General features: G+C 38.6%; 2 protein-coding genes across 3 annotated transcripts; one reads left to right on the plus strand and one right to left on the minus strand.

Annotated features, from left to right (window-relative positions):
* Positions 1–2,479: 2,479 nt before the first annotated feature.
* LOC5574574 (sphingomyelin phosphodiesterase) lies at positions 2,480–28,462 on the plus strand. Its single transcript, XM_001655148.2, has 3 exons — positions 2,480–2,675; positions 2,733–4,174; positions 27,957–28,462. Exons 1-3 carry the CDS (start codon positions 2,555–2,557, stop codon positions 28,293–28,295), a joined length of 1,902 nt encoding a protein of 633 aa, XP_001655198.2. The 5' UTR covers positions 2,480–2,554; the 3' UTR covers positions 28,296–28,462.
* Positions 28,307–115,724, minus strand: LOC5574573 (corticotropin-releasing factor-binding protein). 2 transcript variants are annotated; one of them, XM_021843839.1, is made up of 6 exons: positions 115,155–115,724; positions 104,974–105,395; positions 59,046–59,112; positions 37,359–37,799; positions 36,212–36,363; positions 28,307–29,006 (listed from the first exon to the last, which is right to left on the minus strand). In XM_021843839.1, the coding sequence occupies exons 2-6, from the start codon at positions 105,028–105,030 to the stop codon at positions 28,743–28,745; spliced, it is 981 nt and encodes a 326-aa protein (XP_021699531.1). In that variant the 5' UTR covers positions 105,031–105,395; positions 115,155–115,724; the 3' UTR covers positions 28,307–28,742. The 2 variants fall into 2 exon arrangements, with proteins under 2 accessions (XP_021699531.1, XP_021699538.1); XM_021843846.1 differs by having other exon boundaries at positions 115,259–115,718.
* Between the last annotated feature and the right edge of the window lie 28,455 nt (positions 115,725–144,179).

A 144,179-nucleotide genomic window follows, 5' to 3' on the forward strand; every position in this document is an offset into this window, starting at 1 on the left:
CACCTGTTTTTTGTTTTTTTTTGTTAAACCTTAAATGGATCATTAAAATAACCAAAACGGCCGCTATGGAAAGCATAGATAGCGCCACCGTAGCCTTGTGTGTTTGACAGAACAGCAATGCTGTCACAATGTTAAATCCCATATACCGTGGCGCCTTTGTTTTGATGCGGTGAACACTGGCAAAAACTACCTTCAATGATCCATTGGATCAAAACCTTTCAGGCAATACTCTGAATCACTTCAATTGAACTGAAAAGAGCTTTGTTTGAAATTCTGGTATTACAGCCACTCATGATCAGTGTTCAGTAGGCCGTCCCTTATTTTTCGAAATTGCGAAATGTTATAAATTCGTCATTGTAAAGTGCTCGTTTTGGTAAGAAAAAAATCAGGTAAAAATTTGAAGACCGTACGTGGAGGCTAAGTGGTCCCCCAACGACCCTGAAGGTATTAGGAGTAGATGACACCGTGCGCAAAATCTAGCTCGCTGCTCTAGTGCACGCAGCATGAGTACGATGCCACCAGTAACAAATTGTTCTGCGCGCGTTGATAATCAGCATAGAAGTTTGTTTTCATTGGGATGGTTCAAATATTACGTAACGCAAAATTTGCCAATTTTAGACCCCCTCCCTCTCCCACATAACAAACTTTGTATGAAAAAAATATTTTTTTTTGTAAGGACCGTAACACTACGGAAGACCCCCTCCATCCCCTGATGCATTACGTAATATTTGAACGATCCTTTTGTAGTTATGAATTTTATGTCAGCGTGCAGTGTTATGAAGATATTCACAATAAAAAATATTATTTTACTTAAAATTCTATGCTGATTTTCAATTTGTTACTAATGGCTTTTCGTGCTCATATTGCGTACACTAGAGTAGCGAGCTCGATCTGGCCCACGAGGGTCATATACACCTAATACCTTTAAGGTCGTAAGGGGACCACTTAGCGTCCGCGTACGGACTTCAAATTTTTACCTGATTTTTTTCTTACCAAAACGAGCACTTTACAATGACGAACTTTTAACATTTCGCATTTTCGAAAAATAAGGGACGGCCTAGTGTTCAGCTGCTCGAGAACGCATAGTATAAAAAAGAGATCGAAACAAATCACAGTATTGATTGAATTAGACTCGATACAAATAGAACACATGTTTTTTGAAGATTTATCACCTAATTATCATTAAACTGACTCGTGCTAGAGAAGCACCCAACTAACATTTAGTGCAAATGTAAACATTCTCTAGGCCCCCTTTATACGGCTTTATGCTGAGTAAAGGCGCTGTACATACGAACGAAAGCTTCTTCTTCTTATTTCTGGCGTTACGTCCCAACTGGGACAAAGCCTGCTTCTCAGATTAGTGTTCTTATGAGCACTTCCACAGTTATTAATTGAGAGCTTTCTTTGCCGATTGACCATTTTTGCATGTGTATATCGTGTGGCAGGTACGATGATACTCTATGCTCTGGGAATCGAGTAAATTTCCTTTACGAAAAGATCCTCGACCAGTGGGATTCGAACCCACGACCCTCAGCATGGTCATGCTGAATAGCTGCGCGTTTACCGCTACGGCTATCTGGGCACCTCTAAAGCCTAAAGCTTCTATGTGATCCTTTTACCAACAAATCTGGCGAATCTACTCAGCTACTTTTAAGCTGTGTTGGCAGCTCTTATTCCTACCGATCATTGCACTATCTCGACAGTTATACGACAAGTAGCTGTGTAACATCTTCGGAAGGCGCTTTCTCAACCATTTCGCAATTGTTGAATAATTATTGTACAGCTTCGCCGCGCTTACACCACTTCATCAGGCTGTAAAAGGGTGCGAAACGTCAAACGCAATGTTTACATCCAACAAGCTGAGTAGATGCGCCACAAGTTGTTGTTTTACAGCATACTGCTGTATGCTCGCTGTATAACTAACGACAAAGCGCTTCTTAAATATATATATTGAGCAGCATAACAAATCATATTGTATAGAAGCAGCCGGATTGATGATGGCGAGTTTTATTCCACATCATTAGGTTGCTATCTTTTACGGTGTTGAGTTACAGCTTAGTGAAAGCAGCAAAAGCGATAACTGACGAAATTTATTCAGCTAAGATTTGTAGCTGCAAGACGTTTGCGTTACAGCTGTATTAACGCTAATCGTTCTATTTTTGACAGCTTTCAATTTTTGCTGCGTTCGCTGCTTCAATTCAACTGTTATACAGCACAAAGCAAATAATCTCAGCTTATAGCGCTAAAATTGTAGTTGGGCACCTCTAAATTATGGGCAACCCATGAATTACGTGATTGGTGGAAAATTGTATATTTCAATATTCAAACAAATTTGTAGGTGACATACTTGAATCAAGTCGTAATTTCGCCATTCAAGGATGCTCCACAACTTACGATTACCGCATATCAATGTGGACATTACAATGTTTCAACAACATTGTTATCAGCGGCAGCATCCAGCTGATTCAGGGAGATCATTCGACTCACGACTTCAGCTGATCAGTCATCGCCGAGCAGTGGCGGAAGCAACATCTCAATCAGAGTACTCGACAAAATGAACATCCGCATTTCTTGGCTATTTTGGTTTGCGTACGTATTGGTGGGTGTCCAGTGCGGTAAAATAATTGAAAGCGATAACACTATCGGTGAAAGCGTTGCCGTTGAGGTGGACATAGGTGAGTTGTTTTTGTTGTTATGATTCAAAGAATTTGACTAACAAGTGTTATTTGCAGCCAAATATGAGGCAGATTTTCTGCAGGAATTCGACCGTTATCAGACCACGGGTCGTAGATCAGTCAATTTCGATCGGCTACTGGACTTGATCAAATCCCCAAACATCAAGGTCACACTTGATCGGATGCCTCATGCTAGGGATCCCAAGGTGTGTCTGACGTGTCTATCGGCAAGCTATTCCTTCATGGAGATCTACAAGCGGACAGCAAACAAGGAGAAAAGCACGTTAGCCAAACTTGCTCAGGATATTTGCCATCTGTACAGCTTGAAAACGTACGTATGTGATGGCTTAGTGGAGCTGAATGCCGATATGATGATGTTTATTCTGGAACATCTGGACGAGTTACCTACGGCTGAAAGAGTATGTGCAGTGGCTTTTCAGGGTGAAGATTGCGTGCTAGATAGACCTTACATACTTTCCGATCGTTATCCTAAAGTGAATATTACCGCGTCTAGAAACGTCCTTAGAACATCTAAGGGAGCATCGATCCCTTCAAATGAGGAACCTCTAACGATCATCCACCTCACAGACATTCACTACGATCCAGAATACGTAGTGGGCATCAACGCGGATTGTGCTGCGGGTGCTTGTTGTCGCCACGTTCCAGACCTGGAACCGTCCGATTCAGCCAACGCAGCAGGTTTTTGGGGTGACTACAGGGATTGCGATAGTCCTTGGCACGCTGTTGTTGATGTGATGGAACAGATACGAACCCAGCACCCCAAAATCGATGCAGTCTACTTCACAGGAGATATCATCCACCATTTTACGTGGAACACTACAGTTGCATCGAACGAAGAAGCTATGCGACAAGTTTTTCAACTTTTAAAGGAACGCTTCGTAGACATTCCACTGTATCCCATCTTGGGCAACCATGAAGCGGATCCAGCCAATCTCTACGCACCTCATCATGTCCCAGCAAAGCTTACATCCAAATATCTGTATGACTTCATTGCTGAACAGTGGGACGAATGGCTTCCAAATGTTAACCGATCGACTATAGACGATGGTGGCTACTATACGGCGTTGAGTCCTCTAGGTCATCGAATCATCGCTCTCAATAACAACTTTTGCTTCGTCCACAACTGGTGGCTGCTCTACAGTGACGTCTACTTCATTCGTCAGCTTCAGTGGCTACATAATACCCTTCAAGACGCGGAAAACGCTGGTGAAAAGGTTCACATTCTAGCACACGTGCCGTCGTACGACAACTACTGCTACATCGGATGGACGCGGGAGTATCGGAAGATCGTGGAACGCTTTGCGCACATCATCGAGGGACAGTTCAACGGGCATTCGCACGTGGACGAGTTTAACGTGTACTACCGAAAGGATGATCCGACGGTGGCGATCAATGTAGCGTGGAATGGAGGCTCGACGACCACCTTCACCAAGCTGAACCCCAACTACAAGGTGTTCTACGTCGATCGGGAAAGTTTCGTGAGTACACCTTCCTTTGACCTTTGCCTCGTAATTTGATTCAGACACGTTTGACTTAAACAATAGTGCTACGGGTTCAGAAGTTTTCTCAACGAAGTCCTCCTACAGAAATCTCCAGGAGCTAACAGGATTTTTACCAGGAATTCTTCCATGGATTACCACCAGGAATTTCTCCTTAAACTAACTCCCGATATTTTTCTTCGAGGATTACCTCCAGGAATTCCTTAAGGATTTTCTCCAAAGACTCCTCAGGGGATCTGCAATAGCAATTTCTCCGGGGATTTCGTCCAGGAATTCCTTTGGAGATTGCCTTCAGGAATTCCTCAGGTGATTTTCTCTAGAAATTAATCCGGGAATGCATTCAGGCATCGCTCCGGGGATTTCTCCCAGTAACTCCTCAAGAGGTTTTTGTTTTCCTCCAGCGTTTTGCTGCAAGAAATAATGAGGAAATTTCTCCAGGGAACTCCTTCAGAGATTTTCCCCAATAATTTCTAACCTAAGAACTCTTCCAGAAATTTTCTCCAAGAATTCCGCAGGGGACTTCATTATGAAATTCCTCCGGGAATTTTCTCCAGAAATCCATTCAAGAACTTTTATCAGACAATTTATCCGAAGATTTCCTCAAGGAATTCCTATGAGGATTTTTACCAGGAATTTCTCAGGAAATATTCTTCAGAAATTCAACCGGAGATTTTCTCCAGGAATTGCATGAGAATTTCCACCAAAAATTGCTCCGGGGAATTCCTCCAAGGGATTCTCCGGTGATTTCAAGGATTCGTCCGGTAATTGCCCAAGAACTCCTCCAGAGATTTCATTTAGGAATTCCTGTAGGGATTTCATAAAGAAATTCCTCAGTGGATTTTCTCCAGAAATTCTTTCGAATTTTGTTTTTAAAGAATTTATCCGGAGATTTCCTCCAAGAATTTTTCTAAGGATTTGTACCAGGAATATCTCCAGAGATTTCTTCCAAGAATTCCTCCTCGTGAGTTCCTCCTAGAATTCCTTCAGAGTTTTTCCAGGAATTCCTTCAGAGTAGCTCAGATAATTTATCCGAGATTTTTTTGAGTTCCTCCAAGAATTTCTCAAGAAAACCTTTCAAAATTTGTTCCCAGGGTTTGCTTTGGAGCTCCACCGGAAAATCCATCGGATTTTCTCCATGCAATTCATTCGTAGTTCCTTCAGTTATACCCGGAAAACCTTTAGAAATTTCTCCAGAATTTCTCCGGGACTTCCTTCATAGTACCTTCAAAAAATTCTCCTCTTTTCTAAAAACTATTCCGCAGTTTCTGCAGGAATTCCTTTAGAGATCCTCCAAGAATTTTTTTTTTCAGAGTTCCGCATGGAATTTCTTCGGAATTTCTCCGACAAATCTTACAGACTTCCTGCGGAATTTTCTTCGAGACTCTACCGGGGATTCCTTTGGGGCTTCGTCATAGTCCCTCCAGGAATTTTATCGGAGTTTCTCCTGGAATTATTCAGAGTACCTCCAGAAATTTGGAGTTCAACTAGGAATTCTTCTAGAGTTACTCTGAGAATTCCCTTAGATTTCTTCTGGAAAATCTACCTTCTGGAAAAAGTTCCTCAGAGAAATTACTCCAGGAATTTCTCATGAAATTCGCTTCGAATTCCTCCGGAGTTTCTTCAAAGTTCTTTCTGAAATCCCTCCCGAGAATCCCCCAAGAACTCTTTCAAGGATTTTGTTTAGTTTTGTTTCATAAATAAATTCCTCAGTAGACTTTCTCACGAAAATCTTTCGATTTTTTTTTCAGAAATTTTCCTCCAAAAAAATCTTTGGTGACATCCTCCAGGAATTCCACCTCAAGAGTTCCTCCGGGAATTCCTTTAGAGTAGCTCAGATGATTCCTCCGAGATTTTTTTCTGAGTTTCTTCAGCAATTCCTCCGGAGCTCCACCAGGTATTCCTCCAGAAATTCTTTCAAAAATTTTGCCGAGGATTCCTTTGGAGCTTCACCGGAAATTCCATCGGATTTTCTCCTTGGAATCTTTCGGAGTTCTTTCAGGAATACCCAGAATTCCTCCAGAAATACCCGGAGTTCCTCCAGGAATTCCTTTGAAGATCCTTCAGAAATTTCTCCAGAGTTCCTCTTTTTCCAGAGTTCCAGGGGTTTCCTCCAAAATATTTACTTGATACTTGATGGGCAACAATTCCTTGCTATTGCGTTGAATCTACGCCGAATGAAGAAGCCTTCTCAATTGGACCCGGTCCTGGGCCAATCGCTTCCAGCCGCCCTGAAGTTAAGCGACCTTAAATCCTCCTCAACTGCAAAAAGCCATCTGGTGCGCGGCCTTCCACGGAGGCGACGGCCTCTCCCTGGTTTTCTGCTGAATATTAGTTTAGCTTGACGTTCCTCCGACATGCGAGCTGCATGCCCAGCCAACCGCAGCCTGCCGTGTTTTATACGCTTAACAATATATGTTTCATTATAGACTTGGTATAACTCGTGATTCATGCGACGCCGCTAGATGCCATTGTCCAATTTACCGCCGAGTATTGTTCGCAGCACTTTACATTCAAAGACCCCAAAAGCTCTCCGGTCAACCTCTTTCAACGTCCAAGATTCGTGGCCGTACAGAGCTACCGGAAGAATTAGAGTCTTGTACAACGCGAGTTTGGTCTTCATCTGTAAGCTGCGGAACTTTAGCTGGTTACGAAGTCCGTATAAAACCCGACTCGCAGCTGCAATACGCCTTTTTACCTCGCGGGTAACATCATCATCGCAAGTCACTAGAGTTCCAAGGTACACAAATTCTTCAACTACTTCAAAAATATCACCACCTCACTACCAACATTACCTATGGGCCCACGATATCTACCAGTGACCATGTACTTTGCCTTTGTGGTATTAATAATGAGCCCAATTCGCGTTGTCTCCCTTTTAAAAGGCACGTATGCCTCTTCCACGGCTCGGCGATCAATCCCGATTATGTCGATATCGTCCGCAAAACCAAGGAGCATATACGATAATAGTGCCATTCCTATGCACGCAAGCTCTCCTTATTGCTCCTTCTAGCGCTATGTTGAACAATAGGTTTGAAAGTGCATCGCCCTGCTTCAATCCGTCTAAGGTTACGAAGGATGTTGAAATCTCATCCGCAACCCGTATACTTGGTTTCGATCCTTCCAACGTTGCACGAATCAGTCCAATCAGCTTCGTCGGAAAACCATGTTCCATCATTATTTCCCCCAACTCGTTTCTTTTAACTGAATCGTACGCCGCCTTGAAATCAATGAACAAATGATGAGTCTGCAAGTTGTACTCCCGGAATTTATCGAGGATCTGTCGCAGGGTAAACATTTGATCCTACGTCGATCGGCCCTCACGAAAACCAGCTTGGTATTCGCCAACGAAGGACTCTTCAAGCGGTCTCGATCTGTTGAAAAGAATACGTGACAGTATTTTGTACGCCGAATTGAGAAGCGTTTTTCCTCGGTGATTGGCGCACTCCAATCTATGCCCTTTTTTGAAGAGAGGGCAGATGAGGCCATCCATCTAGCTAGCAGGCAGTTCTTCTTCCTCCCATATCCTTAGTAGTATATGGTGAATGATTCTATGCAGCTGCTCACTACCGTGCTTAAGAAGTTCGGCCGGGAGCTCATCCTTCCCAGCAGCCTTGTTGTTCCTCAGCTCTTTAATCGTCTTCTTAACCTTATCTAGAGATGGAGGCTCCACAGCTTGACCGTCATTGTCGATGTTCATGCTGCTCTCCGATGCTCTATCGTTCCCTCTATTCAGTAACGTTTCGAAGTGCTCTTTCTACCTGGCAGCCACCATCGTTTTATCTGTCAGCAAATTACCTTCACGGTCGTTGCACATGACGGGATACGGCGCTGACTTTCTCCGCATGCCATTGACAGTTTCATAGAATCGTCGCATATCGCTCTGTTCCATACAGTTTTGCGTTCTCATCAAACTCTTTTTTCTTCCTGTGATGGATTCGCTTTTCGGCTGATCTTACTTCCCTGTACCGCTCTCTGTTCAACCTGGTACCAAACACTAACATCCGACGTCTGACCACGTTCTTCTCATCCGTCACCCTCTGGCACTCCTCGTCGAACCATCCGCTTCTGGGGCGTCTTCGAGCAGTACCTATCACTTCTCGCGCTGTTTAACTCACCACTCCATGGATGGCATCCCATTGACTGTTGAGGTTTTCGCTCACATTGGCCTCACTTATCCGTTCGTCCAGCTTTTGGTGGTATTCAGCTGTAACACCGTCTGCTAATAAGCGTTGGATATTGAATCGCATTGTTCGCTGTGGTCTTGAATTCGCTACAGTTGATAACCGCGCTCGAATTTTACTGACAACGAGGTAGTGATCCGAGTCAATGTTAGGACCCCTGAAACTCCTAACATCGATGACATCTGAAAATGTCGGTCATCCACCAGAATATGGTCTATCTGGTTGCAAGTATCACCATTTGGATGCCTCCAGGTGTGCTTCCGAATATCCTTGCGTGCAAAGTAGGTGCTGCTGATGGCCATCTCCCTGGCAGCAGCGAAAGTCACTAGTCGTAGGCCGTTATCTTTGGTAACGGAGTGAAGACTCTCCTTACCGATTATCGGACGGAAAAAGTCCTCTCTTCCGACCTGCGCGTTCGCATCTCCGATGACGATTTTCACGTCGTGTTTCGGGCACTATCCATAGGCCTTATCAAGACCTTCATATAACGCGTCCTTCACGTCATCAGGTTTGTCGTTCGTCGGTGCATAGATGTTGATCAGGCTGTAGTTGAAGAATTTGCCCCGTATCCTCAGTAAACAGATTCGTTCGCTAATCGGTTTCCACTTCATAACGCGTTTCATCTGCTTCCCGATCACTATGTAACCGACTCCATGTTCTGACTTATCGCCGCCGCTGTGGTAGATGTTATATTTGAACGTAGTGTTGGCGATGCGATCAATCGCCCGGAATTCACGTTCTGCAGATCTAGGCCTCCGCACTTCTTGAATGGCGGCCACGCCCACTCCAACCTTCTGCAGTTCACGAGCCAAAAGTCTCGCTCGTCCGGGTTCATTTAACGTCCTGACATTCCAGGTACTAAGTTTCCATTCATAGTCCTTATTTCGTTGCCAGGTCGGTTGCTGAAAATATCGTTCGTTATTTCTTCTTTCTCCATTTTTCGTGGTAGGTGAGAAATTCGGTATGCTACCATACCGGGGTTGCACTACCTACATCACGTTGATGAGGCTGCCACCTTAGGTTAGTTGACGTGATACAACATTTCATACTCAGCTGCTGGATACCAGAACAGACGCTGTTTGAGCCGCACCTCCTGGTGAACAGAACAGACGCTCGAGACGCACCCCCTCACTCTAGCTGATGTCAGAAGGACAACAGTGCCTAGGTTGCACTACCAGCTAAGTACGCAACCCTTAGCTGGCGGTCTTTGTCATCGTTAGACCCGTGGAAGCGTGAGGTAGGGACTTGCGTGTTCCAGAGCTATGTTGGACACTCCTTCCTAGTTGTCGACTCACCATTTTACAACCCTTCCTCCAAAATACCTGCAGGAAATTCTCTAAAACTATTCCGCAGTTCCTTATGGAATTTCTTCTGAATTCCTCCGGGAAATCCTTTAGATTTCCTTTGAAATTTCCTTATGAGCTCTACAGAAAATTCCTTCGGGTTTTCGCCATAGTTCCTCCAGGAATTTTATCAAAATTTCTCCAGGAATTATTCAAAGTACCTCCTGTAATTCTTTGGAAATCGTCCAGAGTTGTACTAGGAATTCTTCAGGAGTTACTCTCAGAATCACCCTAGATTTCCTCCGGGAAATCTACCAGAGTTCCTCAGAGAAAATCTTCAGAGTTACTCCGGGAATTTCCCATGTAATTCTCCTCGAATCCCTTCGGAGTACTTTCTGGAATCCTTCCCGAGTTCCCTTTTCTTTCAGGAATTCCCCGAAGTTCCTCCAGCAATTCCTCTGGACTTCATCAATCAATTCCTCGGGATTTCAACCACGAATTTCACTGGATTTTATTCAGCAATTCCTCTGGAATCCATCCAGCAATTCCACGGAAGGTCCTCCGGAGTTTCATCGGAAATAGCTATGAAGTTCTTTCATAAATTCCATAATTCCTCCAGGAATACCTTCGGAGTTTCTTCAGGAGTTCATCCGGGGTTCCTCAGGATTTTCTATGGGATTTATTTTTCAGACTTCCTCCGGGAAACACTTCACAGTTCCTCGAAGTATTCTCCAGAGTTCCTTCGGGAATTATTTCAGAGTTGATGTGGAAATTCTTGCAGTGTTCCTCCAGAAATTCCTCCGCACTTTCTCAGGAATTCCTTTAGATTTCCTCTAAACATGCCTTCGAAGTTCTTCCTGAAATACCTCTTAACCTTCGGGCTGTCGCGCTGTTGTACTTTGTTTAACAGTTGTGATTTATATGCTCTCATTTTGCAACAAAGATATCAAACCAAACCCAAATGTATTCCTCAAGTATCTTCTTAAGAACAATACTCGACAAGTAGATGAAAAAACCGAATTTAGTACTATACCATTTAATTCCACTAGAGTTTGTATCCTTTGACAGATACGCGTATTTCGACCTCAACTGTAAGGCCGTCTTCAGTGTCATGTACTAGACTTACAGTTGAGGTCGAAATACGCGTATCTGTCAAAGGATACAAACTCTAGTGGAATTAAATGGTATAGTACTAAATTCGGTTTTTTTCATCTACTTAAGGTATTCTACTAAACAGCTCGAAGATTTATTATCAATACTCGACAGTGCGACCCTTTATGATACGGTAAAATCAACATATGTACTTGGAAGGCGCATAATAATGAACGCACTATATACGGTTCGAATAAACCACAGTTTAAAATCGGTATATCTCAAAATCCAGATAATATAGAAACTTGGGGTCTTTAGTAAAGTTGTTCTGGAGGTGAAGCGCTATCTGATGGTACCTCATTTAATTTGGAACTTGACCGCTAGGTGGAACTAGTGCGCATGGAAGTTTTACTTTTGTTTTGCATATATTTCAGGATCCTGATCATTTAGAAGGATTGCGTCTTCGGCAAAGATGTTTAGTAAGTTAAGGACTATCATTGTTCGAGCTAGTTGATACAAAATATTACCACTAGGCGACGCTAGTGAGCATGAAACTTTTGTTTGCAGATATCTCAGGAGCCTGACCACTTAGAAAGATAGTGTCTTCAGCAAAGTTGTTCAGTATCTCAAGGGCTATCATTATTTGAGCCAATAAATAGGCAATTTTGCAACCAGGCGGCGCTAGTGAGCATAAAATTTTTGTTTTGCGGATACTGCAGGATCTTGACTTTTTAGAAAGGCACCTTCGGCAAAGTTGTTCACATGCTTAGGGACTACCATTATTTCATTTGATATCGGTTTAATTTGAAAGCGTAATCTTAAGCCTTTGATTTGGCTATAATAACATAAATTTTAAGTTTAGAAAAAATTAACACATTAAGTTGTTAGTTGTAGCAAAAAAGTGTTTTTTTCCAATCCATCTCTAAACATTTGATAAATTTTCAAAACTTCGTCTGTTTTATGTGAAGTCTTTCTAGAAAATGAGTTACTCACTATGAAGCAGCGAATCATCCATACATTCTGAAGTGCAATAGTTTTTCTTGCCCCTCTGGTGAAAATTCCATTTTCATTTTTTTCATTATAATTTATCTATTCAGGGTCTCTGAAAAAACCTGGAAAACCTAGAATTATCAGGGAATTTTATTCAACCTGGAAAAAAAACCTGGAATAATCAGGGAATTTGAATTAAAATCAGGGAAAATATTTTGAGGTAGTAATTCATGGTAGAATATGTTCACTACAAAGGATTTTTGCGTCAACATCCAGAGATTACCATTACTTTCCAGAATACTCACTTCAATAAAAAAAATTCGGCTGCGCCGCTATCATAACGTTACTTAAGCTATTCAGTGAGGATCTTTTCAGGTATGGAACTTAATCGCCTTATCTAAACATCAAATATCTTTAGGAGTGCGTCGTGGAAGTCCAAGCAGTCGTGTTTTTGTCGTGGCGTAGTGTGTGATTCATGTTGTGTGAGTGCGAGAAGATATACGTGTTCAGTCGAGGATAGATTACCAACTGGTGAGCTCGTTTCATGCTTATAAAAACGCATTTTTTTTATCGTTGCAACGTAACATTAGTGTAATTTTCGAACAAACTATGGACGGTTCGTCACTACAAGTGTCGGCATTAACCCTTATTTTTGTTTTATATAGCTTTATTATACATAGCTTCTTTTCTCTTTTATCACTTAAAATAACCTTTGAACAGTTCGATATTTTGAATGTCGACGTATTTCTTCAAACTTCTACTATTATATTTTCATCGCAAGACAAAAATGCAAAACTAGTTTTAAGTAAAAATCGTATTTTTCCTCCCTATCCAAGGACCGCATCACCGACCAAAGGTGACTCCCAGATCTTTTTCCTCTCTCACTAATAAGCACCCTTCCTGTAATTATTGTGGAGATGAAGAGCTGTTCTCGGTCTCTAGCAGCAACAATCATTACAACCTAACATCCTTACTTATTACTACTACTGTTTTCCAAGAAATCCTCCGATAATTCTTACACAATTTCGTAGCGATTTAGTTTTTCAAGGAGTTGCTTCACAGAGATTAAATATTGATCTTTTTTTTTTTTTGTTTCAATAATTTTAGCAATTACCGTCGGAAGGGGCTACTTTTGATTCCAGGGGCTACTTTGGGCACTCACCATTTGTATTTATTAGCAGCGTTAACATTGATCCGAGCAATTTTGTGTCTTCAGCACTCTTATTAACCAGTGTATGCTCTACCACTAGGCATGATTTTTTTTGGAACAACATCAACAATAAATAAGAAAACATTTCAAAAAAATCCGAATAAATATTCACAAGGTATAAAACATTGGCTATGCAAACATTGTTTGAATTTAACCCATATCGTGGAAACTTATTGGGAGCATCACATGTTTCATGAAAATCCTGTGATTTGTTTTGCCTGAAAGTGTTGTTTTATTAAAATAACTGATCAAAAGTCTTATTTTTACGACTTTTATTTTATTATATTGTTTTGGTTTGTATATTTTACAACATAAAAAAAATTAAAATAAATGTTTGTAAAAGTTAATAGACATAAAACACACATATTTCAATACGTACTAATGACAAGCTCACAACATAATCTCTAAAAATAGTTTCCGTCATATTTTACATGGATTTTCATTAAAAAACAATTATATCCTTCAAATGCTTAAAATAAACTACTCTTGAGCCAGCGCTAAACTGCTAAGAAGCTAAAAGCACATTAAAAAAGCAAACTTACTTCTTTACGATCTTGCAAAACTTTACTTCTTTACTTTAATGAAAAAATACTTACTGGTATTAATGTGATCCTTCTGCATATCGTTCAAATAACAGTAAGAATAAAAAAAACAGTTTTTGTACATAACTCATTAATCATCGCAGTGCCTAGTAGTTACATCGTTCGTGTATGCCAACTTAAAAATCAAGCATTCGTAACTGATAGTTCCATTTAAGAGGAAGTTGAATGTTTAGGTTTCATACTGCAAACTGCGAATAGTGAATGGCATGTTTCATTGAAATTTGTTATATATGTGTAACTGTTTCTAGCTTTGCAATTTTCTAAATTATGTTTATCAATGAAAAACGTTCAACAACATCACAGTAGACGATAATCTATAGAATCAGTTTGAAAGTTATAAGGAAAAATCATTTCATTATCAAATTGTGGAAATGTCCAAAGTAGCCCCTTTTTTGTCTTGAAGGACACACTTTTTTCGCTATTCAAGCATTTTTGTTATTTCTTGACAGATTTGCCTCATATTTTGCACATTTGTTACGTACATATACAACTTAAATATAGGCAAGAATTATCAATATCTATCCATAATTCTAGGAGTTAAAAATCCTCAAAGTTGAAGAATGCGGAAATAATGTCAAAAGTAGCCCCGTTTGACGGTACTCTTTAAGTTTTGTCAAGAGTTTTTCAAAAAATCCTTATTTATCAAGAATGACTTAAGAACTTACACAAGTTTTTTTAGAGGTTACTCTAATATTTGCTGGAAATTCTTCACGAAAAACTCTTGGAAGAATGCTTGTAAAATTTTGTGAAAACTAGATCGAAAAATCTCTAAAATTTACTGGAGGAGTTACTGTTAGTGGAATTTCCTGTTTCTGGAATTTCCAAAGAAATCTTAGAAATCTTTGGAGTAATTTCTCAAGATATCCTTAGAGAAATTCCAAGTCAAAATCTTGAAGAAATTCTGAAGGACAATTATGTAGGAAATCCTGAGAAATTCCTGGAGGCATTTCAGGTTGAATATTGCAACATGTTTAAAACGGGAGCCTTTGGACGACGTTCTAGGAAACCGATGAGAAAATCACCAATAAAACCTTGAGGACTAGAGATTTTGTTGAAAAATATCTGAAATTATATATGCAGTATTTCCTTATGAAATCTTCGAGGTGATTTCTGTGGTTATTTTTGGAAAAAAAATCAGGTTTTTTTAAGATATCCAAAATAAAATTCTTGCAGAAATTCCTTGGGAAAATTCTTGAAGTGGATGTATGGGAAATATTCACTAAATGAAATCCGGGAGAGAAATTAAAATATCTATCCATTTATCTAATATGAAGAAATCTTTGGGCAAATACCTAAGATTATTTCTGTTGAAATTCCTTGAGAAAATCATTGAAAATGCAGTAATACAAACACTATTATTTGTTGTAATGTCTCGAGGAAGTTACTCAGAGGAATATGCTCAGAGAAATGTCAGGTCTGATTCCATGAAAAATCAAACTTTTTTCTCCTGGTTCCTGTTTTGTTTTTTGATTACTGTTTATTCTCTTTCTGGATTTTCTTATTTCAAAACACTCAGCCATGCTTCATGAACAATTTCTAAAATTATTGGAAAATATTCAATTTCGGAAAAACCAATTCCAGATAAGTAATCTGGAATTCAAACATTTTTGAATTATTTTTTTTACAATCATGTTTTATTCAGAGCTATCGATAGGGGGGCCCAGACAGTCTTAGCGGTAAACGCGCAACTATTCAGCAAGACCAAGCTGAGGGTCGTGGGTTCGAATCCCACCGGTCGAGGATCTTTTCGGGTTGGAAATTGTCTCGACTTCCCAGGGCATAGAGTATCATCGTACCTGCCACACGATATACGCATGCAAAAATGGTCATTGGCATAGTAAGCTCTCAGTTAATAACTGTAGAAGTGCTCATAAGAACACTAAGCTGAGAAGCAGGCTCTGTCCCAGTAGGGACGTAACGCCAGAAAGAAGAAGATGATAGTTTTCGAATGGAATGCAAACAATTAATCATTCACCTAAATTACCGCATTTGTAAATGTTATGCAGGTCGGGTTCGATTAAACGGGAACTTTATTATCAGTGTTCTAAACACGATGATGGACAGAACTTTTTCAAGCAAAATAAAACAAAACACCATCATTATTAAATACAATTCATATGAATATTCGACTTAAGCTTTAATATTTTTAGCACATTGCTTTAAAATGTCTAGATGAGTGAATACACTTTAAAACACTTTTTAAAATTGTCATTAGTTTGTTTTGGTCTTATAAAATTAGAGTATTTCTTGAACCTGGAACTAATTAATAAAACCTGGAAATATCAGGGAAATTCATTTCGGTAAACGAGTAGATACCCTGCTATTTCTTCATTCAAATCTGTATAATGTGTAATAAAACGTTTAAAAATATACTGAAATTACTACAAGGAACTTGAATATTTATCTCTAGTTTAGGTTTAAACACAAATTTCAGCATTACAATTTTTTTTTTGTAATAATAGCCTTTTTATTCAAATGGATGACAAAACTTAATTTGGACAAATTTTACTAGAAAATCGAATTTTCAATTTGGTAGTTATTTCCAACGGGATGATATCAGGAGTCCAAGATAGTTAATAGATTACCATTAAGCGATTTGGGACGTATTTAAGGTTTTGTCCGACTTTTGTATGAAGGCCCGCCAATGTGCATCTGATGAAACACACTGGAAAGTCGCATGCATGCATACTTGCAGGCGTTTTTCGTGGATCTGATGATATGTTCTTGCATTAATTGAAATTATTGATTACCCTCGTGCGGGGTGACATTGAGCCATAAGGGTGACTTTGAGCCACAAATTTAATAGAAAACTATCACCGGAATCATAGGAATAACGTGGTAAGCTCCAAGAATACGTTATAAATAGGCACTGGATGGCCAGGAATTAGTTTTCTAATACCCATACTCGCAATAAGAGGCATCGAAAAAGGCGGTCAATGTCACCCCGCACGGCGGTATCACTAATATACAACGAAAAAAAGTCACATGTAAACTTTTAAAATTTTATGATATGATCGTCTTTTTAAGAAACCATTGTATGGATTTTGAAACAACGCCCTTGTCTAAATTATATTCACATGAGGGTGTCCAAAATGTATAAGAGACAGGTCGCCAAAAACGCTATTTTGGAAGCTAATAATACAGTTTGAAAGATTTTTCTCCTCAGAAACTCAAAGTACAACGGAACATTAAGCATATAAGTAACATTAATTTATGAAATATTAGTATCTAATGCAGTTTATCGATCGCCGTTTACAGACATATCCTTAGCCTGTCCAAAATACATGTTTTACCCTACTGCCCATAATTGCATAATTGTAACATTCGACAAAAGTAGGCATTGAGTAATTAATTTCTAAAAATCCCCAAGATTTCAAAAGTGCTTATTTGCGGCTAAAATTTTGTACAACTCATATCGTATACTGGGTGAATAGCTAGGAAATAATTCTGATTGAAATTTTATTACTACTTCCAATGTGACATAACAACTTGGTATTTTTTTCGAATTTTCCTGAACAATCTCACAGATTTTAGTAAGTTGATCGGAGGTATTCATTGGATATTTATGGTTTCCAAGAGTTTTTGACTTCAAACTGGTAGTTTACTGTCGATTTGATGGTTATACAAAAAATGGATCTGTCAAAACCATAAGAAATCGGTTGCTCGCGAGTGAACGTTCCCGAGCTTGTTGCTACTTCTATAAATGCGTTTTCCCGAGCAGACGGGTGCGAACTTACTCACAGCCAGTTCACGAGTCTGACACATTTGTTATGCGTTGGTATACGCTCGTGAGCTGCTTCGTGATGAAAACTTTTCCACCACTGACCTAGACAGCAATCTTGCTGATCGCTGTAAACTGGCAAACGAAGTTCATCATTGTAAAATATGCTTGTATCCACATGGACGCTGGCCTTACAAAGCCCCAGGCCAATGGCGGAGCGTCGTCTACAATGTCTGGAAACAAGGCTACAGAAATCACTAGAATTGTACTGTAACCTAAAGCAACAGATTGTATCGTATCAACTGCTCATATTGCAACGGATAAAGAGCTGGCAGACACGGATCTAAAGTGAGTTTGGTACCTGCCCCTGGGTATAGTTGTTAATCCGAAGAAACCAGAAAAGGTTCGCGCGTAGTTTGGGCTGCGGCATCGACGGTGCGAGGGGTATCACTTAATTCGGTGCCATTAAAAGGACCAGATCTTCTTGCTTCACTCCAGGCAGTGTTAGGTAGATACCGTCAGAGAGAAGTAGCCGTCAGTGGAGACCTACGGGAGATGTTCCATCAGGTATTGATTCGTCCCGAAGAAAGCCAAGCACAGCGCTTCTTGTGGCGTAACCATCCTTCGCTGCCTGCTCAAGTCTTTGTGATCGATGTACCTACATTTGGTTTATCCTGCTCGCCGTAGTTACTACCCGAGCAAAGTCGGATAACTGGTTGATATCAAAATTATAACAACTTTTATTATCGCTGTTATCATTTTGATATTATGTTATCAATAATAACCAAATGATAACTAAATTTGTTATCGTTGTATCCGTGACAGACATTATTGATAACAGGTTGATAACAAAATATGTTATCACACATCTTTCCCATAACATTTTAAAAACGCGTGTGTTATTAAACAAAGTTGATTTTTCGTCACACAAAATTTTGAAAAATTATTTGAAGCATAACTTTAATTCAAAATACTCATCTCTCAAAACTTTTCCTTGATTTATGATCATAAAACTACAAAATATATGATGATGCAAATTTAGTTATCAACTTGAACTCAGTGATAACATTATTTACTATTACTTTGTTATTCGACATTTTGAGTTCTCATTTTTGTTATGTTGGCTGTTAATTCAGCCAAGGTGATAACAAAATCAGTTATCAAATGATGATAACCAGGTAACAAGATTTGTTATCATTTTGCTATTCAACTTTGCACGGGTACAGTCTGTGAAAAGCTTGAATGCTGACAAACAGGCAGGCGACTTTCCGATGGGGACTGGTGCAGTGAAGGACAACCACTACGTTGACGACTATTTAGACAACGTAGATACAGTTTACGAAACGGTAAAGCTGGTGAACGAAGTTAGGTCTGTCCACGCTAATGGAGACTTCAAGATTCGGCTTAGGATGTCGAATACTACCGAAGTGATGGAGCGAATAGGAGAAACTAACGCACAAAAACTTCATTGTAGACAAGTGCAGTAATACCGAATGTATATAAGGGATGACTTGGCAGCCCAAAGAGGATGTTTTCACTTTCTCAGTTCAGCTACGAGCACACCTGCATCTGATGTACGGAGATACAGTACCAACCAAACGAGAAGCATTGAGCCTGGTGATGAGCGTTTTCGACCTATGGAGAGCAGAGGTAGATTGGGACGAGTTAATTCTGGCGGAAACGTTCATTCGTTGGAAGGCATGGATCCAGATGTTGAAGAAGCTCGACGAGGTGAACATACCGCATTGTTAATTCCCTGGATACGTGCCTCAAGCGTATGATTCGTTGGAACTACATATATTTGTAGACGCAAGCGAGTCAGCGTATACCAATGAGTTACAGAACAGGTGGCGCAGTTCCGTATAATAGTGTGTGTGACAACTGTATAAAGTTGAAAATGACACCTAACACCAATACATCGCTGATCTTGCCTACGTCACTATTTGTGTTTACAATTTAAAATCCCTTGACGCAAAAGCAAAAAGTGCGCGAGTTCAGAAGTTTTTCCATATTATTTCGTACAGTTTTAACAATTTCTGGTAAATTTTTATAGAATGCCGCAGTGTGCAGTCAATGTGTGCAAGATAACGACACAGGAAGCGAAGAACAGTGATATTTGCATAAGTTTTCACACTTTCCCCAAAGAACCTAGCAAACGATCGAAATGGGTGAAATTTTGTGGGCTCATCAAAGATCCGGGTACATCGCTTTATGTATGCTCCCAGCATTTCACATCAGACGATTTTGTGTTCAATGCTTCGATCCGAAAATCGTTGACAGGTGCAGATCGAAATAATCTGGTCCGATGCGGTAAGATTTATTTGTCCAGTACCAAGAAACGTAATGCCAATTACAGCTTTTCCCACCATTCGTACTCCGGAATCGTCATGCGTTGAGAGTAGAGGTCGTTCCCAACGTTATCGACGGAACGAGCGGAAGGAACTTGTGGCTAACCTTTTGCAAAATCACTGTTCACTGGAGGCGGAGAAATAAAAAAACGTTAATAGTTGAAAATGGATCTTCTTGCGATGTTTCACCGTTCCAAAAGGAACAGAACATACGTGATTCCGACTCAAACATGGATGTTTTGTTAGAGGCGATTGAGCTGGCCAATCCCTCTACCTCTACGAAGTTCAGATGTTGATAGCCTGAACGATTCCGGTTGGTCAGAGTTCGTCAGTCATGATGGGCTCAATTCTACTCATGTCATGTTAGAGGAAGCGGTAAGATTGGTAATGCTGAACACACTACGAACGCTGATTAAACGCAAGCAAGATATATAATCCAGTCAATGACATCCAAGTATGTACCTTATTGTTTCTGAGCATTGTTTCACCACAGTGTTGTTTAATAACGTGTTAATCTATTCATCTGCTCAGAAACAACAAGCTACTAGTTGTCATCAAAAAGTATACATTAGTTATTTATACAGATGGAATACCCTATTTCGTGCTAGGCAAACCTCAATTAAATATATGATTATTTTGAATATTTTTATGTCTTTTGTGTTGAAACAGTCCAACGATAAATACAATAATCAAAAATCATCTAGTTCGAATTAAATTTCATGGTATGCACCACAATTTTTTATGTTACATTCAATTTGTTTCAAATATCCCATATCTACTCGTGCTTGCAACCAAATAGTGACGTCACCACATTTTTGGTTACCAATACATATGCAAATCATGGTCTTCTTCACCTGTACTGTAGCTCATTGAGCGTATACAGCCTGTGCGTACTTCCGTGTGGTTGATCGGGGGATCGTTTGTTGTTGCCTCGTTTCCGCAAAAACAAAAGTCGCCCCGCTTAGACCTCTGTCGATTCCTTGGCTAGAGCTACCAACCGTTGTGAACGGAGTACAATTGATGACAACCGTTATCTCCACACTGACTGGCACACTGAGGGAGGCACAGATACCACACACGAAATATGACACAAAGTGATTTCAAACTTCAAGAAAACTCCAGTATGCCAACGACAATTAAGGCAGACTTGATGAAAATCACTAGGGTAGGTGTACCAGTTGTGGCCATAGTGGTTCCCTATTTCGCCATACGTGATATCTAGAATGCCTTCACATTTTGAAAATTCTTTTATGTTTTAGCAGTAAAATAAAGGATAAATCTTCATGTTAACACATTCAAAAAAATTAAAAATGTAAAAGTTGTCCAAATTGTGCATATGGCCAAATAGGGAACCACTATGGCCATAACTGGTACACTTTCCCTAGTTCTCTTTTGTTGTGTACCTTCGATCGTTCTGGACAAATATGGAAAAAGGGACAAAGTTTTCTATGCATTTCATTTTCGTGTCTATTGGAAAAAGTGAAATTATGCGTATTTGAATACTTTATATTCAATCAGAATAAAAGGTGCTATCGTGATATTACTTTTGAATAGGCATGAATAGCTTTTCAATCGATTTTTTGTCACATTTGATAAAATGCAAAAAATAAGTTTTGATCAATTACGCACTTTTATCATGTTTGTCCATTGTTTAAAATCTGACAGTTCGTGACAGCAGAATCTCGGCTCACTATGACATACAGAAATTTCGTATCGGCTTCTCCCTCCCAGGTCCCGACAAAATTTGTCTTGCCAGTAGGCTGTTGAAAATCGCTTTTGATCGTCCCATATAAAATGACAGTTTCGTTAGCGCTCGTTTTTTCAACTTGTCATTCACCGGATTCCTAGGATTTTTATACACGCAAACACTTCGGAACCCTTGACGAACAAAACTAAGAAAGAATCATTCAAATCCGTTGACCCGTTCGAAAGCCATTGCGTGACGTACAAACACTATTCCATTTTTTTTTTTATTTCTTTATTAGTATCATTCCAAACATTACATTCATTATTTCTTATATCTAGGTGTTCTGTGTTATTAGACAACACTATCATCCTAATTTGGTAAAACAAATCTAAGATTTTATTAACATTCTGTTAATAACATATTACATTTCATTTGCCGTAGCAGTTCAGATTTTTTACAGGTGAGTTGATTTCACCTGCTTATAAGAGAAAAAAATGCTTTGAATATACTTAACCTAACTTAACCTAAACATATAACGCATTAATCGTGGCAATAGAAGATTGTAACGATTTTTGCCTGAAATTATTGATAATTTTATTTGACATTTGTTCCAATGTTTCAACATTGGATATTGTATGTAACTCATTGGTACTATACTAGGGAGGAAGCCTCAGAATCATTTTCAAAATTCTATTTTGAATTCTCTGCAGAGCTTTCTTCCTGGTATTACAACAGCTAGTCCATATTGGTACAGCATACAACATGGCTGGCCTGAAAATTTGTTTGAAGATCAAAAGCTTGTTCTTAAGACAAAGTTTTGATTTTCTATTAATAAGGTGATAGAGACATTTTACATATTTGTTACATTTGGCTTGAATGCCCTCAATGTGATTTTTGAAAGTTAAATTCTTATCTAGCATGAGCCCTAGATACTTAACTTCATCTGACCAATTTATTGAAACCCTTCTCATCGTGACAACACGTCTACTTGAAGGTTTCAAATAAAGAGCTTTTGGTTTATGTGGGAATATTATTAGTTGAGTTTTGGAAGCATTAGGAGAAATCTTCTATTTTTGCAAGTATGAAGAAAAAATATCCAAACTTTTTTGCAATCGACTACAGATGACACGCAGGCTTCGTCCTTTGGCGGAGAGGCCTGTGTCATCCGCAAACAAAGATTTTTGACATCTCTGAGGTAGCTCAGGTAAGTCAGATGTGAAAATATTGTATAATATTGGTCCCAAAATGCTGCCTTGGGGAACACCAGCTCTTACAGGAAGTCTTTCTGATCTGGAGTTCTGATAATTAACCTGAAGTGTACGATTTGACAGATAACTTTGAATTATTCTAACAATGTATGTTGGAAAATTAAAGTTTTTCAATTTTACAATCAAACCTTCATGCCAAACACTGTCGAATGCTTTTTCTATGTCTAGAAGAGCTAGACCAGTAGAATAGCCTTCAGTTTTGTTGGAACGGATCAAATTTGTTACACGTAAAAGTTGATGAGTGGTCGAATGTCCATGGCGGAATTCGAACTGTTCATTGGCAAAAATTGAATTTTCGTTGATGTGGGCCATCATTCTGTTCAAAATAACCTTTTCAAAAAGTTTACTGATGGATGATAGCAAACTGATTGGACGATAGCTAGAAGTTTCTGCAGGATTTTTGTCTGGTTTTAAAATTTGAACAACCTTAGCATTTTTCCATTTGTCAGGAAAATATACTAATTGAAAACATTTGTTAAATATATCAACTAAAAATGATAAGCTACTTTCTTGAAGTTTCTTGATAAGGATGTAGAAAATACCATCATCGCCAGGAGCTTTCATATTTTTGAATTTTTTAATAATAGTTCTCACTTCTTCCAAATCAGTCTCCCAGGCATTTTCGAAAACGTTCTCTTGATTGAGAATATTTTCGAACTCCTGAGTAACTTGATTTTCAATTGGACTAGTAAGTCCTAAATTAAAATTGTGCGCACTTTCAAACTGCATAGCAAGTTTTTGAGCTTTTTCGCAATTAGTTAGTAATAATTTGTTTTCCTCTTTCAATGCCGGTATTGGCTTCTGAGGTTTTTTCAAGATTTTAGATAATATCCAAAAGGGCTTAGAGCCAGGGTCCAATTGAGAAATTTTATTTTCAAAATTTTTGTTTCTTAAATCTGCAAAACGTTTCTTGATTTCTTTCTGTAAATCCTGCCATATAATTTTCATAGCAGGATCACGAGTGCGCTGAAATTGCCTTCTCCTCACGTTTTTAAGACGGATCAAGAGTTTAAGATCATCGTTTATAATCACGGATTCAAATTTTACTTCACATTTTGGAATTGCAATGTTCCTGGCTTCAACAATGGAATTTGTTAAAGTTTCAAGAGCATTGTCAATATCAATTTTAGTTTCTAAAGAAATGTTAACATCAAGGTTAGAGTCAACATACGTTTCATATATATTCCAGTCGGCTCGTAAATAATTGAAAGTGGAGCTGATAGGATTGAGAATCGCTTCTTGGGATATTTGAAATGTAACAGGGACATGATCAGAATCAAAATCAGCATGAGTAATCAGTTGGCTACAAAGATGACTAGAGTCAGTTAAGACCAAATCAATCGTAGATGGATTTCTAGAAGAGGAAACACATGTAGGGCTATCAGGGTATTGAATTGAGAAATATCCTGAAGAGCACTCATCAAATAAAATTCTGCCGTTGGAATTACTTTGAGAATTATTCCATGACCGATGTTTGGCATTAAAGTCACCAATTTTGATTTATTGCGAGTCAATTTTCGCAAGTCAGTTTGGAGCAAATTAACTTGCTGTCCAGAGCATTGAAAAGGCAAATAGGCAGCTATGAAAGTATATTTACCAGACTGTGTTTCAACAGAAACACCTAAAGTTTCAAAAACTTTAGTTTCAAATGACGAAAACAGTTGATGTTTTATACGCCTATGAATGATGATTGCAACTCCCCCACATGCCCCATCAAGTCGATCATTACGATAAACAAAAAAGTTAGGATCTTTTTTTAGTTTGGATCCAGGTTTTAAATAAGTTTCGGTAATAACTGCTATATGCACGTTATTAGCTGTAAGAAAATTAAACAGCTCGTCCTCTTTACCATTCAGAGAACGAGCATTCCAATTTAAAATATTTAAATTATTATTTGGATCCATTAGAAAGACGTAATCCAATAACAATTTGATTTGTAAATTTTACACCTACTTGGACTGCTTCAGTCATAGTGGTGGCTTTGAACATAGCATCAATCATTAGATTCAATTGTTCAGTTAGAAAATTAAAATCAGAGGCAGACATATCATCTGATGATTTCCCATTGAAATTTTCGGTAGACGAAGAAGCGGGGTAGGAGTTACCTATGGCGGTAGAGTTTTTTCCATTTGATTTGAAACAAGTAGAATGGGTACTCATGGAACGAATAGGGGAAGAGTTCAAATTACCTGCTACGATATCGGCAAAGGATTTACCGTGGGTAGATACATTCGAAATTGAAAGATTCGAACGGCTACCCGACGGATTAAAATTTGTTTGTAAATGAGCATGATTATGATCTTCCTGGTGGGTATGATTCCTAATCAAGCGATCGTTAACTGGAAAATGAGTATTGTTCGATACTCTACCAGGAAAATTCCGGAAACGACCGTTATCGTAACGGATATTATCCTTCATCTGCCTGGCACGAGCCTCAACGACTCTTTTGCGTGAAGGGCATTCCCAAAAGTTAGCTTTGTGAGGGCCCTTGCAATTGGCGCATTCAAACTTTCTGGAATCTTCTTTCACAGGACAGTCGTCCTTAGCGTGAGAAGAACCTCCGCAAATCATGCATTTAGCATCTATGCGACAATTTTTTGTACCATGACCCCACTTTTGGCACCGACGGCACTGAGTGGGGTTCTGGTAATTTCCTCCAGGTTTCTGGAAATGTTCCCACGTCACACGGACATCGAACATAAGTTTAGCCTTTTCTAAAGCTTTAATATTATTTAGTTCTTTTTTGTTGAAGTGAACTAAATAATATTCTTGAGAAAGCCCTTTCCGAACAATGCCAGATTGGGTTCTCTTTTTCATAATGATTACTTGGACTGGGGAAAATCCAAGTAAATCATTTATTCCATTTTTGATCTCTTCAGGTGACTTATAGTCACTTGAGAGACCTTTCAAGACAACTTTGAACAAACGTTCAGTTTTGTCGTCATAAGTAAAAAAATGTCTGAGAAGAAGTTCACGATCTTTAATAGTTTCCGGCAAAACGCGACAGTCGCCTTTCTTTGCGATTTGGAAGGAAACCTTGATTCCCCTAATGGAGTTCAAGATCTCCTGCCTAAATTCCCCAAATTCGGAACAACTGACCACGATAGGCGGCACTCTTTGCTTCCTCACTTGAATCAAAGAGCTTGGGCTAGAGGCTGCTTCGATTTGGTGTTCGGAAAATTTGTCTAGAGCATCGAACTGATTGCTCATTTCGATACAATTATTCATTTCACCCTTGGAAGAAACTTCGCATTCCGGGGAAGCGTCCTTTCTTCCATTCTTGCCACGTGTAGTGACAGTTTTAAAACCCACTTTTTTGGAAGGAATTAGTGAATTCAGAGATTCACCCTTCCTTTTGTTAGTTGTTGATACCATGTTTAGTTAATAAACGAGAAAGACGTGACCTTTGAGAGGTTTTTTTTTTCCCTAGACGGTGTCCAAGAAGGATTACCACCGCTAGCTTTCGCCAACGGGTCCAACGAAAAATCGAAGGCACGGGTCCAAACAAGGATCGTAAAGGGATCAATAGTAGAAAAAATAGTACTGAAAAGTACTGTTTAAGTAGCACTGAAAAGTACCGTTTTTAATTTTAGCACTAAAAAGTACTGTTTGTGTAGCACTGAAAAGTACTGTTTTATTGCTTTAGGTAGTTTTTAAGAAAACTTCCAAGAGCAGAGAGAATTCGTGTACGCACAGCACGAAGGTACGATGCGCACTGTCTATTCCATTTTTATTTCTATAGATTCCATAGTATTTGGCAAGTAAGAAAAAGCAGGACAAATCTCGAAGCATGAAAAATAAATCGGGACACCTCAAAAGAATCTCAAAACCAGAACATATCCTGCTAAATCAGGGCGGATGGTAACCCTGCATCTAGAATATTTTGCCTAAACTCCAAGAAATAATTGGAACACCTAATCTTGTACGTGTTGAAGCCAGTTATGACTTAAGAAAAAAAAATATCAACATACTCATTCGTATTAGAAAAGCATAATTTCATGAAACATTAAAGATGAATCAATTTTCCACATTTTACATTTTCGCTTACAAACAATCTTTATATATAGTGTGGGTTTTCAAATCCGGTACATAATTATGATCCGTTTATGAGTAGGGATCCGGATACAATTCTTGGCACTTTTGATTCACTTTGTGGGGATTTCTGAAAGCTACTGAGTTCATATTTGGCCACAATATGCGTCGTATTTAGGTGCTCATTAATGCAAAGTTTCAGGTCGAGGAAAACCCACATGCCAAAGTGAATCATTAAAGTGCCCAAATAGCTGCCCTATCTAGTACTTGGTCGGCGTTAAGTCAGAGTGGACCAAGTGACATTTTTCTTATTTTGAGAAAAATGGATTTAAAGTCTAACGCTCTGTAATTTTTGAACTCGTTAAAAATTTGGTTCAATATTTCTACACATCTTTGTGTTACTTTTAAAGAATATAATGTGAAGTGGTTATCATGAAAAATCATAATCCAAACCTCTGATAGAACGATTTTCTGATGGACTACATGTACTTGGTCCACTCTGACTGAACAATTTCTAGGAAAATAACAATCATTCAATGCTTGCATGGTCAAACTGGGTAAATATCTCTATGAAAAAGAAATTATCGAGACCTTTCAACATCAGTATCGTAAATTCTTCAATAATCCATATCGTCAATACCGAAATCAGTGCCAGCTTTAAAATTAAGGTTTTGCAGGGTCAGAGTACTGGAGGCCAAAAATATTCAAATATGTGTTCAGTCAGAGTGGACCAAGTGAAAATCTTGAGTACCGACCAAAATTTACTGGTCCAATATGCGGGTTCTAGCACATTCTATACATACACCACAGAACTACCATAAACTTCTATCGAACTCTGAAATTGACTCAAAAACTGCGATAATCAATCAGTATATTGCTTTTCAACACTTGGTCCGCTCTGTCTGCACAGAAATTGTTGCAATTTCTGACCACCCATCCAAATATGGTAAATGGCCAAAAATCAAAATCAAATGCATCGAATTGAGAAATATTTTTAAATTTCTATTGATGGATAAGTAGAAAATCATTCCATGTCGAGAAATCTGACAAATCTCTTGAAATGTTTTTCATTTCCTCGCATTTCTCAGCGCGCTGATCATTTTCGTTGATATGGTAATAAGTACTTGGTCCACTCAGACTGCACGTTTTATCGATTTTTATTGATCATCCAAAGTAAATTTGTTACATATTTCTCCCAGTATACAGCATATTCAAGATCTGATCAAAGTGAATCGGAGGTAAGGTAATTTCTCATCTAATGAAAGAATAATCCAATTTTTCCAAGTTTTGTACTTGGTCCCCTCTGACTTAACGCCGACCACTTCATAATCGTAACTTTTTTCACAGGAAATCCTCGACCACGAAACCTGGATCTACAACCTCACCGAAGCAAACCTGCACCCAGATCGCGAACCGATCTGGTTCAAGGAATACACCTTCAAGCAGCACTACGGTTTGACAGACCTCAGCCCAAAGTCCCTGGATACGCTTCTGCACAAACTGGCTCATTCCGATGCGGAGCTGCTGCAATACTGGAATCTGAAACAGAAAAATTCCGACCCAATGCTTTCCCAGGGATGTGATAAAACTTGTCTACGAGATACGCTCTGCGCTTTGGCTCGAACGGAATACTCTGATGATAGCGCCTGTGAGCGGCTCTTGTCCCAACCACGAGGCGAAGCATAATTCCGGCTGAGTCAAAGTGGTACACTAAAATTTATATTTTCATTGTTGCTCTCTTTCTCTACAGCTTTATGGTTTTATTATGGTTGCATTTAGTGCCTTATTCTAGCTTTGTGATGAGTGACTCTATTTTGTGCTTCAAATAAATATCGGCTCTTGTTTGGTTTTTAGCTCTTTTCCCTTTCTTTTCATCCGAATCAGGACTGTGTTCATTATCACTAACGGAAGCAAGTAAATGACTAGAATGTAATGCATTCCCAAGAGGATTGCCGTTTCCATTTCAGAGGGTCGCAAAACTGCCATAGATTATTATTTTCAATTACAACCAAAGGAACAGATCTACTTCACTACTTAAAATATTTTACACTTCCGTCACTGGTGACGACGATCTTTGGAACATGGTACGGTCCCTTTGACGAAACCAAAAAAATCTTGACTGCAAGTGACTTATTACTTCTTCTTCCGTCTCATGTCACACAAAACAGTTGCCAAAGTGATGTCGTTTTCCTCAGCTAATCGAACTGAAACCAGTGCCTGATTTGCGTGTCTTCCGCTGGAAATTAATCGAGCTGTGCTTGTGCCGCAGAAGATTCCCTGCTCCGGACCCGGTTCCATGCTTTTGCCACAGATGGTGCTCGATTTGTCCATGTTGGCGGAGTCCAGACCGGAGGAACCTCCGATTTCAAGCCGGTCCACGGCGTCTGGTCGATCGCACTAGAATGGTGGAAAATAGAATAATTTAATAAATGCTGGTAGAGTACTAAATTCGGTTTATCATTTATTTATAGGTATTCCACTGAAAAGATCGAAGTTTTTTGTCAGAATAATTGAGTTTTTGATTTCGAAGATCTTTGAGAAAATTTACAAGGTCCACAACTGGTGGTATTCGAACCCACTGCTTTCAGCATTGTCTTGCTGAATATCTACCGCTGCGGTAAATTGGGCTTCATATTAAACATTCAACAGATTTTTCTAGAATGTTTTCTAGGCACATCTACAGGTTAGGAAACCCTGTGATTAACCTTCATCCAAACAACAACTTTTCACATGCTAAAAAATTGTCCAGAATGAGCCTATGCATGCTATAAAACATTTGACTTTTACTGTGCGTCCTGTTTCCAAGTTGACCGTAAAAGAGAGCGAGACAGCACCAACACACGGCACACAGTAAAAGTCATGAGAACAAAAGAATTTATGGCACGTACAGAGGCTCATTGGCGTTTAAGCTGAAGCTCGAGACGGTTGTCTATGGATCGATGCACGCGTTCACTATTTGACGTTTGAGCGGTGCCGAATTCACTCGTTTCCATGGTCACATAAATAACACGGCATCGCTAAAACGTCAAAGAATGAACGCGTGCATTGGTCCATTACACTTAGGGGAACTGGGGGTAATATGCCCATAGGGCGCAAAACGCGCCACCCTCGGTTTGGACGAACGATGTGTTTTAGAATGCTTTTTTTCACCCTAGGTCATAGAAAATGGATAAAAATGCTTCTTCTAATATATTTTTATGTGTTTTTCTCAAGAAAATCGTTAAAAAAGTATAGAAACGTTTTTCGCTGTTTTCGTTGCAATTTCGTGCGATTTTCAAGGTCATTTTATGGGTCGATATATAACAAAATTTTTGAAACTATTGCCGAGAGCCAACTTGTGCACTGTCATAGTTTGTATAACACGCAAAATATATGTTAAATTTGTCTTCAAAACGCTTATCGAAGGACCTAAACTTTAATCAACTCTGGGGGCAAAACGCCCACCCCTATTTCATAACACCAAAACAGCCGTTTGAATTCAAATTCTACCAAACGTAATGCCACGTTGAAGTCAAGGGTGGAGGGCGACTGTCAAATGGGAGTAAAATTGAAAAGCCGCCAACCTAAGTCCAGAACCAGTTTTAAGGCTTAACGCGGAAAAGTAACAAATATTATTCGCAAAATTCCGGGTAATCAATGCGCTAGAAAGATATTGTTTGCAAGCAGTTATTTGCTACGTGGTACTGCAATGCGCTGTTTGCAATTTAATTAGCAAATTTGGCTTAATTCCCAAAATTGATGTTTTCTAGAAAATTGATTACGCCTTCACCATTGTTTGGTCGGAATTTTGTATGGTTGTTTACTTTTAAGAACCAGCGACAAGTTGGGATAGCAGTAAAGAGCCGCCAGTTCCACCCTTGGTTGAAGTTACGCACAAATTGGAACCTTACAAATGTACATTTTTCGCATCAAAATGTATACTATTATTAAACAATAACATCTGAACAAACGCCCGAATGTTTGCAACCTATGAACAAGCATGATTGTGTGCGTACATTTACAGCTTGGACTGAAGCAAGGCATTTTACCCCGCAAAACAATACATATGCAGTTAAGCAAGCATTTTTTTTTAAATTAATTTATAAACCCCAGAAAAGCTTAAATGGATAGCTGTTTCTACTATTTGAAAGAAAACATGATTGTTTATCCGACCATAATTAAAAAAGAGCATAAAATAATGTTTATCACATTCAAAATCGCTGTATTCCTTAACGTGGGCAAACTACCCCCAGTCCCCCCATACTAAAATTATAGAAGCATTTTCGTTTTGCGAACTAGCGTAAATTATGCTTATTTAATTGTGTTTAATTCTTCAAAATTATCAGGCCATCCAGCATACAAAACATGATTCAATTTTATTACGATAAGAAAGTTTGTTGTCATCTTAACTTTTATTTCTAAGGCATCGACATTCTGGCTAATTAGGATCCTGAGATAGAGATGTTCTTAAAAATATAGAAAAGCAGCATTTAGCTAGCATCTATCATATTTGTCAAAGATACTTACCTACTAGCCTATCAGGTTCATGCAATAGAGAATCTATCTAGATCCAAAATTTGAATCAGGGGTCTATTTTGTAAATCGAGCAGATTCATGTGACACATCTGTAATCATTGTCGATCAAAGTAAGCAGGTATATTTTAGATGTCACCCGTCAAATGGCATAGTAATTCAGTCACATAGAGGGACAACTGTCGAAAAACTCGAGTGAAAGAGCCATTTTCAGCGAAAATTTTGGTCGACAGTGACTCCAGTCGATTCTTTTTTGATCGACTCGACTTATAAAATAGACCCCTCAATTTTATCAGACAGATATTGGTCGCCCGAACTACTTTGTCTAAACACCAACTTACCAGGAATTATAGATAAAGAAATTAATAGAAAATTTGATACTAGGCAGCGTCCATTTATTTGTATGAAAACTTTCAAATTCTTGTATGAGCCGTAACGCTTGAGCCTACTCCCCCTCCCCCTAGAGCGTTACGTAATTTGTGGATGCCGCCCTAGTGCCTAGATGGCCTAGAATGTATCATTATTTTTCTACCAAAAGTAGCACTTTATCTGCTGAACAATTATGACGCAAACATCAACCTCCTAGCATAAGAGAATCATGAGATATTCTACGTCCTTCAACTCTTAACGAATTTTTATAGCGAACTTCTTCTTTGAAAGTTATACAGGAACTCTTTAAGAAGTTTAAAGAGATTGATGGATAACTTACTCAAATCAATATACGATGTATTTCCCTAAAAATTCCTCCAATAGATTCTACATGACTTCTTCGACGGGATCATCCAAAGATTTCTTTAGTGTTAACCTCCATGGCTCCATACATTATTTGCTGTAAGTTTCTAAGGAATCATTTCAGACATTTTTTCATGATTTTTGCCAGAAATTTCGTTGGGATGAATCCAATTAATTTCCAGGGTTTTCTTTATTTATTCCTCGTTGAAGAGTTCTTAAATCACTTCAATGATGTTTTTCATTTAAGCATTCTTTAAATAGATCTCCTCAGATTTTTAAAGTAATTTGCAGAGATCCCTGCATTGATTCTTCCCGAAAATCCTAGAATATTCTAGAATCCTTGAAAATTATACTAGAAAACTTGCAGGAACTCTCGCTCAGATTCCTCAATGTGCACATCCAGTATTTTCCTAAGGAATTTCTACAGGAAATCTTTTTTTTTTGCGGAAATCCATGGAAAATTAATGATGAATTATTAATTTTCCATGGATTTCTGCAAAAAAAAAACTTCTAAGGACTCTTAACGATTTTTTCAGAGATTCCTTGAGATTTATTTCAGGACTTCATTAAGAGCTTTTCCATGGATTCCACCAACAACTTCATCCTGATTGCCGTGGAGCAATTCCTGCAGAAGTTTTTGGGCAGGCCCCTGGTGGAACCTCAAAGGGAAGAAGTTCTGTTTATTTATGAGTTTTTAGAATAATCTAAACGAATCTGTCAAAAAAAAATCTGGGGTATTTACTGGAAGACTATCTAAATTAACCTTTACAGTACTAGATACCAACCTCGAAAATTCAATATTTTGTAACTTCGCAATCATAAATAAGTAGTATTTTTGATTCATGCATTGCAAATTTCGCATTCTGTTTTTGGAGCAGTGAACAAATTGTCATCAAAACAGACTAAAAACAAACAACAAAACAAGCTCGCTCACAACCATTTGTCCCAACTTTTGCGGATTGAGAAACAATCAAAAACAAAATTTTCATGACATCCACAGTGCGCAACATTATTGCAAATTTTTCGACTCGTGATTGATCAGTTAGTTTAAACACGAAACCAAATTTGTTTTCTGGATGCTGTTCGATAATGTGGCAATTTTTATCAACACAGAGAAAGTTCTCAAAAATTGCAATGCGAAGCACGTGGTGAGCGATAATTGTCATGTTCTGTTCAAGTGGTGATAAGCTCTTGTTGCGGAATAAAATTTTTGCAATAAGAATAGGATATGACAATGCATTTGTTGCTGCGTGTTGGGTGACAATTGACTCACTGACTAAGAGTTAAATTTGAAGGGTTGCCAAGGAACTGCCAAGAGGTCCCGAAAGTGGGCATTTGGCGGAACCTGTCACAGAATGTCCGAAAATGATTAGAATCTCTTCATAATTCACTTCTTAGTGGAAAATCATAAATTTTTAGCCGTCGAAAGGTATCAGTGCTTGATATTTTGAAAATGTCCCTCAAGGGTTCCTACCTAGTCTAAAAATTGAAGCAGATGATACATTCTGTCAAGATTGTGTTACTTAATTTTTAAATTTTTTCGAACAAGGTTTCTTGCACTTCCCTTATAATTTTCGTGATGAAATACCATAGATACCCCAAAAAATTTGGACCTAAGTTCAACACCATCACCGAGTTCGAAATTATTAAGGCTTGAATCATAAATATAACTCGTATGAGATTTTTCCAGAAAATTTCATCAAAATCTATCGAACGATGTTGGCACCCAATACTATAAGGGACTGTTCATTAATCACGTAAGACAATTTTCGGGAGTTTTAAGTCCTCCCCTTCCCCATGGGAACAGTTTTTGTAGCACAGTTATAAATACATTGTATGGCGCGTAAGAAATCTTAAACCCCATCTCCCCCCCCATTAACTCCTACATAATTGGCCACTGAAAAAAAACACTGGAGCAAGCCTTGTTGCATTGAGACATTTGAAGAATTTCTGGGTGAACCATAGAGAAAGAATTCTCTGAACAATCAGAGAACAAAATCTTGGTTAAATCAAAGACAAAAAATCTGGAGAAATTTCGGAAACAATCAAAGGAATTTTTGACATAATCTCAGGAAAAATAACTGCAGACATCCCTGGAGAAATTTTAAGAAGTATCCCTCCAGATATTCCTGGATGAATTCAGTATTGGACAAAACATTTACAACTTTTTCGATTTTCCATACAAAATGACCAACTTTGGTAGGCTATATCTCAGTTATTTATGGACCAATTCGAATGAAATTTTCACCGAACATCAGGAATAATTAGAATTTAAACATATATTTTTGAACAAAATTTACAACCAAGAGTTTGAATGTAATAACAATTTAACTATAGTGAAATTTTCGGAGAGAAATGCAAAACTTTGTCTCAAAATCTAATAGCACTACACAAAAACTGTTTTCAGCAAACTTGTTTATCTCGTCAAAATCTACAAATTTTCAGAATATACCTTGAAGATATTCCTTAAATGTACTTTGTTACGTAAATTATAAAATATCTTCAAAATATTGACTTTAGTCAAACTGTTATTGCTTTTAAACTCGTGATTGAAAAAATCGCTCAAAAATATATGTCAAAATTCAAGTTGTGTCTGATGTTCTGTGAAAATTTCATTCAAATCGGTCCATATATAACTGAGATATAGTTTACCAAAGTTGGTAATTTTGTTTGGAAAATCTAAAAAGATGCTAATTTTTTTCCAATACTATATATGAAGGAACCATTAGCGTATCCAGAGGGAGCAAGACACATTTTGTAAAAAAAAAATCTTAGCAAGGTACATACATAGCATGAATGTTTAACTTTTCAAGGGCGAAGCTTCAACTTTTCTAGAGTGGCTAAGACCGTCTTTGCCCTCCAAATTGACGCCAATGGAAGGGACCTTTTTATGAGAAAACCCAAGGAAAAAATTCTACAGAATCATAGAAGAAATAGCTTGAACAAACCTGTCAGATTCCCTGATGCTCTGAAGAAATCCTTCAATAATGTTCAGAGAAATTCTTGGAAGAAATCCCAGGAAGAGTAACTAAAAGAATCGTTTGAGGAATTCCTGGATAGAAATTTCGGAAGAAAGCATTGCTGGAATCTCTGAAGGAGTGTAAGCTTCCTTTCACAGATTTCAGGAGGAATCTTTGGAATTATTGCTGGAGAAAATTCAGAGACATCGCTAGAGGAATCCTTAAAAAAAGCTTAGAGAGAATTCTCAGAAATTTTTTAGTAGAATTTGTGGAAAACCCCTTTTTTGAAATTTTTGGTGACACGTGCTTCCGAAATCATTGGCGACCAATCCATTGCAGGCACGAAGCGAGATCCGGTCAGCACAGCGTGAGACCACGGTGAGAACGGGGGAAGGGCAGCAAGCGCTTCTGCAAGCATTCCTCTCGATAAATCTGCCCGTTTATGTTACCGGTTGTAACGAACGGCTTGCTATACCGTCTGCACTCGCAGATCGCCTGCCAAAACAGGTACTTCTTTGCGAATTCGTCCAACTTTCTCTTCCGGCACTTTTCCAGATCCTCCATGCGGGACGTACTGACAATTAACTCGAGGACGGGGATTTGTTTGGTGTCCGCCTTGATGTATGTCTCTTCGTCCATAATGAGACAGCCTGGTCACTCACGGTACAGCTTCCGCGCACGCAATTTGGCCACCGTGTTTTGCTTGTCATTCCAGTTTGGCGCCTTCTTGACCTTAAAAACTCGTAGCCCAGCCCGCTTCATAACCTGTTGCTTGAACCACTTCTCGACGATTTGACCATTCTGTCCACGTATCGGGTGGAAAGGTTCGGGCTGTTCTTAAAGTACTGCTTTATCTTCCGCGCCTTCTCTGGGTATTCCGTTTTCGGTTTTCGGCCGCTTCCAGCGGGCCGCTCGATAGTTTTTGTCTCCTGGAACATCTTCACAACGCGTAACACGGTGGAATTGTGGATTCCAAGCCTTTTGCTGATCCATCTGTGTGACTGATGAGGATTATCGATCAACGCGCTCAAGATTTGCTGGCGTAGCTCTTCTTTTCGAATGCATTTTGAAAACTACTTTATACATAGCGATCAAATTTTACACATATGAACATAACACTCTGAACTAGTATTACACAAAATTTCATTAATTTTTACCCACGCAAAGTAAAATTACACACAAAATAAAGCGTCGCATTTTTTTCCGAGTCCAATCTTTATAATTCGATAAAATAAATACCAAGTAGTATTTTTACGTGGCGATTAGGATCACAGATTTCTTTTGGTTCCACTAAATTCCACAATTTATCCTCCAAATGGCTTCAACAGTGTTGTAAGTTCCCCGTTTAAAGATACATTTGTCAGAAAAAGTGTTGTTTCAAACCACAAATAGACTTACATCATAATTGACGCCATCCTTCCGCCCACCAACGTCAACGCCTACGACCGACATCACCGCAGGGAAAACAGCCGTCAATGAGCAATTCCTAAACGCACCACGATTCCGAAGGGTATAATACGGTGCAACACCTTCCGCCATTATATTGCAAGCTGTAACAATAAAAATATATGTTATCAGAGCAATTGAATAGTCAAAATACATTTCGGTCATTCCATACCAAGTGTCCACCTGAAAGTGCAAGTGTAATCGATCATCACTTATCTCAACCAAATTTGGGTCAAATATTCATTAACGTAGTATTTGTGAATAGCCAAATATTTATGCCTGTTGGAGTGCGCTTGGTCCATCGAACTACTGCCCTTGATTGCAAACTTGAAAGAAAACGATGGTTTTGCTTACCTTCTTCAAGTTATAGACATAGAGAAAAAAAAACCTTCAGAATTTTTTTTATGGAAATTGTTTGAGGAGTCCATTCACAAATACATTTTAAATACAGTGTTGCCAAGTGTACTAATTTTCTATTTGAAAACATTAAATCAATTTTTCGTCAAATGAGTATTTCCTTATTTTAAAAAAATGATTTCATCGTGTTTATCAGACATTTTCTCGTCGAAAACACTTCAATCTTCGAGTTGTTTTGAGCCAACCTTGAGAAATAAAGTTTTAAAATGAAAAATTCCAAATTTTGCTTATAACATTACAAGCAATCATATACTTCGATGAAGGATTTATTGATCAATGCAAAGTTAAAATATTCTGACCTAATTAAGAACCAAACATTTAATAGAGATTGATGAAAGTTGACACAAGTGTTGCCAGATTATCGATTTTCTCTTAATGCACCATTTTTCTGAAAGCTTAGCATTAGCAATCACGATTGTACAATCGACAAATATTATGGGAATGATTTCAACATAAATGTGTGTTAGCCCAGAAATGACAAACATATTTGTCGAGTTTGACCCACCAATTGGTTGAATGAACAATCTTTTTCTCTGCGTGTATAATTTGTACAAGGTAATCAAAATCATGGAAACCGTCGGCATTTAACATAAATCATGTGAATAAACATTTGATTGAAATCAAAGATTGATTACACGTGCTGTGGACACTTGTTATAAAATGACCCACATCCAATACTCACGATCGGGATTGTGCAAATACCGCACCGATACCGTAAACGAGCCACTAATCGGTATTCGATACTGCACCAGGGCTGCATTCTGACTGGACCGGAACGCCTTCCGCACCGGACTAAACGGCCACATCTTGGGATCGTTGCAGAACTCGTTGATCCGTTGGTCCATGCTCTTCGGGTGATCGTACTCGGTGGGAAAGTACATCCCATTCAGTTCCCAACCGTCGACGAAGGACATCAGGCCACCCGTGTCGCAATTGATATCCATCCTCTTGACGGTGACTTCCACCAGCTTGTCCGGATCGGTGACAAAGTATATGCCACACACTTCCATAACGGGTGCCATGCTCATAACATCCACCAATCGGCCATGCTGGGGCGTTGCGACGATTGGAGCCGTGCGCTTGAAGAAAAACTCACCCTCCTCGGATGTCACGTGCATGCAATCTGTGGAGGCGAAACAGTGATAAGTGATTTCGGAAAATAAGACGTTTGCGGTAAATCAAGTGCCCGTCAGAAGCAGGCCAGGAAAGTTATAATGTGGCAGTTGTGTGTTACAGAAGTTCCCACATCAATTTCCTAGGTGGAATAATAACTCTTTTTGCGTAAAAGGCTGGTAGCGACACCACTCGGCTAAGGAAGGCCCAAAGTTAAAACTATCGGAAGCCAAATAAGATATTTATGAAAAGGTCGAACGTTGTGCCGGAACTCAGATTTAGTACCAAAGTTCCACATCTTGATTTCAGACGACAAATGCTTTATTTTAAAAATATCCTGTTCTGTGTTTTCTATATTTTAGAAAAAAAAAATCAGTTTGCACGGATAAACTAATATCAAAGTTCATCTAATGACGATGCTATCAATGATGATTAAAGCACACTAAAAGCAACATCAGTAACAACGTAAAGCATTTAAACTACCAGCAAATCTGAGTGTCAAAACGGGCTTTAATTGAATCAATGTGAGTGACATCAGTGAATGAAACACTTGTCACCGGTGATGATGCTTATCTGAGTTATTGTCTGCTGAGGACCCGCCTTCAGCGCGATCCAAATTTAGCCAGCAGTAAAATTTATTCAAATCCAATTTTACGACTGTAGTGAAAATCATTCCAGTACAGTGCACGTTTTTGTCGTATGAAATGCATTACGGCATCCGTGTGTTTGACTGTCGTCGCACCCACTTAAGGATTACCCGGGGAAAATATTGCAGTAATAAATGTTCTGCCAAGTGCGAGTCCTTTTTGGCATATATCCGACTTTCAACAGTCAGCCCAACGTTGAAAGGCGTCTGCAAACCTGCAGGAAAGAATAGCGATATGATGTAATAAAAGCTGACCTGACGCATAATTTCTTCCGGTTGCCATTCAGGAAGTACGGCGCGAGACTTTCCCGTCACGTTGGAAGACACGTCTGCGTTTTTTTTTATTTTCAGCGAACTGTTGCATGTGTCTTGTGAGGAACGGTCAGAAGATTCGAAAAAAGTAGACAGGACGATGCAATAAAATACCCGGCTGACGGGATTGGCCGACAGGGTCTAATGTTGACAAAATAAGACAGGTCTTTGTCGGGTAGGTAGACACGATGGATAACGAGGCTTTGATCTGAAGTGGGTAAAATTGATGGGTCTTCTATAGCCTTGTGGTAAGGTCCGCAGTAAATTGAAACCATGTCGATGACGTCTAGGTTCGATTGCAGGAGTTTCCTGGGTTCACACTTAGAATAAATTGCAGTATACTGTGAAATAAATCACCGAATATGAACTGTAAACTACAAAAATACAGATTTTCATGTGAAATCTAGTATTTTACCGACAAAATCTGTGAAATCTACTATTTATTTTACCGCCAAAAGCCGTGAAAAAAAAAACAAATGTTCCGCAATTCTGTAAAATACCAACGAACAGTTCGGTGAAAGCATTATTTTCACCGAACTTCTGTGAAATCATTTAACAACCGCCCTAGCAGGCATAGGCTCCTTTTGTTCCACTTTTTGCACACCTCTTATCAGCAGTGTAGGTTGGTGTAGAGTAAGGTGGGGCAAAAGTTCGACCTTAGTGGTATAATCAAAGTTTCCAGGAAAATAATAGCAGATGAAACAAAACAAATACCATACAGCGAACCTTCAACATATTGGCTATCTTTTTGCTGAACAAACTTGTGTCAAAATATTTACCCATTTTTAGTTATAACAGTTTCAAAATTGATTGTCTTAAACGAACTTTTGCCCCACCGGTGGGGCAAAAGTTCGAATCTAGTGTGGGGCAAAAGTTCGTTGGCTAAAGCACAAAATATCAATACTTTTATGCCAGGCATACTTTATACCAGCCCTAAACTTATGTTTGCCGAAAAATACACAAAATTTTCATCAAAAAATGACCAAAACAGGGTTAATTGTAATAAACCAAAAAAAAAAGCAGTTTTTCGCAAAACTAAGTGAAAATGTAAAAGTTTTGTGACATTTTTCGCACGACCAGGCAAATTTCGCTAAATTTGAAGATAATATGTAGATTTCAGGAAATTTGGAAAAATTTCCGTGGGTTTATACATGGGTCGAACTTTTGCCCCGCAGATTCGAACTTTTGCCCCGCTACAGGCGAAAAATTGATTCCAACTATTTATGGAAAAACTAATACACGTCAAAGCATCCTTATGATAGGCCTAGAAACGCCCTTACATAAAATATTGAAGAATATTTTATCTTCATTTGGTTCCATGCATCGAAAGTTTGACCAAATATTACAATATTTACGTCGAAAAACAACAAATAGCCATAACTTTTCCAAATCTCAATTGATTTTTATGATATTTGGAGTGAAAGTCTCTTGCTTGAATAGCATTCGAATCACCATGACATTTCTAAGTTTTGATTTGATTTGAGCTAGAAATCTTAAAAAGAAACTCTTGCCCCACTCGAACTTTTGCCCCACTTTACTCTAGTGGTAACAAGCCTGCTTCCTGATCAAAAGGTCGAGAGTTCGATTCTCGATAGGACCATTTTCGTGTTTTTCTTTATGATTTTGTTCAACGATTTCACATACTGTTCGGTGAATTTTTACCGAATGTTCAGCTGTTGAGATTTCGGTAAAATTTCACAGGAATCCGTAAAAAAAAATCTAACTGTGTTTGCTTATAGTTGATATATCTTGGACAACAAGTATTGTCGTACCTACCTCATATTATATGTTACCAAAAATACCAACTTTCATAAAAAAGCTCTACGGTAATAAGTGTGGAAGTGCACAAAGAACGCTAAGCTATGCCCCAATTGGGACGTAATGACAAGAAGATGAAAGATATAAATAAATAAAGAGGGATGAAAATGATTACCACGGCATAAATTAACGAAGTCACGTGGCACAAACTGAAAAACTGAGCGTGGGTTTATTGATGCACTATAAAAGTTACTAATACTTGATTGTCAGTACACTTTCACTATTTGAAAGTATTATTGGAATATATATGAAAAACAATTGAGTTCTATCGCTTTGAAAAAGAAAAAAATATAAACTACTATTAAGACGAACAAATTGCGTTGAATTTAATATTTTGCTTTTCTTGCGACAGATACGCCTATTTCATCTGTGATTTACATACTTCTTTAGTGTCGAGCATGGGCGTAGTCAGAGCTTCTATTCAACGCTCAGGTTGGTCAGGAGGACAGAGTGGATCGCAAAGCGTTTACGTTTTGATTGATGGAAGTTCTCGGACATTATCGACGTCAGAAGCTATCGCAGCGCATACATTGATACTGCATTGATAAACATTGAACACTACCCTGTGATGGTTAAAGTGCGACAAAGACTTTAAATTGCGAACAACATTCGGTACCGATGCCCGCCACTGTACAATCTGGAACGACTCAAGCTACCCGAAGTCGCAACTGATTACCCCAGGTAACAATTTGATGCTGAATAAACGCTTTTCTAACTAATTCAAATTAGCCTTCGTTTGAACAAAAGCTGTTCATTGCCTCCACACACTTTTGTTCAGCTATAAAACATCTAACTCTGGCGATTTTTACAATTCCGTAGCAAATCAATCAACTTTTTATTGAGAAGTTGATCGAAATACTGGCCTACTTTTCCTTTAGAAAGAAACAATGCTGAAATGTAGCATTTTTCAGTACTGCCTACCAAAAAACCGTCAACCGAATAACCCAGTCACTTCATGTCGTATGTGCTTTCTCTGCGCGGCGTGCGAGTCGAGACGAGTCGTTCTCACCTCGGATGGCGTGAGGCGACTAATGTTAACCCGTATAGGCCTGAGTGAAAGAAAAATAACTAAATTGTCAGAAATGTCAGAATACTGGCACACATATCTGGTTTCTAAAAGTGGCCAAAGGATGTCGGGAATGTTCATGTGTCCGAAGTTATTCAGGTGGGTTACTGGGTCAGATCGGCTGAAAAGGGTGCTGTTCTTCTGTGCCCCTGGCTGTAGGCAAATTTCAAGTTAAAGATAATTTCCTGAATCGGCCATAATGTGCCCACTATATCAAGGAATTTTAGAAAAAACCGCATCTGCGTAAGCCTTTTGAGAAACGATTGAATTGAATAACCTTGTGTCCGCCATATATTTGATCCTTGAAATAACCATTTTGGGTCCCCAGAATGTCTCAAATTCAAGACAAAGTTGCTAATTCGTATCTAAACATATATGTTAAGCCCATGGGAACGTAATCCAGTAAATAATTATGTTTGATATCTACTGTTAGAGAATTGAAACAGTTTAGTATCCAACAAATCTATAGCCGGTTCTTTAGGGCATTAAGCCCGAGTGGCCACATCCAGTACATGCTAAATGGTGCTTACCTGCTCATTTATAATGTTGAATATCAGGTCTTAATAATTTATGCAAATAAAAATGATTGCCATTGCAAATAAATAAAGACAACTTAGCGTGTCCCAAAAATAGCCTTTTTTACCCGACCTGACCCAGTAATCCACCTGAATATCTCTGACTACAAGAACATTCCCGAGATCCTTCGACCACTTTTAGGAACTAGATATGTGGGCCAGTATACTGACAAAAAATTATTTGAATCCGTTAAGTATTCGCTGAGCGGTGAGGGTTTTAGTATTTTTGCTTTCACTCAGTTAATCAAATTTCACGGGTTAATCAAATGGGATATAGATGGGTTTATTCCACGACTGGCGTGCGGTGAGAATTGTCGGTATCGTATAGCGAGGTGAAAATTTTCGATTCGAGTGAAGTGACTTTCTATTTAATTTACAGGGCGAGTCGCTTCACTCGAGTCGAGACTGACAATTCTCACTCTCGCTAGTCGTAGAATAAACTCATCTATATCCGTTCCTGGTCCTGCGGTTTCGGCACAGGCTGGCGATTCTGATGTGGGATCGGATCAAAGACAATATATCGAATCGTCCAGCATTTGTAGTTAGCTATTGTCTGTACTGCCGTACCTGTTCTTTCCTCCAACAGGGAATATAGATCTGCATGATACCGATGGGCATAAGACAATCATTTTTGAAACTGTTATAACTAAAAATGGGTAATTAGTTTGTTCAGCAAAATTATAGTCAATATGTTGCAGGTTTACTGTATGGTATTTGTTTTGTTTCAACTGCTATTGTTTTCTAAGAAACTTTGATTATATCACTAAGGTTGAACTTTTGCCCCACCTTACTCTATCATCGCGCCTGCCACACGATATACGAATGCAAAAATGGCAACAAATGGCAAAGAAAGCTCGCAGTTAATAACTGTGGAAGTGCTCATAAGAACACTAAGCTAAGAAGCAGGCTTTGTCCCAGTGAGGACGTAATGCCAAGAAGAAGAAGATACCGATGGGAGCAAGAAAAGTTGTGACATTCATGGGTAGTACTGTATGGAATAATGCACGAGTTCACTAATTTGACGTTTGAGCGGTGCCGAATTCACTCGTTGCCATGGTCACGTAAATAACACGACATCGCTCAAACGTCAAATAGTGAACTCGTGCATCGGTCCATTGAAACTACGCATGACTGTATGCCCATATGGGTTCTCTTGAAATGTTTGTTTGTGCTTTTAGAGTTCATCCAGCTTAAACGGCATTTTCCGAAATAGCAAAAGATGTTGTATGCAACTCGTTGCAAAACTCGTTTTTTCAGCACTCGTTGTATTTATACAACTCGTGCTGAAATAATCATCATTTTGCAACTTGTTGTATAAATAACTATTTAAGAACAGATGGCAATCAAAAGCTTAACTAACGCTTATTCATCCTTTAAGGGCAATTCTAGGCCTATCATAAAGATGGTTTGACGTGTATTAGTTTTTGCATAAATGCTTTCAAACAAATTTTAACCCATAGTGGGGCAAAAGTTCGAATCAGCGGGGCAAAAGTTCGACCCATATATAAAATCATGTAGAAATTAGAAAATTGCCTAAAATCCTTATATTATCTTAAGGTGAAGATGAATCGAAGCCAAACCTCAAATTTTCAAGAGCACGGATCTGGAGAACCGAACACCCGTTTGAGCTGAAAACTTAATCGATTGGTCACCACCAGCGAGTGACCAATCGATTAAATTTTCAGCTTAAACGGATGTTTGGTTCTCCAGATCCGTGCTCTTGAAAATTTGAGGTTTGGCTTCGATTCATCTTCACCTTAAAATTTAGCGAAATTTGCCTGATCGTGCGAAAATAGTCTCCAAAATTTCGGATTTTCAGTTTGTTTTGCGAAAAACTGCGATTTTTAGGTTTATTGCAATTAACTCTGTTTCGGGCAGTTTTTTGATGAAAATTGAGTGTGTATTTTTCTGTAAACATAAGTTTAAGGCGGGTATAAAGTATGCCTGTCATTAAGGTGAAGATGCATCGAAGCCAAACCTCAAATTTTCAAGAGCACAAATCTCGAGAACAAAACTACCGTTAAAGCTGAAAAGTTAATCGATTGGTCACCACCAGCGTGTGACCCATCGATTAACTTTCCAACTCAAACCTCTGTCTGGTTCTCTAGATTTGTGCTCTTGAAAATTTAAGGTTTGGCTTCGACGCATCTTCACCTTAAAGTATCGATATGTTGTGTTTGAGTCAGTGAACTTTTGCTCCACACTAGATTCGAACTCTTGCCCCACCGGTGGTTTAAGACAGCTTTTCCAGAACGCCAGTTCTCCAAATGCCAGTTCCCCGAATATCCCGTTTCTCCGATTAGCCCATTTCGCCGAAAAAATTTTAGCACTCATAATTGTCATAACTTTATACATTTAAGGGTGGTAAATGAACCGGCAATCTAATATGCATCCTTCTTTATTTAATTGGCAGTTATTTCGAGTTTTACCGTCCTCAGCATTTTTGGTAACATTTGTGTAGTCGAGAATGACAAAATACCTTCTTCTTTTGATTGCTTATCGTTCTTTCTCGTTCACTATCTTGCCATTGAAGACAATTAGAGCACCTATTGAAACTGCACCACTTTTCGGGGAGGAGGGTCGTTCAACGAGCTGGCACTCGGGGAACCGATCACTTCGATGATTCTGAACGCAATTGTTGATGTCTCTTTGTTTTATTATGCCGCAATTATTTTTGGCGTCCAAAATTCTGTTGGTTTAATCATAAATTTTGCCTTCTTTTTAAAATAGGCTGTTCTTTATACTTGTTTTTAATTAATTATGAATCTTGGTTTACGGCTAACCAACCGAGTGGAAGTTTAACAACTACCGAAAAGCTAAACATTACATATACTTTCCAATTGAATTAAATGGACAAATTGGTGTAAAGTTTTGTGAAAAAGTTACACGGCGGTGGCGAGTGATGTGTGGTATTTCACTACGTAAAAATAATGCGCTCTCAGGCAAGGCATTGGATATAAATAGAAAGCGTTGTGTTTGGATGGATGGGCATCTAATTCTTCCGAATGAGGTGAACTTTGCGAAAAATGACCACGTGATTATTGAGCTGAAATCGAATTCAGGTTAACTTCTGCGTCCATGAGTCCTCTCGTGACGTAGGGGTAACGCGCCCTAACTAGAGATCAGGGAATCTTGAGTTCGATTCTCATCGAGAAGACGTTTAACTTTTTCGCAAAACTTCACATCAATTTGTCCATTTAATCCTTTGATCATTTGATTTTGTCGCTTGCTCCTATGGGGGTGAGTGACGAACACTTGTTCGGCGTTCAATGCGTTTATCGAGTAATATCGCGAATCCGGTTAGGCGCATTCATTTCAAATTATATATTAATCGTTTACCAAAACGAATCCCTCCCCAATATCTAAACTCCCAGTGTTTACTTGTGGAAGTGCAGAGGACTCCTCGGTTCCATAAAGCAAGTAACACGTGAACATTTCCCTTCTATCCCAAATTGACCTGCATTCGGACGCAGCCGGCGCCGTTATTGTTGATTATAATGATGAGAGCACCACTACTTACACATTAAGGATGCTACTGATCCCGAAGAGCGTCTGTTGATTGTTGATTGTAATGAAATCGATTTTGTTGTACAACATGTATTGTTTTCATATTATGTTAAATTCAAGATTACTGATCAAAATGTTTGTAGAAAAATATTAACAAATTGCTGTAGACCGGTCAATATGCGTAAATGTTTTGAAAAGTATGAGATTTTCCAAAAAAACGACCATAAACAGTAAAATAAATGCGGCTTGAACTCACAATTAAGCTCACTATTATACAAATAAACTTTCTTCAAAAATGTAAACCAATTTTAAACACACTTTTCGCTCTACTAGATTACTGGTAGTAAAGGGATGGTAATTCAGCAAATTTGGGTATAAATGGATAAATTACTAGAGTGACCTAATGTCAAAGCTTGGTTGCATATTGTTGATGAGTTTGAAGCTTAACCTTCATAATACGTGTTTATAAAAATGAGGTTCTTCGTTATGCTGAAAATAATGTTTATTTTGAAGAACAGTTTTCCTTAGGGATTTTTGGAAAAACAATTAGGTCCTTCAACCAGAAGCATTTTGTTTGATCTTCAATGTGTATAACATCGTAGAATGGTAGTTGAACGATGCACAGAAAACTGATTATGATTTCACTAATCAATGATAAAAGGATAAAGCAATATAACATAAACAAGGTGTCCACTTTATAAAATGAACTTTCCTTAGTTCTGAAAACATCCCCTACATTGCGTTAGAGGCCAAATATTTTATTCGCTTATATCCCAGGCCAGTGACGAGATACAGCATTGGTGTCTTCGACAAAGTTCACACAAAAAAATATATGTTAGAAATTTGCTTTTAAGAAAGCGCTATTGGGCAAATTTATTCTCTTATATCTTAGCCCAGTAATAAGATGAAAAGTTGATATCAAGACAAAGTTGAACAACTAACCTAGATCCATTCACGCAGAAACATTTATAAATTTATCAATTTTACTAAAAAGACCTTTTTCCTGAAAAAAAAAGTTTTGGATTGATATCTTATCCAAATAATTATAATCCATTTTACGAAACGATAACACTGTTGATATTGCTGTTACTTTCACACGTTACGACTCCACCTCCTGTCAAAATTTTATTAATAATAGAATAAGCGATCAGCTGTGTCAAAAACGTCTCGTAAAATGGACTATTGCTGCTCCGCGGTTTCGACGCAACTGAACAATCGAGATACTCCAGCCGATCGGACATGTTGATAGCGATGTGGAGTATATAGGACTACCATAAGACTATTGGACATTGTGTTGATAGGTCTGATGTGTCAAACGAATGACAAAAGAAGGTGGCGGGAGAATTTGAATGATCCTAAGCATGCCATAAAACGTTTGACTTTTACTGTGCGCCCTGTTTTCAATTGGCTCGTGAGAAAGAGGGAGACAGCACCGACACACAGCACATGTTTGATCTGTAAAATGCAACGAAAGGCGTGCAAGTTGAATTTATATAACTAACCCTCTAACACCCAATTTTTTATTTTCGATCAAAATACCATTTTAAGTTATATAAAATCGTTCTAAACACGTTTTGGGCAATGATTTATTTGTATTCGCAAATCTACGAATTTTGGTTTTTTGATTTTTATGATTTTTATTTTTGAACATTACTATCCTTTTTCATTTTTTCTTAAAGCCTAGTTACTGTTTTTAAGCAATAGTAAAAAATCAAATTTTTATGGTACTTTAAAAAATATGACTTTATATTTTATTTTTTATGATATTTTTTTTTATTTTCCGTGTAATAAACGGAAAAAAAGATTTGAAATTATTTTAATACCACCAAGCTCTTCTTTTGTGATAGGTTGAAAAATACAAAGTTTCAAAAGTCAAGAAACACTTTTCTTATATGCGTGTTATGTGTCAATGCTTAAGCCTAAAATAAAATCATTTTGATTTCCGACTCACCAACTTCTCCCGAGAATGGATTACCTGCTTTGCTCATGTCCACACTTGATCAGCAGAAGTTTTCTCATTTTATTGTGTAGGGGGAAAGGCATCTAACTTCAAATATCTTGTTAATAGAAGATTAGTAAAGAAGGTAAGTTAATGCATTCGAAAAAAATATTTGGTAGGCGTGATAGTCATCATCATTACGTACAATCGGTACTAAATTTTTTTTCGAAAATAGTTCCCAATTTTGAGAAATAATTCGTTAGATGCATTTCGCCATACAAATATTTTTTATTTTACCGCGTAGATAATCGGCATAGAATTTTGTTTTCTTTGGAATGGTTCAGATATTACGTAACGTAAAATTTGCAAATTATAAACCCCCTCCTTCCTCCACGTAACAGCTTCTGTAGGCAAAATTTAAAATTTTTGTATGGACCGTAACAATACGGAAGTCCCCCTCTCTCCGCCTGTTGCGTTACGTAATATTTGAAAGATCCCTTTATAGTTCTGAATTTTATGTCAGCGCGAAGTGTTATGATGATATCCACAGTATAAAATATAATTTTACTTAAAATTCTATGCTGATTATCAATTTGTTACTAGTAGCTTTTCGTACTCATATTGCGTACACTAGAACAGCGAGCGCAATTTTGCGCACGGGGTCATTTACACCCGATACCTTCAGGGCCGTTGGGGGACCACTTAGCGGCCACGTACAGACTTCAAATTTTCACCTCATTTTTTTCTTACCAAAACGAGCACTTTGCAATGACGAACTTATAGTATTTTGCATTTTCGAAAAATAAGGGACGGCCTAATAGACACTAGCGCATGTGCGTTACTATGTGACGAGTAGCGAATCAGGGCATGCATGTAGCCCATTATCACTATGTGGAAGAACAAAAACTGGTGCCGGCGACTGGATTTGAACCTAGAATCGCGATGCGTGCACGCTAACCATGTTACCACATAAACATGAGCAAAGCAGTGGTTAATTTGGTGCACAAAAGCAACTGCTGCTCGTGGTGGTTGATACAGGAAAAGATCTCCATGGATAGGAGAAAGAGAAAACAAACTTCTCACAGCTGTGGAGGTGTGCGAGGCAACTTTTTCGCTGAAAATTGTTGTGAGGGAGAAATCCATTATCGTGAGAATGATTGAGAATTCGGTACCTTGATCCTCCCAATTTATAAATATTTCTTCCAGTAACCTTTGTGGAGATGCAGAGGTATATAGCATCTAGTGACGTTAATTACGGATAATTATCTATGCTTTTACTTTCATTTCAGATATAATTTGGCTGATAATGTACGATTTAATTTGGATCAAATCAATTTTTTAAACATGCTTGCAGTCTCCTTACAAAATTTTTCGTTACTTTTATATAAAAAATTCAATACTATTTTAAACCCACAATAAATAACGTTTGGGTATCGGAAGTATTATGAACTTTGATGGTATGTAATGTAAGTAAGTGTTACGCGTCATTTGTACGTTTTAGTTCTGATGCAAATTAAGCAAATAAGTTGCCCTACAAGCTGGAAAACTTGCATGCAAGTTGGCTGAAATAGTCCAATTTAGCATTTTCAACAGCCAATATCTCAAAAACTAGACGTAGGAAACCGGATCTTATTCTTGGCACTTTTGATTTACTTAGGCAGTGGGGTTTTATGGAAGCTACAGATTTAATATTTGGCCACAATATGTGTCGTACTAAAGCGCTTCTTAGGGCAAAGTTTCAGACCATTCGGCCGAGAAAAAAACCCCAAGCCAAAGTGAATCATGGAAGTGGCCAAGTAGCTCTGCACCCTACTATGATATTTCTGAAAATGGCGATAGATTCAGTAACCCTTAACTAAGTAAATAATGGTATTTTGGTTTTTGAGACCAAATCGTGTTCCGCAGTGATTTATACATAAGGAGACTTACGGCTTCAGCACCATTTGGCTATTATCGGCAATCAAATTTTAAACGCCAAATACATAGTATTTTTCTATAAAAAACGTCAATGAAAACATTCAGATGATCCTTGATCTGTCCCTTTCCCACTGACGAGATTTCCGAGACTGAACCAACAGTAAGGGGACTGGGGGTAGTTTGCCCACGTTAAGGAGAACAGCGATTTTAGATGTGAAAAACGTTATTTAATGCTCTTTTTTAATTATGGTCGGATAGACAAACATGTTTTCTACCCAATAGTAGAAACAGCTATCCATTTTAACTATTCTGGGGTTTATAAATTAAGTTTTAAAAAATGCTTGCTTAACTGTATTGTTTTGCGGGGTAAAATGCCCCGCTTCAGTCCGGCGTTAGCCATGCTGTAAACGTACGCACACAATCATGCTTGTTTATAGGTTGCATACATCCGGGCGTTTATTCAGATGTTATTGTTCAATAATAGTATACATGCTGATGCAAAAAATGTGCATTTGTAAGGTTCCAATTTTTGCGTAACTTCAACGTGGCATTACATTTGGTAGAATTTGAATTCAAACGGCTGTTTTGGTGTTATGAAATAGGGGTGGGCGTTTTGCCCCCAGAGTTGATTAAAGTTTAGGTCGTTCAATAAGCTTTTTGAGGGCAAATTTAACATATGTTTTGCACGTAATACAAACTATGACAGTGCACAAGTTGGCTCTCAGCAATAGTTTCAGAAATTTAGTTATTTATCGACCTGAAAAATGACATTGAAAATCGCACAAAATTGCAACGAAAACAGCGAAAAACGTTTTTATACGATTTTATCGATTTGGTTGAGAAAAACACATAAAAACATATTAGGTAAAGCATTTTTATCAATTTTCTATGATCTAGGGTGAAAAAAAAGCATTCTAAAACACATTGTTCGTCCAAATCGATGGTGGCGCGTTTTGCCCCCTATGGACATATTACCCCCAGTTCCCCTATTGCCAGAGATGTCATCAATTCCAATGAACACGCATCGAAATGCGACTAATTTGGAGCTGCCGGAGAGATTCATCAGCAGCTTGAATGGGAAAGCTGCCGACAATAGTCACACTGACAAGAGATGTTCGCAGCGTTGTAAAAACGTTTCCAAAAGCATTTTGACAAGGCTGTCGGTGTCAATCGATGGAGGATTGAGCAACGCATAAATGCAAACAGACAAACACGGAAAATAACAAAAGAAGCGCGGCATCGGATTAGACTGACGAGAATAAGCAAGTTCTTCTATTTTACTGCAAAAAAACTTAGAAACGGGATCAAATTTTCACATCATTATTGTTTGGGTTTCCTCCAATCAAAATATGTCATATTCTCAGGAAAGGTATTAAAATACTATGCATTTCGAATGACAAATACCGAACCATAGTGTTTTTGTAATTACTGTTTATTGATGGAAATCAGTCAAATATATGAGCCGTAGAATTAACTTCATGAATACCCTAGCAGGTGTAAAAGCAAAATAATTACATGTATTGACATATAAACATAAATCTAATATTCAAAGCCAATAATAAGGCGAGGATTGTTCTTTTTCAATGAGCACTGGTTATACTTCTCCGAAATAGTACAACAAACAGACTAAACGTCTATGGCTCTCGGACGTCATCGAATTTCTGTGGCAGAAGCCTGAATTGAGTTGTTAGTGGCTTCTATTCAATCAAGCGGGGAGAAAGAATAAAACTTATGGGCTTTTCCACGCCGCAGGAAGTAAGTCGGAATATGGTGGCATCTGAATCGGTCTTTATTGGCCATATAAATGTGGCAAGAGATGCCAACGCAGAACTGCAATTAAGTGTCCATTCATTGCGGTTTTCTCCACAAGGCTTCATGTGGGAAGGAATCGATCCAGCATCGAGCATCGAGCCGAAACGAAACGGACCGTCACGGTGTGTTCGAAGCCGTGATTAATGAAAACATGATGATCAACACTATTCTGCATCTACCACAAGATACATCCTAGTCCCTTATCTGAGAACTAAGAAGTTTTATGTAGCGAAACGATAGTCATACTGGTTTGAAAGCTAAGGGCCGTTTTAAACGAATATTTTCTAACACCTGATAACATACATATAGCAGATATTACTGAAACTTGTTGAAACCTCGATTCAAAACCAATAGCGTTCCAAACTTTTTTGCTTATCGAAATGGTCGCCTGGATGGAGCATGTGGTGGAGTTGCTATCATCATTCATGGGCGTATAAACATCAACTTTTTTCGTCATTTGGAACCAAAATTTTTGATACTTTGGGTGTTTCTGTTGAAACACAGCTTGGTAAATATACTTTCACGGCTGCCCAATTACCTTTTCAATGCACTGGGCAGCAAGTTAATTTGCTTCAAACAATTGTTCTTGTAATTGATGACTTTAATGCCAAACTCGCTCGTGGTACAATTCGCAAAGTAATTCCAACAATTCCTTTCCGACAAAGGACGAAGCCTGCGTGTCGTCGGAAGTAGATCTTCAAATCACTATTACTTTCTGAATCTTCAAATTCTTATTACTTTCATTTCCCTCGATAGAACATTTTCAATTTCACGGAGTTCAAGCTAGTATACCATATATTTCAAATAGTGGGTGCAGGATTGAAACTCGTTTATTTTTCGTTAACAACGGTTTCGGACAGACCGTGACCCCTGACGGGTTGAAGTGCAAACAACGCCAAAGTGGGTCCAATAGTTTATGGTTTGCCAATAATTTGCTCTACATTACGACGCTTCGCCCGTTTGGCGGCTTGACAGACCTTTTTACGACATTTGACGAAACGTGAGTCTTCCCAGTGGGGATTGTTTGCAGAATTAAAGGCAGCGATAATACTAGGCTACCAGTCTTTAAAGACTTGTACACCGAATGATGGACGCTGAAGTGGCAAACAAGCGTGAATCTAACCCGGCTAAGCCATTTGTCAGAATGACGGATTATCCAAGCATTTTACCACTTTATTACACGGCTGAGTAAGGTGATAATCGTGCTGTTTACATATCATCAACAACATCAACCGGGGCTTCTCTATCGTTTCAGCCGGTTTAATAATCACTAGGGCTAAACGATAACGACCCAAGAGGATTTGGTTGCATGCTTGCTTGATTCGACGACGACAACCGAGGAGACTCATTGAACGAGCGGAACAATAATCGTTACAGGTTCACGTGATGGTTAATAGCATAGGCTAACTACTAGAATTTTGATTTGAATAAAACGAGTTAGGATTGCATAACAATTTGAGATCTAATTAAGATTCAAAGGTATTATTATTATTATTTAACATGAATTACCAAATATCAAATTATATTAACCAAAAGTTTTAAAACAACAGGAGACTAAAGTCTTTCAAGGGCTCTTAGGAATATAAATCCTCAAGCTTTATTATAACGGCGCTGACTTTTGATTTCATACAAGTGAACGCTATATTAAACAAAGTTGTTTGGATGTTCTAGGCCCTCACAGATGTTCACTTAATTCTCCAAAAATGTCTCAATACAGACCTCCACAAGGCTTCTCAAGAGGTGTTCGCAAAGTTCTTTATAGAAATCTCCACATAGGTCTTCACAGATGTCTCTACAGCAATTCCTGCTGGTTTCCCGGTGGCTCCCACAAATTTCTAAACACAACCGTAACAGTCTCCTAAGAGTTTCTACAGATGTCTATACAGAATTGTAAAATGGTGAGTCGACAACCAGGAAGGAGCGTCCAACATAGCTCTGGTCCTCACAAGCCCCAGCTCACGCTTCCATGGGTCTAACGATGACAAAGACCGCCAGCTAAGGGTTGCGTACTTAGCTGGTAGTGCAACCTGGGCACCGTTGTCCTTCTGACATCAGCTAGAGTGAGAGGGTGCCATGTGGAAGCTTGGGATTCTTACCCTTTCCAAGCGAAACTCCACTAGCAGAGGCAGCACACCGAGTGAGCCACCGGGAAACCAGCAGGATGCAGGCTTAATCAAGTGTTCACACTTAAGTCTGGGAGTAACACTCTTCAAGACAACCGGCAGCATGAGAAGTCAGAGTTGTCGAAAGTAAAGAGGAAGGTCAATGAACTCTATGAGTTCGTCAAGACGAAAAACAACGTCCCCCTCAGGATCAAGCAGCTGGTCACGAGCATCAAGTCCACCGTTACAGCCGCAGAACGCGGACAGAACGAATTGCGGAGTAGAGCGGAAAAAGTCGAAAAAGCATTGATTTTGGTGAATGCAACACGCTAAACTTGTCACGCTCAGAAATGAGTGCCGAGTACACAAAATCAGCCTCTCTTCATGCAGCACAGATTCTATGTAAAGGGGGCTGTACACAGTTTTGTGCAAACGGTGGTAAATAAACCGAATGAGTGAAATGCGCACAGAGGAGGAACGCTTGGAATGCGGAATTCGCTTCCATTTTTGTTTTGCTTCTGAAAACATTGAAAAACACATTCAAATTTTCAAGTTTTCAGAGATTTTTTCATTCGAATAGCCGAAGCGGAAGCAAATGAGAAAAAAACTTCCACATTTGCGACCATCTTCCGGCTTTTCTCCTGAAAAAATCACAGAAAACTCCCCATCTTACCAACGGCCAACTGTTTGCTGCCGCGCGGGAGAAATTGACAGTTCCATTTCCATCGATCCCCGCACAGCCGAAGGCCAACACATCGGCTACACACAGCATGAGTGCGACTTACACAGAATTTTCACTCAGCCAGAGAGTCCTGCATTGGTTGCCTCATTCTGTGTAGTTTTTACACATGCGCTGCGTTGAGCAGGCTTAGCGTGAACAGCCGTTGCACAGGAGACGTCTACGAGCAATCCGACCACCCGCTCGGAGAAATGAACGAGGGATACACTAGGAGAACAGGAAGCTCCCAAAAAACAGATAAGCGCCAATGAGTGCGTCAGCGAGCAGAACGGCAGTGAATGGCGCACCGTTAAAGGCCAAAACGAATACAGCACGTAAGGAGAGGAATAGGAAAAGAAAGGAACCGAAGAGGAAAGAAAAGCGACGGTCACCTCGTGAGAGGTTCAAGGGCGATGCTCTTGTCATTGAGGCAAGTGACAAGACAACCTACGCGGCGATTCTCAGGAGAGTGAGGGAGTATCCAGAGCTGAAGGAGCTGGAAGAAAACGTGGTGAGCAGGGATAGGGTGCGACTCAAAACTTTTTCGGTGCAGCACGCGATGCCTTGAGACAGCACGCTCAATTTGAAAGAGACGTGCTAGTGCAATATGAATTGTGTTGCACCCATTCTTTTTTGTGTGCTAAAACTCCCATGCGCCGTTGCTGAGAATCTCTCTGAGCATAACGCAAAGCTCTCTCAAATAACATCACTTTCCTTTGATGACGGAGTACGGGTGGACGCTACTCTCAAACGAACCACACAAACGTTTGTTTACTTCATAAATCATACATGATTCCGCCACACACATACTTCGATAATTTCGACGACTTCGGTATACTTTTCGTGCGGACCAGGAGTTTTGACAATTTCCTGAACAAACGATTGCTTTGATTAGATTCAATATATCTGACAAAATTTCCACGTGTTCGTTGTGTTTATTGTCGTTTTTGTTTTTAGGAACTGGGTCGGTGATCAACGCATAAACAAACCAACTTCAAGCAAATTGTAGTTCGGTCGAACCTGAATCGAGATGGCGTGAAGACCAGAGCTCCGGGTCGCGATCGGAGTAGGCTAGATCCTCCGTCGGGGACTAAACTGAGTGGAGCAGGCGTAGCGTAGTATCGGTAATAAGTCATCGGGGCGCCTGCAAACCGGAAGTCATCCTCCAACCAGAATTGCAGAACTGACCCTGGCACTTAACTGACCAACGTCGAGTCGGAGTAGGCTGAGTCTACAGCTGAGTAATTCGCGAAATAGCACCGGCAAAAAGTAGTCGGGGTGCCTGTGAACCGGAAGTTTCCCACCACCGGAATCGCAGGACCGACCTCGGCATCTGCCCGGATAGCATCGGTTCGGGAGATCTTCCGCCACCGGGGAAATCTTCGTCGGAGTAGGATAGATCCACCGCCGGAGACTACTCTGTGTAGTACGTAGCGTATCACCGGCTTAAGTCGTCGGAGCGCCAGTGAACCGGAAGCCACCCTCCAACCGGAATCGCTGGACCGACTTCGGTACTCCACCGGCCAGTATCGAAGCATGAAGAAGCGCATAGCCGGAGTAGGCTAGATCCACCGTCGGGGACTAGGCCGAGTAGCATCGATCGTGACAAACCAGTATTGGGTCGTCCTGGCGCCAGTGAACCGGAAGTCATCCTCCAACCAAAATCGCTACAACGACCACGGCATCCAACTGGTCAACCAGGAGAGCTCGAACAGCAGCAGCTGAGAACGAGTCATTGTAGAGCAACGAAGTACACATGAGCGTCCAGTAGAAGTTCAACAGGGCTCTGACGCGATGCTAGCCCCAGGGAAGTATGCGTCATCGCACAGAAAGCTGTCCAAAGCCCTGGCGAGGTCTTAAACCGCCAATTGGGCAAAATGTGTAGTCGCAGAGACACCGTAGAAATGTCGTAGTAAGCAGCGTTTTTGACGACCTTAAGCTCAAACAGCGTACATGCAGAACAGCTAGAGGCTGAGATTGACGAGGAGCATGAGCACAGCCCTCCCCCGATGAAGCTGCCTTTTGTAGTTCCGGGAGAGATCGAGGCACAGCAGCAGCAGCCCACTTTAAATAAACAAAAAAGATGTCTCCACCTAAGTCACCGCAGAGATCTCTACAGAGGCTCCATAAAAATCTTCACAGACGTCTTCAAAAGGGTCTTTAAATCGATAAGACCTGGCTAGGGAGAATAAGCATTTGATGAAATGAATTGCCTCTTGACACCCTTGTTCTCCACAAAAGTTTTCATAGAAGTGATAATAGAGATATTCACAAAAATGTCTGCGACAATATCTAAAAAATGTGGGATTTCGATTAGGATATCGATTGAAATTAAGATTGAAATTGCGTCCATAGGAGATTATTTAGAGATTTCTACAGAGATCTCCACAAAAGTCTACACAGAAGTTTCTAAATAGATATCCACAAAGGGCCTCTATAAATAAAAATTCTTAGAAACTCTATAAAGAAGGTATCCACTAAAGTTACCACAAAAATTTCGACGAAATTCTCTACAATTGTCTAATTAAAGCAGTCTTAACAATTTTTTCCCTGAATTCTCCACCTGAACTTCCACAGAAGTGTTTACAAAGGTCTCTGGTTTTCACAGTGTTCTTCACAACGGTCTTCACTGAAGTTTCTACAAATTACTTCACAGAGGTCTCAGATCAATTCTCTTGAAGATGCATTTCGATTGGGATTTCAGCTGTACACTTCTTCTGTTAAAGATAATACAACCATATTTAGATGGTATTCAATGTTTCTTTTTGTAAAGTTTCTTAAGGATCATTTGTCCTTATTACTCTATCAATTTGTCAATGGACTGTACCTTCATAACGACGTGACCCGTGCTCAAAGATAAGACCGATGAGACCTGGCTAGGGAGAACATGCATTAGATGAAATTTTGTGATTTTAGACCACCTGGGTCTCCGCAGACGTTTCCACAGAGTTTCCCAGAGATATCCACGAAAGGCCCTACAAAGGTATCCACAGTGGTCCTTAACCATAGTCCTCACAAGTGGGATTTCGATTGGGCTATCGATTGGAATAAAAAATTAAAATGCTTCCAGAGGAAATTTAAAAAAAAAATACATTTTTACAAAAGTCTATGCAGAAGTTTCTAAATAGTTATTCACAGAGGGTTTCAGAGCGATATGCACATAGTAGTCTATATAAAACTCCACAGAGGTCTTCAAAACAATCTCCACAAAAGTCTCTACATGGATCTCAATCGGGTTTCCGCAAAAAATTCCCATAAAATTTACCATAGAAGTCTTCATAGTATTATCTACGGTAGTCTTCAAAGCATTCCCTAATTTCTCCTCGAAAGTATCCACAGAATTTTTCGCTAAACGCTATACAAAAGAAAGCACAGTAGTCTCCTCAGAGGTTTCCAAAGAAATCAACATTGAGACTATTTGAAGAAGGTATTCAAAAAAAAACTAGATGAAATTCTCTACAGATGTCCAGTCAAACCAGTCTTAACAGATTTTTTCAGAGTTCTCCACAGCACGCTCTACTAAAGTTTCCGCAGAAGTGTTCACAAAGGACTCCACAGAGGTCTTCACATATGTCTTAATGACAATATTTATCTACCTCCACAAAAGCCTCTAGAACAGTTTTCTCAAATGGAGGTCTCCACAAAAATATCTACAGAGGACTTTACAGAGGTGTCTCCAGAGATCTTCACTTCATTTCTATCGACAACGGATTTCGATTTCGATTTGGAGGTTCAATTTGGAGTTCCGATATGGAGTTTCAATTTGGAGTTTCGATTTGAAGTTTTGATTTGGTGTTTCGATTTGGAGTTTCGATGTGAAGTTTAGATTAGGAGTTCCGATTTTGAGTTTCGATTAGGAGTTTGAATTTGGAGTTTCAATTTGGAGTTTCGATTTGAATTTTCGACTTGAAGTTTCGATTTAGAGTTTCAATTTGGGGTTTCGATTTAGAGTTTCGATTTGAAGTTTCGATTTGGAGCTTCGATTGGGAGTTTCGACTAAGAGCATTGATTTGGAGTTTTGATTTGGAGTTTCGATTTGCAGTTTAGATTTTGTGTTTAGATTTGGAGTTTCAATTTGGAATTTTGATTGAGAGTTTCGATTGCAGTTTCAATTTGGAGTTTCGATTTGGAGCTTCGATTTGAAGTTTCAATTTGGAGTTTTGATTTGAAGTTCCGATTTGAAGTTCCGATTTGGAGTTTCAATTTGGAGTTTCGATCTGGAATTTTGTTTTGGAGTTTCGATTTGGAGTTTCGATTTGGAGTAAAGATTTGGAGTAAAGATTTGGAGTAAAGATTTGGAGTTACAATTTGAAGTTTCGATTTGGAGTTTCGATTTGAAATTCAAATTTGGAATTTCGATTTGGAGTTTCGATTGGAATTTCGATTTGAAGTTTCTATTTGTTGTTTTGATTTGGAATTTCGATTTGCAGTTTCGATTTGGAGTTTATAATTGGGTGATTCGATTTGGAATTTCAATTTGGAATTCTAATTTGGAGTTTCGGTTTTATGTTTATATTTGGAGTTTCGGATTGGGATTGGGATTGGGATTGGGATTGGGATTGGGATTGGGATTTGGAGAAATGAACTTCAACTTATTGTTAAAACTATTAAATTATAAATATTTCATAATTTAAGGTTATGGCGGGATTAATTTGAGCACTTGCAAAACTAAAACAAGAAAAAATCTAACAAGTTTCTAGAAAAGGCCACAAAATGCTTTTAGCAACGGGTCTTCATACATATGAAACTCCCACTTTCATCCCATTCTGTAACACTGCAAAGGGTCTTCAATCAAGAGAAAAACAATAAACAACAGCTTCCACACAATATTCATCATAACTCACCTGCCACTTGGTGAAACTTCTCCGGTGGTTTGCTGAACTCAAACGGATTCCGTACGGCTTGCCATGCCTACAAGAGGAAGAACACAGAAAGGGAAAACCGGATAAAGCATGAAACATTGATCAGCTGCAATAAGGCAAACAGAGCAGATGTGACACATTGGGTTACACAACACAACGAGACGGGATGTGGGATGCGAAAGTTGACACTCAATAAATCTGTCCCGGAGCCAAGTCATTGGCTAATGAATGGAATGGATTACTCTACCGTTCGCCAACCATCTTGATCCACCACCAATGGCGAGTGGGTTTGCGTGTGATTGTTATCAAAGGAAAAGGTATTTCATCTGTGCAACCGCAACACGATTAATTAAGTTGTCACCACACACATAACAAGAGGATTTCATGATTCATTAATTTCCGAGTGGCTTTTATGTTACATCCTTGTACCGATTAGCTTGGAAATTGTTTTGTTTTGAAACTATGCAAAAAATCACCTATCCGGTTGAACAGCTTTTGATCATTGTGATCAGCTACTTTCCCACTAGTACATAGCAGCTAGAAAGCAAATTCAAACCAAATGACATCATCATGCCTAAACAATCACCACTATGGAAATCATCATCCTAGATCCACCACCCAATATGGCTACACAGGAACTAGAAACGTATGCATATGCAGTAGAAGCGTTCTAGCAAACGACTTCCACCAACAAACTGGTAACCAACCAGGCTTAGGCGTGGGAACAAACTTGTGATTTATGGGAATGCTTCCTTCTGGAATGCGATATACCATTCGAACGGCAAACGGAAGTCTCGCATTTGCCTGAGTGTCGCCGCCAATATGGTTAGCCGTTTCCCGAGATCGGTAGCGGAAAATGAGGATGGATGCTTGATGAAATATTGATTGAATAAATGTTTGTTTTGTGATGCAATTTGTGGGGAGGAATAGCGTGGAGTTTTGCGTAGTATAGGACCATAAATGAGTTGCTTCTTTCATTTACATAAAAAAATAGTGATATGAAACTTCAATAACATATATTTTATAGCACATAATTATACTGTCCTACGTCCAATATTGGATATACATTCCAAAATTATATTATCGGAGAAAAAAAAATCTCCATTTTAAATTGATGGCAGCTGCATCGGTCTACAATCGGTTATATTAATAAATTGTAATAAATTTGCTAAATTACAGGCATGATGGTACCATGTTTGACATATGTACGTTAGGTCAATTGAAAAATTGGCACAAGGACGTTAGGCAAAGTAGGATATCTGCTAAATAATACAATTCGAAAGAAAACCATTTCAAGGAAAGAAGCCTTTTTGTGTTTGTGAAACATCCAGAAACCAAACGTCCATACGCCAAACATACATATGCTCAACGAACCATCCTTTTACAAACAAGGATAGTAGTAATAAATAGGTTTATGGGTTATAGTTAAGAAGTTTATCAAGCAAAACGAACAATCCACACTGGTCTAGGAGGCTAATTTAGGCGGACATGAAGTTTTCGTCAAGATTTATTGATTTAAGAGCCATAGTTTCTTCTGAGAATATGTTCCGAATTTTCAGTACTACAAAATGTACATATCAAAAAAAAAATCACGGTGATCGCAAGAATGACGTATACGACAACTTTTTTATTTTAATGAACCAACGTAAGTTGGTATGTTCAGCAAAGTTGTAGCAAATGATCATAGAAACAACTTTGCCGAACAAACTTTTTCTCGGTTTTGCTTAGAAGCCGAGATAATTAAGTATTTTTAATAAAAAAACGTTTTTTGCTCTTAAGTGTTTTATTGGCCTACTATGTTCTAAAATGTTTTTATAACTATCATTTGCTACAACTTTGCTGAAAATACCAAAGTTGTATTTCTTATAGTTATTTGAGTTTTTCATCTAAAAATTAGCTATTTTGTATGCCTTGTATCTCAACTATGAGCACCTCAAAAAAATATATCTTTCCACCAAATGATTTTGCAGTCTTTCAGGTATCTGTGAGCAAAATTTGGAGAAGATGATATTTTTCTACATCTTTTCAAATAGATTTTACTAATAGACTATCTGAGATAAATCCCCTATTTATTGAATATTCATACATGTTCAACTCACAAAGGTCATGGCTACTTAAGCACATCAAACCAAAAGTAACACGTGTATTTATATAGAAATATAAAATAAATTGTTTTCACTTGTTTTTAATTAACTTGGAAGCCTTTGCAAGAAATTCATCGTCTTTTCCTCTACCAGTAACCCAAACTTTTGCACGATGACTTGACTGACTGTTTCATTGATTTCGAATACTTTTCAGATTTTTCCGCAAAATTTCGTGGGGTCTCTTCAAAGAATATAAGATTACGATTCTAACGACACTTTGATTTAAAATTTTGGTCGATCCAATACTGAGAAAATTGGATATGATTTTTCAGTGTGTTTTTTGAAAAATTTTACAACTTTAAGTAAATATTTAGTAGGGGGAGATCCCCCAGTACCGGACACTTAAGCCACTAAATTTATAATTCGAAAAATATTGATTTTATGGGCCCGTGTTACCCATTTATGATAAATATTATCATTTTTATAGTCTACAAAAATAAATTTGAAAATATAACTCACAATCTGGGAATGCCTCAAATTCTGCAAATTTAAACTCCATTGAATGTGTACACTATAGGAATAGTTTATAATTACCAATTCAATGCATTTGCAACATTTACAAGAATAATTTGCGTTTTTCTTAGTTTGCAAGATGCCTATCAAATACCTCTTCCATATATGATGAAAAATAGCACATTTTACGATGTTGTTCTGAATGTTCAGTCTTCTTAATTTAATTGCATGTTTGATACCATGATCGACGGAACCCATGAAAAATGAAAGTATTTTGAGACACTGACGCAATAATTACAAAGATATCATATAACAAATCAAGCTGTCCGAAACTGAGGGACTGGAGGTGCGTAACGAAAATGGTAATTTGTCTATATTTAGTTTAATTATTGTAAAAAATACATTCATACTATCAAATTAGGATTATGTTCGATCATGCTTGCGTGATCCAAAGTATTTTTTTCATATTCAAAATAATTACTAAATAGGCTCAAAATTAAGAGAATACGTCAATTTTTTAAAGATTTTCAAACTTTTCTACTTTTTTAAAAAGGCAAGCATATTTAAAGGATGTGTTATTCAACGCAAACATCAGTCTACATAATAGCTTTCTTTTCTACTAATACACTATCTTGATTGGGCCGTGATTTCTCAATGTTTCGACTTTGTCCGGTATTGGGTGCTGTCCGCCACTGGGGGATCTCCCCCTACACAAAATTAAAAAATGTTTTTGTAAAAATACATACGAAGTGAGAATAACTCTTTGCCTTTCGAATGCGACTTAAAGAGTTTCAATTGTACGTGTAATCACAGAGATATGGACAGAACACTTTTGTATGTTTTTTTTTTGGGGGGGGGGGGGGGGGGTGGTGTGTGGTTGTGAACCCAAACTTTTGCACGGGAGTGTACCATAATGGTCAATTTGCAAAGAAAGCACTCAGTTTATAACTGTAGAAGTGTTCCTAAGAACATTAACCAGAGACGAATGCTCGATTCCAATTAGGACGTAACGCCAGAATGAAAAAGATGCGAAATTTGAATAATATAGTTTTGTCTGTAATTAAAATTTAGTTGTTATGTAACCTCCATATTCTGAAAATTATACCATAATTCTGAATCTTCAAGACATTCTGCTATTTTAACCCGATATGATGAGGAGCTATGGCGATTCTCCCTCTTCAAAGGAACTTCTCCCATCAGGTCAGATGATAGAATAGGCTTGACGATGACGAAATTTCTCAAATGAAAAGGGAACGTGGCACCGCAGCCGGCGTGCTAATGCCTGATATTAGCGTATTTTCCGGAGAGCACTCGTTAAGCAAATTCCATAATATCTGTATATCTAAAGAGCGGAATTTACATGACTTATGTCTCCGGCCAAACTGAACCAGAAGATTGCAGATATTTTCCTAATGGTAAATCCTTTCTTTTTCTCCAGTCTAAATTAATAAACCTTAAAAAAAGAATCTAAAATCGTTCGCCATAACCAACAACGAGTCTAATCAGATGAAGCAAATCCGCTAGCAACCAAGGCTGTAAGTACTTAGCATTAATCGCATGCGTTCGTATATTGCATCTATCCCTTCAGCCCTTAACAGATACGGAACTGCCTGAATGTAAGCATCGTCGTCATCCCGGCTGACGATGGCCCTCATCAAAAACGCAAAAAACCCTTTCCTGATACGTGACAATTGAGCTGCCGCACAGATCATACCGCAATAGCAGGGAAGCAGGGATGTGCTATTCATTTGCGGAAATCTTGGTACTTTTCAACTCCCACACTTGAGGTTTTTGATTGATTACGGAATTGCTCTCTCATCGAGGGATTATTCTCCACCGCAACAACGAGCAGCACGTTTGAGTTCCGGGGAAAATTTTCTCATAGAAGGGCAAAAATATTAATAAGTTTAAAACAAGTGGTACGTGCCAGCAATTGGCGTAACTAGATTTCTTACTGGAGGGGACTCAGTGTATTGTGATGTCATAAATATTATATGCAAATTCGTCGTAATAACCATGTATTTTGAGAATCTCGTAGTTTTTGAAGATTTTTGCCCTTTGTATTTTTTATGTATTCCCCGGATGTAAAGTCTTTTTTTTTCTTGAATCAATTTATATATTTAACATTTTTCAACCATAGTAAAGACTTTGAGTCTTTTTCGACCCATTTCAAAATTCATATCAAAGTAACTTTTATTCTCCTAGTTCATGACCACTTTACTTTTTTCTGACCACCGAAACAGCCCAGGAATGACCACCGGAGGTACCCGTATTGTGGGACATTTCAGTTTTTGTACCAAAACTATCTTCTAGCATGTAGCATTCTTGCATAACTTTTTTGTAGAGTTTTTAACAGAGTACCTGGAAAAATGCTGCAGAACTCTTTCAGGCCCCCTGTTCCTACGCCAGTGCATGCAAGGGAGGTATGAAACGAAGTCAGCGTGCTTTTTTGCTGCCATCGTATTTTCTTTTCCGAGCACTCTTGGAAGGAAGCAAGAGGTTCGTTCCAACCCAAGGAGAGAACTTCATTATTTGCGACTCCCAACCACCACACGTTCTGTTGCATGCAGCAAGGGAACAAACGAAGCTACAGGAGAAAAACGCTCCAAGTGATCTTGTGGCTGCTGGGTAACAAGAATTTTAGATGCCTTCCGCGCTCCTGCCACAGGGAGCCAATATGATGCAAATATGGAATAATTGAGTTAACGCTCCGGTTGCTTCGAAGAAGTGAAGCCAATTATTTGTATAGTTGTTTCAAAGACGGCGCTGTTTAACCTCGTTTCATTTCTGGAGACAAATTAGAAATACTATAGACGCGTAATGATATAATTTTCATTGGGGTTTAAAGAGAAAATTTAACAAAGTTTCTAAGCTTCTAAGCACGTAAAGGCATAATTATTTATGCTGGAATCTTTTCCCAATCAGCCTAGATAGTTGTTTCTGGAGAAAAACTTCCCAGCTTCTGGAAAAGAAAATTTACCAGCTTCTGAAAAAGAAGGTTCCTAGCTTCCGGAAGAGAACCTTCCAGCTTCTGGAAGAGATGCTTTCAAGCTTCCAAAAGAGAAGCTTTTAAGCTCCAAAATGAAAGCTTACCAGCTTCTGTAAAAAAAGCATTCCAGCTTCTGGATGACAAGCTATCTAGCTTATGGAACAGAAGCTTTTCAACTTCTGGAAAAGAAGCTTTCTAGCTTCTGGAAAAGAACTTTTTCATGTACTGGGAGAGAAGTTTCCAGTTTTTGGAAGAAAAGTTTCCAGCTTTCCAGTTTTTGGCAAGAAAGTTTTCAGCTTCTGGAAGAAAAACTTTCCAAATTTTGGAATATAAACTTTTCAACTTCTGGAAGAGAAACTTCTGGAAGAAAGGCTTTCCAGCTCCTGTAAGACAGTTATTCTGCTACAAGAAGAGAAGCTTTTCAGCATCTGGGTAAGAAACTTTCTAGCTTCTGGAAGAGAAGCTTTCCAGCTACTGAAAGAAAAGCTTGCTTACTTCTGGATGAAAAGTTTTCCAGCTTCTGGAAAAGAAGCTTGCCAGCTTCTGGAAAAGAAGAATTCTAGCTTCTGGAAAAGAAGCAGTCCAAATTTTAGAAGAGAAGTCTTCACACTTCTGGAAATGAAGCTTTCCAGCATCTGGAGCAGAAGCTTTTCATCTTCTGGAAGAGAAGCTGTCCAGCTTCTGGAAGAGAAACTTTCCAGCTTCTGGAAGACATGCTTTCAAGCTTCTTGAAGAGAAGCTTTCCAGCTTCTGGAAGAAAAGCATTCCAGGTTCTGGAAGACAAGATATCTAGCATGGAGAACAGAAGCTTTTCAGCTTCTGGGAAAGAAGTTTTCTAGCTTCTGAAAGAGAAGCTTTCCTGCTTCTGGAATAGTTGCTTGCCAGCTTCTGGAATAGAAACTTTTCAACTTGTGGAAGAGAAGCTTGCCAGCTTCTGGAAGAGACACTTTCCAGCTCCTGGAAGAATTGATTTCCAGCTTCTGGAAGAGAAGCTTTCACGCTTACGAAAGAGAAGCAGAGCTCCTTACTGAGAAGCAGAGATTCTGACAGAGAAGCTTCCCAGATTCTGGAAGAGAAACTTATCAGTTTCTGGTAGAGAAACTTTTCAACTTCTGGAAGAGAAGCTTTCCAGCTTCCGGAAGAAAGGCTTTGCTGCTTCTGGAGGAAAAACTTTCCAGATTCTGAAAGAGAAGCTTTCCTGGAAGAGCAGATTTTCAGCTTTTGGAAGAGAAGCGAGGAGAAGTTTTCCAGTTTGTGGAAAACAAGCTTGCCTGCTTCTGGAAGAAAAGCTTTCCTGCTTCTGGAAGAAAAACATTCCAGCTTCTGGAAGAGAAGCTTTCGCGCTTCTTGAAGAAAAGCTTTTAAGCTTCCGGAAGAGAAGCTTTCCAGCTTCTGAAGGAAAAGCTGTCCCTTCTGAAAGAAAAGCTTTTCAGCTTTTGGAAGAGAAGCTGTCCAACTTCTGGAAGAAAAGCTGTCCAGCTTCTGGAAGAGAAGCTTTCCAGTTTCAAGAGGAGAAACTGGAGGAGAAACTTCCCAGCTTCTGAAAAAGAAGGTTCCTAGCTTCCGGAAGAGAACCTTCCAGCTTCTGGAAGAGATGCTTTCAAGCTTCCAAAAGAGAAGCTTTTCAGCTCCAAAATGAAAGCTTTCCAGCTTCTGTAAGAAAAGCATTCCAGCTTCTGGAAGACAAGCTATCTAGCTTATGGAACAGAAACTTTTCAACTTCTGGAAAAGAAGCTTTCTAGCTTCTGGAAAAGAACTTTTTCGTGTACTGGAAGAGAAGTTTTCAGTTTCTGGAAAGAAAAGTTTCCAGCTTTCCAGTTTTTGGAAAGAAAGTTTTCGGCTTCTGGAAGAAAAACTTTCCAACTTTTGGAATATAAACTTTTCAACTTCTGAAAGAGAAACTTCAAAGCATCCAGTAGAGAAGCTTTCCAGCTTCTGGAAGAAAGGCTTTCCAGCTCCTGTAAGACAGTTATTCTGCTACAAGAAGAGAAGATTTTCAGCATCAGGGTAAGAAACTTTCTAGCTTCTGGAAAAAAAAGCTTGCCAGCTTCTGGAAAAGAAGAATTCTAGCTTCTGGAACAGAAGCAGTCCAAATTTTAGAAGAGAAGTCTTCGCACTTCTGGAAATGAAGCTTTCCAGCATCTGGAGCAGAAGCTTTCCAGCTTCTGGAGCAGAAGAGTTCCAGGCTCTGTAGCAGAAGCTATTTTGCTTCTGGATCTGAAGCTTTCCAGCTACTAGAAAAAAAGCTTTCCAGCTTCTGGAAGAGAAACTTTTCAGCTTCTAGAAGACAAGCTTTCTAGCTTCCGGAAGAGAAGCTTTCCAGCTCCTGAAAGACAAGATATCTAGCTTGGAGAACAGAAGCTTTTCAGCTTCTGGGAAAGAAGCTTTCTATCTTCTGAAAGAAAAGCTTTCCTGTTTCTGGAATAGTTGCTTGCCAGCTTCTGGAATAGAAACTTTTGAACTTCTGAAAGAGAAGTTCGCCAGCTTTTGGATGAGAAGCTTGCCAGCTTCTGAAAAAAAAAGCTTTCCAGCTTCTGGAAAAGAAGCTTTCCAGCTTCTGGAAAAAAAGCTTACCAGCTTCTGGAGAAGAAGCAGAGATTCAGGCAAAAAAGCTTTCCAGATTCTGGAAGAGAATCTTTTCAGCTTCTGGAAGAGAAGCTTTCCAGCTTCCAAAAGAGTGACTTTTATGTATCTGAAAGCAAAGATTTCCAGCTTCTTGAGCAGATGCTTTCCAGCTTCTGGAGCAAAAGCTTCCTAGCTTCTTGAGCAGAAGTGTCCAGCTTCTGGAGCAAAAGCTTTCCAGCTTCTTGAGCAGAAGTTTACAGCTTCTGGAGCAGAAGCTATCCAGCTTCTGGAGCAGAAGCTTTTCAGTTTCTGGAGCAGAAGCTTTCCAGCTTCTGGAGCAGAAGCTTTTCATCTTCCGGAAGAGAAGCTGTCCAGCTTCTGGAAGAGAAACTTTCCGGCTTCTGGAAGACATGCTTTCAAGCTTCTTGAAGAGAAGCTTTCCAGCTTCTGGAAGAAAAGCATTCCAGGTTCTGGAAGACAAGATATCTAGCATGGAGAACAGAAGCTTTTCAGCTTCTGGAGGAGAAGCTTTTCAGCTTCTGAAAGAGAAGCTTTCCTGCTTCTGGAATAGTTGCTTGCCAGCTTCTGGAATAGAAACTTTTCAACTTCTGGAAGAGAAGCTTTCCAGCTTCTGGAAGAGACACTTTCCAGCTTCTGGAAGAAATGATTTCCAGCTTCTGGAAGAGACGCTTTCACGCTTACGAAAGATAAGTAGAGCTCCTTACAGAGAAGCAGAGATTTTGACAGAGAAGCTTTCCAGATTCTGGAAGAGAAACTTTTCAGTTTCTGGTAGAGAAACTTTTCAACTTCTGGAAGAGAAGCTTTCCAGCTTCTGGAAGAAAGGCTTTCCTGCTTCTGGAGGAAAAACTTTCCATATTCTGAAAGAGAAGCTTTCCTGGAAGAGCAGATTTTCAGCTTTTGGAAGAGAAGCGAGGAGAAGTTTTCCAGTTTGTGGAAAACAAGCTTGCCTGCTTCTGAAAGAAAAGCTTTCCTGCTACTGGAAGAAAAACATTCCAGCTTCTGGAAAAGAAGCTTTCGCGCTTCTTGAAGAAAAGCTTTTAAGCTTCCGTAGGAAAAGCTTCTGTAGGAAAAGCTGTCCCTTCCGAAAGAAAAGCTTTTCAGCTTTTGGGAGAGAAGCTGTCCAACTTCTGGAAGAGAAGCTGTCCAGCTTCTAGAAGAGAAGCTTTTCAGCTTCTGGAAGAAAAAGCTTTCCTGCTTCTTGAAGAAAAGCTTCCCAGCTTCTGGAAGAGAACCTTTTCAACATCTGGAAGAGAAGCTTTTAAACATCTGGAAGAGAAGCTTTTCAACTTTTGGAAGATAAGCTTTTCAGCTTCTGGAAAAGAAGCTTTCCAGCTTCTTGAAGAGAAGCATTCCGGCTACTTCAAAAGAAAACTTTCTAGCTTCTGGAAAATAAGCTTTCAAGATTCCGAAAGAAAAACTTTCCAGCTTCTGGAGCAGAAGCTTTCCAGCTTCTGGAAGAAAAACTTTTCAGCTTTTGGAAGAAAAGCTGTCAAACTTCTGGAAGAGAAGCTGTCCACTTTCAGGAGGAGAAGCTTTCCCTTCTGAAAGAGAAGCTTTCCAGTTTCAGGAGGAGAAGCTTTTTAGTTTTTGGAGGAGAAGCTTTCCAGCTTCTGGAAGAGAAGCTGTCCAGCTTCTGGAAGAGAAGCATTCCTGCTTCTGGAAGAGAAGCCTTCCTGCTTCTGGAAGAGAAGCTTTCCTGCTTCTGGAAGAGAAGCTTTTCTGCTTCTGTAAAAGAAGCTTTTCAACATCTGAAAGAGAAGCTTTTTAACATCTGGAACAGAAGCCTTTCAGCTTTTGGAAGGAAGCTTTTCAGCTTCTGGAGGAGAAGCTTTTCAGCTTCTGGAAGAGAAGCATTCCGGCTTCTTCAAGAGAAACTTTCCAGCTTCTTCAAGATATGCTTGTACAGCTTATGGGTGAGAAGCTGTCCAGCTTCTGACAGAAAAGCTTTTCAGCTTCTGGAAAAGAAGCTGTCCAGCTACTGGTAGAGAAGCTTTCCAGTTTCAGGAGGAGAAGCTGTCCAGCTTCTGGAAGAAAAGCTACTGCAGTGTATATAACGCTCTCCACACATTTTTTTTTTTCAAATTTTATTACTGTTAGTGATAAGGAAAGGTTTATTTATAATTTGAATAATGGTCTTCTACCATCTACCTAATCACACAAACCAAGAAAAGCACAAAAAAGCAATTGCATCTATTACACAAGAAAAACCCTCTAGCCATTACCATAATTGTATTCAAGCGAAAAGCTACAAAACAAAACAAATTTAAAAGATCCCAACCCGTACAAAGATGTCATAATCCTTATCAAAGAAATCAGTAAGGTACCCCGGGGCAAGTGAGAATCCGGTGTTAGTGGGGCGTTTCGTCATAGCTCAACTAGGAAAAGTTTTTCATGGGGGTATTATTTTAGAATGTTGAAGATACAATGACAAGGAATGTATTTTGTACTAAACATATTGTTATTTTTATTACCATGTGGTTCATGTTACAGTTGTCAGTTCAGCGCCATTTTCAACTTGCATGATAAATTGTGACACGTTTCACGTCTTGCATTGACTCGCAAAAAAATAAATGTGTTTTAAATCGAATTTCCATCAGTAAGCTATAATTTTTAGTATTATTACAAGCTGCTAACGATGAACCAGTATTTTATTTTCATTTCATATGAAATTTTCGATGATCTATCTTACCCCAAAATATGTTTGTACCTGGGGTAAGTGGGACCTATCAAAACAAAAACCAGAATCAAAACTTTTCGTACACGTTTCAAACATTTTGCTAGAGAGTAGCACTAAAACATTCAAACAATTGATTTTTATCAAAAAATATCAACCTCAAATTACGTAATTGCATAAGAGGGAGAAGAAAAGTGTTGTTATTCTTTATTTTTGAATTATTTTTTTTATTTTTGAAATACGACTTCAAAATTGAACAAACACACAGCTGAAATTTAAAATGCATCATGAGAAAGATTACTTTTTTATGATATTTGAACCTTATTTGTTATTTCTACCAAATCAAGTAGTGATGGAAAACAATTCCATCCCATAAGGTGGTTTTCTGCCATGCATATAAATAATAACAAATCATATTTATAATTTCGTCAATTATTGATTGTTTATGTGCTACATTTTAATTAACAACTTAGAAAAGATATATTTTGAACATGTTTTATTTCTCTTTACGCTTTTATTGAGGAATTTTCAGTTAATGTTAAATGTGAGGTGACATACTATTAAATAAAGTGTTTCTTCCTAAAAACGTAACGTATTTTATGGATGATCCCTTATGTACATCGAATATGTACTTAAAATTAAAAATCTATAACTTATCAATCCTATTATTGTAATGGTTGACTTACTGATGTGGATTGACGCATTAAACTGGATGTGTCCCACTTGCCCCGCTTAGCGAGGTAACTGCGTCCATTGGCTCATTCTAAAACTTTCTTCTAAGGTTTTCACAATTTCGAAATTATTCGATTAGTTTCATGCACACACCAGCAAATATGTTGCCAAAACGTGATTGTGTTGTTGGATTTGAAAAATATTGACATTTGAAAATTTTATTGAACAATTTGTTTGAACTATCGTTTTTTTCGTTCCCACTTGCCCCGCGGTACCTTGATCAGATACCTACTAACCGCCAAGACAGACACCTGTCCTTTCAGCTATGCCACGCCAGAAAAATGTATTAGTCCTTCCGTCGAAAGCTTTTAGCTCTGGGGGAATACCGTTACAAAAGTTAATTTTTAATTACGCGCGCTTTTGAACTTTAACAACAGTTATGGGAACTTATCTGCTCCATCCAATTCATGCTCATATATTAATATATTCAAACTCGAGTCTGATTCTCTTCCTGCGGGAGCACAAAACTGTTAATTAATTTTCTTCGCGACATCTATTTTTGATGAGCTTAAGAAGCCAAAAGAAATCGGTTCCATCGTCCGTGGCATCTTTCATTTCACTATTTATTTATTGATACTAAAACGAAAGCATAGAAATATTAGGTACGCATTGACGTTAAATAAACCAATAAAGTGTAAGCCACATTGTTATCATGCTATCAAGAGCTCACCCATTCCCATTCGCTTCGATTTTACGCTACACGGTGTTGTACCACGGAATGTGTGGGTAATTGAGCAGCTAAGAAGTGGCAATAAATTTACCATGTTACGTACATTCAACGCCAACATAAGAGAATGATATATTGCTCTCGTTCCAGAGATTTACCACCTGGATTAGGTTGGGGAGTAATCGTGTTCACCCTCGGCATCATCAAGCCAAACATGTTGATTATTTTAGCGGTGGTGGAGATTATCTGCATCGAATGTTATGTCGTTTTTATGTCTTCTTGTTACAAATACAGAAACGCAGGAAGAATTTCCACTTGGAAGCATTTTCCGTATCACTTGTTTTGTTTATTCAGTTTGGTAATATCACAGACCCAATGATGAGTCCAAAAAATCGTACTTTGATCTGGAAACTAATCACAAAAAATATGATAAACCCATGAAGAAAGTGAGATAAAGGTTCAATTATCGAAGTGACAACAGTGCGTTTGTGTCGTCTTGGCCCGATTGTGCTTACGTGTACAAATCGAGAGTTCAAAGTTTAAAAGACAATAACGGCACCGGCCACTCCAACTGCAGTCATCTGGGAAGAGAAAGAATGCTAGTTAGACAAGACCGAACATACCTCTGCATCTCCAAATTTGTCAAGGAAAGGATGTTGGGTTAGTGGGATAAGGTGAAATTCTTGATGAAATATCGCCTAACCGGCTGTTGCTGTTGTGTTGAGTAGGGTGACCCATAATTATCGAAGTATGTATAGCAAGGGCGTAGTAAATTTCTCCGTAAGGGGGAAAGGGGAGGGTCATGAGACGAATTTTTCAAGAATTCACGAATTTTACGGTAAAACGATAATTATAATCAACCTCCGCACTGTTTTTGCATGAAACTTTGAAGGACAGTAGAGTCCAATGATCCGTAAACTACCCACAGGATTTTTCTTTTTTAACCCAGATTCTACATTTTTAGACATTAACAATCTGGATTCACTTTGGTAAGTGATGCGATTGATGTAACCTTAATTTAAAAACTTATCTATTTACATAGTCTTCTCCTATTCTATTATTCTGTAGAAAATGATGACCTCTAGTGACAAGCAATTCAAAGAGTTTGTTGCGCTTGGTAAGTGATTCGATTCATGAAACATGCACGGAAGTAATCTTCTGTCTATGAAAAATATATTGACACTTATTATGTCGAACTATTCAAAGTTTTTATGTAATTACAAACAGAAGTAAAAGTATGTGTCATTCAATATGTATTAGAAAAGCTATGAATTATAGTACGCCGACACTGAGTGTCGAACCAATCATTGTATTTTTGAAAAAATACACAAATGCAACATTCATACCGTTTTCAAGATAAAGATATGTGTAAATTTATTTCACTCTTTGGAAATAGAAGCATGAAACGAGCTCACCAATTGATGATCCATTGTTGACAGGGGAGCTACAAATTTCTTCAATTCCGTCACCTACGAGCTTGAAGCACACAGCCAAGCTTGCTTGGGTTTCACGAGGCACTGCCCAGCAAGACGCACGAAAACATGAGAAAAAACATCTCCGGCGTCGCAAATAAGAACCGTCCTGCTTGGGGTGCACGAAGCCATTAGCTTGCTAGTATATTTATCTGCAAAAACTTATTTGAACTAACCAGGTACATTCACCTTACGATCTACACGATAAAATTATTGACACGGAATTTGAAGATTCTATTGAATTTTCAACGTATTTATGGAAAATTATCTCACGTCTTACGCGTTTCAACTTCGATAATTTGTGCATATATGTATAAATCTTTTCGAAATTTGTACCACTTTATAAACAATTCTTCCAGAGCAGAAGGTTGTGAAAAGTTTCTCACTATGACGACTAGAGGTGCTAAACTAATTAAAAAGATGCGGCCAGATGCTAAGAAGAACAGACTTTACTCTTTGAATTTTATTTGCTAGAGACTTGAAGATTCTCCAATAAATTTTCTCTTGCGCAATTTCAACACAGTTATTGTAACTTTTGGAAATTGCTAACCGGGACAAATGATTTTTGAAATAATAATCCCAGAATGAAATGACCCTTGAATGGGATTTACTGATGAAAGGGTTATTATTTTCCTGCAAAGCATATCGAATCATTTATATATAATATTTGATGTAACTAATCATATCGTTAAGGTGCAATGATTGATTGTGTTATCATACAGCAGTGGTCCTCAGCCAAACCGATCATACGCGCCATCTCAACACTTTCAAAATAAATCGCGGGCCGCAAGACTTGTGAAGATTAATTTTAACAGTCTTCAATGGGATTTCAAAAATCGTTATTTCTATGAAAACGTATTGAATATTTCTGTGAATCTCATGATTACTGAGAGGTTTAGAAGCGACGGAATATAAGTGACAGACAATACCAAGTTTTTTTTTAAGAACTAAGAACTATATTAATAAATATAACAGAGTTCATGAAAATTAATGGATGGGCTGGAAAACCACCTTGAAAAACTATTGGAAAACTTGAAACAGAGCATTATTTGTGCACCTAACTCAAATCCGATCAACATGCCACTTACAGTGTTCGACAATACATTTGCTACTTTTTTGATCTTCAATACAAAATTATCTACATTTGAGGCTTTTATGTAAGTAATTTTAAATTAGAAAGATTTTTAGGGATTTGAAGATTTTTTTCAGGCCTTAGCCTACCAGAGATTCCTTTTTGGATTCAAGAAATTTAAATTTATAAGGAACTTTGAACCTTTCAATAATTGTGAGCTGTTTCTGAATTGATAAAAACAATTGATTTCATATTACTCCTTATGCCATGATGATGGATAACCGCAGGCTCATTTTACATGAATTTAATGACTGATTTTTCAAGAACAAAGAAATATAAACCCTACCATGAAAATATACACATGCGGGCCGCACAAAACCTTCTTGAGGGCCGCAGTTTGGTGACCACTGTCATACAGTCATAGGTCATGGTCATAGTTTTAACCTACGTTTAGTCACTTTTCTGTCCTGAGTCTAGTCAATGTCTAGTTTGTGGAGCAGTCTAATGTATAGATTTAAGTATATGTTTACGTTTAAGTTAATACATTTTACCACTTTAACTCGTAAGTTCAGTAAACCATTCAGGTTAGGGATGGTACACAAATTATGTCACGCTAAATTTCAACTTTTTTGACCCCCTCCACCCCCTTTGTCACGTTTTTTGTATGAGTCCTCCGAAATTTTGGTAAGGCTTGTCACGCTTAGCTTGACCACCTCCCCCCCCCCTCGGAGCGTGTCGTAATTTGTACATAATCCCTTAGAGCACTGTAGCAATTTAGTCGACAAATTTTTAGGAATTCACATTATAGATTAGGAAAAATCACTTTTTTAACATATGTATACCACCTTATAAGATTTCAAATTGTATAAATGAGAAGGCAGATGTGAAAAGTAAAAAACTTAAACTTTCACTGTGTGTTTCACCTCAGAGAGCTCTGATCAAATTTGTATGATCATGATTTGACCCTTCTTTCTATCATCAGATTGACTCACCGCTATGACAGTGCGAATCTGTCATTCCTTTCCATACCATACGTACCTTACCTAACGAGGGGTAATCTATCGGTCGTCTATCGGACACCGATACTATAGAGGCGCGCTGGCGTAGATTCGCCAACAGTAATGTTTCTCTTTTTTTCCATTCACAAATGTTTCTAAGATCCTTGCTCTCACAAGATTGCCAAGAATGCCGATCCTGCCAGAGGGATAGCAAGAGCTACTCAATCAAAGCGCATTAATTTCATCTGAATGAGGACATTTTTTTTCTTTCAGATTATAAAAAGATACGGACACACGGCAGCCATTGAGATGCGCAGACTATATCAGGTGTCAGTGTATTGGCTCCAGCGGCACGTTCCCTTTTTTTTTTTTTTTTTGCTCAACAGACGCCGTGTGGGGTTAGGGACCATTTACTACATGCAAGCAGTAAACAGGACTACACCCCCGACCCACTAAACCATTTCCATTGCCGCCAAACCCTTCGTCTCTCCGGGACCACCAAGAAGGCATTGCTTCGGAGAGGGGCTATTGCACATCGCATCCTCCAGGTTAGCTGCGTAGCCATGCAGCAACGAACATCGATGACACGCTTAGGGGGGTCCACCAAGGTAGCATGCTGGCGCTTTGCCAGCTTCCCAGGTGGTCCTCACCTCCCGTTGTCCGCTGAAAGCGGGCAGGGTCGACCACTACGCCCGCGCCCAGCTGCACCGCAGGTATCAAGAACTGATACTGCGGGCTTCGCAATTTGACCTACTGAAGGCTCAGGCCCTATCAGCTAGCACCAGCTGGGATTGCTGACGAAGGGGCCTCCACCTGCCCCGAACAACCAGAGGCTCGTATCCACCCAGTAGGCCGGCGCAACGACAGCAGCGCTACCAGGATGTTCTCCCCGCGGCCACTTAATCGCTGTAAGGGTCGATTTCGACCGTAGGGCACCGGTATGACCTACGTAGCCGACTGCGAACCCTTGGACCACCTGTTGTTTAGCGTCTGCACTAGCCACTCCTCGAGTCCACTCGCCACCTCCTTTGCAGTTCCGAGACGATGTGGGTGATAGCCGATGAAACGGCATTCCAGCCAAACTCGTCTTCACACATCCTCTGGACCAAATTGTCCGGAGTCGTGTCCCGACCGCATGTGGCTAACATGCGGTCACGCATTGTGCGGAAACGCGGGCACACGAACAAAACGTGTTCCGCCGTTTCCTCTAAACCTGCACAAACTGGACATTCGGGAGAACCCGCATGACCGAAACGGTGTAGATACTGTCTAAAGCAACCATGGCCCGAAAGGACCTGTGTCAGGTGGAATGTTAGTTCCCCATGGCGCCTATTGACCCAGATATCTAACCTCGGAATCAACCTGTGAGTCCACACTCCCTTGGTGGAACTGTCCCACGCACGCTGCCATTTGACCATGGAGGCCAGTCTGGCAGTCCTGCGTATGCCTCTTGTGCCGCGCACTCTATGCCTTCCATGATAAGGATACCAATAGGCACCATACCGGTGATGACGCAGAGTGCAACGTGTGACACGGTACGGTACGCGCTCGCAACCCTCAGGCACATTAGCCTATAAGTACTCTCTAGCTTGCTACGGTAGCTCTTGGTACTTAAGGCCGTGCCCCAAGCCGGGCCACCATACCTCAGTATGGACGAGGCGACACTGGCCAGAAGCTTTCGCTTGCTGGCGTACACCGCAGAGCTATTGGACATCATCCGGGACAGTGCCACAATAGCTGTGGAGGCTCTCTTGCAGGCATAATCGACGTGGCTACCGAAGGTAAGCTTATCGTCGATCATCACCCCCAAGTGTTTGACGGAGCGCTTCGAAGTGATCGTGCAATCGCCTACACTGATCACCGCTTGCTGCACCGACTTTCGGTTGTTGACAACAACCGCCTCAGTTTTGTGGTGAGCCAATTCCAGTTTCCTGGAGCTCATCCACTCCTCCACAATTGCGATCGAGTGGGCTGCAGTCAATTCCACTTCTTCGATCGATTCACCGTAGACCTCCAGCGTAATATCGTCGGCAAAGCCAACGATGACCACACCCGCCGGGAATTTTAATCTCAACACCTCGTCATACATGACATTCCATAACACCGGGCCCAGGATGGAACCTTGCGGGACTCCTGAGGTTATGTGGAAGCACTTCCGACCCACCTCTGTGTCATAGACTAATACCCGATTCTGGAAGTAACTTCCGAGAATCTTGTACAGGTACTCGGGTATCCCCAGACGCAGGAGCGCATCGGCAATAGCCGCCCAACTGGCACTATTAAATGCGTTCCTTACATCCAGAGTCACTACTGCGCAGTAGCGAATCCCCCTCCTCTTACGCTGGAGTGCTATCTCAGCGGTTTTCTTAACCGTCAGAATAGCGTCTACGGTGGACTTCCCTTTCCGGAAGCCGAACTGGTTGCTTGAGAGACCATTTACACTCTCAGTGTACCTCAACAGTCTGTTGAGGATGATCTTCTCGAGCACCTTCCCCGCCGTGTCAATCAAGCATATTGGTCTATACGCCGACGGGTCACCAGGTGGTTTCCCCGCCTTTGGCAATAGTACCAGGCTCTGCCTCTTCCACGCATCTGGAAATACTCCCTCGTCCAGGCATATCTGCATAGCAGATCTGAACATACCGGGAGCCTCCAAGATTGCGACTTTGAGGGCCAGGTTTGGAACTCCGTCCGGACCTGGTGCCTTCCCCATGCTTAGGGATTTTGCAATCCCTACAAGTTCCTCATCGGTTACTCTATCCTCATCGCCAGCCCCAATCCCCGGCTGTCCTACAAAAGGAGGCCATGGGCTAGGGTTGTGGCGCGGAAAGAGCCCCTCGATGATCCCCTCCAGCATCTGTGGAGATTGCTCCGTAGGAGCAATTGCACCTCTTGTCTTCGCCATAACGATCCTGTAGGCATCACCCCACGGGTTCACGTTGGCACTCTGACAGAGTCTCTCAAAGCAGGCCTTTTTGCTTGCCCTTATCTCGGACTTCAGCGCGACTTTGGCAGCGGTGAACACCGCCCGTCGTTCTTCACGCTCCTGCTCGGTACGTGCTCGCTGCATCCGCCTCCTGGCCCGTAGGCAGGCGCGGCGCAGGTTCGCAATTGCTTGAGTCCACCAGTACGTCGGTGGTCTCCCATTTCTAGGGTGGACTTTCCTAGGCATGGTCGCATCGCACGCACGCGAAAGCACCGCTACCAGTTCGTCCCCGCTTAGGCCGAGTAGGTTACGCTCACGACGGAGCGCCTCCCTAAGTACTTCGTCATTGAAGTACGATGTCTTCCACCTACGAGGGCTTGGCCGTGACCTAGCCGCTTCCTCTACGCGCTGCCTGCTGTTGTTGTAGTCGATACTGTAGCGAACCGCCAGGTGGTCGCTGTGAGTGTAGGCATTGTCTACCCTCCAGTTCGAACTACTCGTTAGGCCAGGACTACAAAAAGTAACGTCGATAATCGACTCCGCTCCGTTTCGGCTGAAGGTATTTTTGGTACCAACATTAGCCAGATCGACATCTAGCACGGCCAGTGCCTCTAGCAGGATTTGACCTCGCTGGTTCGTGATGCGGCTTCCCCATTCCACGGCCCAGGCATTGAAGTCACCCGCTATTACTACTGGCCTTCGCCCTGTCAACACGGTCGTCATGCAGTCCAGCATCTGCGTGAACCGCTCGGTCGACCAACTCGGAGGCGCATAGCAGCTACAAAAGAGGACCCCGTTTACCTTGGCGATCACGAAGCCCTCGTAGGTAGTAGACACCAACTCCTGGACGGGGTATTTACCCGTCGTCCATATCGCCGCCATTTTTCCGGATCCATCCACGACCCAGTTGCCGTTGCCGGCGGGTACTCGGTATGGGTCCGATATGATGGCGATGTCCGTCCCCCACTCAGCAACTGCCTGGTACAGCAGTTGCTGAGCTGCGTCACAGTGGTTCAGGTTCAGCTGCGTTACCTGCACTGTGACTTTTCGTTAATGGCTCGTTTGAAGGTCGGGCACCTTGAGCCTCCCGTTGGATGATTGTTGTTCACGGACTTGCCGGAACAAATCAAGCACTTGGGAGGGTTCTTGCAGCCTAGTGCCTTATGACCTTCCTCACCACAACGCCTACACAACTTGGTCCTATCAGGGCCTTTACAGCCCCAGGACTTGTGTCCTGGTTCCCTACACCTAAAGCAGATCACCGGTTGCTCATGTATGTTCAGTGAGCATACTGACCAACCAACCTTGATCTTGCCTACCTTAGCGGACTTATTTGCGCCCGCCACAGGTAGGTGCACTAAGGCCACCTGAGTACCTGCCGGACCTTTCCGTAGCTGAACGGCAGCGGTGGGCACCTGAATCTCGCACTGTTGCCGCAGTGCTGTGACGAGCTCTTCTGCGTTGGTGATCTCGTCAAGGTTCATCACCTTCAGAGTCACTGACTGCGTCAGAGCCCTCACTTCGACACCCTCGCCAAGGACCTCTTCCGCCAAACTTTTGTAGGCGGCGCCCTTGCGCTCCTTGTCGCGCTTAAGCTCGAGAATCATTTCACCTGTACGAGTGCGTCTGACACTGCGTACGTCGGCTCCAAGATCTGCGAGCTTCGCGTCACTGCGCATCGCCTTCAGGACTTCCGAGTACTTGGACTCTTCCGTCTTGATGATGATCGCATCACCCTTTTCGCGCTTGGCACCTACCCTCCTACTTTTCTTAGGCCTGGTATCCCTGCGCTCCTGAACTTCCTGCTTCTCCTTCTTCTTCTTTCTCACTACGGTTGTCCAGGGGGCGTCCCCCCCCCTGATCCGCCCTAACCTGTGGTGATTGAGGACCTCTCAAAGGTCGCAACCCCCTGTTCCCATCACTCCGTGAGGGGCCAGCCTTTTCGGGCCCACCCTTCTCGGCTTTCCGGGACGCCTGGCTGGGGTCCGATTTTCCGGCACTTCTGCCGGTTTTCGGGGTTAATATCCGCCTGGCCTTGCGAGCGCCGCCGGGTAGCTCATCCCCTGACGGCTGCCTCGCGCGCTTCTGCGATTGCTTGTTGTAAGCATTCGCTTCCGCACTTTTGGGGCTACCCGCGAAGACGAAGGGCTCCGTCTGGGTAGACTTCGGCACCTTCAATTTCACGGGTTCTGCCGCAACCACAGTCGCCATGGGTTCAGCATGGTTCTGCTTGGCCGCGAACATCGACTTACGAAGTCTGAACAGGGCCTGCTTGAGGTCCTTGCTGATGTTGGACTTCGAGGACGCAAAGTCAATTATGGAGTCGAGCTGCTGTGCAGCCACTTCGATTGCAGAGAGCCCATCTCTTCTTTTATTGATGGCCCTCATCAACCACGCTCCATCCATAACCTCACCCGATGCGTTAGCCGGGGATGAAATATGGTTTCCAGCACTGGCACTACGTGCACTGCTGCCTCCTCCTGCTTCCGCTCTCCACAACGGAGACCTAGCTAACCCACTTCTTGCGAAGGGGTTCGCTTCCCTACTACTGCTACTACCTGCACTACTACTATTATTTTGATTTTGGTTTAAGTTTGTATTCATGATTGGATCCCACGAGTAGCACGGGAAAAGAGGTCCACCACGCCAGAGCCCTGCATTAACGCGGTAAGGGACAAAATACTGTGAGGGGTGCCCAGGTGCCCCACAGGCTCCGTTAACGGCCGAACATCTTTTTCACCCCTTCGACCATTCATTCCTCAGCACGGTTTTTCGCATCACACCTTGAATTGGGGTTACCCCGTTTGGTGGACTCTTACCACCGGAACAGGTCGTCCGTAGTTCTATTCTATACGCCGGAACTACACGGCTTTCCCTTCATTTGAGAGATCTGTACCTGACAATCTTTAGCCATTGTCATCACTTACCTGGTTCGCATCGTTTCCATATGGGTTTCAAAAAGATAGCTTAAAGCAAGCCTGTCCAACCTTTTTAAATCGCGGACCAAATCTCAGCAACGAAATTTGTTGGCAGGCCAAACTTGTTGTAGTCCACAAAAAAATCTTTTTAATAATATCGAACAAATTAAGCCAATAAAGTTTTTTTAACTGAATGAAGATGCTTACAGCTTGCTACCTTTATCGAGTTTTTTTTACAACTTTGCTTGAATTTTATGAGAATGAAATAAAAGATTTTATAGGACAACTACTCCGAATTCTTGTCCCTGGTAGTCCTGTCCAGGATTCTAAAAAAAACATGTGAGAACCATGCGCAGGATTTTGTGAAAATTGTACATAGTATTAAAGATTTGACTCGGAAAAAATGCGACACTTTGTTTTGGCTGTATCTTTTTATCGCGTGGGTAAAAAATTATAAAATACCTGTTTAGAGTGTAGTTAGTTTTTAAGGTGCAAACAAGAAAAGCTACGCCAGCAAATCTTGGGCGCGGTGAATAATAATCCTGGTCAGTCGCCCAGATGGATCGGCAAAAGGCTTGGAATCCACCATTCCACTGGTTCCGCGTTGTGAAGATGTTCCAGAAGACGAAGACCATCGAGTGGCGCGCTGGAAACGACCGAAAACCAAATACGGAATACCCAGCGAAGGCGCGGAAGATAAGGCAGTACTTTAAGAATAACCCGAACCTTTCCACCCGAGACATGGCCAAAAAGCTCAATTCGTCGAAGTGGTTCGTCCAGCAGACCATGAAGTAGGCTAGGCTACGTGTTTTTAAGGTTAGGAAGGCACCAAACTGGATTTACAAGCAAAACATGGTGGCCAAATTGCGTGCGCGGAAGCTGTACTTTGAGTGGCTCGTCAAACCGGGCTGTCTCGTACAACGAGATATACATCAAGGCGGACTCCAAACAAATCCCCGGTTTCGAGTTTTTTTTTTGTCGGTACGTCTTGCATGGATGATCCGGAAAAGTTCCGGAAGAGAAAGATGGACAAATTCGCGAAGAAGTACCTGTTGTGGCAGGCGATCTGGGAGTGCGGACGGTACAACAAACCGTTTGTTACAACCGGTACTATAAACGGGCCGATATATCTAGAGAAATGTTTACAGAAGCGCTTGCTGCCCTTTCTCTACTCTCATCATGATTCCACGCTGTTCTGGTCGGGTCTCGCTTCGTGCCATTACGCCATGCCTGTAATGGATTGGTACGAAGCGTGTGGTCCTAATGTGTTCCGAAGGAGGCAAACCTACCAAATACACCAGAACTTCGTCCGATCGAAAAGTTTTGGGCGATAATGAAAAAAAGTTCAAGAAAAGCGGAAAAAACATTCCCAACCGATGAAACTTTGAAGAAAAACTGGGAGAAATTGTGTAAGAAAGATGGACAAAGGCTCACCCAAGATCTCATGAGCAGTGTTAGGAGAAATGTGCGAGCATTCAGCTTGGGGGAGGAAATTCAATTAATAAATTATGCCAAATCATAGTTGATGTATGGTTATTTAATCCCTGAGAAATATCCGATTTAAAATGATTTTTTGGTGATCATTTTTGTGTGTCTCATTTTTTTCCGAGTCCTGTCATGTTGCCTCAGTATTATCTCGGATGGCTATCGGAAACAACCATAAAAGTGGATGTATCCTAAAAGTTGACCCGGAAAGCCGGATTTATTTTTCGGACGACTTGCAGGGATGTGTTTTAAATAAGTATACCATTGTTCGTCATTTCTTGGTCTTTCGAAAGATCCGAAACATCCGTACAAATATACATATGCTGACAATTGACTAACAGAGCTGCGATTTTTTTTCCAAAGAATTTGCATACGTGGTTTCAGAATCGTATCAAAGCCGTCGCTGTCGTCTGATTTTATTTGGCAGTTTTGAGATCCTTCGGAAGATCGGGAACATTCGGAAGAATGGACATTTTTGAGAGCTGCAATTATTTTCAAACTGCTTTTATCATTTACATTTATTAGGTATGCTTAAGGGTTGTCAGGCATAGGCATAACGTATCTGAATTCAAAGGATTTGATTCACAAATTCATATTGTGGTTTAAGAATCACATCAATTACCTACCTACCTATTGCTACATTTAATAGTCATTATATGGTGATAATAAAAATATGGTAAAATGGAAATATCTTGACAATTAACCTAGAGACCTGTAAGTTCTTCTAAAAAATTGCATTCGTTGTTTCAGAATCTTGCCAATGCACATTGGGCCAGACCGCAAAATAGGAGGAAAAAAATATGTTGTCTATGAAGATAATTTTTTGGAACAAAAGAGTCTTCGGCAAAATTGTTATATGGTCGGCGTTAAGTCAGAGGGGACCAAGTACAAAACTTGGGAAATTTGGCTTATTGTCTCATTAGATGTGAAATTACCTTACCTCCGTTACACTTTGATCAGATTTGATGAATGCTGTAAATTGCGAGAGATATGTAATAAATTTGCTTTGGATGATCAATAAAAATCGATAAAAGTGTGCAGTCAGAGTGGACCAAGTTCTCATTGCCATAACAGCGAAAATGCTCAGCGCGCTGAAGAATTCGAGGAAATGAAAAACATTTCAAGCGATTTGTCAGATTTTTCGACATCGAATAATTCTTATACTTATCCTTCAATAGAAATTTATAAATATTGCTTAATTCGATGCATTTGATGCATTTTGATTTTTGACCATTTACCATATTCGGATCGGTGGTCAGAAATTGCAACAATTTCTGTGCAGACAGAGCGGACTAAGTGTTGAAAAGCAATAATCTAATTGTTATTGCATTTTTTGAGTCAATTTCAGAGTCTGATAGAAGTTTTTAGTAGTTCTATGGTGTATGTATGGCATGTCCTAGGACCTGCTTATTGGACCAGCATATTTTGGTCGGTACTCAAGATTTTCACTTGGTCCACTCTGACTGAACGCATATTTGAATATTTCTAGTCTTCAATGCCCTGACCCTGCAAAACCTTAATTTTCAAGCTATCGTTATGCCACTGATTTAGGTATTGACTATATGGATTATTGGAGAATTTACTATACTGGTGTCGATGGGTCTTGATAATCTGCTTATCTTGGAGATATGCACCCAGTATGACCATGCAAGCATTGAATGATTGTTATTTTCCTAGAAATTGTTCAGTCAGAGTGGACCAAGTTTATTTATTTATTTATTTATTTATTTATTTATTTATTTGACGTCAAGCATTTTGTAGACCATTCTAAATTACATTGTGTTCTTAATATCTATTTGTTTATATATTATAAATTTGTTGAGTATACTCGAATCATAATACATTCCTCAGTTACTATTGTTTTGTATATCAAAAAAGTATTTTGTCAGTTTTGTTCGAGACATGTTAACATCAATCATTTCACAATGCTGATTATATATAGTCATCATCTGATTCAACGGACTAAATTTAGCGTAGTTCGTGCGATGATGACCTACTGCGAACAAGTGACGATTGCGCAAGTGACGAGTTGGAGTATAAAAATTCAGTTTTGAAAGTATATCAGCAGAATCAATGCGCTGTGAAACAATATCGTTAACAAAAGAAACCATAGCATAATCACGACACACTTTCAGTGATTTCATATTGATAAGCATGCATCGTGATTCATATGATGGTAGAGGAAGTACTGACCAGCCTAAATTACGTAGTGCGTATAATAAAAACTGCTTTTGTATCGATTCTATACGTTCTTCATGTTTTTTTGTGTAAGGTGACCAAACAATACTACAATATTCTAATATTGATCTTACATATGCAACATAAAGTATTTTTAATGTATAAGGATCACGGAAGTGCTGGCCAAATCGTTTTATGAAATTGAGCATATTTCCTGCTCTATGAATTATTGCATTATAGTGATCTACAAATGACAGTTTTGAGTCTAAGATAACTCCTAAGTCTCTTATTTTATCACATTTTTTTACATGTTCGTTTCCTAAAACAAAAGACATATTTAGTGTGGTTCGTTTTCTGCTATAACTTATGAGGTTACATTTTTTTATATTCAATTCCAATAAACTTTTGCAGCACCACGTGTAGAACATCTGTATCTCATTCTTAAAAACATTAGGATCGTCATCATTCTTTATTTCTAAAAATAGCTTCATGTCGTCAGCATATATAAGGACCCTCAGTTTGTTTAGAATATAAGAAACGTCATTAACATATAAAATAAAAAGAAGAGGGCCTAAGTGTGAGCCTTGAGGTACTCCAGATGTAACATGTATTGGATTTGATCTTTTCCCATTAAATTTTACTATTTGCTGACGGTCGTTTAAATAGGACTTGATCCACTTTAGGAGACTCATTTCGATTCCCATTTTTTCAAGCTTGAAAGTCAACATTGGAATGTCAAGTTTATCAAATGCTTTACTAAAGTCAGTGTAAAGAGCTTCTACGAAGTAACCTTTATCCATTGCACTCAGTGAGTAACTTACAAATTCCAGAAGGTTTGTAGTGGCCGAACGACCTTTGAAAAAGCCGTGTTGAGCGTTTGTTATACGATTTTTTATTTGGGCAAACATATTTTTGTTTACAATTGACTCGAAAAGTTTTGGAATACATGACATAATAGCAATACCGCGATAATTTCGAATGTCCGATTTCTTACCTGATTTATATATAGGTATAAGGAATGATTTTTTCCATACCTTTGGAAATTGACCAGTTTGAAGAGACATGTTGAATAACCAAAATAATGGAGTTGTGAGTTCAGTTGCTAAGTTTTTTTATGAATCCGGGTGGAATTTCATCTGGCCCTGATCCTTTAGTGGCGTCCAAATTTTTAAGACCAAACAAAATGTCATGAACATTTATAGAATTAACGCCAACATCACTCGGAAAGTCAGCAAAATGTGAAAAGTAAGAATAATCTCGATCGTTTTCCGAAAATGTTGAATAATTTTCTTGAAAAAAATTTGCGTTCACATGGTCCATCAAAAAATTGTTCTATCAGAGGCTTGGATTATGATTTTTCATGATTATCACTTCACATTATATTGTTTGAAAGTAACACAAAGATGGGCAGAAATATTGAACCAAAATCTAAATGAGTTCAAAAATTACAGAGCGTTAAACTTTAAACCCATTTTTCTCAAAATATCAAAAATGTCACTTGGTCCACTCTGACTTAACGCCGACCATATATGATGAGGACTACATTTTGACATTATGTGACATTAGGGTGGTCCAACAATATACGGAAATATTTAAGCTTACTTTTATGCTTTTAAGTAAGCGCTTTGAAGTGTTCTAGGCAGTTGTTCTTTGTTTAATTTTGAACAACTTTGCCCAAGACGCCAACCTTGTAAGTCTACTGTAGACCTTGCTATGGCGTTATCAATGATGCAGGGTAGGGTGGTCAATGAAAAATTGATATTTTGCCCATAACTTTTTTATTTCAAATACTATCAAAATTGTCATTCGTTTATGAGATATGACTATTTTTGTTCAAATAAAATCATATTTTTGAAACGTCAATGTCCCAAAAAGAAGGAAAAACGGGGATGCAATTTATGCAGGATCTGAAAGGTATAACTTAGAGGTTCAAATGGTAAATTGTATCTCTGAAGGATATTGGAGGATTTACAGTACAATTTTGATGTGAAAACGAGCATTTTTTTACTGAGAATTCATGATTTTAATTGAAATATTCAAAATTACGGCAAAGTTCTAAACATAATTTGTTTGAAAACTGTTGAAAAGAATATTTTTCAGTATATTATACTTTTTTATGTAATTAAGATTAATATTCCGAACACTTGCGGCTTACGCTGACTAGAAATGCAACAAATGAGCAAAAATCAGCCGATGTATATGAAATAATTCATTTATTTTCATAATTTAACCGTGAAACGTGATGCGTGAAAATTTAACCTGAATTGATTATAACAAAATTTATACATCACCTTTTATTGTATTTTTTTTTTTTTTTTGCAAAAGTATGGAACAACATTTGGTTTCCATTGCCGAACACTGTGAATGGTGGTTTCTGCGCTCGTGTACATACACGTTACATGTCACCAACACTACTTAAAGAGTGCTGGTGGAAAATATAAACAAAGATCAGCTGTTCTCAGTGTAGCGTAGCGAATAAAACAGTTCTTATACGGATTCATTCTTTCACAAGAGTGACATTTATTATACTCAATTCTAGCTTGGCCTATTTGGTGAATTATCATAATGGCAGCCTACTACATCTTTCCCTTTTTCCAATATGACAAGATTTTCTTTTATATGTGTCAAGAATATAATGAAGATGATATTTATAATCCTGTCTATACTATGCAGTTGTTTTAACTGTTGATAACCCTATATTTCCAAGCTATCTGTATCTGTTTTAATCAAGCCATTTTTTCCGAGATGGTTTCTTGATGCTTTGGTTCTTCAAAACTGGTTGTTGATCCTGCGTGTACATCCGAGGTACCCATACTTCTTATTCTGCATGTTCTGTTCCTCAGCCACGATTACCTGCATAATTTAAGAGCAAACATAATATTTCGATCCATTTCGATATTTTATTTTATTCAACTTAGCCTTCAATCAGAGATTTCCTTTTTTGTCATCATTAAATTGATATTCTTACCTTTCCTTTTAATTCGAAGTGTACAAAAATATGAAAAGTGTAATCTTAATTCCTCTCCTTCTGTTAAAACCATTTATTTGTTACTCGATTGTATAAATTGTTCTTCTTCTTCACATTTTTAATTTTTCAATATTGTTAGTCTGAAATTGAATGTTATATTATTTATAGCTTGCATTTGGTAAAAGGTTAGGTAAATATACTTATATCCCTTTACCGTAAACATGTCTGTCATGGTAGACTGGACTTTCAGATTGCAACAACCATACATATCCCTATACCATTAATTTAGATGGACTGAAGGTGTACTTCCTACATCTGATGGTAGACTGGATTGTCAAAGATAATTCTTCTTTATCTGTTTTTTTTCTGTCGTCTTTTTCTTATCCCTTTAGCCCATTAGCTAAGATGGGCCGAAACTAAGCTTCCTTCATCTCTTGGTAGACTGGATATTATGCCAAATGGACTAATATTGCACTCCTTCATTTGGTCTTTTAACGGACTGGTATCTCGCAGATACCCTACGATTCTGAGAATGGACTAGAACGCCTTATCCTCTTCGTTTTATATGGATAAGTTTCCAACACTCTTTTTTCAAGAAACGGACTGGATGATATGTGTTATACCTAATGCTCTCTTTTTAACTTGACCGAATTTCCACAATCTCCCTTCATTCTTTTTCCAGCAATGGACCAGGATTGTTTCATCCGCTTAATTTCTTATGGAGAAGAAGACCAGAATCATTCATGATGTTCTCTTTACTCTCTATTCTTTATCTAAGAGCGGGCCGGACGATTTGTGTTATTCCTTCATTTCTTCTAAAAATGGACCGAATTTTCACAATCTCCCTACGTTTTTGCTACAGAAACGGACCAGGTTTTCTAACCTCTTCGTTTCTTACGGAGAAGTAGACCGGAATTACTTAAAGTATCCCCTTTACTCTCTACTGATAATAAATGAACTGAAATTCCTACACTTCATTTTAGAAGTGGACCAAATTTTATATCTTCCTGCCTTCCGTTTGTTAAAACGGACCAAGATCCCAGTATCTTTGTAGTCTGGAGTAACTTGACGATTCATTCTGCATATTTTATTCCAGCGACGGTTTTGCATTTCTGTCGCTTAGTTCATTAAAATAATCGAACTTTCTCGATCTCTGAACTTATTTCTACAGAATCGGTCCAAGATACTCTATCCCCTTCGTTTGTTATTAAGATGTAAACCGGAATTACTCGACGTATTCTCTTTAATCTAAATAAGTCTTACCAAACATCCGCAGATATAGAATCATTATTGAATATTAGATAAATGTTTCAATTATTATTTGTAAGAATCAAACACTGTTAAAAAGAATGAAGATTACACGTCATGAAAACTTAATTTATGCGACGTAAACATGAAGTTATGTAAATTTAAATCTCAAATCATGTAAAAATGTATTATATGCTACGTTATCTCACAGAGTCCTGCTGGATTACATTAGATATAACACTGCAGAACACGTTTTTGTCTCAAGCATCAAAATACCGCTATTTACTCAATTAAGGAATGCTGAACCCATTGCAGTTTTAAAAAATATCATAGCATGTCCAGTTTTTGAGATACTGACAGTTGAAAATGCAAAATTTTACTATTTCAGCCAACTTGCAAGTTTGCCAGCTTGTATGGCAATTTAATGGCTTAATTTGGCTCAGAATTCAAACTTCATGTGTTCAACAATACTTATCAACAAAGTTCATAGTACTTTCGATGCCCAAAAGTTATTTTTTAATGGTTTGGAAAAGTATTGTATTTTGCCATATAAGAGAAACGAAGAATTTTGCATAAAGACTGTAAGCATATTGAAAAAATCGATTCAATCTAAATTTAATCGTGCAATTTTAACCAAGTTGTATCTAAAAAGAAATATAAGGTTATGATTTGCATGTTTAGTGGATTATACCACAGAAAAGTTTGATAAATCATACTTTAAATTTCATGTAAACATCAATGAAAACAGTGTTTTATACAAATTTGGCGACCTGTAGCTAAAAATTGTGACATGCTAGATTATTTCGGAGAATGGCATCAGATACAGCATCCCCAAATCTGCTAGAGACACATATTTTGATGATTGAGACACGCAAAAATGTCATTTTTGTTACGCTGTGTAATTGAAGTTTACATGACATATCATGTAAATATATATTATATGCCACGCTCAAATTATGTGCATTATATGTCACAGAAATCTACACGTTTCCTTCGACACGGTTCGATGACATAACATGAGATGACACTCTTATATCGATTTCAAATTTTGGAATTGAAATAATCAAATTTTTAGAAATCTGACAGATCAAATATTGGCTAACTAAGAAAAGGAAAATTGCACTAAACATGTAATATACCTTGAACCCGTTGATAGTTCTTTTTCTTTTATTTGTTTAATTTGAGTTCCTTACTTGATTTTGTAATGAGCAATTGAAATAAATCCAATCATTTGTACCTATTAAATTGTTTGAATTCAATATTTCAACAAGCTCCAGTTGAGTTATGACAAATTATTGCATTAAATACTTGTTTTTAACTCACACCTGCTGAATTCTGTGTAGAACTTCTGGCACGAATACCACGCTGGTAGTAAAATGTCACAAACAAACTAAAAATAAGAATAATAATGTATAGACCCTATAAACATTCTACTCTAATGAACTAACATGCAAGCGGTAAAAATCCACGAAAAACCAAGAGATGGTAACAGCCAATGTTTTTGAATAAAAATTATTCAGCTATAAATTTAATCATTTGTAATAAGTATAATTGAACAGGTCAAAGTTGTTCGTATAGTCAATTCTCCCTTGCTCGATATTTCCCTGACTCGATTGAATGCGTGGTATTTTCAATTTAGCATGCTTAGAACTCACTATGAGGTAATATCACTCAAACTCAATGCGATCTGTTTTAGTTAACCTCTCTTACTCGATGATCCCTTCAATATAGAAGAGGCTTGACTATAGTTTTTTTTTTTCATTTGTTTCAATTTTGAGAATACAAAGAACTCAATTCTAAGCTATATATTTTTTTATTATCCAATGAATCAAACAGGTCAAATCCCTCGTTTGAGACTTTATTGATAAAACAACATTTGTGTCTCCATAACGATTTAAAATAATTTATCTATGTGGTTTTCAAATGCATTACTTAAATTAATTTTACTCATCATTCAACTCAAAACTCAATAGCCAAATCCACATTTTTCCCAATTCGCAGCTTTTAATACAAGAAATATGTCTCTATATTTCAAGACATGAATTGCAAAGAAATAGTAAAACAGAAATTTTCGACCACCATTAAAATTTTCAGTGATCAACATTTCTATAGAACAAATGTTTTCTTTTAAGCATTACGTCCGCACTGGAACAGAGCCTCCTTCTCAGCTTAGTGTTCTTATGAGCACTTCCACAGTTATTAACTGAGGGCTTTCTTTGCCAAACTTACCATTTACGTATTCGTATGTAGTGTGGCAGGTACAATGATACTCTATGACCAGGGAAGTCAAGCAAATTTCTATTACGAAAAGATCCCGGTCCGCCCGGGAATCGAACCCAGACACCTTCAGCATGGCTTTGCTTTGTAGCCGTGGATTCTACCAACTGGGCTAAGAAAGGTCCCTATAGAACAAATTTGTCATCGTTTTATTGAGCACTGTTGCATTTTCAGTTCCAATAAAGCACACTATTTTCGATGAGGCTCTTTGCAAGCCATCTCATTTTTTTTCATATGGGCAGTTTATTCATTTTTACAGTACAATCAGTTTTATATAATCACAGAAAATGCATCACTTAGAATACTACCTGAATTCCATAAATGCAATTTCTTCAATAGATTTGCAGATTTTACTTTTTTTCATCTCCTTTTCTTGACATGTTTCTAGCACTAAATTGTCCACCGGCAACTGTCGTTTTAGTCGATTTCTCACTTCATCCAACACAACACTAGTCTCTACGCCTCCTTTACACTTAAAAACCACGGGTTCATTTCAAAACTCGTCGCCAATGTAGCGTAGCGAATAAAACAGTTTTTATACGGATTCATACTTTTACAAGAGTGACATTTATCATACTCAATCCTAGCTTGGCATACTTGGTGAATTATTATAATAGCAGCCTACTACACTCAGCAAAATCAAACAACAGTATTTTACACCAGCAAAATTGAGCATGTGTTCGTGACACCGCTCGGTGAGAGCTCAATATTCTGCTTCAAATTTCGATCACTGTGATTCAAATTCCGAACAACACAAATAAATCCGACATCGATCTAGAAAGTCATTACTACCTGAGAGAGACTCGCGAAGAGGAAAAATATCAACGTCATATGCAGCCCAGATTCCCCTCTCACGAAACGTCAAATGCAGCCCACCGTTTTTATGGCTGAAAAAGTGAAAAGTATTGTGTTCAAAGTAATCTGTTATTAAAAACCTCAGTCGGCGGAGCAGTTTTTTCCAAAGTTGTTGATAAATCTAAGCAGATGATTAATTATTTCTAATGTCTGCTACGTTTGCTGGCATGAAATTTCACTCAAACGGCTATTCATGAATCGATGTGATGCAAACTCAATCAGTTTTTGCTGAGAGGTTCATGTGAGGATTTGAACAGCATGCGCATAATTGGTATAAACACAAAGTGGAATAAGAAAAAAAAACTCAGCAATCACAGAAAAAGAAGACCGTCTTCGCGAGTCTCGTCTCAGATTACTACTCTCAGGGTATAACATAGGTTCAAACACATTAAATTTGAATTGCAATTGACTGCCACTTCCTGGGAGTTTGATGACATATATCAGTGAAATATTTCAACAAACTTGCCATACAAAATTCACATGTTCGGAATATGAGTCTGATTGTTTTATGTCACACATCATTAACGAAAAAATATTTTGATTCGTTATTTATTTCCAATGAACAGGCTGTGTATAGTTGGAAGTGATTAAATTCAAATAAACATAAATGAACTTAGACTATGCAATTGGCAAAGCTTTTTGGTTTTGTGTAACAATTAATTTGCACTTGATATGTATGAGCTTGAGCTTGGATCATTTTACATTACAAAAAATAAACGTTCAGCTTCATTGAACAGCATGTGCAAATGCTTGTAGAAACCATGCTTGTCGTTATGCCATAGATATGTACTCTGATTATCTCGCTTATTCCTATTAATACATTGCATACGTATTATTATTGATGCATTAAAACAACTGTCGTGAATACAAAGTTGTGATCGGCCTCTATTACAAAAGGTGTGTATTTATAAGAGAAAAGTATAAAAATATATATTCTGTTGAGAAGATTTTCGATGGTTTTGACATTGTGTTTAAGAACACACATCAATATGCCAGCTAAAATCATGAATTCTCAGTAAAAAATGTTCGTTTTCACATCAAAATTGTACTGTAAATCCTCCAATATCCTCGAGAGATATAATATACCACTTGAACCTCTAAGTTATACCTTTCAGATCCTGCGCAAATTGCATCCCCATTTTTCCCCCTTTTTGAGATATTGACGTTTGAAAAATATGTTATTTTTTTATTTAACAAAAATGGTCATATCTCATAAACGAATGAATTGAATTACCTAATTCTTTCACCAAAAAAAGCGTTTCAACTAGTTCTAAAACTTTGTAGACAAAGTAATTTTGATACAATTAGAAATAAAAAAGTTATGAGCAAAATATTAATTTTTGATGGACCACCCTACCCTGCATCATTGAAAGAAAGGGCTGCAGTAGACTTACAAGGTTGGCGTCTTCGACAAAGTTGTTCAAAATTAAAAAAAAAAGAACAACTAGAACACTTCAAAGCTCTAATTCGAAAAGCATTAAAGAAAGCAAAAATATTTCCGTATTTTTTGGACCACCCTAATGTCACTTAGTGTTGAAATGTAGTCCTCATCATATGTAACATTTTTTTCCGAACACTCTTTTGCTCTAAAAAATCACCTTCTTAGTCAAAATAATGTTTTCCTCCTAATTTTGCGGTCTGGCCCAATGTGCAATGCCGTCACCGTCGTCTGATTTTTGATGGCCATCTAGTGGTCCTCCTGAAGATCAGAAAAAAACGGTTGGAAGCAATCGCAGCTCTGTTGGTCAATTATCAACTTTTGACCATTTTGACGGATGTTCTGGATCTTCCAGAGATGGCCTTTCGAGATCATACCGAGGCCAGGGCTGTTAAGTCTCATGACCGACTTGCGCCACTCTGACAAAACGAGTCTTCTCACTGTCACTAGACAAAGCTATATTTCATGTGCTCACTTCGTTACGTCGTAATGACGGAGCTCTCACGAGAGCAATTTTAATGTTGTTTTGCTTTTAAAATTTCTATCTCATTTTGGAGAATTTCGGGTAGTAAAGATGTTTGATAAGTTAAGTTGATATCCTTTCATGATTCTAGCAATAAAAATATCTATCATACCAGAAAATGAACTAAAACACGACACTCTCTATTTAAATTGACGCTTTCCAGCCCTGACCGAGCCAACGAAAGTTTACTTTTTCAAATTCCAACACTGTAAGACGTTTGAAAAAAAATCAGCTTAATAGGTCAACATTCATAATATATCCACTTTTACGGATGTTCCGGATCTTCTGGAACCAAACCAAGTAGCCATACAAGACCAGACGACGGCGATAAAATAAATACAATTCTGAAGCCACTCATAAAAATTTGTTTGAAACACAAAAACTCAGCTCTGTGGGCCAATTGTAAGCATAAGTTATTTTACGTATGTTCCGGATCTTCCGGAAGACCAAAAAATGGCTATTCGATAGCATACCGAGGCAACGAAGGTATATTAATTTAAAGCTCATTATTGCAAGTCGTTTGAAAAAATCTCAGCTCTCTCGGTCAACTTTCAGGATAAGTCCTCTTATAGGGATATTTCGGAAGACCATTCGAGATCATAGGCAGCATACATTTATAATGTAACGTCAAAATTGGAAACTGGGTTGGAACCTCCTCCCCCCTCCGTAATGACGGCGCCATACCGAGGGAATGATGGTATACTAATTTGAAGCTCATCACTGCAAGTTGTTTAAAAAAATCCCAGCTCTCTAGGTCAACTTTCAGGATATGTCCATCGGATCTTCCGGAGAACCAAAAAAAAATGGTCATACGAGATAATACCGAAACAAAGATGGTATGCTATCTTGAAGCTCATCATTGCAAGTCGTTTGAAAAAAAAAATCCAGCTCTCTTGCTCAATTTTCAAGAAATGCCCACTTTAACGGATGTTCCGGAACTTCTGGAGGACCATAAGGTGACCTTAACCACAATCGGTTGAAAGTCTCGATTATAAAGACAATTCATTCATTCACAATCGGTTGCCCCATGATATCACAATATTAGCCGAGAATACATATTTCCCATTTTCTGTTAAATTGGAGGTTAGAGGTGTTTAAACATTATTTAGGTACTATAATTAAACTGTACAGAAATGGAAGTGGATCGAATTTTTATTGCGGAATAATTCCGGCCATTCGAATTAAATTAGTCCAATTATACCAGTATATGAAACTAGAAGCCTTTGTACTGCATTCAGTGGAAACTGCATCTAAATCAGATAAATTGAACGTTCACAATAACAATTTAAAAAATTAAATCGTGTTCCGATCTGATACGGGTTAAGTGACCCATTCTTGCCCATCGTCACCTTACTTCTATAACAGAATAATACCGTTTTGCTCTATTCCTATCTTTCTGAGTACTAAATAAGCTGTGTATGAGCTCACAAACCAGTTGGGTCTACCTCAGTTTACATACGGTGTATTGTTCTGAACTCATTCTTCTTTAACTGGTGCAGCTTTTCGATATGAATTTGTAACTGATATGCGTACCATTCATTCATCTCTCGTATTGAAGTAGAGGCAGCACGAAGAGAAAAAAAAATGTTCCATTGTCCGGAACCAGAGGGATTAATTAAAACGTGTAAACAATACACTGACCCGGAGCAATTCCAACCGGGAACGTGAACCGGGCTATGCTTACATTCAGGAATTTTTAAATCCTTTCAACGAGCATCAAAGGGCCACAATATAGTAATTGAACGAAATATGCAGCAATTTTTGATATTCTCTTTTTCGAAAGCCCTTTGCAAGGGATTTATGAATGCTCTCGACAGTGCAGTGTTACAACTCAATGCAATACAAAATAGACTTAATTAATCATTCTTAACCTTACCTTTCTGAAATAGAAAAAAAATCCAAACAAATTTTAAAAACATGTTCCATCTTTTTATACATGAATAAAATTTACATTCTATTGTTACGGAATCATCCACCATAGAAAGCCTATCTTATATAGTATACTAGTACAGGTACAACCCGAAATTACGTCAATCGTTTTTCACAAGCATTTTTCTTCCTAATGAATGAGAAGAGATAATTACCTGTGCGGTAATAATAGATACGTCAAGCAACCTACCCGTTAAATGAACCAAGAATCCTGCCAAATGCCGTTCCGATTCGCATAACCATCATCACCATCGTCATCGCTGCCGTATCTTTTGTGGCCTAAACACCGCTCGGAAACCCTCTTCAAAGCGAATCTCCGAGTAACATAAAGCACTACATTGACAATCGTTCAAATAATAGAGCCATAAATTTTCCTTTAGCGTAAACCACCGTACGCCGGCCGCCATGGAGATAAAGTACGCCCAAGGTGGGTGGGAAAATGATTTCCCACTTTTGCCATTCATAATCTCCGGACTCGTAGAAACGTGGATGAATGGATCACTACACACTGGTTACGTTGAAATGATATGGATCCTACTCATGGCAATCGACAACCGCAAGGTGCACCAAGATTTTAGACTATGTGCGTCATTGTGGACTGATAAAAGGGGAAATTTATTGTTTGAATCATTTGAACAGTGATACAGAGGTAGTTCTAATTGTTACGATACGAGCCAACGAATAGCGTGTAAAATCCAGTCAAAAAAATCCGCGTTGGATATTGAATTTCTATCTTTGACAGTTGTATTATATGATTATTATGAGAAGTCATGATATCGTATAACAATTCAATTTAAATTTACCGATAAACATGATAATATGCAATAACTTAAGGACTGTGACGAACTATACTTGGAAAAGTTTCTTGATACGTGTGAAGTATTCTGAGTTCTTAAAATGAAAAACCGGTAGAACGATGATTCAGAGAACGATTGAAAAAGGTACCAAGATTGATGTTGAATGAATGAATTGTCTTTATTATCGAGACTTTCAGTCCTTGGTAGATTGATGTTACAAAAATCTCTAATACATAACTTTTTTATTGAAATTTGTTTGTTCTTTATTTTTTAAATCCCCTCCCCTCCTCGTACATGATGGTGCAGTAGACCTAGCATACAACACCTCTTCGGGAAACATTCCTCATGCCAAATTTGTCACAATTAAACGGGAATCAAATTCACGAACTGTTGATTCCAAATTCAAATGCTTTTGATATTTTCTCCGAAAATCTAATTGTAAAGGTTACAATTTTGCAATCAAAACATTATAATTGCTTTTTCAGAACACATTCGCAAAATAGATTACAAGGGGAAGACGGGGTAAAAGCGTCCGCCGGGGTAAGACGGACCACCTTCAGTTTGGCATGAAAATGACGGTTTTATTAAAGGTTCACCAAGCACTTTCCATAAACACAAGATTTTTGACATTCCGAACCATTTAGGGTAATATTTACATTAAATTGTCCATATCAAATATCGAAAACAAAGTTTATGCTCGTCGATATTGAATTTGATCTTATTTTAACAGATGCTCACTTAAGGATTTCGGAAGGGATTTTGTTGTAGAAACATAACAAATTACCCGCCCATGCTTTAACAGAAATAAGAAATATGCTTCAGTGAAGTGAAATATGAATTGTAAAGATTTAGCTTTGACATAAGGCCATAGTTGTGCAAATTGCGTAAGCGGGGTAAAACCAACCACTGCTGATGGGGTAAGTCCGCCACCCCTAATTTATACCAAATAAAATGTCTAAACCATTTTAAAAATTGTAACTACGTTGTACATCACAATTCAAGTAAAATGAAATCAATTTTGTTCAAAGTACAAACCAAATATGCACATTTTTTTCCAAAATATGGGTGTATCAAGGTGATGATAAGTATATATCTAAGTTTTTTAAGTTAATTAACCCTAAACATGATTCAATATCCTCGTTAATCAATGTAGAATTCATAAAACATTGTACTTTTAAGAATCACAGGGAATTGATATGTTGTTTCGCAAAATTGTGTATAAAAAAAGTGCTGGTCACTTTTACCCCGTGGGTGGGCGGTTTTACCCCGTCGCTAAAAATAATCGTGATAAGACATAACTTTTTCAAGTATCAAGAAAAAAAATATTTTTTACAAATACAAAACTTGTGATATTTTTTGATCATGCCTAAAGTTTCAAAAACGACATGCTGCGTCTAAAAAGGATTTATTGATTCTTCATTTTAACATATGAATTGAATTGCTTAGGTGGGCGGTCTTACCCCGTCTTCCCCTACCATTATTCACGTCATCTAGATTGATCTTTAACACGTAACATGAACGCCACGTGCTAGAAGGGATTTTCTACTGTGCTCCGGAAATCGTTATCCTTAGCAGCTCTGTTAATCACGCAACAGATCAACTTCCTAATTAAAACGACGCGGCTAATAATTCTAATCCTTTCAACTCCATCTGATTCGCTTTGTCGCCCCATCTAGCTTCTAATCAGTCATCCTCAACCGAGCGTAACCCACGCGGAAGCTCATTTCCATCTAGAACCTTTGGCGTGTACATACAAATCCGCCCACCCAAAGCTTACCCTTAATCGTTCAAGTGCAGCGCTAATTTTGCCACCTTGCCTTGGTTCAGTGGGGAAATTATCTACTTAGATTACATGTTTGGAAAGTCAAGACTCTCCCGCAGAGGGGCCAACTCAATTAGCATAATTTGATCCAGGAAACGTTGGGTTGTTGGGTACCGTAAAATCGGGAGTAATTGATCAGAAGGGTGAAATTGATCATCGTATCACACGATTTTATTTATTCGTAATGGAGCACAAATATCAATGTAAGCTACAATAAATGAACGTTGTTTGTCGTAACTATTGTCGAATTGTGTGTTGTGAAGTTTTTTTGTGTTAAAGAATGTTTATTATTATGAAAATAATGTGAAATTTCAAAATCATGCACGGTTCAGTATTGACAAACACCTATAAACTTCTATTTCTAAGCAAGGATTTGAACATGGTATAAACCTGAAAGTTTGTGAGGATGCTTGAGATACATCCTTAAACCAGATATCATTATCAAAACTCGTACCAATTAGCTCATATGGTTGAATTAATTGAATTTCTGTTAGATATCATTGAAATCCTAAGGAAATTGCATACATTTAGGCGTTTTCCGCGTAATTATTGAAATTTAACTGTTCGTTATTTATATAAATATTGCATTGTTAAGAATTTGACAAGCATATTCGGATTCAGAGAGCTCAAATTTATCATGTAGAGTTGTTTTGAAAACTAACAATAATGGCATTGACAAGTGATCAATTTCACCCCGAAATGAGATCCCCTGATTTTTTATTTTAGAGATATTTGTTAACACTAAAATGACATTTGTTAGAAAATTTCGCTACATGAGTCGATGAGGCTCACCTTCGTACTTGCCTAATGTAACCTTCGTAATGCAGGAGCATTTAGTTGTTTGGTATTGTTAACATTATAGAAAACAGACTAGAAAAACCGTGAAAACTGATCAATTTCACCCGAAATTACGGTAGCCATCTCTGCAATCACATGGCAACATGAATGGATGTATTTGCGCCAGCACGGTACTCCATGATTCACTATCTGTACTTAACACGATAAACGCATTTCTGAACCAAATGTAGGGAGACCTGTTGGTTATAGCCCATGAAAGATACGATTCTACCCCACTACCCCGAATTCCATTTCCCCGAATGCCATCACCCCGAGTTCCATTGCCCCGAATGTTTCATTACCTCGAATTCCATCACCCCGAATGCTATTTCCCCGAATTTACAATTATCTTGCCATGATGATATTGATGACATTTCCCCATGATATTGGAATTCGGGGTGATGGATCGTTCGGGGATTTGGAATTCGGGGTAGTGGCGTTCGGGTTAATGTCATTCGGGGTAATGGGATTCGGGGTAATGGGGTAGAATCGAAAGATACATATTCCTTTTATTAATGTAAAAATACATATTATTATTGATCGTAATTCCAACCCTTAAAATTATTTGTCGTATTTCTCGAAAGATCTCGTGAAACTTCTAATTAGCGGATATGAAGAGATTCTCAAATTTAAATAGGCTTTTGCTAAGACAACAACCTGTCATTTTTTCGATGACACTGGGGTATTTTGACTACGCAAGTATCTCACAATTTGCCAGAAACTCGTCAGAGTATTACAATGGTTGGACGAGGTTTCTGATAAAAAATTGCTCAAGGTTATTGTTTGAAGTCTGAGAAAATCCACAGTAAGAATCTTCCTTGATAAACTGTCGCTTAAAATTTCATTGAGGATCACAGCAGGAGAAGAATTTGCCAAGGGTCTCAAAATATCCATTTAGATATTCAAAGAATCCCTGAAACAATCTCACTAGCAATTCATCAATGATTGTTAAAGGAATCTGTTTAGTGTCTGATCAATATTGATTCAAATATCAAAATAACTAAGAACGTCAGAAAATAACCCAATGATATATCATATAATCATAAAAATATATAATTAAAAATCCACTTGTAGTGTAGAATAACATTGTATGATTAATTTTTGGGTGACTCTATACACTCATTTCCATGATTTATTGAAGATTCAAGAGACTCTATGACACTACTCCGAACGCCACTACCCCGAATGCCACTACCCCGAACGCCATTATCCCGAAAGCATAACATTTTGAGACTTATTCAAGTTAGAGAGTGGGGAGATAATTGTACGATTCCTTATGAGTATTTAACGAGTTTGGCTCAACAATGTTTTTTTTTTTCAAATATTAGAAGACAAAATGCAGCTAGTTCTTCAACAAATAGTTTTTACATACTTAGTTTTATTTGGATTTATCCTCTAACTTTGGTGAGATTCACATAGTCACATTGCAATGCTCTGAAAAACAGCCTATTTTGAAAAGAAAGGTGAATTTATTATGAAAAGTATAGCTATAATGTGCACAAATTTGGGATACAGTAAATCTCTTATTGTACGTCGATACCCACTTCCTTTACTCATTTTGGTAGGTGCCGGGCTACTAGCATCAAGATCTTCTTAAAGATTTTGTATCGTAAACGATGGTAATGGAAGATCACCCTGAGATAGTCGCTGCAAGTGTTGTTCTATGGAACCCGCTTAAGGTGAAGATAAATCGAAGCCAAACCTCAAATTTTCAAGAGCACGGATCTGGAGAACCAAACATCCGTTTGAGCTGAAAACTTAATCGATTTTCAGCTCAAACGGGTGTTCGGTTCTCCAGATCCGTGCTCTTGAAAATTTGAGGTTTGGCTTCGATTCATCTTCACCTTAAAGACCAATCTGATAGCAAGGAAACGTTACATGTATGTCACTTGTACATGTTGGAAAAACGGCAGCATCTGCTTGCCGCTACAGTAAAAAATTTCGTTGATTTGTGGAATTTTAAATTGAATTTCGATGAGATAACTACAAAAAAATATTTTTTTTATTCAAGATAATGAAGAAATGGTGATGGCAGAAAAGTGGTGAGCAAATCCAAAAGAGACCTGTCTGTTTGAATACAAGAAGAAAAAAGTGAATGCCTTTAGGATATATTCCTTTTAAAAAAAAGCTGTTCTAGATGGAAATAAAAAAACAGCCTATTTAAGAAAGAAGGACAAATTTCTGGTGAATGTTTGCAGCTATGACGTAAACGATCACTATAACAACGTGATGCTATGGCACAACCTATATTCATAAGAAAGGAAAATAATTGTTTAAAATCAAAATTGAAATATGAACACCACCGACCATTTTAGGGTTATGGGTTCGAATTCCTCTGGTATCGGATCTTATGCATTGAACATTTTATTGACGTCCATGAGCATACAGGCACATGTACAAGAATTATAAATTGACAAGGAAAGCTCTCAGTCAATAAATGGCTTATTTTATTAAAAGCCCATTCACAAATTTCGTAACGCTGAAGGGGACAACAAATATTGTGGGTAGTTGTCCTCAAAATGTTTCAGCCCATACACAATATGTAGAATTTTAATACCAAAAATAGTACGAGGTTGTGGGTAGGTGTCAAAAATGGCAATTTTTAGAATTATGAAATTTATGATAAACCCTTGAACTGCGAGAGTGCCAACTTAGCTGATAAACAGGCACTGTCTCAGAAAGAATGAGAAGAAGATAGTTGCCAACAAGATATTTCGAAAGAATAGCTGACATAAAAGAATGGAAAATATATGATGAACATTTTACCGACGAATTTTACGCGCCATTAATTACCAATCTTCATAAGAGACACATTTTTGCCCGCAAAACAAGATACTACACTGTATCTCATACTATTCGGGGTAATGGCTCATTCGGAGTAGTGGCGTTCGGAAAAGTGGCGTTCGGAGTAATGACCCATTCAGGGTAATGGCTTTCGGGGTAGTGACCCATTCGGGGTAGTGGCGTTCGGGGTAGTGGCGTTCGGGGTAATAGCGTTCGGGGTAATGGGATGGAGCTGATTCAAAAATATGCCGCTAGGATTCCTCGTTTTACAAACAATTTGCTAAAAATCTTGTTAGGAATTTCACAAAGAAGCTTCCTATATGTTTTCATACGAATCTCGTGCGAATTCGGCAAGGATCTCGCCAGAAAACTATGAAGGTTCTTACTAATAATGAATTTGAGTTTTTAGGAGATATCTAATCTAATATTCTGAGAAGCATTTCTGTAGGATCTCTCCAAAAATTCATTGTAAGCAATGTGGAGTTGAGGATGTTAGGCATTCTTGCATCCCCAGATAAGATTTGGTAGTTTCGGCCGTCGTTTCTATTAATTCGAGCTTCATCATTCGATACTTACTTTAGTTCCAAAAAGATGGCATTAAAATGAGGAAATGCCTTTTTGTGATGCATCAAAATATTAAACGACAATAGGAAACATTTTTATGATCCATGATTGTTACCAATGGTGCAAAACTTCCATTACTAGAATTTTAGGGGAATTTAAATTATTTTTAACATTTCATGATTCGGCAAGAAGAAAAGGCAGGAAAAAACGTAAAAAAAAATGAAACAAAAAATGAGGGGGGGTTGTGTAGAAGACACGATCGCTTGACGTTAACTATGCCATATTATTTGTTGCATGTTGATATTTAGTTTCTGATTCCAATTCTGAGACAATCCATGATTTCTTCATAATTTAGATTTTCTTGATTTTTCTGGCATGATATGCCATCGTAGCCATAAATATCCTATACGTTATAAGAATGACAAAATTGAGAATAGCCGTGCTGGAGAGAATCGCTCTAAACGAGGCTTCCCAAGTAACATTGGTTGCCGAATATCAGCTTATTCAGCTAAAGTTTTGCTTATACAGCTTCTTTTCAGCTGAATAAACTGTTATTCAGGGGGCCTTCCTTAACCGAGTGATTAGAGTCCGCAGCTACAAAGCAAAGCCATGCTGTAGGTGTCTGGGTTCGATTCCCGGTCGGTCCAGGATCTTTTCGTAATGGAAAATTTTCTTGACTTCCCCGGGCATAGAGTATCATCGTACCTGCCACACGATAAACGAATGCGAAAATAGCAGCTTAGGCAAAGAAAGCCCTCAGTTAATAACTGTAGAAGTGCTCATAAGAACACTAAGCTGAGAAGCAGGCTCTGTCCCAGTAATACCAAGAAGAAACTCATAATTTGTCTATTTGAAGAACTGTGGTTCGCAAAAATACTTTATATTGTATGATATATGATATGTAATTTAAATTCAATGTAATTTTCGTGAATTTTGTACTTTCATGTTTCAACTTTAAACGATTTCGATTTCGGATTTAATGACAACACTTACTTTAGGTGTCCGGATTGGAGGACAAGGCATGCTTCATTATTTTAAAGGTTTTCGGGATAAGATCGTAACTTTTAAGGTACCTATATCAAAATCTGATTGGAAGTAGTTCGTTTAATAATGTTACCCATAATTCTCATAGAAAATGGTATTTGAACACTTGTCGCTGCTTAAGTGTCCAGGTATTGATGAATCACGGTATGCTTCGTAGAGCTTAAGCAAGCAATTCGTTTTCGCGCGCCTTCGGAGCGATTTTCTATCGAAGCTTTTGCGTGTAAATGCCGAGTTTGTGACTTCAGTCGAAAATGCATTACCAATTGGTGAGCTCGTTTCATGCTTGTGATAACACATATGTGTATCGTGGCAATTTTACATTTACTAAATTGTTAATTAAACTATGGATAGTTCGTCACTAAAAGTGTCGGCATAAGCCACTATTCCTGTTTTATAAATCAAAATAAGATACACACACCTGTTTCTGAATTAGTTTTATCGCAATTACTGAAAATAACCTTTGAATAGTTCGACATTAACAATGTAGACGCATAGATAGATAACTTTTCAAATTGAGGCTACATGAATCGCATAACATACCACGGTAAATCCTGATCATGTAGCTTTTGAGCCCTCTCACTAACAACTCCTTCCTATGAAAACCATGGAGATGCAGAGGTGATCTCGGTCTCTAGTAATGAACGTCACACTAACAATAAAAGTCACACTAAACTTCCTTCCTTTCTACGAACTACGAATTGTACGGTCATCAATGCTTATGCTTAATGCACGGTAATAGGAACCATACATATTGAAAAAGATCCATTCACCGTGCATTTGTGTTCCAATTGAAACTGAATAAAACAAATCTAATTTGCATAAAATCTCATGGTTCACACGATGAAATACATCTTACTACTTCTACTTCTACTACAGCGAAAACTTATTGAAATTATTAAAAATTTGATAATCTAATATTAAAACGAAAAATGTGAATTTCTGGCGTTTCTACCAAGAGTGTTAAAAAAATCCCCTCAGATAATATTATTTTTTGGTTCCACAAAATTCAATAGTCCTAGAAAAATATTTTTCAAAATATTTGAAAATAAATCTGTGTATAAAACAAACAACTCGTAAAGTAATAAAGTCACTGTCCTTTAAAATGCTCTGGAGTCATATTGACCGCAAGAAAACAGACAAAGGGGGAATATAATGCAACATAAATGCATGAAGTTCCAAATGAAAGCTTCCATCAAATATTTTCAATTGAAATTTGAATCCTAAATATAAACATTAGAAAATCTCCTCTAGATGACCTCACACTCAGGTACTAGTCATTCTCGAAAAATTCGCGTTGTAGAAAAAATATTGAGAGAAAAGGGTTCAGCATTTATATCTCATCAAATTATTTTTTGTACCGCCTAAAACACAAGTAAAAAGTACATTATCTGCTACCTCAGATCAGTTTCATTCCAATCCCTCTGCGAATCATTTATCAAATCAGTTTTCTACCCACAACAACGTAGATTCTGAACAATCAACCCAATGACAAATTTAATGCAATATGACAACCATCAAAGAACGACTTACCTTTGCCTGAAAGCTGAGCACCATCACGTGAAAACACAGTATCAGCACACCTTTCATTGCTACGCGTTTACCGTTGCCGTAGTGCCAGTTGAACAAAAACCGAAAGCCTTTCCGGGCAGAGATGTGCTCTATCGCGTTGGCCCACGCAGTTAAATCTAATCGGTGTATTCGTTTCGGCCGGACAAGGAAATGAAGAACTCAGTAGTTCCGCAATGGAGATGTGAGTTTTCCAAACTCGGGCACTAATCCTGTCTCTCTGAATCTTGGGTTGAGGGTCGGTTTGTTGGAACGTTCGTTATCTTTTGCACGATGAACTCCGAAATGCTTCAACTGTTGATCTAGGAACTCGACCGCCAGGCATTTGTTGTCGTCATAGACGTAGAGCTAGTGTTTGCATGCATTGCTGTGAGGTGTAGCTTGGCCTATCGTGGAAAAGAGGAAGAAAACGGAAGTTGAAGTGTGTGCAGCATACTTATAACTTGTCAAAACGGAAGTATACCCGGCCATAAAAATGATATGCCGACGGGATATCAAAGTTGTACTGCCCATAAAAGCATAACTGTCCCATATGGATTTTCGAACCAGCACCTTTTTTCGTCGCAACATCCACGTTTTAATATGTATTTTACTATGCACATAAAAAATTACACACTTTGTTTCAAAATTTGGTGGAAAAATATGAAGTTGGTGCGGTCCCATATTGGAAAATATAGGCATAGCAGTCTCTATATGAATTTTCAACCGAAATAGCAACTGAGAAACATGAATTGTGTTCAAGTTTATATTTTTTGATGATCAATGGAAGCAAAATGTTACCTGTGAGGTTGTGCTGAATGAATATGCCAAATAGAAATGTACTGGAAAATCATGAACATTTGTATGAGAAGTCAAACTTCAAACTTTGGGCGTTGTTTTCTCAATGCCTACTTTTTCAATATGGGACAGTTATGCCTTTATGGGCAGTGTAGGAGGTGCTTCAAAATTCACTTTAGTCTACCGAACAGTGGCGATTTCCAATGTTGACAACGTTTTTACAACTTTTAAATGTAGAGGTCATAAATCAAAAAACAATTGATCAACCTGTGAAGAAATTCGTCGAAAAGTCGGGTGTTTGGAATAAGAGCATGATTCGTAATTTCTGACAAAACGGTACTCGTTTGATCTCTTTTTAATTTTTTGTCAGCTTCCCGCTGACGAGATTTTTGAGACTGAAGAACCAATTTCGCCAAAAATGTCATCAATTCAAATAAACACGCCTCAAAATGCGACTGAATGCTGCCGAATAGATTTGCCTATAGTTCTTATGGGAAAGCTGCCAAAGAAAATGAGCCTGTCAACAATAGTCACACTGACGTGAGGTGAAGCATTGTAAAAACGTTTCCAAAAAGCTCTCAACAAGTCAGTCGGTGTGAATAGTAGAAGCATTAACCTAAGAATGCTAATGTCGCTGCTGTTTGTGTGACCAACATCTAGTTTGCTGCGATGCGACAGCGTGAGCACCGGGCCACAAAGTGTCAAAGCCCAAAACAAAACATTCTCTATTACGTGCGATCGATCAATTAATGAAAAATAGCAATTAAAGGTAAGAATTAGTTAAATCAGTTTTATGACAACAGCGATACTAGCGTTCTACTACTAATATTTCTATTGTGTGAATCGATAGAGAATTAAGCAGCGCATATATGTAAACAAACGAACACGTATTTTGTCTACTGATGTACGAGAAAATTACAAATAAAGTGCGGCATCGGCTTAGATGGCCGGGAATACGCGAATTCCCCTAAATGTTGTTTTTATTTTCAATAACTTCAGATTGAAAGTATTGTAAAAATTTGTTTTGGCAACCATGTTGATTTTACAGCTCTCAATTTCAAAGTAATAAAACTCAGTCCTTTTAACTGATATTCATATGGAAAAGTATCACTATATGAGCTTACATGTAGAAAGTATGCTGATATTTTTTCAGCTACGTTATTGCAATTCCAAATGATTTTCATTAATTCGATATGACATAATTTAGCAACAATCATCAACGACGCAGACAAATATCAATGACGGCCTACTTCTGCTTAAAAGTGGTGCAATTTGATTCCGTACTTAAAACTATTTTTGCATTTTGTCGCGAGGAGATTTTAAGATAGAAGATAATATGAAATTGTATTCAATAAGAATAAGTGTGTATAACAACACTTGAAGGGACGAACCATCCATAGTTTGTTTGGAAGTACGAAAACGATCATGATGGAAGTTTAATAAAGTCCAAATACTATTGAATCTTCTTAGTTTAATGTAGTTCGGTGTAAATAAGTTAAACAGTCATGAAAATGTAATAAAAAAACTAAGGGATATCTCTAAGAAAACGTAACCCTGCAGTACGTCGACATTTATAATATCGAACTAATTATAGGTTATTTTCAGTAATGACGGAAAAAGAGATATTTGAGTTTATTAAAAAGTTTAACCATGTAGTACGCCCAGTGCTAAATTTGGGCTTCGAGGTGCTCGGGTCAGATTTCTTGACGGGGGCCCTTGGTACGAAACGAGCGGGCCCCGCGGAAAACATAGAAAAATTTAGTATTATGAAAATAAAATATCCGGTAAACTAAAAAAAAGCAGTAAAACTATTCGATTTTGACTAAATTGAAGCATCTGTATTAAATACTTGAAAAGTCTTACATAATAGATGATGAGATTGAATTTTGACTGAATCGTTCGCAATCAAGTCCAACATTAAAAATATTCCAGTTAAAGTCATTTATATGATTCATCGAGACTTGAATTACACTAGCAAAAATTATATCATTATTTTTTACATTTTCTGCAGATATTTCCATTAAATGAACTTGAACGAAAGTCGTTATTGAAGCAAAAAACAAATCAACTATTTTATTTTTTCAGTAGAAAACTCCTGAATTCCTACCTTTATTGGTAGAAAAAGTATTCTATCGCGACTGAATAATTCAATATGCTCATAAACAATTAATTTGATTTTCGTAAGGAAAAAAAGATTGTCTATTGAACTCGCTTCTATGCTTGTCCATTCAGAAAAGCGTATCACTCTCGGTCAACTTTCAGAATTAGCTGTATGAGCCTTCTCCTTCATAATTTTTATGTCCCAGATATTTGCAACAGTTTGGAAGAACTTTGCACGTAAGGACAAAAACTCTTACAAAGACCATAGCTAAATTACCTCGATAATCTATCCACTTGGGCTAGTCATTAAGGGACCGGAAAAAATAAATCTGTATTTGAATTCCGTTGATTTGAGTCAAAGTTTTGGTAAACTCTTTTGCAATATTTTAACAAATTCATGTCATTATGTCTCTGTTTGGAATTTTACCGGATTTGTATTTGTATAAAATCATTGTTGTAAAAAAATAATTCATTGAATTATTCAATTATTGTGTTTAACTTCTAGGGAGGATGTTGCTTGATTGAAGGGCTCGTTGCACCAAGTTGCAAATAACCCCGATTGACGGTATTGGCAATAATTTGTGAATGTTCTAAAAAAAATGTAAAAGGCTTTCCTGGAAGAAAGAAAAAAGATAATTCTCAGTAAATTCTAGATGAAACACTTGAAGAATTCTTTGAGAGAATCTCTATAAAATAACTGGAAAAAATTGGTTGGAATAAGATCAAAATGCCTGAGATATTCTAAGTAACATTTTAGAAATAGGCACGAATAATTCCAAGGACGATCTTCTGTAATAATTTCTGAAGCAATTCGTTACGAAATTTCATGACGAAAATCAGAAGGAACTCGTAGAAAATAAATTTGCTTAGAACTTTCTGGAAAAATAACTCAAGCAACGTTGCTCGAACATTTTTTGTGAAATATCTGTAAAAATTCACGTAAAAATCTTTGATGAATTTTCTAGTTAAATCTTTAAATAATGTACTGGATAAACTTTATTAGGAATTCACAGAGAAATTTCCAAAAAATAATAAATGGGTGCTCAATAATGTCAGACATAATATGAAGGGATATTCCTAGAAAACAGACATAAAATTTACACGATACTATACTCTACTAAGCATTGGTGCTAAAATAACAATTACATCCTGCAGCAAATCAAGTTGACCAAAACAAGGGAGCAAGATATGCAAGACTCTATTCATGTTTCCCTTGTGCCCAATGCGATGTTAAACTATATTCCAATGTTCAAAATATGTTCGTTTTTGATTATGCTTGATCAGTTCAGTTCAAATTTCAAACAAATTGTAATCTCTTGAAAAAAAAGCTTGCTGTTTCAAGGAGGTGTTATTGCAGGCCAACAATGCGTTCTGAAATTGTTTTCATTACTTCTAATAAAGCATTATGAGTGTAACATGATTTCCCAATTATTCATCACCAAGTTGTCCAACACTTGGGGATCTTGCCTTACCGGAAATTTAAAATAATTTGTTCTACAATTCAACACAAATCGTTGATAGATCATTGACTACTACTAGACCACTAGTTATGGAAAGTTTTGTTTCGACTAAATTGGCGATTCTAGCATCTCTACCCTAAACGCTTCCTCTTGGATAGCTCTTAGAGAATAGTTTCATTGTTTGGCCAAAGCATACCGTACGACATCGAATTTAGAAAGGTTTCGGAAGAATAATAGCAAATGAAAGTTATATCAACTAATCCGGACACTGATACCGAGTTCATCTGGAGTTGCGGAGTAGCCATATCATTAAAAACTGTGTAGAATATGAACAACTACCGTAAGACTAAACGTTACATACATTCGCAATTGGGTTAAATGGACAAATTGATTTGAAATTTGCGAAAAAATTACACGTCTTCTCGGTGAAAGAGAACTTACGACTCCCTGTTCACTAGATAGAGCGCGTTACCTCTACGCCACAAGAGGACTCATGGCCGCAGAAGTTAACTTGAAATTGATTTCAACTCGCATTCTAATTCACATTCTGGGTGGATTCCTTGTAGATTTCTCTTCAGTTCTCTGCTGGTACTATATTAGTTACTTATTATTCCTATCAAGACTATCGATGTAAACATGAATTGTCACATTAGTTGGTATGCATTTTATCCTAGACTTATTGGTATTTTATTCATAACGCATGAAGATTGCTACTGCTCAAAACAGAAGCATAAAACGGAAATAGTTCAAAAATATCCTGGCAAAGCATATGTCAGGTGCTCTATAATTGCCAGATAAGTAGGATGTTGTAAGATTCAAAGAATTTTATTTGGTATTGTGACTAAGGAAGCCATCTTATCGCCTACCTGGCCAACCGATGCTACGGCACTGCTCTGGGCTAACACAATGCTGGTGAATTGCATGAGTGTGGATGTGGAAAATGGATCATCATCATCAAACAGTCGGATAAAGTAGGTCTTTTGAGAACTACTCTGTTATAGGACGTGGGGAATGCATTACATCTGAGCAGTTCAAATTGCCGACGAGCTTGTCAAGCAAAATCTTCGCTCAAAGTCAAACATAGTTCGGTTCTGCATAGTCAGGATTAAATTAAATATTAGAACATTTAACAGCTCCGAAAGATTAATTGTGATTTAAACCTTTTTTAAAAACTCTTTTTATAATTTCACTAGAAAACATCATCGATCGCCATGGAACGCGTTGACTAAGGTCAAGAAAGTGACAGTTAGATTTGTGCAATGCCCTGAGCATACAAACTCTTGCATAATAATCACGATTTCATATCATGAAGCATAACATTTTATGAATTCATGATTTTTTGTTGATGAATTCAGCAACGATTTTTTTTCTGTGTAGGAAGCTTTGTGTTCGAATCTAAGATGTTCGAATATTAAATATTGATGAGATTTTAGTATTTTTGAAACCCTTACCAACAATCTGTTCTACGATCATTATTTGATTGAATTTTAAAGGGTTGGTCGCTTATCCCTAACAGCAAAGTTATAGTAGAACATGTATCCGATCTCAAATCTCTTAGCGATATTCATTTGTACAAACTGGGGCCATTTTTATAATCGAAGCAAGAAATTTCCATATAATTTTTCTTTAAATTCTGTTATTTTATTCTGGCTCGGCCACTAAGCTGGTGAATGATACTGATTTTGACCGTGCATTGGTACTATAGCGTATCAAATTATTGAATATATGATAAATAGTCGAAAGACAAAAGGTCGAAGAGCAAAAAAAGGTACAAAAAGTCGAAAAGCTTTTTCCAAGGAAGGAAAAATTTCCTACCAACCAAATCACTTTTGTCCTTTTGTTTTTCGACTTTTTGTCCTTTCGACCTTTTGTCTTTCAACCATTTGTCCATAAACCCAAAATATTGCTTCTACCTATCTAGAAAGATTCGCGAATCAGGCGAAACTGACAAAATGTACACAATTTAAGAAAATATAACGTTGAAATTGTAGCTCGATTGTCTATTCACTGCACTTGAACTTTTCCCCTATCGATAATTTAACTATTCAAAAAACGATGGGCGCATCTGAAATCGAAATCAAAACACGGCGTGAGTAAACGGTGACACTGCAAACAAAAAATAAACAAGGCGTACATGGCGGGCTTAATTGAAACCAGAATGTAAACACGGCGCAAAAGTAATAGGCGACACTGAAAATAATATCGATTACAGGCTCATAACATTGGGCGCTACTGGCATTCTTGAGTGCGTTTAAGGCGAAACTTTATAATATTTTTTAGTACGAAATAGCTAGGGAAATTGTAGGAGATGCGTGTGGTATTGATGAGGATTTTAAAACTAGGTTTATAAAATGTGTATTGAAGTAAAAAGGTTAAAGTATGAGTATATTTTCTCCAATTGGGATTTAAAATTGCACATGAGAATTTCATTGGTTATTTTCTAATTGTTATTGAATTGTCAGATAGGCCCTTATCGCGAATCCCTCTCGCTATAAAGTATTAAGTCGTTTTTTTTTTTTGTTACTGTGAATAGGCTTCAAAGCATTAGAAATTCAGATTCCTTGAAGCTAATTTTGGAAGGAAGTAAGTCTGCTATTCTACTGATTCAGAATCGTTTGCCTCATAGGTATCGAAAAATAAGCACTTGAACTCGGAGAGAACTTGAAGCATAATAAGTGTAACGGTAGCAATAAAGTTCAACATGTCGAGTGCTAACAAGGTGAAAAATCACTCTACTACTTAAAACCAAGATGGCGTCAAAATCCAAGATGGCCGCCAGATTTTTTCACCTAAAATAATATTCTTATTCTTTACTCGACTCGAATAAAACAACAAAGGTTGAAAACTTGTTTCTTTGTAGTACAAAAAAGGTTTTTGTATTGTTCGTTTAGTTGAGGAATAGATTATCGTGCACATTTTTAAGGTGGAAAAATAAATACTCACACGTCAGTGATTATGGCACTTTCAGAGAAGCACGCACCTTGCATTCAATGTACAGTCCAATATAATGCGATACATGTGGGTTACTTGTTGGTTTTGTTAGCTACGACGCCATCCAATATATGGCAAACATGGTGGGAGAATATTTTGGTGTGAGTCTATTAGAGGGCAAAATCCTCAATATTGATTGCACTCATCATATGCGTCAAAATCGTAGAACATGATTTAGAAAATCGTTCATTTGATAGGGTAAATACCATTGCTCACCTAGTTTCTGTAGCCTATCTTACGCCAATTTTCCTCAGCTTTCTGATGGTGATCTCAGAATTCAACACTAGCGCTGCGCTAATGGTGAAAAAACGATTTTTCTATCAAAATTCAATTTTTTTCGATTTCAAATGAAAGCTATATCCTTTCTCTATACGATGCCACTAAGTTTGCTTTGTGTTCCAAGCGAAATATGAGACATATCACGTGACGAAATACCCAAGATTTATCAAAAATGGGCTTTTTCGCAAACTGTTCAGCTAGCTGGCGTACGAGGGGTCCACCAATTTGAGAAAACAGAAAGGACCACCCTTAAGTTTTATCAAAAACTTGCGATCAGTGACATTAAATTGGAATTCTAACGATGGGTGCCGATGGCGGCCTGGTTTCAGCGAGATTTGCTCACACGTCAGTTTATATGGCACTTTCAGAGAATCACGCACCTTGCATTCAATGTACAGTCCAATATAATGCGTTACATGTGCGTTACTTGTTGGTTTTGTTAGCTACGACGCCATCCAATATATATGGCAAACATGGTGGGAGAATATTTTGGTGTGACAAAATTATTTAGGTGTGAGTCTATTAGAGGGCAAAATCCTCAATATAGGATTTATGAAAAAACTCTGTATTTACCAAACATTACGTGATTTTACTTCTTTTGGATGCACATAAAATAAGCAAGCCGAATGACGTAAATTTGTGTCGAATTTTAAACACGATAGTGTCTGATTCGGGAAATTTTGATCATAGTTCCGTAGCTTTTGTATCATTTGACATGTAAAATTACTATTATTGTTCAATACATTTTCAAGAAAACGCTTCTGTGTCGTTTCATCACTTACATATAGAGTTACTGTGCACGTGCTGTAGCCTTAGGTGCAGGAGCCTCATTGCTTGTAAGCGCACGGGAGCGCTGTACATCGTGAGACCTTTTTTGGTGTGCCTCATTTTTCTTGAGATGTGTCTCACTGCGGTCTCATGCGCTTCGTCACATGTGCTGTTTGAAATTCAGCGCAATAATTGAAGTGATTACAAAAGTTTTCAACGAGGATCGAAATTGTAACTTTTGAATTGCGTGTCTTCGATCATATCATGTAGGCCATCTAGACATCTGCATAATGAGGCGAAAATAGCTGTAGAGGCTCTTCGTTACTAAGCAGTTGTTTCACAACTTGGATACCGATGGCGAGCCATAGCGCCGAGCAGCGCATGTGACGAGTCTCCCCGAGAGCACATCACCTAGCGCGCGCTTTTAGAATTTTCGTGAGCCCCCGTCCAGCGCAGCACACTAGGATTCCGATGTGCTGAGAGACGGTTTGGTTGGAGGCTCGTCAGTACATTTCTGTGCTCCTGAGAAATATGTAACCCTACTTACATATCGTCTGACATTCAGTCATAACATGAACTATGTTCACAACAATTTTGATTATTTTTAAGAGTGTACATTTTTTCAGATTCTACTTCAGAACCCCGAATGCCATAAACCTGAATTTGTTCTTTCCTAATTACTAATTGATGTTCCGAATTTTATTTGCAGTGTTTCCAACAAGTATTAAGATCTCATGTTGGCTAAAATATTCCGCAATACATCTTTATAAGTAATAGATAAAAAAAAAGTATTGGGAAAATTTCAAAAAATACAAACATAGTTTCATGAACTTTTTTTTTCAATATAAGCATGCTAAATACCTATAAGTAAAAATAGAAACATTTTTACCTGGACTGAATTATTCTCCAGAAAATTCTAATGATTGGTAGAAATCCAAAATAAAATTTTCTACAGATGGCTACAGAAAAAAGTAAGTGAGATTTTGGTCGGTTATGAGTTAAGTATATAAAAAATATCTACTGTTTTCGAACTTCCCGACGGTACATTTAGATGACTTTTGCTTCAAACAGAAAAAAATACATAATTCGACGAAGATTGATTAGTTGTTTTGTTTCCTATTTTATCTATGTCATGGAAACTTACTGAAAAAACTTCAAAGTCGATTTATTTATTTCAAAGGTATTTGCTTTTACCCCCTCAAATATGGTCAAGTTCATCATCAAGAACTAAAAAAAATGAAGCTCCATCAGAACGATGAGTTGACTTTTTGCACGTGTTTCGAAACAATTTATTTGATTTTCGTTATTATTTTGAACATATTTGTTGTTAACTGTAAGGTTTTCCAAATCGATTAAGGCATATGGTGATTGTTTTAAAATATCAAATACTGTGGCGAAATACCACAGCTACATTGTTTGAATAGTATATGTACAACATTTTGTATTATTAGATCGTTTTATTTTATTTGAAATTTTAAATATTTGTCCAGTTTAGATCAAATACAGTCCTTATCGTTCGAGTTGATTGTTCGCATGGTCTTTTTTGCATTAAAAAAGAACAATGAATCTTAAACCCCATTAATACAAGCATCGCGTTGCTATCCACAGGCTTAAAAAAATGAATTATAATATACTTATTCGCTCTCAAATTGTTACCCCATTAGATTAATCCGTTTGAAAACAGATAACTCATTATTGAGCTTTTCCACTCGATTGCATCTCGTTTGACCCAATTTCCACCATTAAAGATCGTTAAACATTGATATTCACCCTTCTTTTTATCCGCGAACAATTTTGACGGCTGAACTCGACTCTGAATTAATTTATAATGTCAACAATAATGCAATCAACATTCTCACTGACGCAACCGGTACCTCTTCCCATGCTCGAATTTAAATTTATTCCACCAAGCATTTCACACTGTTGGAAAAACTACAGTAAAACCGTTTCACTTTCACTACTTTCCAAACAGTCCTTTTTGTGATAAACTCCTACTTTTTCCGGCTGTTTCCGACCACTTCACAAGTACTGCTCTGTTTTTACCAAAAAGAGAGATGTATCACATTATTAATCCTTGAGTGAGCCATTTTTCCAGCCCGTTAGATCTTTTCAGTAACAATATGCTTCCAGCCACACATGGATGTACTTGCGCCCGAGGAAATCATCAACGTTCATCAACGCATCACTAGCAAAGCAACAGGCACCACTGCACTTCTTCTCACTCTTTGTACAAGAAAGTTCACTAACTCACTCACTATATAGGGAATAATTTCCACTTTTCCTGAACTGAAAACCTCCACTGAGGCAACTTCAACCCCTTGCTGAAGAACGTTGAATGGTGGTGTTTGGTGCAAGCTTTTCCGTTTTTATATTACGCCACGCCGTAAGAGTGCTAACGTTTCGGCAACCAACGGGGAGCTTTGGATTCCGACCGCGTAGTGGCGCTAGTGAAGCCTAATGAATGAACATAGGGATCTGAACCACAACAACAGAGAGCGGAAAAAAGCCTGTTGCTCAGACATGTGCTTTCTCGTGTTGTGGGTGGTTGCCTCCCATCACGACTCGTGCTTTTTAGCATAGTAAGGATGTTCGTGGAAAAGTGAAAACGAACGGAAATAGAGAGAGATTTCCCGCGCTTTTTATAACGAGAAGGATATCGGCAAGATAGATTCAGTCGCGCCATGCTGTAATGTTACTGTAAATGGTTGACTAGTAACGATGATGTTTATGATTACCGATTATGATTAATGACGATTCTGAATATTTTCAAAATCTTAAAATCCAAACGATAATCTAAATAGCATAGCAAAAACTGACTGTATATGTCAACGATTGATACTCCCTGATTGATTGGAACTGGTAGGAATTTATTACACTTCGATCCAAATGAATAAGGGATGGAACTATGAGGTCGTTAATAAACCACGTGGTCATTCGAAAGGGGGAAGGGTCTGGCCAATGATCACGGTCCATACAAATTTTAAAATTTGCGTATGGATAAAAGACAACAAGATGTACGTGGGAGGGGTGCCTGAAAATCCTAAAGAAAATGACGACGTGGTTTATGGATGACCTCTTTCCGCTCTTGTGCATTTGAGCAGCTCTCATATTACTGATCAATAACGGCGCCGACCAAGTCCTTACATTCTGTTGGAATGAGAAAGGAATGTTAGTGTGTAATGATTGTTGATTCTATATCGTTGGTTGTTCGACTGAAGTGTTTTGTTGAAGTTGTTGGGGTTTTAAGTCTTGACAAAATTAAAAACTGTTATTTTTTTTTTATCCACTTTTCAATTTTTTCGATAATTTTGACTCAAGACCGAAATGTTGATTCTAGAGACCGAGAATAGCTCTGGATCTCCACAATCACCACGGGAAGAGTGATTATTAGTGAGGCCGGAAAAAGATCTGGCAGTCACCTTAGGTCGATGATGCGATCCATAGATTATGCGGAAAAGTATGACTCTTACATATAACTAGTTTTGCAATTTTATCTCGCGGTGCAAAAATATAGCCAGAAGATTAAAAAATTTGTCAACATAATTCATAACGACTGAAACATGCAAAAATTGGTCGACGAAAAAATTGTTTCTTTCAGCTGAAATTGATAATAAAATAACCTTCTTATTTTCTTGTGGTAACTTAACTCATATATTTAAAGGAAAAAAAATGTTCGTTTATTATTTAAGTTTTCAGGATAACCATTACATTTTGCACAGAGGTCTCATCGAGCTTATTCAAACGCCAGTTTGATATAAACTGCCCTCGTTTTCCATGGACTAATTAGTTGTTTTGAAATTCCATCTGATCAAGGCCCAATGGGGTAAATTATGTATTTTGGACAGGCTACTGATATGTCTGGAAACGGCGATCGATTAACTGCATTAGATTCAAATATTTTATTGCGTAATGTAACTTATATGCTTAATGTTTCATTGTATTTTGAGTTTCTGGGAAGAAAGAGCTTACAAACTGTAGTATTAATTTCCGAAATAGCGTTTTTTGGCGGCCTGTCTGTCATACATTTCGGACACCCTCATGTGAATATAATTTGGACAGATGCGTCATCTCAATATCTATACAAAGGTTTTTTGAAAAGACGATCATATTATAAAACTGTAAGAGTTTACATGTGACTTATGCATTTCTTCGCTTATTGGATGTGTATATTAGTCAAAATCAATAATTTCATTTAATGCAAGAAAATATCATCAGATCCACGAAAAACGCCTGCAAGCATGCATGCATGCAACATTCCAGTGTATTTCATCAGATGGCCAAATTATATCAACTGAACAAAAACCATTATCTATTTTGGACAACACTTGTATTATGCCTTATATACTCATGTTATAGTTTTAGATGAACTTAGCTTAAATTTTAGGCATTTTTAATCATGTTTCCACTTTCAAATTTTTTATGAATGATAATTATTGCAGAGAGTTGGTAAATGGCTGGGCATGGCGTACCATTGGTACCTCACGTACCTGAAGGAATAGAATAGACCCCTCTGTGTGGTGCTTAGCCTCTTGCCCAGCAACTCCTATCCCTACCTCCTCGCGGTACTGGCCGGGGTACGAGTAACCTTAAAGAAGATCGGGTAACCAACCCCCGGTGGGAACTTTGGTCGTATGCTGACAGAGAAGGGGGGGTTTGCTTCTGCAAACCTTGAGCGTCTGTACTCCATGTTATGCAGCCCACAGACGCTCAGACGGTTTGACCAACATTGACTCCGCCCCCAAGTTGGTCAAACCGACTTATGTTGATGACCAACTGTCAAGGTTGGTTACAGCAACACGATATTTTTTTGCATTTTTTTAGACTTGCCGAGAGTCTAGTGAATATGTGATTATTATTTTTTCGAATGCTGTGGCTATGAGGGAGAATCTTTTCGTGATTTTCTGGCAATAATCGCAGTAAGGAAGAGAAGAATATTCAACATTTAAGTACCGGAAGAAATAAATTTTTAAGAAGAATTCCAGTTATAATTCGTACGAAATATTCCAGCAAAACTCAGAAATCATGACGGGTCTCTCTCGGGAAATATTCTGAGCAGTCATTGATATGGGAATGGCCGAGGGATTTTTTTTTTCAAACATTCTATTCAGAATCTTTTAGTCGTTTCCTCTATTTTTTCTGCTTTGAAGTTTTTCCAGGAATCAATAAGCTATACTAAGGATTCCACCAAAAGCTCTTCCTGGGATTTTTCACGAGTTTTATCAATAATTCCTTTAGAAGTTTATCCACAGATTCAACCAGAAATTTCTCCGGGGAACATTCTTCAGGCATATCTTCAGGAGGAAATTTTCCAAGGACTCCTTTAGATGTTTCTCTACAAATTATTGCGGATTTCAACCACTGATTCCTTCAAAGATCTGTCCAAAAAAATCCCAAGGAATTTCTTCAGGGCTAACTCCAAAGCTGCCTCCTAGAATTCATCCAGATTATTATAACAATTTTTTCAAAGATTTCTTCAGAAATTTCTCTAGAAGTTAGTTCCAAGGATTCCAGCACACGTTACCCAGGAATCGCATCACAAATTCTATCAGATACTTCTCAAGGGATTTCTCAAAAAAAATCATCACCAAAAATTCTCCCAACGATTTTACCAGGACTTTTTTAAGGGCTTGCTCTTAAATTTCTTCAAGGATTCCTCAAGGAGTTACATCAGAAAATCCACCAGGAATTTCTTCAGCGATTCTTTCTAGCAAATTTTTCAACAGATTTCTCCAGGGATATATACAAATACTTCCCAAAGGGATTTCTCCAGTGGTTCATCCAATGCTTCCTTGAAGAATTCCATCAAAAAATCCTCCAAAGATTTATTTCAGAATTCCTCCAGCGAAACTTCAAGCATTTCTATACAGATACTACCCACAATTTATCCAAGGTTTCATCAGGTTCTTCCAGGGATTACTCCAAGAATTATATCAGAAAGCCTTCAAAGATTTCAAGAGAAATACTGCAAAAAAATCATCAAAACAAATTCCTTGAAAAATCCAGAGAAATCCCTTTAGGATTTCCGGGATTAATTTCTTAAGGAAATCCGGGAGGAGCCCCATGATGAATTCCGCGAGGAATCCTTTGAGAAATTCCGGAAGAAATCTCTTGAGTAATGCCGGTAATGGAATACTTATAAGAAGTTTCTGATAAAATCCCTGGAGGAAATCCTGATAGTCTTCGAGAATCGTTGGAGATTTTGCTAAAGGAATTATTCTATTCTTATTCTCTAGAAGTTCGAGTAGTATCTCCTAATAAATTTCGAAAAGAATTTATAATAAATTAACCCAGAATAACCCTAGAGGGATTCCTGAAGGAACCTTTAGAAGAATTCCTGATAGAATCCCTGACAGAACTTCCGATGGAATCCCAGGAGGATTTATAATAAAGTCTTAGAAGTTTTTCTAATGGAATCTATGAAAGAACTTCCGATGGAATCCCTGCAGAAAAACCCAATAAAATCTATTGAAGAGCTCTTTCAGATGGAATCCTTGGAAAAACTTGTGATGTAATCCCTGTAATAATTCCTAATAGAATCATTAGAGAAACTCTTGATAGAATTCCTGTAGAAATTCCAGGTGGAATCTCTGAAGGAACTCCTAATAGAAACCCTAGAGGACCTCCTGATAAAGTCCTTAGAAGAACTCCTAATGGAATACCTTGGGAACTAGTGATGAAATGCCAAAAACAACTTCTGTTGTTTTGCCCTGTAGGAATTCCTAATTGTATCCCTATTGGAACTCCTGATAAAATCCTTAGAAGAGCTGATGGAAATCCTTGGAAACTCCTATTGGAAGACTCAGGGGAACTCCTGATACTCCCTATAGAAACTCTTGATAGAATCCCAGAAGGAATTCCAGATGGAATGTCTAAAGAAAATGCTTATGAAACCCCTGAAGGAACTCTTCTTGAAATCCCCAGAAGAACTCCTGATGTAATTCCCAGAAGAGATCCTGATGTTATCCTTAGAAGAAACTTCTGATGTGATCCCTCGAGGATCCAGGTGAAATCTCTGAAAAAAACTTCTGATTCAATCTCTAGAGGAACTCCTGATGGAATCTCTAAGGGAACTCCTGTTAAAATTTCTGAAGAATTTAATGATAATTTTTGAAGGAATCCCTGACGGAATCCGGGGGAATTCATGACGGAATCCAGAGGAATTCCCAATGGAACCCTTGGAGGAATTCTTGATAAAACTCCTGATGGAACTCCTGATAGAATGCCTAGCGAAATTCCTTATGATATCCCTATAAGATACTGATGGAATTCTTAGGTGACCTCCTGATATAAACTCTTGAAGAAGTCGTAATAGAATCTCGGAAGAAATGCTAGCTGGAATCTTTGAAGAAACTCTTGGTGGAATTTCTGGAGAAACTCCTGAAGAAATCCTCAGAAGAACTCTAATGGTAGCCCTAAAGGAACTTCTAATAGAATCCCTATCGGAATTCCTGATAGAATTTCTGGAGGAACTCCAGATGAAATCCTTGAAGGAAATCCTAAATATATTGTTGAAGAAGTTCCTGATGGAATCCCTGGAGAAGTTCCAGTTGCTATCGCTGAAGGAACTCCTTATTGAATCCCTGGATGAATTTCTGATAGAACTCCCGTAAGAATCCCTAGAAGAATTCCTTATGATATCCCTAGAAGGAGTCCTGATGAAATTCCTTAAGGAATTCCTGATATGATCTCTGGAGGAAATCCTGATTGAATCTTTGGAGGTAATTCAGGTGGAATTTCTGAAAGAACTCTGGAGGAACTCCTGATGCAATCCCCAGAAGAACTCTAATGGAAGCCCTAAGGTATTCCAGATAGTATCCCCTGATGGAATCCTTGGAAGAACTCCTATCTATAAATATTCTTGAAGGAACTCCTAATCATTGAAGGGACTCCTGATAAAATCCCTGGAAGAAGTTTCCTGATAGAACTTCTGATAAAAATCCTAAATAAACTTCTGATATTTCTAGAAGAAACATTGATGGGATTCCTCGAGGAATATCTGATTTAATCTCTTGAAGAATTCCGGGTGAAAATTCAGAAGGAACAGGGTCCCAGTGATAACGTAATGCCAAGAAGAAGAAGAACTCCTGATTCTCAGAGGAATCACTGTAGGAACTAATGATTGAATCCCATGAGGAATTCCAAGTGAACTTACGGAAGGAATCTATAAAGGAATTTTTACAGGAATTTCTTGTTAAATCACTGGATAAAATGTTAATTAAATTCCTGGACGAACACCTGGTGGAATCATGAAGCAGTTTTGGAAGAATTCTGAAAGTTATTACAAGAGGATTACCTGGAGAAACTCATGGTTAAATTCCTGATGGAATCCCTGTAGTTCAAATCCAGGTACAATCCATGGTGGAATTTTTGAATCACAGGTGAAACTGCTGATGGATTCATTGATAATATTTCTGGAGAAATTGGTTGAGGAATAATTAAAGAATCCTTGGTGAATTTGCAAATTAGAATACATCGAATGAGTTGTAGGACTTTGCAAGGAGGTACACAAAATGTTTCAAAACTTATTTAAAGGAGAGACATCTGATAACTTGGAGGTGAATATGTTCTAAAGTGAAGGTGAATTGAAATCACACCTCAAATCCTTACGAGTATGAACCTAGAGAACCAGAAAAATTTTCAAGCTGACAACTTGATCGATTGACCAATCGCTGGTGATGACCAGTTAATGAAGTTTTCACCCGAAACGCTGCCTGGTCCTTCTAATTTGTGCTGCAGAAGTATTGAGGTGGCTACGATGCATTGTACATCAAATAAATTGCTTACAAAATACTGTTTTTAAGACCAGAGATTAATTCACAGAAACTACTGTAACTCAGTAAATTCATATTCTTAAATAAATCATTGTAGACATTGCTTAATCATTTTCATGTTTTCATGTTAAATGCTTTAAGATTATTTGAGAATCTTCGATCCTTTTATAGTTGCCTTCAGAATTTCATCAACAAGTTGGTTAAGATTCTATGATAATTTGACCCGAGATTCTATGAAAACACTGTTCAATAATACTAAAAAGTATTGTTTGAAATCGTGTCTAAAAGCTACCTAGTATTATTTATGTGTTTATATTTATTGTTTTGGATTGCTTGAAATATCCAAGACTTTCAGTGGGAATTACGTCCCAGATTATGCCAATTATTCTGTGGCATCCGCTGTTTTAACTTCGATTTAACAAAAAATAAAAAAAAAACTTAATACATTTTAGTTTACTTGTCTGAACTTAAACTAACTTCAGTTAGAGTTAAGTTAGTAGACTTTTTTTCTGCGAACTGTGAGTTAAAAGGCGCCCTTACTGAATATGCACCGTAATCCGGGGTAACATTGATCAGTTTTCAGGATGTTCATAGAAAACTCCGCGGTTCGTGGGTTGGTTTCACCTCATCAATTCAATCCATCCAACAGCAATTCAAGGCTGTTCCGTAAGAACTACACCGTCTTCCACACTGTATAACGACTCTTCAAAACTACGTACAATCTTATTTGCAGGCACTTCTTACACCGAAAAGCACTTGAACGACGAACTTCTTAGGAAAAAAATATTATTACCGACGTACTTGTCAAGGACTTTTTATTAGAATTAATATGCACAGCGAATTCAAACTTTATTGCCTGACGATCTGTTGGCTACTAACTCGTACAAATGCTTTCCTAGCCATACAAGCTACCTGTAGGTCCGGTTTATTACCTACACATATGATCATTTGTGCTCTATCTCTGTGTTGTGTTGTGTAATAATTTTATCAGTGTTATCAGTAGCTGCATGTGTACTTATATAGATATTTCATGTGTTGTGTTTCGCGGAGTGTATAACAGTTTAAGTTTTAACCTATTTATTCCTAGCTGTAAGTTTTAGCTCATTGATAATAGTATTAGGTTTTAAGAGTTAGAATTAAATTCAAAATAGTTCACTATCTTCAATTGGTGAACATTACCGGCCCCCTTGAACTAGCTTGAACAAATTCAATGATCAATTCAATTTTTAATCTTATTTCTACGAATCCGCAAAAGTCAGATGTGCTGAAGACCTCGTAGTAAGTACACCCACATCGTCGGTAGGCAGTGGACAAATACGGTTGACTGCCCGCTTGTATACTCCCGTCGCCGTCTTCACCGTCACAACTCGTACGATCCCATCCAAGCCTGGGTGTAAGCTGATGATCCTCGCCAATGGCCAACAAAGAGGTGGCAGGTTGTCCTCTCGTAACACAACGATACCTCCAACCTGAATGGGATTGATTGGCAAGTTCTTCGTTGTAACCTGCAGCTGCGTGAGGTATTGCTTGCTCCATCGATGCCAAAAGCGTTGGAACGTTTGTTGTATTTGCTGGTAGTGGTCAAGGCGGTTTGTGGGAATGGTAGTTAGATTCGGCTCAGGAAGGGCTTTCATGACTGAACCAATCAAGAAATGTGCGGGGGTGAGGGCTTCAAATTCTGTGGGGTCGTCTGATAAAGGTGACAGAGGTCTGGAGTTCAGTGTAGCGGTGATTTGTACCAGAAGCGTGGTAAACTGATCGTAGCTCATCTGTTTCAAGCCAACTTCTTTCTTAAGCGCAGTTTTTACAGAGCGTACGGCAGCTTCCCATAATCCTCTAAAGTTGGGAGCACGCGGCGGAATAAAGTGCCATTTAATACCTTGCTGAGAGAGCTCCTTACAAATAGCGGAGAAGCTGAGTGGATCATGGAGCAGGTCGTATAATGCCTTTAGTTCATTGCGGGCCCCAGAGAAGTTTTTAGCATTATCCGAATGTATTTCAGCAGGAATTCCTCGGTAGCCGATGAATCGTCGCAAGACGGAGAGGAAACTTGCAGTAGATAGATCGCTGGACATCTCTAGGTGCATAGCCTTTGTTGAGAAGCAGACAAAAACTGCTATATACACCTTAACAGGAGCGGTATTTCGGCGTGGAGACTTTAAACAGAAAGGCCCGCAATAGTCTACTCCAGTGATCAAGAAGGGTCGTCCTGGGCGAACTCGACCAACCGGTAGTTGTCCCATGGGTTGTTGAATAGGCGTTGGGTTGGTTCGAAAACATCGAACACACTTACGAAGCACAGCATTGACAACGCGTTTGCCGTGTATGGGCCAAAATTCCTGCCTTATATCAGCCAATGTTAATTGTGGACCGCTGTGAAAGTTCTGCGAATGGACGAACTGTATCACGAGATCCGTGAATGGGTGATGATTTGGCAAAACAGCGGGATGTTTTACCGTGTAGCTTTCGTTTGACAGACGCAGACGACCTCCAACTCTAATGACTCCATCTTCATCAAGGAATGGACAGAGTCTTTTTAAGCTCGATTTATTGTCAACATGCTGTTGTCGCTGTAAATTTTTGAGCTCTTCCGGAAATCGCTCAGCCTGTGCCATGCGGGTTAATACCATCTTAGCCGATTTTATGTCATCAGCAGTCAATTCAACAGAAGCCACTCTGTCGTTCGGGTATCTACTGTTGTGGGCAAAACGACGGCAGTAAGCGACGACACGAAGTAAAGAAGGCAATGATGAACGCAGGCCGAATAGCTTGTTGGGAGGTTCGGCGACTCTGACCGTGTGAACGTTCTTACGAATTTCCAAGTGTTCTTCGCAGGGAGTACAGTATTCATCGGAATAGGGCCATGCATCCTCGGTGTCACGCAGCCATGGAGGTCCTTCTTTCCACAGCTGACTATTCAGAAAATCATCGACTGCCATTCCTCGCGATACTAAATCAGCAGGATTTTCCTTTCCTGCTACGTGACGCCAGAAATGAGCGTGAGTAGTGATTTGAATGGTCGAGACTCTATTGGCGACAAAGGTTTGCCAAGTATTAGGCGGAGATCGTAGCCAGTGTAGTACGATCGTACTGTCAGACCAGAAAAAAGATTGCACATTTTCAATGGAGAGAGATTTAGTCACTTTCGAGTGTAGAAGCGCAGCTTCCTTGGCTGCACATAGTTCGAGCCGCGGTAGCGTCAATCTCTTGAGCGGTGCAACGCGCGATTTCGAAGACAGCAGCTCTATCCGGACATTTCCAACTGCATCTGTCGTCCGTACATATAAGCACGCACCATAAGCTAAGGTGGAAGCGTCAGCGAAGCAGTGGAACTGAATGCTAACCCATTTGGAAGCAAAAGCGAATCGGCTGATTCGCAATTCTGAAATGTTGTACATTTGTGAGTGGAAGGCTTTCCACTTATGTTCGATGTCGACGGGAACAGGTGTATCCCATTCTATATTAAGCAAAGCAAGCTCTTGCATCAGCATTTTGGCCGTAACTATTATTGGCGATATCAATCCTAACGGATCGAAAAGTTTCTCTATCGATGACAGAATGTTTCTTTTCGTCCAAGCTTGCTCGCTATCTATGGTATCGTAGAAGAATCGCAGTTGATCCGTCCCGGGTTCCCAGGTAATTCCCAAGGTTTTCACCTTTTCCTCCGGATTTATATCAAAGGAAATAGATAAATTAGTGCCAAGTTGATCGGCTGGTATACCCTTCAAAACTTCTGGCCGATTGGAACACCACTTGCGTAAAGCAAAACCACCCTTCTTCATGAGCGTATCGAGATTGTTCTGTAGCTGGATGGCCTCATCAACGCTGGATGCTCCACCGATGTAATCATCTACGTAAAAATCGTTCACTATTGCATCAGTAGCGTCCGGGTATTCAGCTCCTTCATCTGTCACCAGTTGATGCAGAGCGCGAATCGCTAAGAATGATGAAGGTTTTAATCCATATGTGACCGTCGTTAACTCAAATTCCTGTACGGGTTCTTCTGGAGTAAACCGAAAGAAAATGCGCTGCAAAACGGTGTCCTCGGAGTGTACCTGTACCTGCCGGTACATCTTTTCAACATCCCCGACTAGCGCAACTTCGTGCTTTCGGAACCGAAGCAGCAGGCTAAGGAGCTCATCTTGGATGACTGGACCTTTTAGAAGAGCGTCGTTCAACGAGTAGCCACTATCCGTGCTGGCTGACCCGTCGAAAACAACACGAACCTTTGTTGTAGTGCTGGATTCCTTCAGCACAGCGTGATGGGGTAAGTAGTAGCCCTTTCTGGGGCTTTTTGCCTCTTCTAGAAGCTCCTCTTCGCTGACCTGCCTCATGTGTCCCAGATCCAGATATTCTTGCATAAATGCATTGTACTGATGGCGCTTATCCGTATTCCATCCTAGTTGCCGTTCCAATTTTTTGAATCGCGATAGAGCCATCGCGCGTGAGTCTCCAAGCATCTGATCGAAATTCACGTGTTTCGGTAAACGTACGACGTACCGACCCTCCTCCGTGCGACTAAACGTCCGTAGAAAATGATTTTCGCTATCTTGTTCCTCTTTCGACCAAGCAGGACGATCCTCATTGCTCTCGATTTCCCAAAATTTGTTTAATTGGGCTTCCAAACTATCTGGAGCAGACGCTACGCAACAGCTAACTGCTTTGCTCTTTACTTCGGAAACTTTCCCCGTAACAATCCAACCGAATACTGTATTGATCAGCATCGGCAGCCCCGGACCTAGCGTGATCCTTTTCGTATCTCTTTCAAACAAGAACCGGTAGAAATGCTCTGCTCCAATCAGAAGATCGATTCGGTTGCTAACGTTGAAGTTCGGGTCGGCCAATTGAATGTCAGTTGGAATTTTCCAGTGTCCCACAGGTATGTGCCCTGATGGCAATTCCGACGTTACCTTCTGAAGAACTAGAAATTCCATTCCGACGGAAAAGTCTTGGACCCGAGAGCTAACAGTAGTGTTTACGAGGAATCTAGCTCGTGTTTCCGCTTCACCAACACCGCTTATTGGCACGTTTATCGTCCTCCGTTTGAGGCTCAGCATCTGACATAATCGCTCACTCATGATGTTAGCTTGCGATCCGTTGTCTAGCAATGCTCGAGCCATCTGTTTTCCTCCATGCTGGTCTCGAATGACTAGTACGACCGTAGATAATAGAACATTTGAAATTCTGCCACTTTTGGCCCCTACGTTGTATGATCCAACTGCTCCTTGATCGCTTTCGTCTTCAGATTCCATCTCGTTAGTAACTACGTTGGTTGCTACCGGTTTTTCGTACCGTGTCTTCTCCGGTTTGCCTACAGTATGATCGTTGTGTATAGCACCGCTGCTGCTCAACGGAAACCCTGGATGAATCAGCGTATTATGCTTTTTCCCACAGTCACGACAGCTAAACTTTGATGTACAGTCGCGTACCCAGTGGCCAGACTTCAGACAATTACTGCAAAGACGTTTACTGTTGACGAACTGCAATTTCTCCTTCAGCGTCATTTTCGAAAACCTGCTGCATCGTCCCAAGAAATGCGACTCTCCGCAACAACAGCAAGCCGAACCACTTTTCTCGCCATCAGTAGCGGCATGAACGACTACCTTCTGTCTCTTGACTTCCACCTTCTGCATACTGCTTTTCAATTCGACGTTCGATGAAACCGCCTCCAATACCCTAGTCCGCTTCTCGAGAAAATTCACCAAAATTGTGAATGTCGGGTCCTTCGTAGACGCTGCGTGGTCTTCCCAAAGTTGCAGTGTATTTGCATCCAACTTGGAGCACATCCAATGGACGACCATAACACCCCAATCGTCAGTCTTCTCTCCTAACTGCTTCAAAATTTTTAAACGCTGCTCGAATTCATCCACCAGAGCATGGATTGCTGTAGACGACTCCTTCTCCACTTTCGGGTACTCCATCAGCGCCTGTAGATGCCTCTTCTTCAGCAGGTATTCGTTGGAATACCGCTTCGTGATCGTGTTCCAAGCGATCGAATAGTTGTCGTTGGTGAGCGTAAGCGATTCGATAAGTTTGGCCGCTTCCCCCTTTAGAGCTGATTTCAAATAATGAAACTTTTGAACGTCGCTAAGCTCCCCGGAGTCATGAATCAGCGACACGTATGTTGATTTGAACGATAGCCATCCTTTGTAGTCGCCGTCGAACTCCGGTAAAGAAATTTGAGGTAGGCGAACTCCAGTGTGCGCACCCAAAGGTGGACCATTCCGCGCTAACGTGTTGTTCAAATCAGCAGCAGTCCCCTCCGTTGGTAGTTTCGCCAGCAAAGCCGCTCGTAGACGATAGTATAATTTCTCGAACTCCTCATAGGCTACGGTGCAGTCTTCCTCATAGATGCCTTCCACGTCCAACTCCGAAATTTCCTCCTGAACCTCCTCAAATTCCTCAAATTTTGCCTCAATTTTGTCCAATCGAGACTGAACTTCCCCCGTATGAATATCTGGGTTGAAACTACCCAGAAATTGCGCATGTCGTTTTAATGACGCAACAATGCGCTCCCGCTTCTTGATTTTTTCTCTAATCTTCTTCTCAGTCATTTCCCACAACCACTACCAGCACAGCAAATCGAAGTACGAACGATGACGACCGGAAATGAGAATGGAAACGAGCCAAGAAGCACTGCAAAACTCCAATTAGGCTGCTGGACAGGTACTCACCTGAGGCCTGTCTCAAATAGGCCTTGTATTCAAACTAATGCAGCTTTCGTCGGCCCCCGTATGATGGCGCAACTTGGAATGATCGTTGTCGTACTTCGAATTGAGGCTTGTTGAAAAATCTTGAAGAGTGCAACCAGCAATGCAGACCGTGTTGCAGCAAAACTCCTTTTGATGCAAGAAGCTCCAAGAAACCCAGCAAAATTCCAAAAAAGGAGAAAAAATCCAAAATAGCACTGGCTATGAAGTAATAGCAGGTTGGACAGGTACTAACCTTGTACCTGTCTACAACAGGCCTTGTATGTTGAATGAAATTCGCCTTCAGTGTATTCAATTCCCCAAGAAATAGATGGTTCGATACAACTGACCTTGTTTGATGATGATCAAATCCTCTAGGTAAATCGTCTCGTTGAAGCTGGCTCGTCCCGTAATAGTGTGACGTCACGCCTCCCAGTTGTTGGGCTCCCCAGAAGTACTAGTCCGCCTGTCGAACGTTCCGTCGGTGATACTCCTCCGATCGTAGCCAACGATCACGAACACCAAAAAGGGTTAAAGAAGGTGTCTTATAGCACCACCAAATATGCGTTTAGTTATTGGACAGGCACTCACCTGAGGCCTGTCGACAATAGGCCTTGAATTCCTAAATTTTCCAAATTGCTCTCCAGAAGCGAACCGACGAACGAAGGTACTACCAATCCGTCAAGGGGTTGAATGAATCGATATCACAAGTCGTCCAGTGTATGCGATACCGAAACAGCTTATCCGACGTTGCAAAGCCGAGTCGCGTGACGTTACAAGCACCAGAAGAAACCAGTGTACATGGAACCAAGAAAAACTCTCAAAAGCACCCGCAAGCCAGCGAGATAGAGATGGAAAGCCACTCACCTGTGGCCTATGCGAAATAGGCCTTGTATTTATTCTCACAACTGCAGTAATTGTCGCGTGACACAGTGCGGAAGGCGTCCAACGTATGAAGCAAGATGGGTGGATGTGAGTGCAGTGGGTGTAGTACTTGGGAGAGCAAATTCTCCGCCCATTGCTGAGTACGGTAACAGAAGATCCGTTGTCCCAAAGATGGCCCCCGGACGGGTATTATTTCACGGAACAATACACTTGGCGAATAAAGGCTTTCTCCAACCACAAATCCTGGTCACGGCACCATAAAATGTTCATAGAAAACTCCGCGGTTCGTGGGTTGGTTTCACCTCATCAATTCAATCCATCCAACAGCAATTCAAGGCTGTTCCGTAAGAACTACACCGTCTTCCACACTGTATAACGACTCTTCAAAACTACGTACAATCTTATTTGCAGGCACTTCTTACACCGAAAAGCACTTGAACGACGAACTTCTTAGGAAAAAAAATATTATTACCGACGTACTTGTCAAGGACTTTTTATTAGAATTAATATGCACAGCGAATTCAAACTTTATTGCCTGACGATCTGTTGGCTACTAACTCGTACAAATGCTTTCCTAGCCATACAAGCTACCTGTAGGTCCGGTTTATTACCTACACATATGATCATTTGTGCTCTATCTCTGTGTTGTGTTGTGTAATAATTTTATCAGTGTTATCAGTAGCTGCATGTGTACTTATATAGATATTTCATGTGTTGTGTTTCGCGGAGTGTATAACAGTTTAAGTTTTAACCTATTTATTCCTAGCTGTAAGTTTTAGCTCATTGATAATAGTATTAAGTTTTAAGAGTTAGAATTAAATTCAAAATAGTTCACTATCTTCAATTGGTGAACACAGGATATTTATCAAATATTTTATTCAAAAATGTAAATGTTCTGAGTTTTATATTTTTCAAACAAGTACTGCCACCTATATCTCGTGACTATATACTGTATTTTGTTTTTTTTTTTTTTTTTGAAAGATTCAAACATGTTTACAAAAATGTTTTATGTGATTTTTTTTCATTTAGCTGATATGGGGTAACATTGATCATCCATGTAAACAACGTTCGGAAATATTGAAAATGTCGTTACTTACTTAAATCATGGCCCCTGAAGCCAAATATGATGTCAAACGCTTATATCTCATTTACTTTTTGAGTTTTTTTAAAATTAGAAACACCTCGAACAGCAGAATACGCCTAAAGGTAGGCAATTTCCTAAGGGAATTCTAAATTCTTAACAGTAACTCGTTAATGTTGCCTAATTGAACATACTTATAAAAGTTTTGACAGCGGAATAATTTTTGGCGATGCCGTTTTTACGAAAACCGCATTTTCCTTGCTCATATCGCTTGCGGTACTTATGTGAGACATGAATCTTCGGTAGTGTCATCCCTAACCATTGAAATCATTGTTACGCAAACTTGACAAATTTACGCAATTTTTGCAAAAATCTTAATTTTTAATAGCTTAAAAATATATGAAAGAGAAGCAACATTCATACTTTGGAAATGTTTCATCGACAAATGATGATACAAACTTATTACGAGATGAGTCATTCCGATCAATGTTACCCCGCTGATCAATGATACCCTGGATTACGGTATTTATAAAAAATGTACCAAGTGCGTCAGGCCTTTGGGCGCCCCCTATAGGCTTGCGCCCTTGGCGCGTGCCAACCCGACCAACCGCACGCTACGGCACTGTGTGAACATAGTTCTTTTGTGAAGCGATTGCTGTATTCTGAAATGAATGAAATTGTTCTTTAGTGTTGACGAAGTTGTCAAATGTTATATCGAGCAGTATGAATCCAAAGATTCGAATGTTTTGTTGTAACCATTAAATGAAAAAAATACACTTTGAAGATAAAATGATAGAATTTTCTGGATAAATTTTCGATTGATCATTGAGTTGTTGTAACGTGTAGGGGTCGTTTCAAATAGTTAGAAAGTTTCTAAAGGGGAAAGGACTGTTGTGTCTACCTATCTTAAGAGATATTCTTTTACCTTACTATTCTGGTACCTCTTACTTGTACCTACCTACTGGATTTCTGAGCTATATATACTGGCTGCCGTGGCGCAGAAGAGAGAGACTTCCCGGACTGTAGACTGAATAACATATTATTTTATTCATTATTTACAGGATATAAAACTTCGAACATTTAGGGGGAATGGTCCTCTGGAAATCTAGGGGGTTGGTGTCAGGCCCTGCAAGCCAGCCATAAAAAAATGAAGCAACGAGAGAATACGAACCAGGACAATCGGCGAAGACCACAGCGACGTAAAGGGACTAGCGATTGGAAACTCGGTACGTGGAACTTCAAATCTATCAACTTCATCGGAAGCACACGCATACTCTCCGATGTACTGAAAATCCGCGGTTTCGACATCGTAGCGCTGCAAGAGGTGTGCTGGGCAGGTTCGTTGGTGCAAACGTTTAGAGGTAATCATACAATCTGCCAGAGCTGCGGCAACGCACATGAGCTGGGAACAGCTTTTATAGTGATGGGTGATATGCAGAGGCGCGTGATCGGGTGGTGGCCGATCAACGAAAGAATGTGCAAGTTGAGGCTCAAAGGGCGGTTCTTCAACTTCAGCACCATGAACGTGCATATCCCTCACTCCGGAAGCACTGATAATGACAAGGTCGCATTTTACGCGCAGCTCGAACGCGACTTCGACCGCTGCCCAAGCCACGACGTTAAGATCATCATAGGAGATTTGAAGGCTCAGGTTGGCCAGGAGGAGGAGTTCAGACCGACGATTCGAAGGTTCAGCGCCCACCGGTTGACGAACGAGAACGGCCTACGACTGATAGATTTTGCCGCCTCCAAGAGCATGGCCATTCGCAGCACCTAATTCCCACACAGCCTCCCGTATCGATACACCTGGAGATCACCACAGCAGACGGAATCACAAATCGACCACGTTTTGATCGATGGCGTACCGTCCTTTCTCCATTCTCCGATATAACCGACGTCTGAACCTATAGTGGCGCTAAAATTGGGCCGTATGAATAAAATGTAGTAAAGTTGAGTTTACCATAATCTCGGTAGTAAACGCTATATGTGGAACACGAGTGGAATATGTTTGTGTCGTTTTCCTTTCTACACCTTTCGAACATACTAGAAACAACGCGTTGCTATGAATAAAGGTAGCATTTACTACAAAGCTACTGGTAGTTAGCTTCAGAGGTTGCTACTCATGCTTTGAGATTGCGGAATTGAATGGTTATTCCATATTTATTTTTGAGTAAAAATCATGGGAAAACGATATGAGTTTTGCTTAGGAATTCTGAGGTTACGAAAACATTCGCCCCGCCAATTCTGAGATCCGGTAAGATTACCGGCAGTAGCAATTTGTAATATCCGTGTGAATACTGGCATTAAGATAATTATGTTATTTTTTAGGAATTTTAGGATGTCGGAAGGAATTCAGATATTTATAATGTATTTCTGAATTTTACGTGTAAATTATGACATCTCAGATTCTCAGATTTCCTTTGGAATTCCGAAATTCCTGTAGGAACTTTGGGATTCCGATAGGGATGTCGTTTTTTTATGATAATTCTGGAAGTTTAAATACCATTCTAGGAATATTGCGGAAATATTAGAAATCTGGTAAAAACTCTAGAATTGGGATGGGAATGGGATTCCGGATCTCTTAGAATTCTGTGGGTATCTTTGAGATGGTATTTCTGTAAGAATCTATGAGATTGCGGTGGGATTCCTGCGAATTATTGTGTGAATATTTGTAATTCTGAAAATCGATCTTTGTAATTATTGTAAAAACCTTCAATATTCCATAGATCTCCAGTTCCGTTGGAATTTCAAAGCAAAGCTTAAACATAAACCTTTTGAATGTCGGTACATATTTTATAGATTTCAATGGGATTTTTTGTGAAATCGATAAGAATTTTAATAATTTCAAAGGGAACCCTGGAGTTTTATGAGAGATCCTCATTGAATTCTAACGACTACCGATTGAATCACTACAATTCCCATTAAAATCTCTACATTCTAAGTTCTATAAATTCCAAGGATACTATCAGAAACCCCACCAAAATAACGATAATATTACAGAATCACTTAGAACTTCCGAAATTCAACATGCTGTTAAGATAACACACGGGGAGCATCAACATTCTACCGCAATTTCACCAGAATCTCAGTACTGATGCTAGAAAATATGTGATTCCTAATTTGATAGCTGTAGTCTCAAGATCTCTTCATAGATGTTAAGCTTATATTAAAAAAATCATCAATCACTGGCGTTGGCGAAACCCGAAAACCATTCAGAAAATTCTTTGATGTACCATCATCATAAAATCATAGACAGAGAATACCAGACTAATCGCAAAATTACACTACAAATCTTGTCAAATTACAGCACCTTCATGATTTTATGCAAATTGTCGCGTAATCGATTAGATTCCATGCATTTCCGTCATATGCATGATTGTATTAATTTAAGCCGTCACTCTGAATAGATTGTTCTCTACGTGCAGACTCACTCTGCACTCTGAATAGAAATTTCTTAACGTGCAGCTTCAGTCACTGTTCATGTTCGAAAGAAGTAAGTACTACATGTTCGAAAAGTTTTTTATTCATACCAAAAGTTTAGTAAAGTTTGTGGATTTTGTTTTTGAGTAGATGCTACATGTAGTAAAGTTCAACGTTTTTTATTCATATCACCCATTGACTCTGATCACTATCTAGTGATGGTGAAACTGCGCCCAAAACGATCCTTCATGAACAATGTACGGTATCGACGCCCGCTTCGGTATAACCTTGTACGACTGGCCCAACCGAACGTCGCCGCCGCATACGCGCAGCATCTCGAGGTAGCGTTGCCGGAAGAGGACGAGCTTGACGAAGCCCCTCTTGAGGACTGCTGGAGCAACATAAAAGCAGCCATCAACAACGCAGCCGAGAGCATCGTCGGGTACGTGGAAAGGAGGTCATGTAACGATTGCTTCGACGAAGAATGCAGGCAGGTTTTGGAGGAGAAGGATGCAGCGCGGGCTGCAATGCTGCAGCAAGGAACGCGACAGAACGTAGAGCGATATAGAAGAAAACGAAAGCAGCAGACCCGCCTATTCCGGAACAAAAAGCGCCGTCTGGAAAGAGCGGAATGCGAAGAAATGGAACAACTGCATCGTTCACAAGAAACGCGGAAGTTCTACGAGAAGCTTAACGCATCCCGAAGCATCTTGACGGACGGATGTCAGGTGATTGAAAGGTGGAAGCAGCGCTACAATGAACACCTGAATGGTGCGGGTAACACAGGCGCAGAGGTCACTGCAGTGGAGAACGTGACTACGTCAGCACGGCGGATGAAGGAAACCAATCCGTTCCCACATTGAGGGAAGTTAAGGATGCCATCCACCAGCTCTAGAACAACAAGGTAGCTGGCAAGAATGGTATTGGAACAGAACTCATCAAAATGGGCTCAGAGAGGTTGGTCGTCTGTCTGCACCGGCTGATTGTCAGAATCTGGGAAACGGAACAGCTGCCACAGGAGCGGAAGCTAGGGGCCGTATGCCTCAACTACAAGAAGGGCGACAATCTGGAATGTGAAAACTATCGTGCAGGCTTTGGAAAATTTAACGATCATTGACACATGAGCCATAATTGCATCCCATTTATTCGCCTACATTCATACAACACCCATGACATTTACCGTTCGTGGAAGATGATGACAGTGTTGCATTTGAACGCGTTCAGTTTGCGTTCCAGTTCAAACCTTTGAACGAGGGATCAAGTAGGCTTGAACATTGAGCAGTTCAAAAATTTGAACCCATGCGTGCTGAAAATTGAACGCAAAATGAAAACTGTCGTCATGGCAGACACATAACATATTTCAATGCGGGAGTTTTACAAAGATGTTAAGAAACATTTAAGGTACCATATTGGGTTCAACCTCTAAAAAACATACAAAAGTGTTCAGTCCATATCTCTGTGATTACACGTCCAATTGAAACTCTCTAAGCCGTATTGGAAAGGCAAAGAGTTATTCTTACTTCGTATGTTTTTGTTCCAAAAGCATTTTTTGAATTTTGTATACTAAAATTTTACTTAGAGTTGTGAAATTTTTCAAAAAACACACTGAAAAAACATAATTTATTTCCTCAGCATTGGATCGACCAAAATTTTAAAACAAGATGTCATTTTAATCGTAATCTAATATTCTTCGAATAGCACTCATGAATTTTTTGCGGAAAAATCTGAAAAGTATTCAAAATCAATGAAACAGTCAGTCAAGTCATCGTGCAAAAGTTTGGGTTCACCCCTCAGTATGGTATATCGTGCAAAAGTTTGGGTTCACCTGAACTTACTTAAATCTGTGCAATCTTGAACCAATCATGTACGTGCCATTATATGCGCTCCAAAAAGCTTTAAACTATTAAAATCGGTTGAAAAATGGCAGAGATATTGACAAAAACGGCTCAGATGAACCCAAACTTTTGCACGATTTGCATCATACTGAGGGGTGAACCCAAACTTTTGCATGATAAATTGACTGACTGTTTCATTGATTTTGAATATTTTCCAGATTTTTCCGCAAAAAAAAAATCGTGGGGTATCTTCAAAGAATATAAAATTACGATTCTAATGACACTTTGATTTAAAATTTTGGTCGACCCAATGCTGAGGGAATTAGATATGATTTTTCAGTGTGTTTTTTGAAAAATGTAACAAATTTAAGTAAAAATTTAGTATACAAAATTCAAAAAATGCTTTTGGAAAAATACATACGGAGTAAGAATAACTCTTTGCCTTTCGAATGCGGCTTAAAGAGTTTCAATTGGACGTATAATCACAGAGCTATGGACAGAACACTTTTGTATGTTTTTGAGGGGGTGAACCCAAACTTTTGCATGGGAGTGTATTTGCAATGATAGGAATTCATTATGTTCTGATACATTTTTTTTGGGTTTCAACTTCAATGAGCATTTTGAAGTGAACCGGCCGTTCATGAGCAAGTGCAGAATCTTGCACGAGAGTTCAATGTCTACGCGTTCAGTTCACTTTTGGCTCGCGTTCAGTTCAAAATGCATCACTGGATGATGAGCCATGAACATAGTTGGTTTAGTGATAATTTAGTTCATTTGTCCATTTTTGTGTGAATTTTGGTGATTTTTTGTTTCTGCGTTGAGCTATTTGCGACCTGCCCTGAGAAGGGTGGTCTCATACCGGGCTTAGACAGAGTAACGGTCCTTCGGAAATCTTTCGGCTTAAGCGCTGATGCATAAGGAGCAGAGTTGAACGGGCTCTTCCCCATTTGGCATAAAGCCATTTTGAATAATACCGTTTGACAGAATGTCATTTGGCATAATATAAAAAAGTATATTTTTTATTCCTTCCGATCATTTTAGTGCTTGAAACGTTTGTCTACGACAAGTAGAGTGTCCATCCCGGGACATCCCAGGACAAAAAATCCCGGGATTTGACAAATTTCGGGATTTCTCGTTTCTCGGGATTTTATTTTTGATAACCCGGGAATCCCGGGATTCCCAAAATGTACGTAGAATTTGATGAAAATCAATTTCAATGAAAAACAATGACATGTTTCCCCACTATCTACCTTCTTTGATAAAGCAGAAATATATAATGAAAAAGAGAATATACGAGTAATTTTTTTCATGAAAAGATCAATTTACCAAGTAAGAATCACATATGTTTATTTGTCTAGTTGCAAAGTTTTAATGCTTTTCTTTTTAACATTATCCAGCCTATGCTGAGATAACAAATTTGAAAGTACACCTAAACTGCCGCAAATCGCAAGTCGGTACCATCTATAAAATGTAGGCATTGAGAAAATTGACTGAGAAGTTTTCAATCTCGTTTTTCATACAAATATTCAAAAAATTCCAGGAGATTGGAACATGTTTCGATTCCAATGAAACTTTCATAATTTGATTTTCACACCGTTACCTTTCCAAGCAAAATATAAAGAAATATATAAAAATATAAAGATGATATCATTAGAAGATATAATGAAAACTGATATCAACTCAGTTTTGACCAAAATGCAGATACCACTGACTTGTGATTGACGGCAGTAAACTTCAGTTAATAATTTGTTAATTAACTGTGATGATCTACAATACCTTCAATGATCTTTGATCGTTTCTATTGCTCTAAAGTTTTTATGACTTTTCAAATGTTTGAAGCAAATTGCTTTAATATTAGACTTAAGTCATACTTCCATTTATAAGTGTTATAGAGATTTTGAAAAATCCATAGCAAACCCGTAATAAGTCAAGTTTTGATTTTAGTTAGGGTTTTTCATCAGAATGTTTGAAATGAGATTTGCTATAATTAACATATTATTTTGAAAAGTTGCATTAACTGTTTACATCGTTAAAAAAAACATTGTATTGTTAAATTTGAACTTCCATTTCAACCGAAATGCTAGTTTTATTACGAAATTGATAAACTCGGGATCCCGGAATTTCCCGGGACAAACATAGATTTTTGTCCCAAATCCCGGGACGAGCAAAATGGCCGGGAAATGGACAAGTAAAGTTTACTGCAAGAAGAGTAAAATATTGATCATGATTTTGATTCCAAAGAAGTTAACCCCAGGAGCTTCATTTTTAACCGCAAGAAAAAGATGAAAATTGTGCTAACTTTTTTGTTTCTCGGTATTTTGCACCATTTTTTCACAATAAAAAACTCCTCTAGTTTTAGAATCTGTGTCAACATTGATTATTGGTCATTTGAGTCCAGAGATATTCCGAAATTCTTTGGGGGACCGACGCGTAACCATAACCTACGTAAGTATCACAGGCTACAGAATATTTATCGTATTCGGATATTCACTCTTCGGAACAATAAATTAGTGAAAGTATGTTGTAAAAAAATGAAAGAATTTGGTGCAGCCGTTTTTGAGTAATGAGCATTTATGTTGCTAGTACCACGCTGGCCAAATAAAAATCTTAAAAACTTTCAAAACCTCATATCGTTATTTTCAGATATCTCTAAGAATAATTAACCAATTTGCATGATTTTTTCAGAGTAGCTCCTTATTACATGGCATTTTATAGCCCATATTTTATTTTTTCGATAGGTTGACGTAGAACAAAATGGCCGCCTAAGACATTTTATGTGGAGAATGTCGGTCCCCAAAGGAACATTTGAATATCTTTAAAATCAGACACCAATCATCAATATCGACTAGGAGAGTTTTTGGAGAACTTGTTAAAAAATAGTGCAAAAATACCAAGAAACAAAAAAGTTATCGCAAATTGAATTTATTTTAACCTGCAACTTGCTCCATATTTCCAGAAATTAATATTATGCTTTGGGACACAGTACTTAATTTAGATTAGTAGTTTTCACCTTCTTTCAAACGTGAGCTGATCTTTTAAGTTTGCATTTTAGTGAATCTTAACTTTTATACCGTGCCACTTCGATTTTCTGGACGCTTTACAACCGGGCAGTGGCCTGTTTCACGGTATTTTTGTACTTAAATCCTACTTTTTCGTAGCGGCGTCAATGGTATAGTGGTAAGCGGGATTGGGTATCAATGCCCGCCGACGTCTCGGGATTTTCTAAAACATAAAATCCCTGATCACGTTTTCCTTTGGAAAGGAAGTAAAATCGTTTGTCTCGGCTCAAGTGTTGAAAAGTTCTATATGTAGGATCCCAGGTGAGTGAGATTGTTTCGAGATCTTAAAGCTTCGTTCCAAGAACCAGCCGACGTTGAACAAACAACTGATGCCGAACGGCGCTAGTCCGCCAGAAAAAAATAAGAAAACGAAGACATAGGTGAAATTTGGAATGAGTCAGGATATTTTTATTGAACTCGATTGACAATTTCTACCAAAGCACCAAGTAGTTTCGGAAATCAAATCCATCAAATTAAGTGGTTTTCTAACAATAATAATGGAACATATTTCCAATTTCATCAATTATTGAAAGTTGACGTGCTACTTTTCAATTGATAATTCATGAATAATTTTGAACATGTTTTATTCCGCTATACGCTAATAGTGAGGGATTTTCAGTTCATATTTCGATGTGAAATACCATTAATCATACGTTTTATTCCTGAAAAGGTTACGTATTTTATGGTTGATCCCTTATGAATATCAAATATGTACTCTAAATTGAAAATCTATGATTTATCAATCCTATTATTGCAATGGTTGACTTACTGATGTGGACTAACCCATGAAACTGGATGATATCCAGTTTAGCCCCGTTTAGCAAGGCAAGATTCGAAAACTTTTACCTTTTGGATGGGATTCTTTGGTTGAAAATTCGGATTCTATAACATGAATTACCTTAAATAAATAAAATGTGTGGCCTTTTCATGATTCTTATTCCGGACGTAACCAAACTTCTGCTTTATATTACGGACACTTTTATTCGAATTCTCGACAGCTCATCAAAAGCAAAATTAGAATAGTCAAATCATATATTGGATTCAACCCAGCCATTAGAAAGGCGTCGTAATTAGTTAAGCATTGTAAGTTTTCATAAATTGCTATAAAAATGCCAAATCGTCGTGATTTGAGGAAGAAGGTGAAGATGGCCATAAAGATTAGCATGTGTTTCAGGAGACACCCCGTATCCGATCTATAAGATTATAAAATGAGATAAGTGCCACAAGAACTTTCACAATCGCATGATATTTCCACCCTGCTTGCTCTGTTATCTATGCAAGAAGCTATGCAAAACCAACGAAAACCTCTCACCTCTTACCGGTTGATAGGTAAGCCACAAGACTGTACGACAAAAGAGCTTCCGAAAGTGCAGTGTACGTGCGTAACAGTAAATGAGTGGAACAGTTCTATTTAATTATCAATTCATCTAGGGACTAACTTATATTGTGCAGGCAGGTTTCATTGAAAATTTAGTTGGACCATTCAGATTAGGTTTATAAATAGTGCAACACCCCCGTCGTTGCAGTGCTCCAACCCATTAGAATCCTCAGTAATGCTTTGTTTAGACTAGTTCTGAAATAAGCTTTGTTTGGGCTTCACAATCCAAGCATAAACTCCTGCTATTAATAAGCTTGATAAACAATTTGAAGTTGTTCTATTTGTGATACGTAATACTGGTCAGGGAATGAAGGGCCATAGCAGGTGGGATAAACTTTGTATGCCAACTCTTTCTCACAAAACAGCTCCAAGCCACTATCCATTAATTTTCTTGGCATTTCATTCTCCCATTGGGGTAGGATCTACTCCTCAGCTTACTGTTCTAAATGCATTTCCACACTAATTTACTAAGAGCTGCAACATGGCTTTACTTTACAGTTAAGATTTAGACCCCATGTTGCATGCTTAATGTCACAATTCATTAAAGAAAAACTTTTCACATAAAGTAGACTAATCCTCAAAATGCGTAATTCACCAGTCGATTAGCTTGTTCCTTCAACAAAATTGAAAAAGCAGTCCAATTAAAATGGTTCCAGCTTCGGCACAATGCAGACCGAAATAGCTACATTCCCTCGATTGGTTCAATTGGCTTCGTTAAAAAAGCCAAAAGAAACACGGAAAGAGCAAATGCCATTTGGCTCCGATCCCATGCAAATAGCACATTATCTAAAATTCTTCAAAAAAAAAGGGAGAGAGAGGAGGACACATCTGCAGGGAAACCTTCCATACCCATTAGGGTGGTCCATAAGGATCAAACTACCATGAACTTAAGTTACTGCACCCCAAGTTTGTTCATTTGGACGCCCAAATGCTGCAGTGAAAGTTAAGGTGTTTAGACACAGAAGCCTCTTTTTTTCATGTAAAAATGGGCCACCATAATACACAAGGTACCTTTTCCAACAGCACCTCACTCTAGTTAACGATGGCAACGGTCACGTTCTCGGGCAACAATGGACAGTCGGAGGCGTTTCATTGAGAAAGTCCAAGGATCCATGGGGTCGGTCGCGATTGAAGGGGTCGGAGGAGTATCCCTAAATAGATAACACCTTGTTAGAATTTCCTTAGAAGGGAGAAGGTTAAGTGTGAAAACTTGAAAGAGTTGACTGTTGAGGTAGATTAGGGCATTCATTCATAATTATATTTGCAATGGAATTGCTTCCTAGTGAGAATAGTTATAGAAAACATCCACATGTATTCGTTTCACAGTGGTGCTAAGTTTCTATCATTGTTGACATAAATGATAAACAAACCCTCATGGAAGAATTCGCAAAGTTATTTCAGTGGCAAGGTTAAATTTGTTGTAAATTGAATACCTCGACCGCAAATTTGTTTGAAGATGAAAACCTTGTTCTTGAGACTTTTTTTTTATTTTTCTTTCAATAAGTTTTACATATTTGTTACATTTGGCTTGAATGCCCTCAATGTGATTTTTGACAGTTAAATTCTTATCTAGCATGAACTCTAGGTACCGTCAAACGGGGTAACTTGCAACAATTTTCAACTTCAAAGCTATATGGATGAAAAATTTGAAGATTCCGATGAGACAAAAACCATCTAGTATCCTAATCGCCACGTGAAGAATACCACGTGGTATAAATTTTATCAGTATTTGGTTTTCTTGGATCAGGAGAGACGAATAATATACATTTTTCATGCTACCCCTGATGTGGGGTAACATGCAACACACAGTGCTACCTGAAGTACACTATTGAAAACTTAACCTATATCGTGTTATTATGATCATATAATAATTTTCTGCAATAAAAGTATGATGATATTTAGAAACGGCTACTGTACTCTTACAAAACTAATTATTATTGATTGAATTATGAGTATTAAACCAATTTGATTGAAAACCTCATTAGTATTGCATAGGGTGTCCACACGGGGATATTCTAGCATATTATAAGTCTTGACAATAATTGGAAGACCATTAAAACGATTTGATGCAACTTTTCTACAAATACAATTGTAATTTAGGATATGCTTCACATAACTTATTGTTTATACAAATTCAAATCAAAGCGACGTATCACATATTGATATGTATATTTTAAAATGGTCTCTATTGGTGTTCTAAAACAACTTTTAGCATACTTCATGCAGAAAGTCCCCAATGGCTGATCTGCAAGTTAGTTTTTGCACAGATTTTTAATTTTTTTTTCATTATTTTCATGAATAAAATAAATCTAAATCTAATAATAATGCGATTCATGTAAATTTTTCAATATTTAGTACCAAACGTGTATTTAATTAATTGCGGTACAAAAATTTTAAAGTTACTGAACAAATTTATGTTCAATTTTGCCGTTTTATGTGTTTTCGATGATAAACGGCAAAAAAATATCAAACAATTGAGATCAAAATAGCTGTTGCAAGTTACCCCATAAGGGTAGTCAAAAAGGTTTTTGAATTTTTATAGTGTTTAAGCATCAAATTATCAAAACTTTCATATTGTCAATTAGAACACTACTAAGTACTGTAACTGTTAGCAAATGCCTCGAAATACAAATTTAAACCGGTTTTGTGGTACGAGGAACGATTTTCAGCATAAATTTCATTGATATTTTATATTAATATGATTTTCACCTCCAGCAAACCAAGCAAAAAAACAAACAATACCCAAACCCTTTCCAAAATCTTCTGTTGTATACCTGAGGTCAATAAATGGCGGAATAAATTTTAAAAATTAAACTCAATGCTGAACAAAACTTTAATTCGGTTACATGTCGAAGTGTTGCAAGTTTCACCCCTGTTGCAAGTTACCCCGTTTGACGGTACTTAACTTCATCTAACCAATTTATTGGAACCCATCTCATCGTGACAACATATCTACTTGAATTTTTCAAATAAAGTGCTTTTAGTTATGTGGTTATATTATTAGTCGAGTTTTGGAAGCATTAAGAAAAATATGCAAAAAAATATCCAAACTCTTTTTTTCAATCTACTACAAATGACACGAGAGGCATATGTCATCCGCAAACAAAGATTTTTGACATCTCTGAGGTAACTCAGGTAAGTCAGATGTGAAAATATTGTATAATATTGGTCTCAAAATGCTCTTACATGACTCTTTCAGACTTGGAGTTTTGATAATTAACCTGAAATGTACGATTTGACAGATAACTTTGAATTATTTTAACAATGTAAGTTGGAAAATTAAATTATGTTTTTTAATTTTACAATCAAGCCTGCCAAACATTGTCAACACTTTTTCTATGTCTAGAAGAGCAAGACAAGTAGAAAAGCCTTGTTGGAGCGAATCAAATTTGTTACACGTAAAAGTTGGTGAATGGTCGAATGTCCATATCGGAATCCGAACAACTCATTGGCAAAAATGAATTTTCTTTGATGTGGACCATCATTCTGTTCAAAATTACCTTTTCAAAATGCTTGATGGAGAAAATCAAGCTGATTGGGCGATAGCTGGAAGCTTCTGCAAGATTTTTGTTCGGTTTTAAAATTGGCACAACCTTGGCATTTTTCCATTTGTCCACTATTTTTAGTAAAAAAAAACGATCCAGTAAATTGGATTTAATACTAATTTATTACTGAGC

Source organism: Aedes aegypti, chromosome 1 (assembly GCF_002204515.2).
Source record: "Aedes aegypti strain LVP_AGWG chromosome 1, AaegL5.0 Primary Assembly, whole genome shotgun sequence".
NCBI classification, from domain to species: Eukaryota; Metazoa; Arthropoda; class Insecta; order Diptera; family Culicidae; genus Aedes; species Aedes aegypti.

What these genes read in the sequence shown, in the direction of transcription:
- LOC5574573 (XM_021843839.1), bottom strand. Translation starts at nt 105,030, where the DNA reads ATGAAAGGTGTGCTGATACTGTGTTTTCACGTGATGGTGCTCAGCTTT. An exon ending in TGCTCAGCTTTCAGGCAAAG is followed by an intron (nt 59,113 to 104,973) that starts GTAAGTCGTTCT and finishes TTCCTCTTGTAG; the next exon opens with GCATGGCAAGCCGTACGGAA. An exon ending in GAAGTTTCACCAAGTGGCAG is followed by an intron (nt 37,800 to 59,045) that starts GTGAGTTATGAT and finishes TCGCCTCCACAG; the next exon opens with ATTGCATGCACGTGACATCC.
- LOC5574574 (XM_001655148.2), top strand. Translation starts at nt 2,555, where the DNA reads ATGAACATCCGCATTTCTTGGCTATTTTGGTTTGCGTACGTATTGGTG. An exon ending in TGCCGTTGAGGTGGACATAG is followed by an intron (nt 2,676 to 2,732) that starts GTGAGTTGTTTT and finishes TGTTATTTGCAG; the next exon opens with CCAAATATGAGGCAGATTTT. An exon ending in ACGTCGATCGGGAAAGTTTC is followed by an intron (nt 4,175 to 27,956) that starts GTGAGTACACCT and finishes CTTTTTTCACAG; the next exon opens with GAAATCCTCGACCACGAAAC.